At 46.5% G+C, this 142,549-nt stretch overlaps 5 protein-coding genes across 5 annotated transcripts; 3 read left to right on the top strand and 2 right to left on the bottom strand.

Moving 5' to 3' along the window:
• Positions 1 to 1,742: 1,742 nt before the first annotated feature.
• Positions 1,743 to 2,729, bottom strand: LOC124516567 (olfactory receptor 2A12-like). Its single transcript, XM_047085951.1, has one exon. The coding sequence runs from the start codon at positions 2,727 to 2,729 to the stop codon at positions 1,743 to 1,745; it is 987 nt and encodes a 328-aa protein (XP_046941907.1).
• Positions 2,730 to 29,687: 26,958 nt separating this feature from the next.
• CFAP144 (cilia and flagella associated protein 144) lies at positions 29,688 to 45,132 on the top strand. Its single transcript, XM_047082936.1, has 4 exons — positions 29,688 to 29,817; positions 33,089 to 33,148; positions 35,033 to 35,136; positions 45,022 to 45,132. The coding sequence occupies exons 1-4, from the start codon at positions 29,688 to 29,690 to the stop codon at positions 45,130 to 45,132; spliced, it is 405 nt and encodes a 134-aa protein (XP_046938892.1).
• Positions 45,133 to 50,308: 5,176 nt separating this feature from the next.
• EBNA1BP2 (EBNA1 binding protein 2) lies at positions 50,309 to 58,137 on the bottom strand. The gene is made up of 9 exons (XM_047085241.1): positions 57,930 to 58,137; positions 57,763 to 57,846; positions 57,393 to 57,562; positions 56,401 to 56,524; positions 55,039 to 55,128; positions 53,289 to 53,364; positions 52,961 to 53,054; positions 50,895 to 51,057; positions 50,309 to 50,759 (listed from the first exon to the last, which is right to left on the bottom strand). The coding sequence occupies exons 1-9, from the start codon at positions 57,993 to 57,995 to the stop codon at positions 50,709 to 50,711; spliced, it is 918 nt and encodes a 305-aa protein (XP_046941197.1). The 5' UTR covers positions 57,996 to 58,137; the 3' UTR covers positions 50,309 to 50,708.
• Positions 58,138 to 58,597: 460 nt separating this feature from the next.
• Positions 58,598 to 128,443, top strand: CFAP57 (cilia and flagella associated protein 57). The gene is made up of 22 exons (XM_047085240.1): positions 58,598 to 58,754; positions 62,545 to 62,861; positions 64,703 to 64,989; positions 66,893 to 67,100; positions 70,150 to 70,302; positions 77,740 to 77,879; positions 78,646 to 78,811; positions 79,554 to 79,667; positions 85,614 to 85,826; positions 87,393 to 87,566; positions 91,406 to 91,567; positions 95,565 to 95,720; positions 96,883 to 96,976; positions 97,600 to 97,790; positions 101,380 to 101,553; positions 102,459 to 102,617; positions 104,779 to 104,922; positions 109,378 to 109,494; positions 110,843 to 110,977; positions 111,060 to 111,203; positions 118,313 to 118,445; positions 128,229 to 128,443. The coding sequence occupies exons 1-22, from the start codon at positions 58,598 to 58,600 to the stop codon at positions 128,441 to 128,443; spliced, it is 3,753 nt and encodes a 1,250-aa protein (XP_046941196.1).
• Positions 128,444 to 139,511: 11,068 nt separating this feature from the next.
• TMEM125 (transmembrane protein 125) lies at positions 139,512 to 140,171 on the top strand. Its single transcript, XM_047083693.1, has one exon. The coding sequence runs from the start codon at positions 139,512 to 139,514 to the stop codon at positions 140,169 to 140,171; it is 660 nt and encodes a 219-aa protein (XP_046939649.1).
• Positions 140,172 to 142,549: the final 2,378 nt, after the last annotated feature.

Raw genomic sequence — 142,549 nt, 5'->3', positions numbered from 1 at the left:
AGAGAATGTTATGTCAATCTTACCAGAAACCTGGAGCCACACCTGTGTCGAGGAAATTTCAGTTTCTCCCCTTGAGTTTTCCAAAAGCTTCATTCACTATTGAGCTTAACTTTTTTAAAAATTTAATTTAAAAAGGCTGTAGTTTATACTACACAGGTGGTGTGATATGGTCCTTGCAGTGTTGGCTAAATTGTTGTTCTCAAACTTAGAAGTGTGTAGGAATCACCTGTAGAATCTTTTAAAATGCAAATGTTGATTCCTTAGGTGTGGAAATACCAAAATTCTGCATTTCTTAACACCTCCCGAATGATGTTGGTGATGCTAATCCCCAGACCACTCCTTGATCAGTAAGAGTCTAAACAGTTTTGCATGAATCAATAACCCCTGCACTCAGGTATTCACACTCTTGAGTCATCCCCTCCCCTTGAGTCTGGGCAGGACCTAGTAGTTTGCTTCTCGTGAATATCCCACAAGTGATGGGAAATCACTTTCAAGAGTAGGTTACAGAAGACCCTGGCTCCACCCTGCTCACAATCTCTCTGATGAAGAAGCCAACTGCCAGGTGAAGAGCTGCTCTGAGGAGAGGCCTACATGGAAGAAACTGATGGATGCTCTGTACAGCTGTCAGGAAAGACCCTCAGTCTAAAAGCCCACCAGAAACTGAACCCTGGTGACAATCAAGTGAGCTTGGAAGCAGATCCTTCCCCAGTCAAGTGGTAGGATTTCTGTAGCTGATTCCTTGATTACAGCCTTCTGAGACTCCCTAATCTGAGGATCCAGCTAAACTTTGCTCAGATTCCTAACCCACAGAAAAAATAAATGTTTATTGTTTTAAACCACAAAATTTGGGGGTAATTTGTCACACACCAATAGATAACTAACACAGAGGAACTGCAAAGAGTCACAAGGAAACTTTGGGGGTTGATGATAATGATCTTGATTATGGTGGTGTTTTCATAAGTATATATACACATTTCAAAACTCATCAAATTGTATACTTTCAATATCTATAGTTCCCCATATGTCAATGTATTTCAATAAAGTTAAAAATGCATTATGAAAGTGTCTGGGTGGGAGGAGATTTTCCCAATTGCTAGGAGATTCTGCTCTCCCCTGAAAATATCACTTCACTAAGACAGAGCTCCTTACTTTAGATACATGAGGGTTTATGTGCCCTAAATGAATACTCTCCTAATAGTATTGAATGAGAAATGACCTGTGACCTATATTACTTTCCTGAACCCTATTTTATACGATTACAATAGATTTTCTTAAATTGTTCTGTGGTTCAGACCTTGTCAAATCCCTGACTGAGCTTTAATGGTGTTACTGACCGTTAGTCAGTAACTAGTAACTGCCCATTAGTCAGTCACTGACCAGAAGTCATCTTATGCCCATCAATTTGAACTTATTTCATGAATCCAGAGATCAAGCACTCAGGTGCATGTTCACTCAGTAATAGGAAACATGAATATTGGTGCCAATTCTATGCCAGGTCTTGTAAACTGGTGGTACAGAAATGAATCAAATATAGGCGTGCCTTCATGGAGTTCCCTGTCAGGTGTCTTTATGCTTGAGGGACACCTATTGCCATAACCTCCTGGGTGTTCTGAGATATGATCTTACTGAGACTAACCCATTAATACATCATGTGTGCCCATTGGATGTTGGAAAGAATTTAGATGGAGAAGTCATGTAGGCTGTGTCCCAGGTTTGTTGCCGGTACCCATGCCTCTGTGACTTCATTCTATTGCTTTACCCCAGCCTGTCACTTTGAGTAAAGCTCTCTTCACATCTTTGTTCCTAAGACTATAGATGATAGGATTGAAGAAGGCAGAGATGATGTTGTAGAATAAAGCCAACTTCTTATCTTCTTCTGGGGAAGATTCAGAACCAGGTCTCATGTACATAACCATACATGGTACAGAGAACATAGTGACAACAGTAATGTGGGAGGCACAGGTGGAAAAGGCCTTGAGCTGCCCTTGGGCTGAGCGAATTCTCAAGATGGCAGCAAAAATATTGATATAGACAATGATGATGAGGGAGAGTGGGACCAACAGAAGAATGAAGCCCAAGATGAAGTCCACCTGATCATTGAGAGATGTGTCTGCACAGGCCAACTTCAAGACTGCAGGTACTTCACAGAAGAAGTGATTGATCTCATTAGGACCACAATAGGGAAGAATCATAGTAGAGACAGTGTATATCAGGGCACAGCTGATACCCCAGAATCCACAGAAGGCCACCATTGACCCACATAGCAAAGGGCTCATAATGACTTTATACCTCAGGGGATGGCAAATGGCCACATACCTGTCATAAGCCATGATTGCAAAAAGCCAAGACTCAGTGATTCCTAGCATCAGGAAGATGTACATCTGTGCCACACATCCAATGTAGGAGATGGTCTTCTCCTTGCAAACCAGGTGTACCAGCATCTGGGGCACTGTGGTGGTGACATAGCCCATATCCATAATGGATAGGACACTGAGGAAAAAGTACATGGGTGTGTGGAGGCGGGAGTCCATGCGTATCAAGGTGATAATAAGCCCATTGCCCAGAAGAGTGATGAGGTAGAGGAAGAGGAAGACACTGAATAGAATAACATTTATCTCTGTGTTACGAGAGAATCCTAAAAGAATAAACTCAGTAAGAGAGCTATGGTTTCCCCAGCGTAAGTCTTGCATCCTTCTCCTGGTATAGAGAAAGAACAGAGCCATAATCATTCATAAAATAAAGTCTTCAGATTCAAACCCTGATGCTACTCTTTTATTAGGAGGGCCAAATATAAGTAGCAAAGTAGGTTCTCATTAGGACACCCACAAAGCTGGGAACCAAATTTTTTAAAAAAGAATTTCCATTTTATATGAAACAGCATGTTAATATTGTATTACTTAATCCTAGTTTATTCTGAGACTACAGATAATAAATTTCACATTTCAAAATGTAGAACTTGCAAAAAGGAGTGTCCAAAACTGTGTCCTGCACTTCCTGAACTCGCCATAGTTCATGGAGCTTATAAAAGATTTCAAAGCAGTCAAAAAAATAATTGGATATTTGAGATTACAGCATCTGTTGTGAGTGTCATACCAAATGGAGATTTCTACCCCTCCTTGGAAGCTTTTATCAAAATGGGCTTCAGTGGGACTACTTGAGTAGCCTAACAGGTACTCTGGAATTTTAGAGACATAGTTATTGGATATATGACTTACTCCAGAAGACAACTATCATTTGGAAATAAATTCAGCTTCATGACAAGTCAAAGTCATGTATTTCCATGGACCAGAGGTGGGTAATACATGAGAGAGAGAGAGACAGAGAGAAAGAGAGAGAGAGAGAGAGAGAGAGAGAAGGAAGGAAGGAACAAGAGATGGAGGGAAAGAAACTACCATGCTAGGATACTATACTCAACAAATATATCCATAAGGAATGAAAGCTGTTTGCTCTCCAAAAACCCGATAATCAATTACCAAAAGACTCACAGTAAAAGAAATATTAAAGAGCTTCTTTAGGCTAAAGGCAAATGGTCCCTGATGGAAGTATGCAATTGAAAGAGAAAATTAACACCAGAAATCATAAATGTGTGTGTAAATATCATAGAATATTAATTGTTTAAAGCAACAAAAATAGCGACACCTTGTTGGAGCTTTAAATATACACATAGAAGTTGAATATGTGACAAAAATGGTCTAACAAGCAGGAGGAGGAAATGGACTTAAACTGTTGTTAGATTTTGCATTGTTTGGAAAATGGCACTTTAAGTGAGACTATAAGCCAAAGATGCATATTTTAGTCTCTAGATCAGGTGTCAAGACACTTTTTCACGTAAGGAGTCAGACAATAAATAGTTTAGGATTTGCACAGAATATACAGTCACTGTAGCATATTTTTATTTGTTTTTTAAAAACCCTTTTAAAAATATAAGGTTTACCAATCCCTGTTGTAGAATAACAAAAGAATAATTTTAAAAAATAGTAAAACTCAAAATACAGTACAGAATGTAAAGGGAATAATTAAAAGTTTTTGATTAATTCAAAAGAAGGCAGGAAAAGTGGAATAAAGAAAAAAAGAACACTTGGAACAAGTAGGAAACAAGTATTAAAATGATAGACTCAAACCTAATTACAATAGTAACTACATTAAATGTATATTAGTAAGCAAGCCTACTGAAAGACAAAGATTATCAGACTGGATTTTCAAAAACTGATAGCAATGCTGGGGCACTTGGGTGGCTCAGTTGGTTGAGTGTCCAACTCTTGATTTTGGTTCAGGTCATAATCCCAGGGTTATGGGATTGAGCCCCATGTTGGACTCTGTGCTGAGCATGGAGCCCGCTCAAGATCCTCTCTCCCTCTCTTTCTCTGTCTAGTCTAGTCCCTACTAGATTAAAAATAGTCTTCCCTCTCTCTAAACTAAAAATAAAAAAAAATTTTTAAATAAAAAAATAAAATAGAATAAAATAAAAATAAAATAAAATAAAATAAAAACTAGTGGCAATGAAAGAATTCCATAAAGAAAGGAATAATCTTTAAAAACCAGAGAAGAACAAGAATACAATTTTTAGATTATCAAGATAGTACCAGTCAACTCAGGACTGTCTTGCCCCTCACCTCATCTCTCTCTTACTGCAAGCCTGGCAGTGGCTAAAGCCACTGGGAATTGGGATGAGGAATTGACAAACTAAAAGGTAAAGAAACATAACATACTTCCTCCTTGCTGCTTGCAACTTGCTACAGCAAGCCTAACTCAATCTGAAGAATTATAGAAGACATCTTGCAGGAGGTAAGAGCCAAGCTGGTCGTTGAAGAGTGGGTAGACGCTAACTACAGGGAAAGTGCAGGAAAGGATATACCAGGGAGAGAAAGTCATCTGTGTGAAGTCATGAAGCATTAGCTAGCCAGAGAGTGATGGGAGATGGGGTAAAGAGGTAGGCAAGGACAGACCATGGAGGACCTATAAAGCCCTACAAAATGGTCTAATGAGGGTGGATTTTATAGAAAGGAACATAAGGATCCACCAAATAGGCATGACATCAGGCTTATGTCTGGCAACAATCACACTGGCTGCAGTGTGGAGACTGCAGCAATTCAGGGAGGAAAGGATGAGAGTGGGAGCAAATATTGATATGAAAGGTAGGTATTCAACAAGAGTCTTTAGGAGGTGAGTCTATGGATGTAGGTAAGTGATTAAGGAGTGGTGAGAAAGAAAGATGGGTCAAGGATGGATTCCAAGTTTGAGTAAATGGGTGGGGGTGATGGTGTCATTCACTGAGGTTGGGTACATGGGAGTGGAAAGTTTGGGAAGGAGGGAAGAAGGACACATGATGAGTCTAGTTTTGGAGTCGGGGAGTTTGTGGGACTCCCAGTATCTGTTTGGCTGATGGTTGAGAGCTGAAAAGAAAGCTCTAGAGACAGGAATCTGAGCATTCTCAGCACTTCTATAGGAACTGAAGCCATCGGAAGAGATGAGATCACCTGGGGAGAGCGTGTAGAGGGAGAAGACAGCTGAAAGCAGCACTCTGAGAAGCCACACTCTAAGGGTTGGCTTCAAGGAGAGAATCCAGAGAAGATGGTGTCGAGAGGCCAAAGATGGATTACATGTGACACAGAAACCCAAGGAGAGACAAGGTCTACAAGGAGAGGATGGTCTTTGTGGTCAAATATGGATAGATACCAAGTGAGATGAGAACCAAAAGTGTCTGAAGCCAGCCCATCTCCTGCCTTATATACATCTCCATATTTATATCTCTTGCCTGGATGGTCCCCCTATATTCCTTATGTCCAACTGCCTACTTGAACTCTGCCTGTTGATGTTTAACTTCTCAAACTTCTCACATCCAAGACTGAACTCCTAATTTTTACTACATGCTCTAGCTCTTGGATCTCATCTCCCATTACTGTCCCCTTGTCTCATTCCACAAAAACCACACTGTCACTGTTACCCTTTCGAGTCCAACAACTGCCAACTAGATTTTCACCTAAAGACTTTTGCCACAACATCCAGTACTTATGCTCTCTTCTACCAGATCTCTTTAGGGGGGAGTTCTTCTACTTCCTTCAGTTCCCTGCCCAACTGTCACTCATCAGAGAGCCCCTTCTTCACCATCCTGTCTGAAATGCAGCCATCCTTCACTGTCTCCTTAGTCAGCTTTACTTTCTTTATTGTACTTCTCACTTCTTAAAAAACTTACCTATTGGGGCGCCTGGGTGGCTCAGTCGGTTGAGCGGCCGACTTCGGCTCAGGTCATGATCTCGCGGTCCGTGAGTTCAAGCCCCGTGTCGGGCTCTGTGCTGACAGATCAGAGCCAGGAGCCTGTTTCAGATTCTGTGTCTCCCTCTCTTTGACCCTCCCCCGTTCATGCTCTGTCTCTCTCTGTCTCAAAAAAATAAATAAACGTTTAAAAAAAAAACTTACCTATTTATCTGATTATTGTCTGTTGTCCCCAAGTAGGTTGTAAAAGCAGAAACTTTGTTTTGTTCACTAGTATATCTCTAGTGTCAATCATTGTGCTGGGCACATGGTAGCAACTCAATTAATATTTATTAAATTGTTAAAGCAGGGATGCCTGTCTTAGATTCCATCCTAGAAGCTATATTGGCAGGATAAATAGAGGTGATTGATACCTGCCCTCTCCAGTGGGGCAAACATATTTGGAATGTAGAATTTACACCTGTGACCAAAGTCTTAAGGAGATACATGGACGAGTTGTGGCTTGTAGAAAGATATATTATGATGGTACAAAAACAAATCTAAGCAACTGGTGATTTTTCCCTGCAGAAATTTAAGCTAGGGAGGATGCTGAGGTCTGTCTACAGAAGTATCTAAAGGGCTGCATTAAGGAAGATGAATAAGAATTGCCCTGCATAGTCCCAAATTTAGAATTAGTATAAATTTTACTAGGACACCAAGCTTCAGATTAACTACAGAAAAGTTCCAACATCCAGAGATATTCATAGACAGAAAAGACTGTCCTGAGAAGCAATGAGCTCCCTGTTTCTGTTGAGAGGTTCAGGCTGAATCTAGCTGACCATATGTCAGGGACACAGTGGGATCAACCTGGACTTAGAGGTGGAGCAGGACTGCTGAGGTCCATTCCATCCGGAGGAGTTAAGGTCTTTCCCATCTTCGCTGTCCTCTTTACTATCTATCTTCACCTGTTTCCCAATGCCTAATATCTGGAGCACTGTAGCAGCCTCTCACTGTGACTCTCATCCCCCAGTCCCACCACTCATTCAGTCCTACAGCATTTTCTAGGAGCAATCTAAATAAAAGAGCATTTTCACTGTGGCCTTGTCCGCTCATTCTACTGGTGCAGAATGTATGGGGGAAGGAGCATTGGGTGGGTAGAAGAGAAGAAGAGGGAATAGAGATGGGGGATAGCTCCAGAACTCCAGAAGCACTCTCAGTCCCACAATTTTGGACAACAGTGACAGGGAACATCACTGAACTATAGGTATCTTGGTGGGAGGCATCTGCCTTGCTCCCCGCTCCTCAATAAGAGATCCTTAGAGCAAGTCCCAATGTCAGAGTGGTCCTCCAAATCCTTGCCTCTCCTGAGATCTCCTTGCAGCCTCCCTCCTCCTCTCCCATATCCTAGTGCTGTCCTATCAACCTTCCCCACCTCTCACCTGCATCCCTTGACTTGCCCACTTCCAAGGGTCCCCCTGATTGGGACAGGGACATGGGAGAGCCCCGCTGCCTCAGCCTCCCCAGCAACAGCCCCCTTCTCTTTGTCTTCATTGGCAACTGAAGGCCAAATGTCTTAAGGGAGATGTGCATACTCAGAGGGAAAAGAAAGGTAGTTGGATGGAGAGCAAGTCAGAGTTGGGGAAGAAGTGGACAAAGGATAGGACAGAGCAAAGAGCATAGGCATGAAGCGACCTGCAGATGTGCAGATTTGTAGAAAGTCGAGAGAACCAGAGCAAGCAGAGAAAGGATGCCTCAGAGGAGCAGACACCCAAGCCATGGGCCACCGTCCCCACTCCCACTGCTCTTTACCTGCTCTCAGGCTCTGTGTGAGAGATGGGCCAGAAGCCTGAGGAGCTCTCCTTTGAAACTGTGCTCACGGGGGCCCCAGTTCCCAGGAGGACAAATCCAATGACTTCCAACAAACTCTCTGTGCCTTAAATCCCCCAGGGACTGAGTATCAAGTCTGTACTCCCATCACCTAGTACTCAAGACCCCCTGACTGGAGCCCCGACTACTCCCCAGAGGTCCATGCCCTCCTGTGCCACATATTTTCTCTGGGTTAGCGCCAGACTGCATATGTTCGATCCCTAGTTTCACAGTTACCAGCTGTGACTTTGGGCAAGTTTCAGAAACCTTTCCAGGCCTCCAGGCCTTTTATCAGGAAACTAGAACCTGCTCCATAGAGTTGTAGGGAGGGTAAAAGGAGTTCACAAATAGAAAGCTTTTAAGACTGTGCCAAGTGTATAGGAAGTAAGTCACCTGTACATTTATTATTCTCCCTCATTTGCACCTTCTATGCTCTACACCTGAAGACCCTCTTGCCTTGTGTCTTTAAGTCTGCCCTAAATTTCAGGTCCACCCCCTCAGGAAGGCAGCCATGACTGACCTCCTGTTACCCTCACTCTCCATTATTGTTCCTGGGAGTCCTGCGTGATCTGTGAGGGCCCTGAGGAGGGAAGGAAGGCAGAGCAAGTGCAAAGGTTTTTTCTACTATTGGAATTAAGTTTCAACATGTGGAAATTAAATAATACACTCTAATGCAACCAATAGGTCAAAGGAGAAATCACAGGGGAAAACAGAAGATACTTGAGAGGAATGAACACAAAAAACAGAGCACTTCAAAATTCACAGAACGCAAAAAAAAAGTTTATTTAAAAATAAGAAAGAAAATAAGAAAGCTTTTAGTAAATGTTTTTTCTGCAACTATTCAAGTGGCCATATATTTTTTTCTTCTTTCTTCCTTTAGGGCATTTTTCAGTTCATTTACCCAATTTCCCCAAATTGTCAAAAGTCATATGATGAAATTGTTAACAATATATCTTTACCATGTATTTTGATTTTTGCAGATTTAAGGGGACTAGTATTGAAGAGAGAATCAAAGGGAACTTTTCTTTATCTGTATTGTTTAAATGTTTATAATGAATATATTGATGTTCACTTGTATAATTAAAGTAAAAAGAAATTACAAACAGTAGCAGTAAAAGTACTTGAGAGATTCCTGATGTAATTGGGCTATCACTGTCCCCCGTAAGGCTAACAGCAGTGATCTTCGGTGACTGACTTACATGTCAAGGCTAGTTCAAGGTGGAGAGAAGCTTCTTAGGCAGTGTATGCCCGCTGAGTCTGGGGGCCTGCTTTGGGACTGTGTGCGTGACTTCCCAAACGTAATCATAGGCTCCAGACATTGAGCTACTGAGAATTCCCCACCAGCTCTGCATTAGCCTGATGTTTCCCAGGAGGATATAAGAACTGTTGGTTATACAGAGTTAAACTTTTCTCATCTCAATTAAGCCAAAAGTAATGTCTTGATTGCTCTTCCTCTTTCCCCCTCCTGCTGTGAGTCTCCAACTTTGTTCCCCAGTTCCTGGGAGCCACCCCTGGGTCCCTCTGCCCCAGGAGTCCTCCTTCCTGGTTGTGGTCTGGCTAAGCCACAGCGGAGTTGCTCTGACGTGAGAAGTCCTGGGGGAGCTTGTTAAATTCAGTGTTTAAGAACATGGAAGGAACACCATTAAGAACTTCAGCTCATTAGACAGCTGGGCCAGCCACAGCAGCTACGCAGCAAGATCAGAGGTGACCCAGTGTCCCTCAGAGGCATCTGAAGAAACCTGCTTTAACTTCAACCTGACTTTATCCTGAGCGTGTACACCAGCCAACAAGCACCTGCCCAAATCACCTTCCCCTCCACCACCACCATCACCTGTTTTTTTCATCACACGTTACCTTACCACAGCCACATCGCCCTGTTAGTATTCACCTCCACATTCATTTGGCATCCCTCCCAAAATGTCACCCTTTCCCCAGTGCATCATTGCCCTCAGCATTATCACCCAACTCATCATCTCCCCACCACCAACATCAGGGTCATCATCATCCCGTTGCGGTGCAAACACCCTCATTAACTCTGCCACTCTGTCAGTCCATCAAGGCCAGCACTTCCAGGGCCAGCGCCCCAACGTGTATCTGCAGCTCATGAGAAGAGAGCGGTGGCCCGGAGCTTCAGAGGAAAAGCCTGTATTTGGAAAGGCAAATATTTTTAAATAGCTGTTCTGTGATGTCAGTCAAGTACAAAAGGACAAAGCAGATCATGTGAAGATAACAGACTGAGGGAAGAATGCATTTAAGCCAACAAAGTACATTTACCACAGTAGTCAAAAATAGCCTGAAGTGGAGACAGTAAAGGGCACAATGGGCCTTCCATAAAAATTAAAGTATTCGCGGGACACAGGGAAGAAGAAAGAAAATTAGGATAATTACGGAACGGAGATGAGTTACAAAGATCTGTCTGCAAGTATTAAAGAGTTTCTACAGAAGAAACAGTAAAACAGAGGCAATATCCAGGAGTACAATATAAGAAACCTTTCTGGATCTCAAAAAGAAACACCCTGAAGATCAACGTGCCCCCACTATATTCCAGGGAAAATTCATGAAGGAGTTCTACACCTGCACACATCCACCTGACAATTTGCTCTCCACACCACAGCCAGAATGATCCATTCAACAACCAAGGAGCAAAGTCAAGTTTCATTGCATTATCTGAATCGGCAGGATGTACATGCAGCATCCACACATATCTTTGCAACACCAAATGGGAATGCAGGCCTCGCCGCTACCCTGTCTGCTCTCCCTGCCTTCAGGGGCCTCTCTGGTCAGCCTCTTGCCTTAAGTATTCCCCCGGTGGGAAGGAGACACTAGTCTCACTCATCCCAAACTTGAGGGACACATGTCAATCTCCCAGTCGATCCTGGAGTGCCTGTCTGATTGCATCCTCAGGCCAGGGCAGGGAGGCCTAGAATTGCTGCAGCTCAGCACAAATCTCTGTGTGGCCTCTCTGACTGTTCTCCTAGAGCTTCTTCCACTTGACAGGTGAGGGGCCAGGAAGAACCCATTCCCCTCCCCCACCGAAAGGGGAAGAGCACATTACTCTCTCCTGGCACAAAGCCTACACTAAACAATGAACTCTCCAATGTAATGAACGTCCTTTCCATGTCTCAGTTCTTTTCAAACAGTCTACAAGTACATGGTGATGAAGTGATGAACACAGGACTGGGTTGTGTCTGGCAACTCATTGAGGCTCTTGCAGAAAGTGGAGCTTTTAGCCAAACTTTTGATACAACAGGAAAAGCCTCAGTCAACATTGTGTTATGACTACATTCCTGAAAAGTCAGGAGAATATGAGAAGGAAATCAACCATAATCCCACTTCTCTAAAACCAAAGCCATCTTCTTGTTAGTGTTTTTTCTCCATTATCTTATCAACTACAAGTTTTTGTGTAAATTTGTATTTATTGTATGCTGGTCCTTTTGTAGACTGCTTTTATTGACTTCATGTTATTTTTTTAAGTTTAAAAAAATTTTTTAAGTTTATTTGTTTCCTTTGAGAGAGAGACAGAGATAGCAAGTGGGGGAGGGGTAGTGAGAGAGGGAGAGAGAGAATCTCAAGATTCTCAGATCGTGACCTGAGCCAAAACCAAGAGTTGGCCACTTAACTGACTGAGCCACCCAGGCGCCCCATCCACTTCATGTTATAGCATATGCATTATCCCAAGTTGTGCTATATTCAACATATCATCTTAAGTGAATGCATAATGACATACACATTTTGACAAATCCTTTTATGAGCAATACTGAAATGAATATCTTTACACATGTAGACTTCATTCTTGGACTGATTCCTTAGGAGTGATAGCTAAAATCGGTGTCATAGACTACGCTGGTCACCTGATTTTTCTGGCCAGTATCCATTCTCATTGCTTCTACTGATAGTTCCCTGAAGCTTTTCTCCATAAAAGAAAAAATTTGGGTATATTGTGTTTTCATATTCATCCAGTTCAAAATACTTTCTAATTTTCCTTGTTCATTTCTTCTTTGGTCCATGGGTTATTTAGAAGCCTGCTATTTAGTTTCCAGATATTTGTAGATTTTTTAGAAATCTTTGTTACAGGCTCGTAATTTAATTTCACTGTGACTAGAGAACACACTCTCCATGACTTGAATACTTTCTAGTTTATTGAGACTTGTTTAATAGCCCAGAATATTGACGGTATGGATCAAATAACCCCTGTAATTGAAATAAATGTTTATTCTGCTGTCATTGGATGGAGTGTTTTATAAATGCCAATTAGGTCAAGTTGTTTGATAGTGTTGTTGAAGTCTGCTATATCTCTGTGGATTTTGTATGTACTTGTCTTATTGATTATTGAGAAAGGGGTCTTGAGATTTCCAAAAATAATTGTGAATTTGTCTATTTCTCCTTGGAGATCTCTACATTTTTGCTTCACATATGGTGAACTCTTACCAGGATAGCTTTCCTGGCCCTTCCTAGAGCAACTTCATCACCAACCCACCTACCCCTACCCCAAAACCAACAGGGGAGAGGAAGATCCAGAGTGCAGCAGGCACTCTGTGTGTACAGTTAGGAGCACTGGTAGACCAGCCTGCCAGACTCACCCTATAGCCCCAAAATTAGTAGTTTCTATTATTATTTTAGTCACATGGTGCTTGTTTAGATTTACCTATGTTTACCAGTTTCTTTGTTCATTCATTGCCATGCCAGTTACCAATTCATTGCCTGTTGCCCCAAACCAACCGAGCGCATTGTCTCATTTTGTGCTAATGGAGCTGGACCCTGAAACATTTTTTCCTTTACCCGCTGACACGTTGTAATGTTAAACTGTGTCAGTAGAGAGCACCAGAGATTCACTGCAGGAGGAAGGGGCTTTTCTTTCTGTTTCCAGTGTGTTTGACTTCTTGTCACTTCTACAGCCAAGGGAACTGCCAGCAATGTGCATTCAGCCTGCAACAAGTTTTGCTGTCGCTGGTGGAAAGGCTTCCTATTTACCAATCCTAGCTCATAGTCCTCTACTCTGGTGTTACTTCTTGCATTTCCTACTTCCTGGGATCAAATTTTCTTCTTATCCTTTGGCTTTTCTTTGAATAAGAGCTTATTAGTGGTAAATTTTCCTTGTTCAGCACTTGGTCTTATATGATGGACATGTCTTATATGTCTTATATGTCAGTCATGAATGATAATTTGGCTGGGTATGAAATTCTAGATTCATAGTTGTTTTCTTTTGACGCTTAGAAAGTAACAACAACTTAGAAAATTCACAACATACTCAGGTAAGGAAAAAATCATGAAAGCAGCAAGGGAAAAAGTCCTTAACCTGCAAGGGAAGAGAGATCAGGTGTGCAGCAGACCTATCCACAGAAACTTGGCAGGCCAGAAAAGAGTGGCAGGATATATTCAATGTGCTGAAGTGGAACAATATGCAGACAAGATGTCTTTATCCATCAAGGCTGTCATTCAAAATTGAAGGCGAGATTAAAAGTTTCCCAGACAAACAAAAATTAAGGGAGTTCATAACCACTAAACCAGCCCTGCAAGGAATTTTAAGGAGGACTCTCTGAGGAGAGAAAAGACAAAAAATAAATAAATAAAAACCAAAAGCAACAAAGACTAGAAAGGACCAGAGAACATCACTAGACATTCCAACTCTACAAGAAACATAATGACAATAAATTCATATCTTTCAGTACTCACTCTAAACGTCAATGGACTCAGTCCTCCAATCAAAAGACATACAGTAACATAAAGGATAAGAAAACAAGATCCATTTTTATGCTGTTTACAAGAGACCCACTTTGGACCTAGAGACACCTTCAGATTGAAAGTAAGAGGATGGAGAACCATCTATCATGTTAATGGTCAACAAAAGAAAGCTGGAGTAGCCATACTTATACCAGACAATCTAGATTTTAAAATAAAGACTGTAACAAGAGATGAATAAGGGCATTATATCATAATTAAGGGGTCTATCCACCAAGAAGACCTAACAACTGTAAACATTTATGCTGAAAATGTGGTAGCACCCAAATATATAAATCAATTAATCACAAACATACAGAAACTCATTGATAATAATACCATAATACTGGGAGACTTCAATTTTTTCACCCCACTTACAGCAATGGACAGGTCATCTGATCAGAAAATCAACAAGGAAACAATGGCTTTGAATGACACACTGGACCAGATGGACCTAACAGATATATTCAGAACATTTCATCCTAAAGCAGTGGAATGTACATTCTTCTCCAGTACACATGGAACATCCTCCAGAATAGATCACTTACTGGAACACAAATTAGCCCTCAACAAGTACAAAAAGATCGAGATCAGGGGTGCCTGGGTGGCTCAGTCAGTTGAATGTCTGACTTCGGCTCAGGTCATGATCTCATGGTTTGTGGTTCCAGCCCCGCATCAGGCTCTGTGCTGATGGCTCGGAGCCTGGAGCCTGCTTCTGATTCTGTGTCTCCCTCTCTCTGCCCCTCCCCTGCTCACGCTCTGTCTCACTCTCTCTCAAAAATAAATAAACATTAAAAAAATAATAATTAATTAATTAAAAAAAAGATCGAGATCATACTGTGCATATTTTCAGACCACAACTCTATGAAACTCGAAATCAACCAACCACAAGAAAAAATTTGGAAGGGTAACAAATACTTGGACACTAAAGAACATCCTACTAAAGGATGAATGGGCTAACAAATAAGTTAAAGAGGAAATTACAAAGTACATGGAAGCCAATGAAAATGATAATACCACAGCCCCAGACCTCTGGGACACAGCAAAGGCGGTCATAAGAGTAAAGAATCTAGGCCTTCCTAAAGAAGGAAGAAAGGTCTCAGACACACCTACCCTTTCACCTTAAAGAGCTGGTAAAAGAACAGTAAATAAAAACCTAAACGAGCAGAAGAAAGGAAATAATAAAGATTAGAGCATAAATCAATGCTATCAAAAAAAAAAAAAAAAAAACCAGTAGAACAGATCAATGAAACCAGAAGCTGGTTCTTTGAAAGAATTAACAAAATTGATAAACCACTGGCCAGTGTGATCAAAAAAAAAAAAAAAAAAAAGGAAAGGACCCAAATAAATAAAATCAAGAATGAAAGAGGAGAAATCACAACCAACACAGCAGAAATACAAACAATAATAGAATATTATGAGAAATTATATACCAATAAAATGTACAATCTGGAAGAAATGGACAAATTCCTAGAAACATAAACCACCAAAACTGAAACAGAAAGGAATAGAAAATTTTAACAGACCCATAGCCAGTAAAGAAATCGAATTAGTAATCAAAAATCTCCCAAAAAACAAGCGTCTAGGGCCAGATGGTTTTCCAGGGGAATTCTACCAAACATTTAAGGAAAAGTTAACACCTATTCTCTTGAAGCTGTTCCAAAAAATAGAAATGGAAGGAAAACTTCCAAACTCTTTCTATGAAGTCAGCATTACCTTGACTTCAAAACCAAAGACCCCGCTAAAAAGGAGAACTATAGACCAATTTCCCTGATGAACATGGATGCAAAAATCCTCAACAAGATATTAGCCAACTGGATCCAACAATACATTAAAAAAATTATTCACCACGACCAAGTGGGATTTATACCTGGGATGCAGGGCTTGTTCAATATCTGCAAAACAATCAATGTGATTCACCACCTCAATAAAAGAAAGGACAAGAACCACATGACCCTCTCAATAGATGCAGAGAAAGCATTTGACAAAACACAGCATCGTTTCTTGGATTCCTACTCCCAAGAAAGTAGGGATAGGAGGATCATAACTCAAGATCATAAAAGCCATATATGAAAGACCCAACACTAATACCATCCTCAATGGGGGAAAACTGAGAGCTTTCCCCCTTAAGGTCAGGAACAAGACAAGGATGTCCACTCTCGCCACCATTATTCAACATAGTATTGGAAGTCTTAGCCTCAGTAATCAGACAACACAAAGAAATAAAAGGCATCCAAATCAGCCAGGAGGAGGTCAAACTTTCACTCTTCGCAGGTGATATGAGATTCTATATGAAAAACCCAAAAGATTCCACAAAAAAACTGCTAGAACTGATCCATGAATTCAGCAAAGTTGCAGGATATAAAATCAGTGCACAGATATTGGTTGCATTCCTACACACCAACAATGAAGCAACAGAAAGAGAAATCAAGGAATCAATCCCATTCACAATTGCACCAAAACCATAAAATACCTTGGAATAATTCTAAACAAAGAGGTGAAAAATCTGTACACTGAAAACTATAGAGAGCTTATGAAAGAAATTGAAGAAGACACAAAAAAATGCAAAAAGATTCCATGCTCTTGGATAGGAAGAACAAATATTGTTAAAATGTTGATACTACCCAAAGCAATCTACATATTCAATGTAATACCTATCAAAACAACACCATCATTCTTCACAGAGCTAGAACAATCCTAAAATTTGTATGGAACCAGAAAAGACCCCGAATAGCCAAAGCACTCTTGAAAAAGAAAACCAAAGCAGGAGGCATCACAATCCCAGACTTCAAGCTGTATTACAAAGCTGTAATCATCAAGACAGTATGGTACTGGCACAAGAACAGACACTCAGATCAATGGAACAGAATAGAGAACCCAGAAATGGACTCACAAACGTCTGGCCAACTAATCTTTGACAAAGCAGGAAAGAATATCCAATGGAATAAACACAGTCTCTTCAGCAAGTGGTGCTGGGAAAACTGGACAGCGACATGCAGAAGAATGAACCTGGGTCACTTTCTTACACCATACACAAAAATACACTCAAAATGGATAAAAGACCTAAATGTAAGACAGGAAGACATCAAAATCCTCGAGGAGAAAGCAGGCAAAAACCTCTTTGATCTTGACTGCAGCAACTTCTTATTCAACATGTCTCCAGAAGCAAGGGAAACAAAAGCAAAAATGAACTATTGGGACCTCATCAAAATAAAATCTTCTGGGGGCGCCTGGGTGGCGCAGTCGGTTAAGCGTCCGACTTCAGCCAGGTCACGATCTCGCGGTCCGTGAGTTCGAGCCCCGCGTCGGGCTCTGGGCTGATGGCTCGGAGCCTGGAGCCTGTTTCCGATTCTGTGTCTCCCTCTCTCTCTGCCCCTCCCCCGTTCATGCTCTGTCTCTCTCTGTCCCCAAAATAAATAAAAAACGTTGAAAAAAAAAATTAAAAAAAAAAATAAATAAAATCTTCTGTGCAGCGAAGGAAACAATCGGCAAAATTAAAAGAAACCAATGGAATGGGAGAAGATATTTGCAGATGACATATCAGATAAAGGATTAGTATCCAAAATCTATAAAGAACCTATCAAACTCAACACTCAAAAAACAAATAATCCAGTGAAGAAATGGGCAAAAGACACGAGTAGACACTTCTCCAAAGAAGACATCCAGATGTTTAACAGACACATGAAAAACTGCTCAACATCACTCATCATCAGGGAAATACAAATCAAAACCACAATGAGATACCAGCTCACACCTGTCAGAATGGCTAATATTAACAACTCAGGCAACAACGGATGTTGGTGAGAATGTGGAGAGAGAGGATCTCTTTTGCACTGCTGGTGGGAATGCAACTGGTGCAGCCATTCTGGAAAACAGTATGGAAGTTCCTCAAAAAACTAAAAATAGAACTATCCTACGACCCAGCAATTGAACTACTTGGTATTTATCCAAGGGATACAGGTATGCTGTTTCAAAGGGGCACATGCCCCAATGTTTATAGCAGCGCTATCAACAATAGCCAAAGTATGGAAAGAACCCAAATGTCCATTGGTGGATGAATGGATAAAGAAGATGTGGTATATATACAATAGAGTATTACTTGGCAATCAAAAAGAATGAAGTTTTGTCATTTGCAACTACGTGGATGGAACTAGAGAGTATTATGCTAAGCAAAATTAGTCAGAGAAAGACACAAATCATATGACTTCACTCATAGACGACTTTAAGACACAGAACAGAAAACATAAGGGAAGGGAAGCAAAAATAATATAAAAACAAGGAGGGGCTCTTTAAGAGCCTCTTAAATATGGACTCTTTAAGAGTCTCTTAAGTTAAGAGACTCTTAAATATGGAGAACAAACAGAGGGTTACTGGAGGGTTTGTGGGAGGGGAGATGGGCTAAATGGGTAAGGGGCCTTAAAGAATCTACTCCTGAAATCATTGTTGCACTATATGGTAACTAACTTGGATGTAAATTTAAAAAATAAAATAAAATAAAATACAACATGAAAAAATAAATAAATAGATAAATAGATAAACATTAAAAAAATTTTTTAAGAAAAAGAGAGAAAAACATTGAAATTATGAATCATAGATTCTGAAGTGGGTAAGGACAAAAATAAAGATAACATAGGAATCAGAATTAATGAAAAGAAAGAGCCAGTGGCTGTAGGCCCCAGTGAAGGGGAGCAATTGAGTGATTACACTGTAAGTTGAGGAAGTAGTGGTCAGAAAATGGAATGTCTGGGACTCTTGGGTGGCTCAGTTGGTTGAGTGTCCAACTTCGACTTTGGCTCAGGTCATGATCTCTCAGTTCATGAGTTTGAGCCCCACATCTGGCATGCTGCTGTCAGCCTGTCAACAGAAAGCCCACTTCAGATCCTCTGTCCACCTCTCTCTGCCCTCCCCCTTCTTATGCACTCCCCAAAATAAATAAATATTTTTTTTAAAAAAGAAAGAAAATGGAGGTGGGATAATTCTTTGGCAATAGAAAAGACCAGGTATGGCTATGGCTAAAGTAGAATGTATCAATAAAATTCCTTTATTGATAAAGGAATGAAAGAAAGGAGGTCAGACCACTGAATGGGGTCATCTATATGGGCACTGAAGTCACTCAAGATGATGTACTCAAGACTAAGACTTTGAGACAAGTGCAAAATTTTCATAGAAAAAAAATTATCCACGAGTCTGAAGGTAACAATGCCAAGGAAATGGTAAGTAGCAAAAACTTCTAAGGAGTGAGTGATTTTTCTAATAGGAAGAGAAGAATAATGGCTTGAAAGGAGACAGAAGGAACAAGGAAAATACACCACATTCTCCCTGAAGAATTGCAGAGTTTGAGAGAAGGAGACATATGCAAGGGAAGCAGTGTCCTGTAGGAAAATCCAGGTTACAGTTAAAGCCAGGGGATTCAAGGGACAGGAAATAAAGAAACAGTCTGAGGAAACAGAAGGTTTTCCAGTCATGTTGCTGGACTTCCGAAGAATACAGCTGATAGTTTTGTGAAGTATGCAAGAGCATGGATGTTAGACCAAAGGAGAAAACTGAGCATATTATGGTGTTAGGAGTACAGAAGAGAATTGGGGCACCTGGGTAGTTCAGTCCATTAAGTCTCTGACTTTAGCTCAGGTCATGATCTCATGGTTTGTGAGTTTGAGCCCCACATTGTGCTCTGTGCTGACAACTCAGAGCCTGGAGCCTGCTTTGGATTGTTTCCCTCTCTGCCCCTCCCCAGCTCGCTCTCTCTCTCTCTCTCTCTCTCTCTCACTCTCTCTCTCTCTCTCTCTCTCTCAAAAATAAATAAACATTAAAAAAAATTTTAAAGAATACAGAAGAGAATAGAGGACCAAAGGAGCTTATGATTTGGGTGATGATCAAAGAAACCAAGAATGATAAGCAGACAGAATTGCTACATCAGACAAGAGGAAGAGAAGGGGAAGGGTATAGTAGCCTCCTAAATCATCTGACATGCAGCTGGACGTCTCAGGTAGTAAGCAAGAAAGTCCAAATCTAATTATTAGGCACTCAAGAGTTATTGGCTTCAGTCCTATGTTCCTGGCTCCAGGCAAGGGTCAGGCAACAAACCAAGGGACCCCAGGGACCAAGAGGAAAGCTGCACTGTAAAGTTCTGTTCTGAAACAACCCTACAAGATCCTGTCCAGAAACATGGGAGATGGTCATGCTGACTGACAGTGCTCTGTGCTATTTTGTGCCCCCGCCTGCATGCCCCCCTATGTCTCAAGTTTTGGTTCAAGTTTCAGTCACACCTGCTTTGTCACCCACTGCCTGTCCATATAGCTCCCTGCCTGGCCTACAGTATCTTTATTGGTAAAATGGACATACTATCTCTGATCACCTGTTATTCACGGAGAGATATAAATGATGTGAAAGGGCTTTGGAAAATGTAGTAAGTTAAATAGCTGGAGGCACTGTGACTTCTCCTCACTTTGCCCACTCCTGATTCAGATCCGTTCTCTTGGTCCCCAGTCCCTCGCTGTGTCATAGCCCTTTGATCCATTTTGGCATAGTGAGGGGCAAAGCTACATGTTATCCCAAGGAACACAGACTAATACTACAGCCCCATTTCTTCTCGCTGCTATTTCCTGTGATCAATTCTCCAATCTAGCAACTGGGGCCATTTCCCTGGCTGGTGAGCATGCTGACTTACCCAAAGGGAGGGGGACACACATGTCATAATGGGCATTGAGCCATGGGATGATGTGATGGCTGGTTTGTGAGATAAATGCTGGGGTAGGTCTGAGCTTGTGCCCAGTTGCTCATTTTGCCAAGACAAGTAGCTAGAGAAACGCCATTTGGAAAAATGACAAGAAAGCTGCCCCTGATTTCTTCATCTCAGCCCCAGCCTACAACTTCCCGCTCTGTCCCCTCATACTCTCGTTTCCCAACACATCTTCCTCCCCTGCCTCCGAAAACTTCTGGCTGTCAGACTGTTCCCCAGTGCCGTCCACTTCCCTCAGTTTACAGCCCTACCTCTTTCCCACCTCTGACTAGAGTCATCCCTTCTTGCTACCCTACCTTACCAGTTTCCCTGCCCAGCTCTTCCTCTGTTCCTTCCAGACCACCCCCTCGCCACTCTGTTCATCTCGCACCTCTTTCCTGTTACTGTTTTGTCTTGGCTCCTACTCCCCCTCCTAGCCCTTCTTTCTAGATCCTTGGAGTCGGGTTCTCCCCAGCACTCCAACCAGCCCCAACCAGACCTCCATGATTCACAAATCTCATCCTGGAGGAATGGTTTCCCAGCAAGTGGGACAGTTCTGGTACAGTCCATAGGTGCCAGGACTGTGGATCCCCAGGAGCCTGACCTGGTGAACATCGGGAATTTGAGAGAATGGCCAGCCAACATCCATTTTGGAGGGTAAGCTCGGTTATTTACAGGACCCCTTTTCTTTTTTTTTTTTTTTTTTTTTCAACGTTTATTTATTTTTGGGACAGAGAGAGACAGAGCATGAACGGGGGAGGGGCAGAGAGAGAGGGAGACACAGAATCGGAAACAGGCTCCAGGCTCTGAGTCATCAGCCCAGAGCCCGACGCGGGGCTCGAACTCACGGACCGCGAGATTGTGACCTGGCTGAAGTCGGACGCTTAACCGACTGCGCCACCCAGGCGCCCCTACAGGACCCCTTTTCCATGATGGTGTTTTTCAGCCACAATCTGAACATCTTACTACTGTCTGTATTTTGCCTTCATCCTTGTCAATCCTCTTCAGATGCCAGAGACACGTTTAATAGGATCCTTTTTCTAGAGAATCTGTTACTTTCCTCTCTTATCTGATAAGCCAGCCTGAGTGAGCTTTTACATTTGTAACTTACTTCTCCATAGAACTTGGTCTGTGACCATGGAGCAAATAGCAAGACCAGAGACGGAAAGTAGAGAAGAGTGAGTGGAAAACATCTAATCTGATCTCTAGGAGGTAAATCCTATTGATCTGCCCTAGATTAAAGTGAATGCAAGAATGGGTGACCCCCTAAGAACTCACACACAGAACACAAGGCCCCTATTACAGATATATGGGGGATTAAGGTTTTTGGTCTGGTTCCTCCAAGACTCTATTTCTCCACATCCCCGGACTGTAGAAACTTGCCAGTGACTTTGTGCCTTTGAGAAATGCCTGCTGCAAGAAGATGATGGGTGTGTCAGGGGGTGGGACTCCATTGTGTTCTCATCCAAACTCTGAAGGCTGAACCTCTATACCCCAGAATATGGCAGGTAGCAGAGCCTAGAAGGCAAGGACACGTCCAGATCCTACCCAGATGAGAGCATCAGATGAACAGATGCTACATTTTCTTAAAAGTGCTCTTCTCAAACTAATCATAGATTCAGTGCATTCACAACCAAAATCCTAACAAACATTTTTAGGGAACTTGACAAGCTGATTATAATTTGGATGGATTATAATTTGGATGGCAAAAGGGCCAAGAATAGCCAAGACTCTCTTAAGAACTGGTAGGAACAATTTTCCTACCAGATATCAGGACTTATCACAAAAAGAGTAATTAAGATAGTATAGCAGTAGTACAAGCATAAACCAATAGACAAGTGGCATAGAAAAGAATCCAGAAACGGGTTTACACATATGTGGACACTCGACTTAAGATAAAAGTATCATAGCAGAACAAGGGGGCTAGCACTATCTTTTCAATAAATTGGTTCTTGGTCTATTGGATAGTCAAACGGAAAAAACTAAGCTAGATTCCTATCACATACTACAACAAAAATCAATTTCAGGTAAAAGATGCATCTAAATATTAAAGAGTAAAAATAAGTCATGTAGAATTACTCTGTCATACATGGCCATTGAGCATGTGAGATGTGCTATTGAGTATGAAAGGTGCACTGGATTTTAAACACTTAGTATGAAAGAACAATAAAATATCTCAATAGTTTCTAAATTAAAATGTTGAAATGAGAATTTGGATATACTGGGCTAAATAAAACATCTTTCAAATTAATTGAATTCTTTTTGCTCTTTTATTAAAAATTTTTTTTAATGTTTATTTATTTTTGAGACAGACAGAGACAGAATGTGAGCGGGTTGGGGCAGAGAGAAAGGGAGACACAGAATCCGAAGCAGGCTCCAGGCTCCGCGCTGTCAGCACAGAGCCTGACTCAGGGCTTAAACTCACGAGCTATGACATCATGACCTGAGTCGAAGTCGGATGCTCAACCGACTGAGCCACTCAGGTGCCCCTTTGATCTTTTATTTTTAAAAAATTTTCTTAGTTTCTTTATTCTTGAGAGACAGTGTGAGCAGGGAAGGGACAGAGAGAGAGGGAGACACAGAATCCAAAGCAGGCTCCAGGCTCCAGGTTCCAAGCTGTCAGCACAGAGCCTGATGCAGGGCTCGAACCCACAAACCACGAGATCGTGACCTGAGCCAAAGTCGGACGCTTAACCCACTGAGCTACCCAGGTGCCCTCTTTTTGCTCTTTTAATTAGATACTAGAAAATTTTAAATTACTTGTGTGGCTTGCCTCAGAGTTTTATTGGACAGTCCTGATTTGAAGGTTATATAAGAAAATATCTTCACAACATCAGGTAGAAAAAAATGTCTCCAATGGCACTTAGAAAGCACTAATCATAAAGGGAAAAACTGATATATTTGACCATATTTAAATTTTAAGAAGATACTACAAAGTGTCTTTCAAGTTATCAAAACAACATTATTAAGAGACTAAAAAGGCAAACGGTACAGTGGGAAAAGAATTTGTAGAACATACAACTCCCAAAAGGTTTATATCATTAATACATGATGACCTCCAACAAACTGATAAAGAGAAGACAAACAATCCAAAAGAAAAATAGAATAAGATTTGTAACAGGAACTTCATAAAGAGGATGTCCAAATGACCAATAAGCATACCAAAAAAGTTGGCCAATCTCCTTAGTCAGTAGAAAGATGCAAATTAAAACCATAATGGGATGGACTCCCAAGTATATGGCCAACAAAATGTTGGCACATGTGCACCAAGAGACATCTATAACAAATGTGCACATAAGGGGCGCCCGGGTGGCTCAGTTGATTGAGCTTCCGACTTCGGCTCAGGTCATGATCTCGCGGTCTGTGACTTTGAGTCCCACGTCGGGCTCTGTGCTGACAGCTCAGAGCCTAGAGCCTGCTTCGGATTCTGTGTCTCCTTCTCTCTCTGACCCTCCCCCATTCATGCTCTGTCTCAAAAATAAATAAACAATAAAAAAAATTTTTTTAATAAATTAAAAAATGTGCACACAGCATTATTTGTAAGAGTCCATATTGAAACAGCCCAATGTCCATCAGGAGTAGAATGAGTAAATTGTGGTATAGTCACAAAACCGAACAGTACCCAGCAATGAAATCACAGCTACACACAACAGCATAGATGAATTTCACAAACATAATGTTGAGCAAAAGAAGTCAAACACAAAGGTATGTGTACCATATGATTCCATTTATATAACGCGAAAAACAGGGCAAGTAACCTTTGGTGTTCCACATCAGGATAGTGGTTACCTTTGAGGAGAACAGGGAAGACAGTGTTCAGGGGGTGGGGGGTGGTGTGAGAGAGGCCTCTGGGATGGTGTTAGTGTTCTAGTGTCAGTTTCTGAGATGGTTACACGGATGTACTTTGTGCTGAATCAGTACGAGCTGCCCCTTTTGGAGGAAAGCACTTTGCTGTGTACGTGCAATGTGTCACCATAAAAAGGTTTTGTTTTGATTTTGAAACATGAGTGCTTATCGAGAGTCCCTAACTTATAACTGAGTTCTGATGTCGTGGTGTCAGGCAGGAGGTGCAAAGGGCTCCCACAAAGGACCCAGAGGCTCTCTCCTTTTGTCTTCCCTCCCCATCTGCCAAATGTAGAGAGGGCATCATATGGTCTTTCTCTTTTATTTGTTAATATGGTGAATTGATATTTCCAAATACTACACCAACCTTACGTCTCTTCGACAAACCCCACTTGGCTATGGTATATTATTCTTTTCATATATTGCTGGATACAATTTTCTAATACTTAGTTAAGGATTTTTACATCTATGCTCATGAGGGTTATTTACCTTTAGTCTTGCTTTTTTGTAATAATTTGCCTGGTTTCAGTGTTGATGTAATGCTGACCTCACAATGAGTTAGGAAATGGGACGCCCGGCTGGCATGCAGTTGTTGATCACAGGGTCGTGAGTTTGAGCCCCACGTTGGGGGGGTGTGGCGCTTACTTAACATTTTTCAGTTAAAAAAATTAAAATAGCACATAAAAAAAATGAGTTGGGAAATGCTTCTTCCACTTCTGTTTTCTGAAAGAGTTTGTATAGGAATGGTATTTTCTGCATATGTTTGACAGGCTGACCAGAGAAGCCATCTGCGCCATGTGGGGAATTTTTCAATTACAAACTGAATTTTTAAAAATAGATATAAAGCAATGCAGATTTTCCATTTCTTCTCTTTTCCTTTTTTTTTCTATCTTTGTCAGTTCTAGAAATCTATGCCTTCACAGAAGTTATCCATTTCATCTAAGTTTTCAAATTTCTGTTTGTTGCTTTTTCTCCTGGCTCTGGGTCACATTTTCCTACTTCTTAACTGTCTGCTTTTCTAATACTTTTCTATTGGTGCTGCCCCCTGGGAATGATACATTGTTGAGTGCTGGATTTTGTTGTCTTTTTTTTTTTTAAGTTTTATTTACTTATTTTGAGAGAGAGAGAGAGCATGAGCAAGGGAGGGTAAGAAAGAGGGAGAGAGAGAATCCCAAGCAGGCTCCATGCTATCAGTGTGGAGCCCCACACAGAGCTTGAACTCCCGAACCTTGAGATCATGACCCGAGCCAAAATCAAGAGTCAGATGCTTAACCGACTGAGCCACCCAGACACCGCTGTTGTTTTCTTTAAAAGGTATTGGAAATCTTTCTGGCAGGCCACTTGGCCATTTGTGGATCCATTTGGTACTTTCAGAGCTTGTTTGTGAACTTTGTTGGGGAAAGGCTAGACCAACGTTTTCTCTAAAGCTAGCTTAGTCCTATTACTAAAGTGTAAACTTCCGGGGGCCTCTACCCAACACCTTCAACTAGGACTCTCTACCCTGTGTGGCCAGAACTCACTCTTCTCTCCATCCTATATGAGCTCTGGGTGGTGTTGGGCTCACAGCTCCCCAGTCACTTCACTGAGTTTCGCCCTTCTTAGTATCAGGCAAGACTCAAGGGGTTTCCATGCACATCTTTGGCTCTCCTTCCCTCTCTCCCCCACTCCTCCCTCCAATTTCCTGCTCCACAAATTGTCAGCTGCCTCACACTCCTGAACCTCAGTCTGTGTCTCCCCAACCAGCCAGTATCACCTGCTCAGCTTGGGATTCCCTTCCCTGCATATTTCAGAAAGTGTCTCCAGAGAGAAATGTGGAGCGACTGTAGGGTTCATCTCACTTGTCCCCCTTCTCTTGAGGAATCACAGTCCAGCGCCACTCGGTGCCCAGGGTCTGCATTTGCCTAGTTGTTTGCAGCAGGAGAGCAAGCCCAGAAGGAAAAGTCTTGTTTTCTTATTTTACCCTCTGTTTTGCCTCTCCAATCTCCTACATTCACTCTGTACCATGTAGACTCCATCTTGTACCATATAGAGTTGGTCTGTTTGTAGTTTTAAGTAATAGGATTATACTTTAAACCTTAGCCTTTTTTTTTTAATGTGAAATTTATTGTCAAATTGGTTTCCATACAACACCCAGTGCTCATTCCAACAGGTACCCTCTTCAATACCCATCACCCGCCCTCCCCTCCCTCCCACCCGCCATCAACCCTCAGTTTGTTCTCAGTTTTTAAGAGTCTCTTATGTTTTGGCTCCCTCCCTCTCTAACCTTTTTTTTTCTTCCCCTCCCCCATGGTCTTCTGTGAAGTTTCTCAGGATCCACATAAGAGTGAAAACATACGGTATCTGTCTTTCTCTGTATGACTTATTTCACTTAGCGTAACACTCCAGTTCCATCCACGTTGCTACAAAAGGCCATATTTCATTCTTTCTCATTGCCACGTAGTATTCCATTGTGTATATAAACCACAATTTCTTTATCCATTCATCAGTTGATGGACATTTAGGCTCTTTCCATAATTTGGCTGTTGTTGAAAGTTCTGCTATAAACATTGGGGTACAAGTGCCCCTATGCATCAGCACTCTTGTATCCCTTGGGTAAATTCCTAGGAGTGCTATTGCTGGGTCATAGGGTAGATCTATTTTTAATTTTTTGAGGAACCTCCACACTTAAACTTTAGCCTTTGATAGTTTTTTCAATGAGCCCTGTTTTAAGGTCTGCCTTACCGCTGCAGTGATCTAATTTGTGGTTCTAACTGCTGCATAGCAGCTCACCAGCATACAACGTATAGCTCTTTATTTATTAAGACATTTTTTGTGATAGGGATACCTATTTTTACTTTTTTTCTTCATAAAAGTTTCATGCATTCTTTGTTAGGTTAACTCCTAGATAATTCAATTTGTTGCTAATGTGAATGGCATTTTCTATTATATTTTTCTAGTTGGTTTCCGTGACCTAGGTCTCTGCATCTGCTTCCAATTGAGATGGTAACACAGAGATTTCAAGAGAAATCTGCAACCTCAGACACTGGATGAGAAACTAGAGGGCCAGACCTCTTCAGCTTTTTCAATACATAGTTGGGGAGTTTAGAAACACACTGATGGCTTGGAATGGCCCAAGGTAAGCAGAAGGTAGCCCCAGAGAGTCACTGGGCTAGCCTGTAGTGGGCTGGGCTGTGATGTGCTCAGAATCCATATCAGGGCACCTGGGAAACAATAATAATGTGAGACTGGAGTGGAGAGGAGATAAAGTTACAGTGACTCCCACCTCTCCTCCTTCTGAGCCTCTCCCTAGCCCTAGCCTTGTATGGAGGAATGGATGCTGGACAACTGGGTCCAAGCTGAAGAAAGGTCAGTTTAGCAGGGGACAAATACTTCTAGAATGATGGTTCATCTCTACTTAGGCTTAGGAAGGTAGTGAAAACTTTTTTTTAAAGTTATTTTATTTTGAGAGACACAGAGACAGTGTGAGTGGGGGAGGGGCAGAGAGAGAGGGAGATGGAGACCCCCAAGCAGGCTCCCTGCTGTAGCACAGAGCCCAATGTGGGGCTCAAACCCATGAAATTGTGAGATCGCGACCACAGCTGAAACCAAAAGCCAGATGCTTAATCAACTGAGCCACCCAGGCACCCTTGTAGTGAAATCTTTAGAAGGCTGTTTGAGCCTTTGCTAGAAAAAGGGATCCAGGGGCACCTGGGTGGCTCAGTTGGTTAAGTGTCCAACTTCAGCTCAGGTCATGATCTCATGGTTCATGAGTTTGAGCCCCCCATTGGGCTCTGTGCTAGCAGCTCAGACCCCGGAGACTGCTTCGGATTCTGTGTCTCCCTCTCTCTCTGCCCCTCCCCCATTGGTTCCCTCTCTCTCTCTCTCTCAAAAATAAGTAAAACATTAAAAGAAAAAGAAAAAGGGACCCAGGTGTGGCTCACGATGATGAGTAACAAAGGCTTCTTTGGCTCAGCCATGGTGTGATAAAGTGTGTTTGCGTTTCTTTATCATGTAAGGGTTTATGTAATGATGTAAGCAGAAGATCACAGTACTAACTGATCAGACATCCAGTCAGTTAGCAAACATTTACCAAACACCTATATCTGTCCACACTATGCCAGGTACTGGCAGTACAGAGATGGCCCAGATATATTTCTTATTCTCGAGTAACTTACCTATAAACAAAGAAGCTTAGTAAAGTATTCCAGGAACTACAGATTGGGAGTAGAACATGGCACAGAAAAAAATTGGACTAGGGGCTATAGAGTCCAGAAAGGTTTCTGAAAGATTACATGTGAGCTCATTATAAACACGTGTTCTCCAGACAGACAAGGGGGAAAGAACCTTCCAGGACAAGGGCAAGGAGCAGCAGGAGCTAAAACAAGGAGCCATTAAGTAGCTGGCTGGGCTCAGAAACTGCAGGTGTGTCATATAACTGATGTGTTCAACACTGGGTCCCAGACCTAAACACATCCTGGACCACACTGTGTCCTGAATGGATGGATGGATGGATGGATGGATGGATAGATCAATGCATGAAGCACTTAGCTGAAAAGTGCATGGGCTGGCAAACTGTATTATAGGAGGTATCTAGAGTTGTCATATTCATAGAAAAAGAAAGTAAAATGGTAGTTGCCAGAGGCTAGGGGGAGGGGGACATGGGGAGTTGCTTAATGGCTGTGAAATAATTCTGGAAATTGGTTTCACATAATGTGAACCGCTAAACTAACACTAAACTATATCCTTGAAAATGCTTCTGGTGGTAAATTTTATGTTATGTGTATTTTATCACAATTAAATTTTTAAACGAAATAAACTATAAAGTCCCCCAAATTATTTATATTAGGAAAGAATTCTTGTCTGTATCACATGGGTGATAAGGGCCAGAATAACTTGTCAGACTTGAACTTCCTCTGTTTTGTGAGATAGACCTTTATCTGTTTTGTGAGTCTAGGCATCTGCTTTAAAAGGAGAGAGGTTTCTGACTCCTCCCAAAATCTTTTTTAGGAAATGACTGTCCAAGGTGAGGATCAATCAAGCCCATTACCTCCGGGGTCTGCCGCTGGACGGCATCCTTTCCTGACGGTATGCCCGGGCGGTCCTAGTACCCAGGGTCTTGAGAAGCTGGGGAAGGTGAGTCGAGCTTAGTGGTTCTTCAGAAGGAAGTGGGGCAAAGTATAAGATTGGGGGAAGGGAGATGGGCGGGCGGGAGGGGGTCCGAGGGAGGCGACGCCGTTGCCGGAAGGCGACGCCGTTGCCTGGAGACAGCGTGGGACGCCGTTGCCAGGAGATGGCAGTCTTCCCGCACCCGCAAGCCATCCAGGGCAGTGAGAAGTAGTTGGACGGATCTGATCGGAGCCCCGCCACAGTCATGGCCGGTCGCCAAAAGGAGGTGATCATCGATGAGGTCCATCAGAACCAGATCCTGCGCGAATTGTACCTCAAAGAGCTTAGAACCCAGAAACTCTACACAGAGTACCACGTGAATCCCCTCCGCAAGGGTGAGAGGCGCTTGGGGCAGAGGAAGGGGACAGGGGAGGGGCAGGAAGGAGGGGCCTTGAGGGTGCGGGGCAGAAGTGCGGGGTGCAGCACAGTAGGAGACGCCTTCTCTGACCTCGCCCCCCTTCCTAGATTTCAGGACTCTTGATTGTTGGGGGTGAGGGTTATCTCACTCCGCATCCCATCAAATACATTAATATGTTAAAATGCACACGCACCGCGATTAAATAGTATTTTTTGTGTTGCAAACTGGTGCAGCCACTCTGGGAAACAGTGTGGAGTTTCCTCAAAAGGTTAAAAATAGAACTACCCTACCACCCAGCAATTGCACTACTAGGTATTTATCCAAAGGATACATGAGTGCTGATTCGAAAGGGCACATACACCCCAATGTTTATAGCAGCGCTATCAATAATAGCCAAGGTATGGAAAGAGCCCAAATGTCCATCCACAGATGAATGGATAGAGAAGATGTGGTATATATATATACAATGGAGTATTACTCGGCAATCAAAAAGAATGAAATCTTGCCATTTGCAACTACGTGGATGGAACTGGAGGATATTATGCTGAGTGAAATTAGTCAGAGAAAGACAAATATCATGACTTCACTCATATGAAGACTTTAAGAGACAAAACTGAACATAAGGGAAGGGAAACAAAAATAAGATAAAAACAGGGAGGCAGACAAAGCATAAGAGACTCATAAATATGGAGAACAAACAGAGGGTTACTGGAGGGGCTGTAGGATTTTATGTTTTGTCTTGCTCTGTGTTTTGGCTGGTTGTTAATAAGCTTGTTTGTTTGTTTGTTTGTTTGTTTGTTTGTTTGTTTTCTCCAGGCTTCTAGTAATGTCTTAGCCCTTCAGAAAGTTCAGGGATGGTGGACTCAGGGCCCATAGCGTCCCCCGATAAAACAGCCCTGCCCCTACTCTTCTCACTTGGCACATTCTTTGGGTGCTTGCATCTGGTCCGGTAACATCAGCTGCCTCTGAATAACTCTGGGTCTCAAAAGGAGCCCCAGACCCATGAACCCAACCACTGCCCAGCTCTCTTCCCCTGGACAACCCATGGGTACCTCAGACGCACCAGCTGGAAAACTGGGGGCATCCACACCTCTCCCCCACCTGCTGCTACTCCAGAATATCTTTGTTTGAGCAAAAGTTACCACAACCCACGTTAGTAGCCTAGAAGTCATCCTCAGTCTCTCTCTCCCTCACTCCAAACCCGTGGAAGTGGTCACATCTCTCTCACCTGACCCTTCCGGGTTCTTACCTCAGCAAAAGACTGTGGTGCATGTGGAGGCATTTCTACTTCGCTCTAATTAGGGCCTGAGTCCACCTCTCCAGCCTCTTCCCCCCACCCCCAAGCCTCCTCACTTCTGTCTGCACTGAGAGAGAGAGAGAGAGAGAGAGAGAGAACTACCTTCTTCCTCCAAGCCCTCCTGACCCCACCCCCCCACCCCTCCATCCTCCTGGAGCTACACTAAAAGTGAGTTCCATCCCACCATTCCCTCTGTAAAATCCTCAGTGGCCCCACAGCTTCTGAACTGAGATTTAAACCAGTCAGTACAGAAGACCCCTGTGACTCTGGCTCTGCTGCCCACCCAGCCCCATTGGGACTCCCCTCCCCAGCCACACACTACTCCTTTAATAAATAGTTTAGTGCCCACTCTGTACCAGCCACACACTCCCTTCTGTCCCACCATGTCTAAATAGAATGGATTTTCTAAATACATCACACCATTCCCCACCTCGGTACCATTGTTTCTTCTTCCAGAATTTCTCCCCCAACTTCCGGGCCTAATTAACAGTAGTCCACTGCAGCTCAGCTCTGCAGAGAAAATGTAATGTGATTTTCTAAACAAAAATTGCATATATTTAAGATGTACAACATGATGTTTTGATATACATATACAGAGTGAGATGATTACAACAGTCAAGCTAAACTGCACACCCATCTCCTCAGTTACCGTGTGTGTGTGTGTGTGTGTGTGTGTGTGTGTGTGTGTGTGTGGTGAGAGTACAGAAAATGTAATGTCTTCATTTTGCTCATAACTAATCTAGTTTTCCTCTGGAGCTCCCAACCACTAATTTCAGGAATGCAAATTAACTGTCCAATTCTGTTTAAACTTGTTCCATTCCCACAATTTAAATAATCCCTTCAGGCAACACTCAGGCTTTCTAGATCTCCTGGCTCTTGTCCCTTGGGCACGTGATTCATATGATCCATTGGGACAAAGTCAGGAAATATTAGAACTTGTATTTGTGCTAGAACTTGTATTTATGTTTACTTTTAGGTGTAAAGAAAAATTATACTGCTCATAGTATATAGAGACTATATAAATATACATGTATTAGGCGCATGCTCGGAAGGTTTTACTGGTAGGAGTCTGAGGTAAAAAATCACTTGGGAGACTACTGGTTCCTTCTGGCCTCTGCTCACTTCCTACTGCCCTCCACCTAACTCACTGCACTGCAGTACTCTGGCCTTCTTGATGTTTCTCAAACTCACCAAGCTCACTCTCAGATTCTTCCCACATGTCCTCACACAGCACATTCCCTCTCTTTGTTTGAAATTTTGCTCTAATATGTCTCCTTAGAGATGAGACACCCTCACCCCCCATCCCACCATCAACTCTCTACCCGTGTAAAATACTTTACTGTTCTACATCTCACTTACTTTGGCCCAAATATTTATTTGTTTACTGTCTGTCACCACAAATAGAAGATCAGCACAGGAACTTTCTCTGTTTATAGCCCTGTCTCCAGTGCACAGTAATTATGGGTTGAACGGATGTCTGTGGATTCTGCACCTCTGTTTTCACAAAGTCTTTTGATATATCAGTGTGTGTCCAACCTTGTTTGGCTGCCTGGTATGTCTACATCCCTGTAGACCACCGCTGTTTGAGAGAACCTTCTGTAATGATGAAAACATTCTATATCTATGCTGCCCAAAATGGTAGCCATTAGCCCCCTGTGGCTACTGAGCCCTTGAAATTGTGGCTAGTGTGCCCATGGAATGGATTTCTAATTGGTATTTAATTTCAAATATTCAAATTCAAGTAGCTACATGTGACTGGCGGCCACTATGCTGGACAGTGCCTCTCTGGATTGCGAGGTCCTTGTGGGCCTTATTCCCTGGTGCCCAGCACAATACCTGACATGCAGCAAACACTCAGAAAATGCTCAGCAGGTGTCTGGCCTAGGGTGGGTCGTCGAGACGGCAGGGTGTGAATGTTTTAACATGAGCTTGTGATGCTGTTTTTCTCTAGTTCACACAATCACCAGAAAGCCCATGTCTTGGCATGATAACCTGGAGGAACCTGAAGATGGTAAGTCCCGGGGCTTATGAACACCACTGAGATAGAGCACAGATACGCAGCTGGCTAGGGAGGCCTCTTGGGATAGCGGTACCTTAGGGCAACACTTTGATCATCTGAAAATTGGGCTCACACTCATGAAGCTCATTGGAGATTGGCATACTCAACCATACAGCAGGTTCATTAACTGCCAAGCCAAGAAAAATGCTCCTAATGGCTTTGACACTGTATCCATTCATCCACTCACCAAACATCTTTGCTGTTACAAGCAGAGGTTCTGAAGTCATACTGAGTTCAAATCCTGATTCTGCCCCTCATTAGCTGTGACTTTGGGCAGATTTGTTAACTTCTCAGAACCTATCTCTCAGGGTTGTTGTGAGAATAACAAAATAACGCAAGTACTTAGAACAGTATCTGCGGGGTAGAGACTTCATACCATAGTGAAGGAGACAGATGAGGAAATTGAGAGTAAAATTGAGATGGCAACAACATAGAAAACAGGTGCCCTAGTCCAACAGTGGAGTTCTAGGAAGTCTTCTTGGAGGAGGTAGTAACATGGTGAGGTGGAGTAAGTCAGGTAAAGGAGACTGAAAGGACATTCTGAGTTATATGGAAAGGCACAGAAATGAGAGACACCAGCACGGCCCAAGACCTGCGGGTAGTTTGGCATGGCTGCAATATACAAGTGGGCGGGGCCACACTCAGGAAGGATGGAAGAGAATTTGATGGAAAGCCTAATCCTTCCTGGCAAGCTCTCCTCCTCCCCTCTACCTTCTTAGAGTAGAATTTGATGGAGGAAAGACACAAGGATTATGTAGGAGGTCAGAGTAGGAAGGTGGGGGTGGGTAGGAGGAGGGAGGATCTCGTATCATAGTGAGACAGACAAGAGACTAATAGAGCAGCAGCAGAGGAATTAAGCATGGTATCTGTAGCCCAGCTAGAGGAAAGGAGAGGAGCTGGGGGCTTGCAGCAATAAGGAAAAGAGCAGGTGGTGAGGGGCCTGATAGCTAAGCAGGAGTTGATCGCTAACTGCTTATATTAAGGATAAGCTCAGCCCGATGCCAGCCCTTAATTAACATTCCTTCATCCATCCTCAGTCATCTTGCTGGGGTAGATATTTGCCTTCCATCTTACAGATGAGCAAAGTAAGGCCTGGAGAAGTTAAACCACCTGTCAGGCCAGTAGTGGAAGGGCCAGGAATGCCTGACTACGAAGCCCAGGTTCTTCCCACTGTCAAACCGCCTCTCTCAAATTGAGACTTAGTAGAGTAGAAATGGAAAAATGAAACTTTTAAAGTGCTCAAGCTGTGGAGTTACAAATACGTGTGGGGGTGGTGGCCATATGTATCACCGTGCGAAGGATCTGACCTTCTTACAAGCCGCCTCCTCTCTCCACCACGGCCACATTGGCCCAGCTTGCTCGTGCCCCAGTGCCTTTGTTCTTGCTGCCTGTAGTGTGGTTTTCCTCTGCCTCTCCCTCAGGGCCGGCTCCTGCTTGGCATCTAGAGAGACCTCCCCTCACCATCCTGTCTAAAGTAGCCCCCCTTGCCTCTGCGTGTCCCTTCGCCTCCCCCCTTCTACACAGCTAGCATCACTATAACCATCCGGTTTATTTGTCCCCTTGTGTACTGGGTCCCCTATCCCCCCACCTAGACCACAAGCTCCGGGAGAGCGCGAACCATAACTATCACACTGCTCTACCTCTGGGGTCCAGAACAGTGCCTGGCACAGAGTTTGTGCTCAACAAATACTTGCTGAAAGATGAGTTTTGCAAGGCCTTGGCAGGCCCCTGAGGCCATGTGCCGTATCTCCAAGGAAGGATGTGGCCAGGGTAAAGAGCATGGGGGCTCTCGGACCCAAAGCCTGCCTCCTTCATAACTCATGCCTTATCTCCCAGCCAGGTTTCTAAATCTTCTTCACCATGCTGCCCTGGGGCCAAGGAAGAAATACCCAGAGACACAGACTGAAAGCCAAGAAATCGGATGGGACTCAGAGCCCTTGGTAAGTGTGGCTCCTTTACTTCGGGAGCCCAAAGGCAACAGAGGTGGTGGCTAAAAGAGCAGTATATGAAGCCAGACTGGCTGGGTTTCCACTCTGGCTACCGCTTCCTAGCTGTGTGACCTTGGGTAAGTGACTAAACTCTTTCCTGACTCTGTTCCCTCACTGTAGAATGGAGATATTACAGACAACACCTCATAAGTTTGCTATGAGGATTAGAGGAGGCTGTATTTGTAAGGTGCCTTAAACGGTGCCTAACACATAGCAACTGCCGTGTAAGTGTTGACCAAAGTTGCCGGTGACTGCCTGAGTTTGCTGTACCAGTTTTTACTAGGGCGATCTTGGGCACGTAACATCACAGGGTTCCCCTCCCTTATCTGTAAAATGGGAATGCTAGTAACACACACCTCATTTGATTGGAAGGGGACTGGGAGCTGCGAGGAGCCCAGGAAATGTAATCGTCAGCACATTTGTCACCCAACATGAGCTGGGGCTTCTGTTACTGAGGAAGAAAAGCAGGGTTTCGAACAGAGAATTTGAAGAACTTCCTGCCACGTTTGTCTTTGAACTTGCTCGTGTCTTTTGTCACTTAGAAAGTTTTAGTTTTTAAGTAGTCAAATGTGCCAGCCTTTTCCCTCACAGTTTCTGGGGTTTGTGCCTTGCTTAGGAAAACGCCTTCACTATCCAGAGTTGCAAAATGACTAGCTTTCCTTTTAGATTTCCCCCAAAATTGTTGTGTCTTTTTAACACTTGGCTCTTAGTCCATCTGTATATTTCGCGCCTGATGTGAAGCTGGAGACACTGTTCCTCAGCTCTGACGGAGCTTCCTTCATTACCTCAAAGGCACCAAGGTCTTGCACACCCTGTATCCTTAGTTTACTGCTCCTGCAGCCTGCCTCCTGATTCCTAGCCTGTACTCCTTGGGGAGTTCTACTCAGCCTTCAGGACCACTCAGGAGGCACCTCATTGTAAAGTCTCATTAAGGGATGTGCACCCCCCCACTCCCCACCAGGTAGAGTTGGGCACCTTCCTGGTACGTTTCTGTAGCACCACATGTCTCCTGCTCCTGCACCATTCAGCTCAATTCCGTGCATCAACGTAACATAGTGGCTCTGGTGCCAGCGGCTGGAGTTCAAATCCCAGCTCCACCACTTTCTAGCTGTGGAAACTGAACCTCTCAACTTCCATTTACCCACCTTAAAATGGGGTTAATAATATGGACACTTGAAGGTTTGTTGTGGGAATTAACTGAGACAATGTATATAAACTGCTTAGGGCAGTACCCAGCACATAGTAAGTGTTCAATAAATGGGGGCTGCTATGATGTAAGTTAGGAGGAATAGAAAGGAGAGCTTGTAGCCCAACCAAGGACCGATGGGGTGCTTCTCCTGACCCCTTGGCTTGATCCCAGATGTCTTCCTCTACTGAGTAATTTTCTAGTGTGCACCTTCCCAAGAACTGCCTACACACCGTAGTTCTTGAATTTCTGCCGCGGGCCTGGTCTTCTCGCCTATTTATACGGCTCTAGTCTGGGACGTGTGGTTCTGCTGAGGTGCTACAATGGGGAGATTGGAGTAAACAGCTGAGTAATAATGAATGAATGAGTGAACGAATGAAGGACTTAGCAAATAGCTGCAACGGCTCCTCCTCAGAGGTGGGGCATTGCCCTAGAGAGAGGAGACTGGGAGATAAGAAGTGGGTCCAGCAGGAGCCTCCCATCTTCACAAGGGGACTGAATCCAGGAGAGCAGTGCTCAAAGGGACAGAGGAGGAGGAGGGGTGGGGGACTAACATACAGTGTATAAGGACAGGGACAGAGAGTTGTGAAGGTAAACTATCCAACGTAGATAATTAAGCAACTTTAAAAATATTACGAAGCACAAGTAATTTAGCTTGTTAGTCTTCATTTTCTTAAAGACAAAAGGCCTGGCTCCCGTGGGTACAAAGTATGCATGTGGAAATGCATCTATTTTTTTTTATTTCCTTTTCTAAAATGTATTTATCTATTTTTAATTTACCTCCAAGTTAGTTAGCATATAGTGCAATAATGATTTCAGGAGTAGATTCCTTAATGCCCCTGACCCATTTAGCCCATTCCCCTCCCACAGCCCCTCTGGCAACCCTCAGTTTGTTCTCTATATTTGAGTCTCTTATGTTTTGTCCCCTTCCTTGTTTTTATGTTATTTTTGCTTCCCTTCCCTTATGTTCATCTGTTTTGTATCTTAAATTCCACATATGAATGAAGTCATATAATATTTGTCTTTCTCTAACTGACTTATTTCGCTTAGCATAATACCCTCTAGTTCCATCCACGTTGTTGCAAATGGCAAGATTTCATTCTTTTTGATTGCTGAGAAATATTCCATTACATATGTATACATATATACCACATCTTTACCCATTCATCTGTGGATGGACATTTGGGCTCTTTCCATACTTTGGCTATTGTCAATAGCACTGCTATAAACATGGGGGTGCATGTGCCCCTTCGGAACAGCACACCTGTATCCCTTGGATAAATACCTAGTAGTGCAATTGCTGGGCCGTAGTTCTATTTTTAACTTTTTGAGGAAACTCCATAACGTTTTCCAGAGTGGCTGCACCAGTTTGCATTCTCACCAGCAGTGCAAAAGAGATCCTCTCTCTCCGCATCCTCGCCAACATCTGTTGTTGCCTGAATTGTTAATGTTAGCCATTCTGACAGGTGTGAGGTGGTATCTCATTGTGGTTTTGATTTGTATTTTCCTGATGATGAGTGATGTTGAGCAGTTTTTCATGTGTCTGTTAGACATCTGGATGTCTTCTTTGGAGAAGTGTCTACTCGTGTCTTTTGCCCATTTCTTCACTGGATTATTTGTTTTTTGAGTGTTGAGTTTGATAGGTTCTTTATAGATTTTGGATACCAACCCTTTATCTGATATGTCATCTGCAAATATCTTCTCCTATTCCATTGGTTGCCTTTTAGTTTTGCTGATTGTTTCCTTCACTGCACAGAAGCTAATTTTATTTTGATGAGGTCCCAATAGTTCATTTTTGCTTTTGTTTCCCTTGCCTCTGGAGATGTGTTGAGTAAGAAGTTGCTGTGGCCAGGGTCAAAGAGGTTTTTGCCTGCTTTCTCCTCAAGGATTTTGATGGCTTCCCATCTTACATTTAGGTCTTTCATCCATTTTGAGTTTATTTTTGTGTATGGTGTAAGAAAGTGGTCCAAGTTCATTTTTCTGCATGCCGCTGTCCAGTTTTCCCAGCACCACTTGCTGAAGAGACTGTCTTTATTCCATTGGATATTCTTTCCTGCTTTGTCAAAGATTAGCTGGCCAGACGTTTGTGAGTCCATTTCTGGGTTCTCTATTCTGTTCCATTGATCTGAGTGTCTGTTTTTGTGCCAGTACCATACTGTCTTGATGATTACAGCTTTGTAATATAGCTTGAAGTCTGGGATTTGATGCCTCCTGCTTTGGTTTTCTTTTTCTTTTTTTTTTTTATTTTTTTAAATTTTTTTTTTAACGTTTATTTATTTTTGAGACAGAGAGAGACAGAGCATGAACGGGGGAGGGGCAGAGAGAGAGGGAGACACAGAATCCGAAACAGGCTCCAGGCTCTGAGCCATCAGCACAGAGCCCGATGCGGGGCTCGAACTCACGGACCGCGAGATCGTGACCTGAGCCGAAGTCGGCCACTTAACCGACTGAGCCACCCAGGCGCCCCTGGTTTTCTTTTTCAAGAGTGCTTTGGCTATTCGGGGTCTTTTCTGGTTCCATACAAATTTTAGGATTGTTTGTTCTAGCTTTGTGAAAAATGATGGTGTTGTTTTGATAGGTATTGCATTGAATATGTAGATTGCTTTGGGTAGTATTGACATTTTAACAGTATTTGTTCTTCCAAGCCAGGAACATGGAACATTTTTCCCTTTTTGTGTGTTTCCTTCAATTTCTTTCATAAGCTCTCTATAGTTTTCAGTGTATAGATTTTTCACCTCTTTGGTTAGATTTATTCCTAGGTATTTTATGGGTTTTGGTGCAATTGTGAATGGGATCAATTCCTTGATTTCTCTTTCTGTTGCTTCATTGTTGGTGTGTAGGAATGCAACTGACTTCTGTGCATTGATTTTTATATCCTGTCACTTTGCTGAATTTATGGATAAGTTCTAGCAATGTTTTGGTGGAATCTTTGGGGTTTTCCATATAGAGTATCATCATCTGTGAAGAGTAAAAGTTTGACTTCCTCCTTGCCGATTTTGGATAACTTTTATTTCTTTATGTTGTCTGATTACTAAGGCTAGGACTTCCAATACTATGTTGACTAACGGTGGCAAGAGTGGACATCCTTGTCTTGTTCCTGACCTTAAGGGGGAAAGCTCTCAGTTTTTCCCCATTGAGGATGATATGGGGTGGGTCTTTCATATATGGCTTTAATGATCTTGAGTCACGATCCTCCTATCCCTACTTTCTTGGGGTTTTTTTTTTATCAAGAAACGATGCTGTATTTTGTCAAATGCTTTCTCTGCATCTATTCAGAGGATCATGTGGTTCTTGTTCTTTCTTTTATTGATGTGATGAATCACATTGTTTGTTTTGCAGATATTGAACCAGATCTGCATCCCAGGTATAAATCCCACTTGATTGTGGTGAATAATTTTTTTAACGTATTGTTGAATCCGGTTGGCTAATATCTTGTTGAGGATTTTTGCATCCATGTTCATCAGGGAAATTGGTGTGCAGTTCTCCTTTTTAGTGGGGTCTTTGTCTGGTTTTGGAGTCAAGGTAATGCTGGCTTCATAGAAAGAGTTTGGAAGTTTTCCATTTATATTTTTTTGGAACAGCTTCAAAAGAATAGGTGCTAACTCTTCTTTGAATGTTTGGTCGAATATTTCTGGAAAGCCATCCAGCCCTGGACTCGTTTTTTGGGAGACTTTTGATTAATAATTCGATTTCTTTATTGGTATAGGTCTGTTCAAATTTTCTATTTCTTCTTGTTTCAGTTTTGGTAGTTTAAATGTTTCTAGGAATTTTTCCATTTCTTCCAGATTTACTGGCATATAATTGCTCATGATATTCTCTTATTATTGTTTATATTTCTGCAGTGTTGGTTGTGATTGCTCCTTTTTCTTTCTTGATATTATTTATTTGGGTCCTTTCCTTTTTCTTGATCAAACTGGCTAGAGATTTGTCAATTTTGTTAATTCTTCCAAAGAACCAGCTTCTGGTTTCATTGATCTGTTCTACTGTTTTGTTTTGTTTTGTTTTGTTTGAATAGCACTGATTTCTGCTCCAATCTTTATTATTTCCCATCTTCTGCTGGTTTCTGGTTTTATTTGCTGTTGTTTTTCCAGCTGTTTAAGGTTTAAGGTTAGGTTGTGTATCTGAGACCTTTCTTCCTTCTTTAGGAAGGCCTGGGTTGCTATATACCTTCCTCTTATGACAACCTTTGCTGTGTCCCAGAGGTTTCAGGCTGTGGTGTTACCATTTTCACCGGCTTCCATGTACTTTTGTATTTCCTCTTTAACAATGTGGTTAGCCTTTTCATCCTTTAGTAGGATGTTCTTTAGTCTCCAAGTATCTGTTAGCTTTCCAAATCTTTTCTTGTGGTTGATTTCGAGTTTCATAGTGTTGTGGTCTGAAAATATGCACGTTATGATTTCCATCTTTTTGTACTTGTTGAGGGCTGATTTGTGTCCCAGTGGGTGATCTATTCTGGAGAATGTTCCATGTGCACTGGAGAAGAATGTATATTCTGCTGCTTTAGGATGAAATGTTCTGAATATATCTGTTAAGTTCCATCTGGTCCAGTGTGTCATTCAAAGCCATTGTTTCCTTGTTGATTTTTTGATTAGATGATCTGTCCATTGCTGTGAGTGGGGTGTTGAAGACCCCTACTATTATGGTATTATTATCAATGAATTTCTGTATGTTTGTGATTAATTGATTTCTATATTTCAGTGTGCCATGATGGGAGCATAGATGTTTACATTTGTTAGGTCTTCTTGGTGGATAGACCCCTTAATTATGATATAATGCCCTTATTCATCTCTTGTTACAGTCTTTATTTTAAAATCTAGGTTGTCTGATACAAGTATGGCTACTCCAGCTTTCTTTTGGTGATCATTAGCATGATAGATGATTCTCCATTCCCTTACTTTCAATCTGAAGGTGTCTCTAGGTCCAAAGTGGGCCTCTTGTAAACAGCATAAAGATGGATCTTGTTTTCTTATCCATTCTGTTACCCTATATCTTTTGATTGGAGCGGTTAGTCCATTGACATTTAGAATGAGCACTGAAAGATATGAATTTATTGCCATTGTGTTGCCTGTAGAGTTGTAGTGTCTGGTGGTATTTTCTGGTCCTTTCTAGTCTTGGTTGCTTTTGGTCTTTTTTGTTTTGTTTCATCTTTTCTTCCCTAAGAGGGTCCTCCTTAAAATTTCTTGCAGGGCTGGTTTAGTGGTCATGAACTCCTTTAGTTTTTGTTTGTCTGGGAAACTTTATCTCTCCTTCTATTTTGAATGACAGCCTTGCTGGATAAAGAATTCTTGGCTGCATATTCTTGCTGCACTTCAGCACATTGAATATATCCTGCCATTCCTTTCTGGCCTGCCAAGTTTCTGTGGCTAGGTCTCCTGTGAACCTGATCTGTCTTTCCTTGTAGGTTAAGGACTTTTTTTCCCTTGCTGCTTTCATAATTCTTTCCTTTGTTTTGTGAATTTGGCTATGACATGCCTTGTTGATGGTCGGCTTTTGTTGAATTTAATGGGAGTTCTCTGTGCTTCCTGGATTTTGATGTCTGTGTCTTTCCCCTGGTTAGGAAAGTTTTCCAGTATGATTTGCTCACATAAACCTTCTACCCCTTTTTCTCTCTCTTCATCTTCTGGGACCCCTATCATTTGGATGTTATTCTTTTTTTTTTTTTTTTTTTGGATGTTATTCCTTTTTAATGAGTCACTGAGTTCTCTAATTCTCATTTGAGTTCTCTAATGCTCTTTTGCCTCAGTTTCCCTCTTTTTTTTCCTGCTTTATTTTTCTCCATAAGTTTGTTCTCTATATCACTGATTCGCTGCTCTGCCTCATCTGTCCTTGCTGCTGTGGCATCCCTTTGAGATTGCATCTCAGTTGTAGCATTTTTAATTTCGTCCTGACTGGATTTTCTTTTATCTTTGCAGAAAGGGATTCTATGCTCTTTCCAACCCATGCTACTATTCTTACTATTGTGACTGTAAATTCTGGTTCAGACATCTTGCTTGTGTCTCTGTTGATTAAGTCCCTGGTTGTCATTTCTTTCTGTTCTTTCTTCTGGGGTGAATTCCTTTGTTTCTTCATTTTGGAGGAAGAAAAAGAATTAATAAAATAAAAATTAAAAGTTAAAAACAACACAAAAAAATCAAATAAAGGATGCTAGATCCTAGGTGTGTTTTGGTCTGGTTGTTGAAAGGACCTTGATAGAATAAAGAAAAAGGGAAAGAAAAGAAAAAAAAAGAAAACACTTGAAAATTTTAAAAAATGAATACAATAAAACAGAATAAAGTGAAATTATGAAAGTAAAATATAATAAAAAATTACAAAAAAAACCCCTAGAAAACATAGTAGAAAATTTTAAAGAAAAATCTTTTTATAAAAACAGAAAATAAAAATAATTTTTTCTCTTTCTGTATTCAAGAATAAGAAAAGAAAAAGAAAAAAGTGGAATAGATGGACAGGCAAACAGAAAGGAATACGATGGAAATTACATCCAGTTTCCCCTAAAGTCAAACTATGAAGTACTTTATAGTCTGTACCTAAGCAGGTGGAGAGACTTGTGTTCCTCTAGAGCACAGTTGGTGAGTTGGCCAGGGGTTGGTGTAACAACTCCATTTCTCCACTAGATGGTGCTGCTTAGCTTACTGGGGTGGATTGTTGTGGCACGTGTGTATATGCATGTGCAGGAGCGGTGAAAATTGTGTCACCCAGCTACCCAGTCTCTAGTATCAGAACTCTGTGCTCGCCCACTGGCAATCAAGCACCCCTCCTTTGTCTCCAGCCTCCACCCACTCCCCACTACTTCCCTGTCCTTAACCAAGTCGTCAGCCTGCCAGGCGGCACCTCCATCCTGAGTTTTATCTCCACGGGGCTGTGTTTCCAAACCCCTCACTTCTGAGGGCCCTGTGGTTTTGACCCATTCAGACCCTCTGGGGGAGGGTCTCACAGAGTAGTGGCCAAGTGCTGGCCACCCCTTGGAATGCTCACATGAACGTGCCACTGCATTTGCCCAGAGACGGCGGCTGGGTGCCAGCCGCCCCAGGAAAAGTTCACGCAATTGTGTAGCAGCAGCATTTCAGGGTTTATGGAAAATCACAACACACATCTGGCACCAGGCTTCACCACCTCAACGTCCTTGTTCCAGCACCAGCAAATGTGGCTGTTCTCTGGGGTCTGCTGGAACCTTTGCCTGTGGGGAGGCTGCACAACCTCTACCAAATGTCCTCCCAGCTGGGGAACTGCCTCTCCCCATGTGGCCCAAGGACCCCTCGGATCTTGCTGTCTGTTCCTGGGGATTCGCCCTTCCCACCAGAGGTCTATCAGGTATCGAGCTGCAGAGTTTCAGACTCTGTGCTCCCCCTGTTTATAGAGTCTTAATGAAATTTAAATCCTCTCCTTTCTCCTTTTATTGTTAATTACCTTATGGGTGTTTCCACTCTTTCTCTTTCTCTCCAGATGCTTTCAGGAGGAGTGCCTTTCCTCTATTCTACCCCATGTCTCCATCCTCTCTCTCCAAGCAAAAACAGCTCCTTGCCCTCTGAGGCTTCTCTCTCCCCCAGTTAACCTCTCTGCACCACATACCTGTCAAGTTTGTGGCTTAAGTTATGCAGCTTGTTGAGTTAATCCTCAGATCAATTTTCTAGGTGTGCAAGATGGTTTGGTGTTGATCTAGCTGCATTTCAGGGACAAGAGACACAAAAAAACTTCCATATTGCTCTGCCATCTTGGACCTTCCCCCAGAAATGCATCTTTGACCAGCACATATCATGGCAGGCTCACCCGGCCATGACAGGAAGCACAAGTATGGCTGTCCTGGCCAGGGGGACCCTCCTAGGCCTCGCAGATAACCAACTGTGCATGCCAGATCAGCCATCACTGTGGAGTTGCAAAGGGTCTGCAAATAGGTCAAGCCTGTTTATCATTACAATGCCATCAGATGGCACTGCTGGCATAATAAGAAAGTATTCCTCCCAAAAAAGTTAGACCCAGGTGTTTTGCAACCATAAAAGGCAATTAAGCCAGAGTTCCAGAGTGATACATTTGGGGGCAGAAGAATTGATCAGGCCTAACTTACCTTAGGGCTGGCTCCCTACCCCCTAGCAGGGCCTGACCCTACACTAGCAGAGAACCCCAATCCCAACAGTAGGACACTGGGGAAGCCATACTCGAATACCTCTCAGCTTCTGCTCTCCTAGTAATATTTGATGAAAATGTATCCTTTCAGTTAATTGCATAAATTAATCTTCTAGCTTCTGTAAGATTTATGTGTCAGAGTGCTTGCTCTTAGTTCCCTGTGTGACTGCTTCAACAACATCCACTCCTTCATTCAACAGATGTGTACTGAATCCCTAGTGCATGCTGGGTACTGTTCTAGGTGCTGGGGATAAGCAGTGAGTGCCCACCCTCGTGGAGCATACATTCCAGCAGTCCACAGGCGTGGCCTCCAACTCAAGCCTGGGAAAGGCAAGAGCAGCCACGTTGCATATAGGTACTCTCATTCAGTCCTACGACTGTTTTGATGCAATTGCTGTCATCTCCTTTTCCCAAACAAGGCTGAGCAAGGAGAAGCCTCCAGTGCTTTTGGGGCCCGGGTCCATCCAACTACGGACCCACGTCATCCCCCCTCTCCAGAAGCTTCCTTCTGACACCCGTGTTCTCCTCTTTAGGTCAGCCCCGAACGTGGTGACCGCAGGCTGAACCACTTCAGGGTCTACAATGACATCACTCTGTACAAGGCTAAAATGTGGAGCCTGGGAGAGGATGATCGCCACAAGTAGTGTCCCAGCGGTGACAGCAGCCCTGTCTTTAATACCCAATGTGTGTGCTGCCTGGATAACTAAAGATTATTTTGAAGCCTCAGTCTGACTTTTCCTATTTGGAGTCTCACATTTCTCCTTTCTGCCCAAGTCCACTGGTTCATATCCTTAATCTTAAAACTGGCGGCAGAATTCCAGTTTAAGATGCATACAGTATTTCCTCTGCCTCCCCGGATCCCAATAAGGGATAATAAAAGGACAAAAAAGGTATGGATGCACAACAGAGAGAATGAGAGAGGAACATCAGCTACCAAGAAGACTGAAGACATATTTAGAAGATGGGAAGCTGGGGCGCCTGGGTGGCGCAGTCGGTTAAGCGTCCGACTTCAGCCAGGTCACGATCTCGCTGTCCGTGAGTTCGAGCCCCGCATCTGGCTCTGGGCTGATGGCTCAGAGCCTGGAGCCTGTTTCCGATTCTGTGTCTCCCTCTCTCTCTGCCCCTCCCCCGTTCATGCTCTGTCTCTCTCTGTCCCAAAAATAAATAAACGTTGAAAAAAAATTTAAAAAAAAAAAAAAAAAAGAAGATGGGAAGCTGATGGAGGAAGGTGAGGAAATCACAAATGGGACATGCCGAATGGGACACCTCTGACTTAGAGAGACAGGGGTGTGAGGCGGGGAACTGAAAATGGACATTGGTAGGGAGACCCTTCCCCCCACCAACACACACACCAGCCAGACACATAACACCTCATACAGTGGAGGTCTACTCCTAGGGAAATGGGAAAAGCCCAAGGATCCGGGACACAAAGTAAAACACAGGGTAGGAGTGAGGTGTGACACCACCAATGAAAATCGGTGAAAGTAAGATTGAACCCGTAGTCCACACATATATTGCGCTTTTACCCCAGGTTTGAAGCTGGAAGGTTCCTCTCTGGAAAAATGAAATGGCTCTAAAGACCCCCACGTAGTACCACTTGAAGTCCTATCGGAAAAGTGCCGGTGGGGGAGGGGCGCCTGAGTGGCTCAGTCAGTTGAGTGTCTTTTGGCTCAGGTCATGATCCCAAGGTTGTGGGACTGAGTCCCGTATTGGAGTCTGCTTAGGATTCCCTCTCTCTTCCCTGCTCTCACCCACTTTCTCTCTCTCAATCTCTCCGTGGTGAACACACGGAGGGTGTGGGAGGGGGCGTGCCCAAGAGGGCAGGGCAGCCCCACATCTTCCCTCCGATACCTTGCTCCATGTATCTCTTCCATTAGGCCCTTCTTGAGTTATGCCTGAAAGGCAAAGCCATCTATTGCTGAGATCACTCCTGCTTTTGGAACCTGACAGATCAAACTGCAGATCAAGACTGCAAATCCAAGTGGCCTTCCCCTGGGAGACATTTTCATACAATGCAATGATGACTAATTAGTAATGACTACTTGGGCATCTAGAAATGTGCCAGTATCTCTTAACTATTATAATTGTTTTGCTGGAACAGAACCAGGAGGTGACCTGTGATGTCACAGAAAGATAGATGTCTTTGTCCCCTGTTCCTGACGTAGAGTTCCTAAATCCCTTGTATTTCCTGAGAGACGTGATAGGGCCATCTTTTATTCTTTGTAAAAATTTTTAATGTTTATTTTCGAGAGAGAGCACAAGCAGGGGAGGGGCAGAGAGAGGAGGACAGAAGAACCAAAGCAGGCTCTGTGCTGTCAGCACAGAGCCTGATGTGGGGCTCGAACTCACAAACCCTGAGATCATGACCTGAGCTGAAGTTGGACGCTTAACCAACTGAGCCACCCAGGCACCCCACATTTTATTCAAATGAGGAACTCTTGGCAGCTTCTAGATAGCTGCAGAATGGGGGCTGCTTATCAGAAAGACCAAGCCTTGATTAGAAACTTGGAACTTTAGCCCTACCCCCAACCTCTGGGGAGGGAAGAGGGACAAGAGGTGAACCATCACCAATGGTGATTTCATCAATCATGCCTACGCAGTAAAACCCCATTAAAGAAAAAAAAAAAAAAGAAAAAAAAGAACATAAAGAACAAAACAAACCCAAACTGTAAGATTGGGAGAGCTTCCAGTTGGTGAGCACATCAAGGTGCTGGGGTGGGGGGGTGTGCCCAGAGAGGGGGTGAAAGCTCCAAGCACCCTCCCTACCCCCATAGCTGCAAGCAGCTCATTTTAACAGTCCTGCACTACTGTGCAAAGTGAGGATTGCCTGGGTACAGAGTAACAGCTTTCTTTTTGTTTTGTTTTGTTTTTGGTGACATTGAGAAGGAATTGAACATGCTGTATTTAAAGGAACAGACTTGGAGCACAACAACCACTTTCAGAGCTGACAATTTTGTGATGAGAAAGAACCAGGGACCTGATCTATCTTATAATTTACACTAGATCAGAAAATTAGACTCAGGTTTCTGCCTATCAACTGTCTACCTTTTATGCTTCTCTCAAAATACAACATCCATGATGATGAATACATTTTTTAAAGTTCGTCAAAGTATTAAAAACTTCTATTGTTAAATGCAGACAATGAAAAAAAATAGTATAATATTTGGTAGACTGTAACTTAAAACATTAAAATCACTGAGAATCAAGTGTTTCATTTGTGAAAAAAAACAGTGCTTGCCTTTTTTCCTTGTATGACACAGAGCAAGCTTCCTTTCTACACCTTGGCAAGTTGTCTGACTCCCCAAGCTTGGATTCACCTCCAACACTTTATCATTTGGCCTTTCAATGTTACAAAATACCTCCAGGAGTCCCTTTAACGTGAAGTTTGCTACCAGTGTCCCCTCCTCTGGGACATCTCCATCTTTTTCCTCATCGTGTCTATAAGCTCGCTTTTGCTCCTTCTCTGGCTGCGTATCCAGTCTCCAGAAAGCAAGTGTCACCATTGTCTCCTCACCTGTTTCTCCTGCGGCTCCACTCGCATCCTAGCATCCTATTCAAACGTCACTTCCAACCTTATCACGGTCGCTTACTTGTTGCACTTTCCTCTTTGTTGCTTGATCCTCCTTTGTCTACTTTTGTAAAATGTCATGTGGGTTTATCCCTGGGAGGCTAAGAGGCAACACAAGTGCACCCTTGGCCACCTGTGCGTGAACTGAGATGTGCCACGACCCACCACCAGACTTTCAGTGACAGTTGGTCACTAAGTATCGTGTAGGGATTTGTGGACAGCAGAGCTGGCAGCAAAGTTGCTACTTCCTGCCATTACTCACAGTTAACAACACTTTTAGTAACTGAAATGTGGACAGTGTTGCTGAGGAACAGCTACCTTGAGTATTGAAATCCAGGCATAGCAAGAACGGCCCTTACAATCGAAATCCACACACGGCAAGAAAAGCCTGCACTTGGCACTGAGAACTGCCAGGTCCCCACCTATCCCTCCATGCATGGGACTGCAATTTAATGCAATATGAGGGATGCTACTGCCTGCACCCTGGTGATCCTTTGAGGGCTGAAACAGCAGAGGAAGTGACTTAAATGACTTCTATGAAGTACACCTCTGAAATTGATTCCATTGGCTATATAAGAAAAGGGGGGGGGGGGGGAAGGTAGCAACATAGTTTCAAATCCTGTACAAGTACTAGCAGTAATGACTTACTTTTGGCCTTCGCAGTGGAAACTACTGCTAACCTGTGTTCTCCTTTCTTAAAACTCTCAATTATGTTCCACACATAATTCAAAGTCTTTAATGGATACATTACTCCATCCGCTAATATTGTAGATTGTCAAAAATAGGTCAGGGTAAAACATTTTGGTCTTCTGAAAACGGGACCTGTTTGCTCAGAATTTTGTTAATCGAAATGAGTTTACAAAAACTAAATTCATTCTTTTTGTACTGGAAAGTATCATAAAACCAGAAATGTCCTTTTTTGGACAATGATCCCACAAGGAAACAATGTAAAAATGAATTTTTTTCCTGCTTAAGACTACACAGTTCTCAGTTTTCTAGCCTCCTTAAAATACAGTTTCTAAACTGGAACGGAGAGATGGAGGACAGGTAAACTTCCCTATCAACACGGAGTAAAACCCAACATGCAACGTGGCCTGCCCACCCACGTCCAACCTATGCGTAGCTTCCAGGCAGCATCTGAGCACCTCTCAAGTATGTACCACCAAGGCTGACGTGAAGAAACTCCCCCCAGCAAAATAATTCTAAGCAGGTATAAACTCCCTATCATACGGCAGGCAACAGTCTAAGCATTTACATATATTAACTCACTTAATGCTGACATTTGGGTAGATATTATTCTCATGTATATAAAAAGATGACAAAGCACAGAAAAATTAATGTGCCCAGGGTCAAACAACAAGTAAGCAGCAGAAACAGGTGTCAAACCCAGGAGTCTGGCCCAAGTCTGTGCTCTTGACCCACACGGCTCAACATGAAAAAGGGGGATCATAATGCACAAGTGGGGCAGGGGAAAACCCAAGGAAACAGAATGAAGGGAACAGAAGAAAAGCCTTAAAAAAACCAAAACTATAATTCACATTATGAGATAAAAGAACAAAGAATGCTTAGAATAAAATGGAAAATGAAAGCTAAAATAAATACTCGATAAATGATTAGACAAAGAATCAAAAGAATCTTTCCCCTAAAGTAGAATGAAAATACAAACTTAGAAGATCACTGGAAGGGTTTCACAATCTAACAAAAATTCCAGAATTAGAACAAAGAAAATAGGGAGAACTTATCAAATAAAATTTGCCAGAACTGAAGAACCTGCATCCTTCTAAACACCCTTATTAAAGAATAAAAACAGGCCCACACCAAGGCACGTTATCATGGAATTTCAGATCGTTGGGTGAAGAAAAGCTTCCAGAAAGAAGGAAAGGGAAGGGCAGTGACTTCTCAGTGGGGAGAGGAGGCAGCAAAACAGAGAAGCAATGCCTGCAACATTGTTGGGACAATACCCATCTGCCAAACTAAAGGCAACTGCAGAAATGTAGGAAGTTCTCAAGTTCCCCTTCCTTAGAAGATACCAGAAGATGGTACACACCAAAGGAAGGCATAAGCTAAGATGTAGCTATGATGTAGATGGTATAGAAGACACAAGGTGACAGCTGCATGACAGATCTAGGTTGGAGCAGAAAAGTATAAGCTGGTTAAAATGACATAGATCTAAGGAAAAATAAAGATATACAAGGAAAATTAGGCACACAGGAAAATACGGGTGATAATCAACTCAAGGAAAACCCAAAAGCTGTATCACAAAGGAAATTTTATCAGAGTACAACTAGTTTGACAGTGATTGGTATTTTAACAATGATAATGTATAAACACTGATTCTTGATTTATCTAAATCCATGATACAATTACCTGGAAGGATGAGGAAGGTATACATTAAATCTCCAATTATCATAAAAGGAAGGCAATTTGGGCTCAGAGTCTAAATTATCATCAATAAACAGCAATCTTAATACATAAAAGTAACTTCTCAATCCTTTAGTCCTGAGTTTTTAACCAAGAGGATGTGTTTCTTTGAAAATTTTTTAGTTTATGAAAGAATTTTTTACAAAAAGAAACCAAAAGATGATCCAACTGTATTGTGAAATCCCAAGTCTGCATCCCTTTCTCTTGGTTCCTCATATACAAAGATGCTGCTTAGCGTGTTCTGCTCTTCATTTTCTCTCTTGTTCGTTTTCCAGGTCTCTTCTATGGAACAAGAAAATACCGCATGTGGTCACACAGCAGCTTGATCTTCTGCCCCAGGGAAAGGAAGGGAGCGGGTAGGTGTGGGATGGGAGAGGAGGTGATCCAGCCCCTCATGTGACCCCTTGGCTCACTTACATTTGATCCTTTCTTTCCAGGCCTCTTCAGGCCCTTGCCATGAGCTGTCTTGGCCCGGAAGCTGGATACATCATCGTAGCTCTCACGAGTGTTCCACTTGGAGCCTTTCTTCTTTCCACCAAAACCAAACTTCTGGTTTTTATAGCGTCGCTTAGCATTGGGCCTGGAAAAATGCCAGCTTACAGGTCACCCACAGCACTGCAAATCCTGATGAGTCTTACGGCCTACGACTACCCCTAGTTTCCTGTCTAAGCAAAATCTCTTAGATACTACTGTTACCCAGAATCTTATCATTGGCCCTACATTCTTACTCTAAAAATCCCGCAGGCAAGCTCATCTACTTATGGTGTTAACCATTAGAGCAAGAAAACAAAGCAAGAACTAGGAAGGGTTTCACATACATTTTGTGGCTCACCTCTTCTCTCTGAAGAGTTTTCTATTTTAACTAATTTTTGCTAGATCATCCTCAGTTGTTTCTATTCCCTTCAAGGATAGTACATGCAATTAACATTCAAATATAGTAAATTTTAAAACTTGTCCTCCTGCAGGAAATCTCAAATTCAACATATCCCAAAATCACATGCCATCTCCCTTCCTAGACTGGTTTCACCTCCTGTATGTAGGCAATGACTTGGTGGGGCACCTGGTTGGCTCAGTCAGTAAAGCATGCGAGCCTTCATCTCTGGGTTATTCGTTCCAGCCCCACGTTGGGTGTGGAGCCTACTTAAAAAAAAAAAAAAAAAAAAAAGCGTGACTTGAGGCTGGTGGAACTACATCTTTTCAGCCACCAGGCTAGAAACCTGGGAGCCAGCCTTGATTATTCATTCCTTCGTTCACTCTCTACACCCAACACAATTACTGAGTGCTGCTAGTTTAACTTCTTGAATATTTCTTCAATCGGTTTTCTCTTCTCTGCCCCCGTTACCCCTTTTGGGTCATTATCATTGCTCTCTGGACTTTTGTAATAGCCCCCTAATCAATTATCCTGCCCCCCTCAAGTCCATCCTTTATACGAATACACTTAATTTTTCAAAAACATGAATATGACCTACTCATGATTTTGAGTAAAGCCCTCAATGTCTCCCCAGTGCCTACTGGATAAAACCCAAGTTTCTCAACAAGGCAAACACTGTCTCTGTGACTTGGCCCAGGGCCCCCTCCAGCTACATTTCACCCCTCCTTGCCCCACACCGCACTCCCAGTGGCACCAAATGCCTGCTCTTCCCTCATACACAAACTGCTGTTCTCACCTCTATGCTTTCACTCTCTCGTGTTCTTCCTTCTTGCCAAAACCAGTGTCTCTCCTATTTTCCTGGTTCTTACTCATCCTTCAGACTAAGCTCAGGTGGCACCCTCCTCCAGGGAGCCATCCTCACGCCCTCATCACCAGACCAGGTCAGCTATTTCTAAAATGTGCTTCCACACTACTCCCTCAAATGCCTTGATCATAGCATTCATATATTCTACAGAAATTATCATTTCCCCCAGGCCTGGGGTCTAGGGATGCATAAAGGTGAACTAAGAAGAAAATAATAATCTTTGCCATTAACCCTTTTAATCTGCAAAATGGTATGAGGTGCATACAATTTTCTCATTTTCATAGATGAGGAAACAAATATTCAGAAAGGTCAAGTAAAACTTGCTCAAAGCTGCCCAAAGTGGCAGGCTCTGGACCTGAACCTTCGGTCTATGCCGTGAGCAACTTTTACTGAGCATCCACTTAAAATGTACCAAATCCTTAAATCACCCTACTTTAGTTTTTTTGGTTTTTAGTTAATTAATTTTTTAAAGCAAGCTCTACACCCAATGTGGGGCTTGAACTCATGACCCCCAGGTCAAGAGTCCGATGCTCTACTGACTGTGCCAGCCAGGTGCCCCCTAAACCACCCTACTTTAATCTCCCAAGACTGATACGGCTAAAAGGACCCATCACATGGGCCGGTAAGCCCCGGCCACAGGCAGCACTGTGCTCTCTCAACTCGAGGCCACTCCTGTGGAACTCGCTGCCGTGCCCGTGACTCACTTGCCCAGCACCCATCACAAAACCAAACAAAAATCCTTCATACCCCTTCTTCATCTGTTGGCCTTTGGCTCCTTCCTTTGTTTTCCGTGCAGCAGCTTTCTGATCCCCCTCAAGGAAATCCAGTTTATCAGAAAAGCCTGGGAGGGAAGAGGTACTTTGATCAGCACTGACACGTTCATTTTAAGAAGAGCTTGAGCTTCGAAAGAAGGTTGTTACTTGCTAAATTAACTTTAAGAGATACATCTTGTTCCCCACACCGTCCCCAAACCTTAGGCCCTGTGGCTGCAAATCAATCAAGGCTCCAGAGCAGTATGTGTTCAAATTAGCAGCTACCCCTGCTCCCTATATCCTTAGGACAGAGATATACTGACCTTTCTGATATTTCTTAATGGCGTTCATCATATGTGTTTTCTCTCGCTGCCTCTTCTGAAGAACCTCTGTTTGCACCTGGACATGAACACAGGGCCGTCATACCCACTCCAGACCATCACTGTAAGAGCCTACATGCTTTCGGTAACAACGATGTGCTAACACCACCACCGCACATTTACGTGTGCCAGAACTATGCTAAGGCTCTAAGCATATTCTTACTTTATCTTCTCAACCACCCAGTGAAGTAGAAATCCCTATCACCCCTGAAACTGAAGCACAGAGAAGTTAAGCAGCTTGCCCGAGTCACACAGTGGGAAAGTACGCAGCTGAATTCACACCCAGGCAGTCTGCACTCTTACCCCATTCCACCATCCTGCCTACAAAATCACGGCAAATCACGTCTAGGTCTACACCCAATTCTCTCCGTTCGTTATATGTGAGCAGATTAAGTGTCAAACCCACTCCGTTATGAGGCATGAAAGTACCAACAGAAACAATCTCCCAAAAAACATAAAAAAGGCTGTAAGGACAAAAGAAGATGCCAATACTCAAAGGCAGGGTTTCTCAATCTCCATACTACTGATAGCTCGAACAGGAATCACTCCGTGTTGGGGGGTGGACAGCCTGCCCAGCGCACTGTGGGATCTTTAGCAGCCTCCCTGCCCTCCGCCCACTAGATGCCAGTAGCACACTCCCCATGGAGATGTGACACTAAAAATGTCTCCAGATGTTGTCAGATGTTGCCTGGTAAGCAAAATTATCCCCAGTTGAGAATCGCTGCTATGAGGTTTCTTCAAGTTAGCAACAGTGAGCTAACAGGCCCCAGTGACGTTTTCTTTGGCTCTGACAAATTAGATTGTTACACCAAATGCCCATGTCTTTGAGCTGGCCTCGGCCATCGACCACCAGATCAATCCAATAAATACGCAGCTGCCCTTCCGCACAGGACAGGACACTCATCTACTCTTAACTCTGCTGAGGATCTGGCAGTGAAGTGACTCCCAATGTGGACAGCAGCTCGGCACCCCGATCACAAGCGTTTATGTCCAAAACGCGGACAAGGTCCGAACACTTCTGCTGACCCTCCTCACACTCCCTTCTTCCCACAACCCTGACTTCAATTCCTGTCATCATGTTTCCTAAATAACCACGAAATAACAAAGAAAAACCAAAGAGTTTCATGGTATGCCTGCCCTTTTTTAACCTGAGGTTTTTTTCATGTTAGAACTCAGACATTCATAGTTCAAGCACACGGGTGCCATTTTTCCCTCTCAGTTGGATCACAATAATATGGTTCTTTCAAGGACTTCACATCATCTAGGCCAGTGATTCTCAAAGCAGGATGCATTTCAGAATCATCTGAGAAGCTGGGGCGTGACGGGGAAGGGAAGAAAAAACACCCGGATTCCCAGACATTCTGAAGCCCAGAAATCTGTTTTGAAAAACCTCCCCAGGTGATTTTGCTGTGGTCAGGTTGGGACTCCACTGATCTGGACTCCCCTCTTCACTGTACAGATGAGCAAATGGGGCCCAGTGGAATGAATGAATCGCCTACAGTTACCATGCTACCCCTGGTGAGACCCTGGTGTCAAGGGAAGATTGTGCTCGTGGATACGAGCACATACTCCCCACGGTGAGATAATAAACACAAGACAGAGCACACACAGGGCACGGAAGCAGACCTGACCCAGTCACCCCAGCCTGACAAACACTCGGCCTCATCCCGTGCGCCCACATCTTCCTTCTTACCTTCTTCCCGTATTTCCTAAGCGCTCGCAGTTGCTTAGCCTTTTCAGACTTTTCCATGGCGGCCTGTTTAGCCTGCAGCTTCTGCCGAATCTGAAACACAAAATATTGTCAGCTCATGTTAAGTGAATCTGGGCTGACCACCACGTAGGGTGTGCTGGAGCAGGGAGCACATCTTCCCGGTTCTGCAAACTGGAGCTCAAAGGAATCTTGTAAGTCCTGTTTCATACATGAGGACAAGAGGCCCAGAGGTTGAGCACTTTGTCCAAGATACCAAAAGTATCCATGGTGGACCTGAAAAGTGACCTCCCCACTCCCAGTGTGCTGTCCCAGTGTGCTGTTTGTTCCGCTACGCAAAACTGCCTGCTTGCCATTCTCCCAGGAGAAACCAACTTTTCCCCAACCCAACTGTCTGCAGACTAAGGTCAAACCAGCATGCAGCCTCAGTCCCCTTCTCCGATACACCACATGCACATTAAAAACTCAAGCAGGTACCAGGTACCTAGCCTTTTCCATCAGACACACAGATTTCAGTCAAGGGGTAAGCACGTGTCAGTGTGAGTGTACAGAGGGGTGTCCGAGCTCGTCTCTAGATTAGCTTCCCCAAGTACCACTGAAACAAGAGCTCCCTAAAATCCAGCTGGAGACCCAATAGGACTATCGGAATATATCTTGGGATTAAATTTTGACAATTCTCTTCCTCCCAGAGTTAAATGAGGATCAAGTTCTATGTAACCCTAAATTATACTACATCTGAGCTATATGTTAATCCCTCATCTTACAGAAAACTGATGCCCAGAGAAAAATAATTGTTTACAAGTTAGAGCACCGCCCCTTGGCAATGGCTGGACAAGAAGTGTGTTTTCTCTATATGCCATGCCATGACCACGCCAGCTAAGAAATGCAAAAGGCCATCTTGATCTCGGGACCACAGTTCTTACAGTACTTCTCCTCCCCTTAAATGCTTAAACTAGGAAAAAATCATCCTATTTATCTAACTGGTGGTGACTGGCATGAGTCTGAAGTAGGCAATCAAGACGATAATTGTCCTCTGACAACCAATTCCCTATTATTGGGCTTAGTTCTTTTTATTTTCTTCTAAAGCTCATTTATTTATTTTGAGAGAGAGGGGAAGAGAATCTCCAAGAGAGGGAGGGAGAGAGAGAATCCCAAGCAGTCAACCCAGGGCTTAAACTCAGAACTGTGAGATCATGACCTGAGCCGAAATCAAGAGTCAGACACTTAACCCACTGAACCACCCAGCAACACTGTGGGCTTAGTCTGTTTTAAATTACAGGAGATAAGCCAGCTGACTACACTTAAGTATAAAACCTTGGCTTTCCAGAGAAAACCTTTGTTTCTTACCTTCTGCATCTGCTGATCAGACTTGGCCATCTCTGCAAAATAGTCAGTGGGCCTCTTGGTAGGGACTTTGAGCTGATGGAGCCGGGGTAATATGGAAAGCACAGCGGCCTGGGCTTGCCGGTAGCTGAGGATGTACGACAAAATGTGAAATAAGCGAAGGGAGAGAGACCTTCCACTCCCTCTCGCTTGCCTTATCCATCGAGGATGACCTTGGAGTTATCCAGGGGCAGAAAAATGCTCAACATCTGACCTCCACCAGCAAGAACACACACACACTAATGAAAATGTAATAAAGCTTCATTAACTTGGTATCTAGGAGAGATTTAACTGTATACTCTTTAAAGAGGAAGGGGAGTTCTGCTAAAAATAAATTAGTTTAAGACAGTGACCACACTAAAAGTACCCCTTAACTTAAAAACTAATACCAACTGGGGCACCTGGGTGGCTCAGTCAGTTGAGCGTCCGACTTCAGCTCAGGTCATGATCTCACACTCTGTGAGTTTGAGCCCTGCATCGGGCTCTGTGCTCAGGGCCTGGTGCCCGCTTGGGATTCTGCGTCTCCCCCTCTCTCTGCCCCTCCCCTGCTCATGCTCTGTCTCTCTCTGTCTCAAAAATAAATAAAAACATTAAAAAAAAAGAAAACTAATACCAATCATGAATTCTTATGTAGTCCTTAAAAAAGGTCATGTAAGAACCTTCTGAGGCAAGTTTCTGTTTAACTCAAAACACACAAAAAACTTTAAAACTGAATACCTCAAAATAAAATTTAAAAATAAAATAAATTAGACTTTGGATTATAACCGGTGGACCAAAGGGCTCTTTTCTCAACCAGGAACAATCTTCTAGAGCTTTTTAGTAAAAAAAGAAGCCTTCCTACTCACTCTCAGGCTTATGACAATTTCTGAGGACTGCAGGCTCACTGCTTCTCCCACCTCCCCCCTTTCTCGAACAGGGCCACCCCCACCTTCTCCCACACTTGAAAACAAACATACAAACTCATCTCCCGCTGGAAGTCATCTTCCGGATCAAAGGCTTTCTGATCCTTGTTCTCAGGGGTTGACTGAGGTCCACTGATTTCCGGCACGGGACCCAGGGTCACATCAAGCCTTTCAACCCATTCCAGATCCCGCTTGAATTCAGCCAAACACTGCTTCAGGCCACTCTAGGAAATTCATCAGACACTGAGCCTGTATGAAGGACACAGGCCAACGGACAAAGCACTAAATAAACCCCAACATCCGGACCTCCTGACAATGCCCAGGCTGCGTCTTCCCTGGGCCAAGAACTCAGTCCGCCAAGCACAACTGTGCCTTGGGAGCATCCCGTGTCCTAGGACCCCCCCGACCAGGCGCCCGAGCTCACCACGTCGTTCACAGCTTTCTTCGGCCCCTCTAACACCACATTGAGGCCTGGCTTCAGGAGCCCTCTGGAAAACGCATCCTGCAACTGCAGGGTACAATCGGCAGTCAGCACCGGGGGAATGAGGACCCTCTCCCGCGCCCAGCCCCGCGAGCCCGGCCGACACCTACCTCCCTGTCGGTGACCAGAGAATCATCAGAATCCGAGTCCGAACCTGACAGCGGAGGGGTGTCCATGTCGCAGCGAACGTGCACGTCCGCTCTAGTGGAGGGAGCCGGGTGGCCTGAGGCCCGCGCGGCCGGAAAGGGGCGCCTCTCGCTGCTGCTGCCTGCCCCCCGCCCCCTGCTCGCACGCCGCGGCCCCACGTGGACCCGAGCCCCACCAACGCCGACTGCCGGGTGCCTCGGCAGAACTTTCCCACCGGGACTTCCGCTTCCGGCCGCATACCCACACTTCCGGTTTGCCGTTGCTATAGGAACCGCTCCGGCGTCCGAAAGAGCCGGGTTGCTCGGGACCCATAGGGGTTCTACTCCTGGATACACGCGTGGTCTGGTGACCCAAAGAGAAGACGCCAAAGGTGTGAGCGCGTAGTTGGGGGTCCTCTGGAGAAGCAAGAAGCCTCGAGGGAGCGAAGGAAAGGGGAGAAACAGCTGCCGCGGCGGAAGGGGGTGTGGGGGCCGCTGGGGGCGGGGGGGGGGGCGGAAACGGAGGAAGGCTCCGGGGGCGGGGCCAGGGGCGTGCTCGGGGCGGGGCGGGGCGGGGCGGGGCAGGGCGGGGCGACGCGCGCCTCCAAGCTCACCGCTGCGCTCCTTGTTCAGCAAACTCTTTGCCGGGTACCATGTCGACCGTGGTGGCTCAGTCGCTGCATGTTTTTGGTCTTCGATCCCACGTGGCCAACAATATCTTTTTCTTCGATGAACAAATCATTATATTTCCTTCAGGAAATCACTGTGTGAAGTACAATGTGGATCAGAAGTGGCAAAAATTCATTCCAGGTAAAAAAACCTTTCCATCCCTACGCATGCGTTTGACCGTGCCAAATATAACCCCATAATCCCGACAAGACTATAGAAAGTTAAGTATTTTGGCCAACTTAAATATACGTATAGTTTTATAAAGGTAGAAGGAGTACACGTCCACCTGCATTAACAGAGTAACCACACATACATCGTTAAAATCACATGTAAAATGATGTTAATTTAAAAGTACTTTTTTCCCCACTGATTTAATGGAAAAAAATTTATTTTAGAGTCTCTTTTCATGCCTCTGCAATATCATTGTATTTGTCATCTCCAGGGCCACTTTTTGAGTTGTTTAGCACAGCTTTCCAGAGTTCGGTACCTTCATTACATCACGTTTTGGAACCGTGTATGATGAAGGCCCTGGAGGTTTAATCGCAAATCACAAATAACCGTTTGTATAATGTTACATTTGTGTTTGTTCACACTGGTCCTGTTAATGTTATACCTGATTTCCACAACTCAGTCACTCTTTTTCCAGTCTTTATTGCATTCAAAATGTTTGATCTTGACACATGCCTACAAAATCGTGTATATTTTGCTGCACTGCATATATCTAATATCTAAAGAACTATAATAAAGTGAAGGTCCATGAACACACCACGCAGGGTAGGAAATAGAACATTGCCAGCTCCAGTGTTTCTCCCTGATTTTGTTCTCACCACGCATACTCACACCCCATCCTGGATATTGTAATTACTCCCTTATTTCTTTATATACTTTTACCATGTATATGTGTGGCCTTATAGAAAATAGATCTTTGTTTTTGCTATTTACCAAGTTTTATAAGTTTAATCATGGTTATACATATGCCAAGACCTTCTTTTGTTTGACATCATGCTTTTGAGACTCATACGTCTTAATATATATTAACTGAGTCATTTTATTGCTATATGGTGTTCCATCATATGAATGGAATGCCCCAAATATATTTATCCATTCTAGTGTGGATGGACATTTGGGAAACAACAGTTTTTTGCTTTACAAAGCATCCTGCTGTAAAGTTTCTTGCATGTATGTACGCTCATCCACTTGTGTGGGTTCTCCAGGGCACATGGCCAGGACTAAAATTACCGGGTAATTTTCCTTATGGAAAGATTTTTGTTTTTTCCTTATGGAAAGAGAAGCCTCGGTGTCGCGACTCTCTGTGCAAGAATCCTGCTACAGTATGGGGTGCCTGGGTGGCTCAGTTGGTTAATTGTCCAACTTCGGCTCAGGTCATGATCTCACGGTTCGTGAGTTCAAGTCCCGCGTCAGGCTCTGTGCTGACAGCTCAGAGCCTGGAGCCTGCTTCGGACTCTGTGTCTCCCTCTCTCTCTGCTCCTTCCCTGCTCACACTCTGTCTCTCTCTTTCAAAAATAAATAAAGATTAAAAAAAATAATAAAAAAAAAAGAACCAAAAGATAGGAGGAGACTCATGCACGAGGTGAACTTGTTTCAAGGAGGTGGCCGTCATCAACTAGGTGTGCAAAGGCATTTTACAAGCTCTGCAATCAGCCAACATATATTAAGCACCCATTTGGTGCCAGTCACTGGTGATTGAATGAGTGGATTGCATGAATGAATGGATAAAGAAAACCACGGCCTGTGGTCTCTAGAAGCTCTCAGTATTGCCATGGAGACAGGTGTGTTTTCAAAGGAGCAGGACTTGGAAATGACCAGGATAGATGCTATGCCAGCTACAGCCCAGGCACGAAAGCACAAAAGGAAAGAGGGAGAAGTTTTCCTTTGCCTCCCCCAGGCAATCTCATCTATGCCCCCAGTTTCAACTTCCCACGGTGACTCTTACCTCACGTCTGCATTTTCAGTCCCATCCTCTCCTCCGAGCCTTAGAATCATATCCAGTTGTCCACTAAATCTCTCTACCTAAATGTCCCACAGTATGCACCTCACACACAATATATCCAGAACTGAATTTGTCATTTCCTTTTCTTCCCTCTCTTCCTTAAGACCCTACCTCGCCAGATTGTCAAATGCATGATAAAGCTACAATTACAAAAATAATGTAGTGCTGGTATAAATATCCCCAAAACCCAGTTATATATATGTAGATATGTAAATGAATTGAATATATCATAAAGGTAGCATTAGGAGGAATCTGTGCTGGGACAACTAGTTAGGTATTTGGGAAACAGGAATCAATCTAAGTCCTTACTTCATGCCCCGAGATGAAGTAAAGACTTTAGTGTAAAAAAAAAAAAAAAAAAAAAAATGAAATCAGAAAAAACTAGAACCAAATAAACATGAGTAAAAATAAAATCTTTGGATGGGCTGTTTTCCATAAAAAACAATGGACATACTCTTCGTCATGACCCCTAACTCCCTCGGCCTATGTTCCTTCCCAGCTGTCACCCCTACTCCCAGTCACCAGACGTCAATCATTGCTTGTTTCTCTCCTTCCCCTGCCTCACCCAGGCAGCCACTGGGTCCTACTTGGCATCTCTCTCATCTCCCCATCCCAGCCTTCATACCGCCTGTCACTGCCATCCTGTTTTTGAAATTATCTGCCCACTGGTTTCCTTCCCTCAAGGTCTGTCTTCCACACAGTTGCCAGAGGGATTTTTCTACAACATGCGTCTGACCCTTCCAAAAATTCCTCTGTGGCTTTTCATTTGCCCCTGTGATAAACTCCAAACTCTCATGCAAGGTCTCCAGCGACCCCAAACCTAGGGTCTTTTCCAAGGCACGGTCACTTCTGAAGCCCTTCCAGAGAGGTCCTGCTGCTGGACAGACTCCCTTCAGCTTGCTGGGAAACACAGCACAGGGCCCAGGGCATCACTTTCTAGCACTTCTCCGCTGCCTTGCTCACTGTCCCTGCCCTGGGCTTGAATCAGGGCGGACTTTTGCACAAGGCACAGTAGGCACAGAGCCCAGGGCCCATGATACTTTTAGAGACCCAAGAAAATGAGTATAATAATACTAAGTCCAGTCTGGATTATATTCTTTACTAATGCAGTCGTAAGATACAATTTTTACCAGCTTATTTTTTAAACCACTTTATTAATTTTTACTGTTAATGGAAGAAGGGACCCACGAAAATCATAATGTGGGCCTGATTTCTTCTCCCAAATAAAGTTCTTGTCCCTTCATCTTTGCCTCAGCCTTTGCTTTCTAGACCACAACTTTTATTCTCGTGCTTGTTACCTCACGGTTGCAAGATGACTGCTCTATCTCCAGGTACCACTGACACATTCCAGGAAAAGTCGGGGTAGAATGCATCCGTCTCTGGTTTTCGAGAGAACACAAGCTTTACTGTAAAGCCAGTCCAGCAGACTGGCCAGATTCACACAGATGACCTAACTGTGAGACAGCCTGGGGCCCCCAGCAGTTGGTGTCTCAGCCTTGAAAATAGAGGGGCGCTGCCTGCTGGCTGCTCGGGGCATGGAGGCCCACCCTCTTCCACCCGTCTACACCCACGTGTGGTTTCCCCGGGCTCATGTGTGATGCCCCAGCCACACTGTACCCTTTTTCACATGCACACCTCTGCTCTTCCTGCCACCTGCCCCACCCTGCACTCTATCCCACCTGTCCTCCCTCTGGCATCGTTCCTTTTCTCCTCCTACCTCAGCCTCTGCGAGGTACCCGTCCTAGCCATTTTCCTAATACCCCGGATATGGCAGGGCCAAGGGACTGCAGGGATTGACAGTTACCTGTTTCTGTGCCTTTTCTCCCATGTGTCAACCTTGCCACCACTGTGCCCGGTACATGTCGAGTCACGGTGAAAGCATGATCTGCCCTCATTATCCCCCTTTACCTCTGTTCGCAGGCTCAGACAAGAGTCAGGGCATGCTGGCCTTGTCCATCAGTCCCAATCGGCGATACCTCGCCATCTCCGAGATCGTGCAAGAAAAACCCGTCATCACCATTTACGAACTGTCATCCATCCCTTGCCGGAAGCGCAAAATCCTTAATAATTTTGACTTCCCCGTTCAGAGATTTATTAGCATGGCTTTTTCTCCAGACTCCAAATACCTGTTGACTCAGACATCACCTCCGGAGTCAAACCTTGTCTATTGGCTGTGGGAAAAACAGAAAGTAATGGCTATTATTAGAACCGACTCTCAGAACAATGCTGTCTACCAGGTACCTCCCAACATAACAAGTATCGTGCAAGTTTTAAAACTAGTAAGAGCCGTCTTTTATTGAATGCTTTCTGTGTGCCAGCAACACTGCCAGTTTCTTAACATGAATTTTTTTTTTTTGAAAAGTTCCTTTTTTTTTTTTCAAGTTTATTTGTTTTGAGAGACAGCATGAGTGGGGAAGGGGCAGAGAGAGAGAGAGAGAGAGAGAGAGAATCTCCAAACGGATAGTGCAGAGCCTGTTGCGGGGCTCGAAATCATAAACTGTGGGATCATAACGTGAGCCCAAACCAAGAGCTGGATGCTTAACCGACTGAGCCACCCAGGCGCCCCTCGTAATATGCATTTTTAAATTAATCTCTCAACAACCATATATGGTCTGCATAATTATTATCCTTGTTTTATAGATGAGACAACTGAGGCTCCAAGAGGTTGAGTCACCCACCCAAGTATCACACAGGTAGTGAGTGGCAGGGTCAGGAGTCTCAGACTCCAGTACCCCTCTTCTTTACCCTGGCCCAGAACTGCTTTCACAGGCCCAGCCGATGAATTGATAACTCACTTTGTCTTGCTGGTCCTGTCTTCTTCCTAACAGCATTGCTGGGCAGTGGGTAGATTTCAGGAACGTAACATGAAGTGGTTGATCTTGAGGAACGTGTCAACAAAATCGCAGTTACGTGGGGAACAGAATTTTCCATTGTTGTTTGGGGGCAAAATGAAGAGGACCCATGAGGAGGCTGGTTGACTGCTCAGGCAGTGGGTCCCAGGGAGGTTTTACCTTGGTGTGGTCACCCCAGTCTGGGATCTGGTACTCAGCTTTACAAGTTCAGGAACTCAGCTCTGCTCATGTTCAGAGATATTAGGTAGCCAGCGTCTCAGGAACAGACTCCCTTATTCTCACCAGAGGCCAGTGAATAACCCAGCATGTGACTACGAGAACACTCACATTATTTATCTGGTATATTTCCTCCCTAGTAATAGAGAAGTGGGGAGGTGAAATTAGTAATCAGAGGTTGCTTGGTGATTGCAGAATCAGACCAGAGGCAGAGAGAGCCGGAAGATTATTTTGTCTTGGCCTTCGTGAGGCCGAGTCCAGCATCCCTATTCAGAGCAGAGTACACACATCCTCCCTAACAGATTCAGCTGGATGCCCACTATGAACCCCGCATCGGGAATACAGAGATGCAGGTGTTATAGCCCGTCAGTTGCTCACCATCTAGTAGGGGTGTGAGTTGACTGCCCTTATTGTACCTCCCAGTTGGTAGGAGACTCCCTTTCCCCCGGACCCACCAGATCCTCCTTTTTCTGCGTTTCCAGCTGAGTCTTCATGTCACTTTGTTGGCCCAGAGTTTAGCTGTTGTCAAGAACCGCTTATCCTCTTTTTGGCCTTTGTAAAATGATTTTTGTAGGTTTCCTGGTTTAAGATGCATGGGCCCCACAAATACAGTGAATCTGTGCTCTTATCAAATGTGGTATCAAAATTTATCATGCCCTAGTGATGTTTAAAGGATACTCTGAGGGGCGCCTGGGTGGCGCAGTCGGTTAAGCGTCCGACTTCAGCCAGGTCACGATCTCGCGGTCTGTGAGTTCGAGCCCCGCGTCAGGCTCTGGGCTGATGGCTCAGAGCCTGGAACCTGTTTCCGATTCTGTGTCTCCTTCTCTCTCTGCCCCTCCCCCGTTCATGCTCTGTCTCTCTCTGTCCCAAAAATAAATAAACGTTGAAAAAAAAAAAAAATAAAGGATACTCTGAGCTACCTGAAACAAGTATTCATTAGTAAAATGAGAAGTAATTCCACCAAGATTAGTTTTATAAGTAGTTTTCTTTTATCCTTTTGCATTTTGCAGGTGAGCTTCAATCCCCAGGATAACACTCAGGTCTGTGTCACTGGCAATGGGATGTTTAAGCTTCTCCGCTTTGCCGAGGGCACCCTGAAGCAAACCAATTTTCAGAGGGGAGAACCCCAAAACTATCTAGCCCACACGTGGGTGTCTGAAGACAAGATCATTGTCGGCACGGATACAGGCAGGCTCTTCCTCTTTGAATCTGGAGATCAACGCTGGGAGACCAGTATAATGGTCAAGGAGCCCACCAGCGAGACCAGGAACCTGGAGGTGATCCGGGAATCGGAGAGGTAATGGTGCCCCTCTGGGCTGGTGCTCTTGTGAAAATATGTTCATCATACCAATAGCGTTGTGCCAAAAACAGGATTCTTTAAAAGTCACTCAGAACCCCTCCACCTTCAAGTCAACTCTTTTCATTTTCCCTCTGCCTTTCGCATGTTCATCTATATTCGAGCACAAATTGGACAGTTGTGACCACAGCCTACAACAATTCTTTTGTTTACGTGCATTTTATAAGCCTTTTAGCACGACTAGTCTTCAAAACTCCAGATCTTTTAAAATGTATTTTCTAATGGCTGCCTAATTTATTGATTCAATTACATAAATGGCCACCGAGCTCTTGCCGTGTGCAGGGCACCTTGCTAGATGCTGGGGACATGTGTCCTCAAAGACTTTGCAGTTTGGAAGCAGCCAGCAGACCAACAAAGAAGCTCAGGGAAGTGTTATTGGTGTAAATATGACAAAAGAATATGAGGTAAAGTGGGGGCTCAGGTCAATTTTACCTCTACTTCAGGCAATAATGGTCATCTCTCACACGTATTGAAATATACCGTTGTATCACTAGACTCTGCTTCAAGCACTTTATGTGTATTCTTACTTGAGTCTTACCCCATATAGTACATATTATCATGCCCATTTTATAGAACAGGACACTGAGGCTCAAATAGGTTAAGTGACTCACCCAAGATCATAGCCCTGTCTGCCTGGCTCTGGAGCCTGAGCCCTCAACACATGGCATTTTGTAGATTCTTCTTCCTCGGTAACTTTCAGTCTGTCATTTCTCACCATCCCCCACACCCATGACACCTCCTTTTTCTCTCACGATTCTCTTAAGAGCTTCCTAGTAAGTCCCTCTGTCCTCCAGTTTGCCGTGTTCCTAATCATGCAATGAGTCCAGTGCTCTAAGAATAAAACCCAGGGGCACCTGGGTGGCTCAGTTGGTTAAGTGTCCAACTCTTGGTTTCGGCTCAGGTCATGATCTCATGGTTCGTGAGTTCGTGCTTAGGATTCTCTCTCTCCTCCTCTCTCTGCCCGTCCTCAGCTCATGTGCTCTGTCTCTGTCTCTGTCTCTCTCAAAAATAAATAAATAAACTTGAAACAAAATAGAATAAAACCCAGACTCCTGAACCTGGCCCACCCATCCCTGCTGCTCTGACCCTTCTTTCCATCTGGAGCATCAGCTTCTGCCTCTGTCTACCACACACATCTTGCGCACTCTTACTTCTGAGTTTGGTCATGTGTGGGTCCACCTACCCCACTCCTCTGGACACACTCACATACCCACATACTCCTGTTTGTTCTTCAGACCAGCTGGGAGTTCTCAGCTTCTCATCTCAGATGGGTGCACCTCTCCTTAACTGTCCTCAGAAAGTGCTGCTTCCATCCCACCCAGCTGCCACCTAATGGTCCTTAGCACTTGCCCCTAGACTCTAAGCTTCAAGGGACAGGAACTGTGTCAGTCTTACTTACCATTGTTTCACAATGGTAAAGTATACTGTTGACACAGTATAATTCCAATAAATATTTGTTATGTGGAAGAAAGGAGGGAAGAAAGGAAGGGAGGAAGGGAGGGAGGCAAGATTCAAATCTCAGGCCTTCCACTTACTAGTCGTGTGATCCTAGAAAACTCTCTGAGCCACTTTTTCCTAAACAAAAGAGGGATAATAATGCTAGCAACAACCACAACAATAATGGCGACCACACAGGGTGGTGAGACTACCAAATAAATGTATAACCTTCCAGTCTTTCTCTGGACTTTGTATAGCAGGCCAAAGGGTGGTGTTTGGGCCTGGGGAACAGAATTGCAATGGGCGATTTCTCCCGCACCCAACGACAGCCCTTCATTCTCATCCCTAGCTGAACTCCTCTCCTTGGGATTGCCTGTAAACTTTACATGCTGATTTCTTTTTCTAGCCTGATCGAATTTCCAACAATCAGTTCCCCGGTCCCTTCCTATGAGCAGGTCATGATGGCCAGTAACAACAGCCAGCTGGCCATGCCCCAGGTGTTCGCCATTGCAGCCTATTCAAAGGGATTCGCCTGTGCCGCTGGGCCGGGGAGAGTTCTCCTGTTTGAGAAGATGGAAGAGAAGGATATTTACCGGGAGAGCAGGGAAATCCGGGTAAGGAGGGGAGAACTGGGGTCCCCCTGGCACGTGTCGTCCAGCAGCAGAGCGCTGACAGGGAGTTTGGTGGAAGGAGAGGCCTGTAGCGCTGAGTGGAAATGGGGACTCGAGCCATTTGTCCTGAGGGAAGTTTGGGGATGGAGCAGACAGAACAGGGGTTAACATTGGGAGGATCTAGATTTGAATTCTGGCAGAGAACTTTGGCAAGTTATATTTGCACTTTGAAGCTTAGCGTTCCCGTAAAAATGGTGTTAGGATATATATTGATATTTAATGTCAAGCACACACTGTCTGGCACCTTGAAAGCATTCGGTAAATGTTTGTGGAATAAGTGATACAAAGTGCTGTGGAGAGAGATCGTCTGCGGTTGGGGAAGAACCGGGAAGGCTCTCGGCGGCGTGTGGTGGCAATCTTTGAGGAGGGGTCCTAGAAGAGGGGTAACAGTTGACAGGAGGGAACAGGTTAGGAGTTGCACGTGGAAGGAACAGGTGGAACAAAGGCACTGCGGAGGGGGGAGCAGGTGGTTTGTCTGGGTGATACTCTGCTCCCCAGTGGAGACGAGCTGAAATCACTTGAAAGGGAAAGCCAGGAGCTGAGGCTGTTGAAAGATCTCGAATGCCAGCCCGAGGAGCGTGTGTGTAATCCCACAGCCAGCCTGTTTCTGAGCAGAGAAGCATGACACTTAAGAAAAGCAATCTGCCTGCCGTGGGGATGGGGCGGGGGATCCGGAGGCCCTGGACGTGAGGCAGCTACACGCACTCTGAATGAGCCAGGCTTGACTCTGCCCTTATTGGCTGAGTAACTTGAGATGAGTTGCTGAATCCAGCAAAACCTCTGTTTCTTCTCTGAGAAAGTAGCCCCTCGCCCTGCTGGTTATCAGAAGGATGATGCAACACCTGTGTAAATCACGTGTGAAATGCTTGGTGCCCAATAAGTGATAGCCGTTATTATCTCCACGATGAAGAATCAGGCTTTGCTACTGAAGCCAAGAAGTGGTGAGATGTAGTCACCGCAGTGGAATAGCAGGGAAAATGGGAAGGGAGAGAGCCTTTGCGGAGGTTAAGCCTATAGAACTTGCCCTGAGTAGATGTGGGTGACCAGAGGTAAGGAGCTCGTAGAGATGCCGCCTTGGCCTTGAGACTGACTGTCTGGGGAAAGATGCCACAGGTAGGAAAGTTGGGGGTAAGAGCAAAGTGAGTGGGAACCAAGGGGAACTTTTAATTTAAAAAAAAATGTTTTGTTAATTTTAATTTTTTTTAAAAAATTTTAATTTTTAACAATTCTTTGTTCCGTTTGTTTATTCATTTAATAAATAAGTATTGAGGGTTTACTATGTGCCAGGCTCTGTGCTAGGGGCTGGGGATGCAGGAGGGGAAGCACACACACTACGAGCCTGTCCTTAGAACAAACAGAAGTGAACAGATTGTCACATGGGGCTCAACACTGTGAAGAAGATAAAGCCAGGAGAAGGACAGGGAGCGAGAGGGGGTTCTGTTCTAGAGAGAGTGGCTCAGGGAGGCCTCGCTGAGGAAGTTGATGTTTGACCAGACACTGGAATAAAGCAAATCCGTTGGAAATGTGGTTTTAGACTTTGGGAATGGGATCAATGTACACACACACACACACACACACACAGTGCTTAGCTTGTGTCTGGCACAGAGTTGATGCTTTATTTTTACTGTTTCAAAGAATTTATCATTGTGATTATTTTCACTACTGTTGCTTTCACCGAAACCCTCATTTTGGACAAAATCACTGACAGATAGAACAAAAAAAGGAGGACTGAGGACAAACCTTACATTTCCTAATTTAGAGTCTGAGACAGAACGAGAGCCCAGCAGAGGACACTGAGATGTGGTGGTCATTCATTCACCCATCTAACAAATGGCTGTCTCATACCTGCCACGGGCCAGGCTCCAGGCCTGGTGCCTGAGCTAGAGGCGTCGGCCACGGCCACTTCCCCCAAGGACCCCACCACCTCCGGAGGAGAGCAGCGAGGCCACACTTACTCTTTCGCTGAGCTCTGCTGTGCACTAGACGCTGCCGAGCGCTGGCACACAGCAGCGGGACGCAGGCAAGGCCCTCGGTCTGTAGGCTCCCATTCCGCTTACGCAGTGTGATGAATGTGGCGGCAGACGGACGCTCCCTGGTGAGCACACTGAGATGATATTAGGGCTCACCCAACCCCGGGCGGGGCGGGGCGGGACTTTCCTCTCTCCCAGAGCCCTCAGTGTGCTGGCAGAGCAGGGGGAGATGACGGCGGAAAGGAGTCGGGGGTATACGGGGGAAGACACAACTCCAGGCCACGGGAGGGAAACATGAGAGCTCGGTGTCCTGGGCCCCCCAGAGGCAGGTGCTGCCATCACCGCTACAGGATCTAGGAAAGCCCAGAAGATGAGGACTGAGCAGGGGCCTCTGGCATTTCTAAGGTTGATGAGGACATTTCAGTACATGACACAGTGGAAGGAATGAAGAACCGAGTGGACGTGGTATGGGCGGGCCTTTCGAGAAGTGTGATGGTTAGTAGGTGAAGAGCAGTGGTGGGAAAGGAAATCTAAGGTGAGGTCTGCTTGGCAACTCCAGGCCCTCTCAGAAGCTGCTGGCAGGGCCGCCGTGTGACCCCTTGTCTTTTCTCTGCCCTGTCACCCACCCCACGTGGAAGAGGGGCTGTCACCTTCCCCTCCACTGCCCCAGGGTGCACACTGGCATGCTTGACGAGGTGGCACCCGCACTGGGCTTCTGACAGGTGGGCGGGAGCGGGATTTAAACTAACACTTGTTTTCGGAGGGGATCTCAAATTCCGATGTAGAGAGTGATCCTTTTTACAGCTGCTGCTGTCTCTTAGCCACTAATCACTTAAGGATGAATACAAATCCCACAGAAACAGAGGTGACTCAGCCATTCCTTGTCCACATCTGAGGGGGATCCTTGGCAGCATGCCCGTCTGGGTATCTGTAAGCTGAAAGTATCTGCGAGGACTCCGAAAACCCAAGGACACGCGGGCAACGTGGGAACATGACTGACGGTTGTGTTGCATCTTGGGCAGATTCCGACGGACCCACAGAGCAATGAGCAGAGTCAGTCGGACAAACAGGATGTCCTCTGCATGTGCTTCAGCCCCTCAGAGGAAACCCTGGTCGTCAGCACCAGCAAGAACCAACTGTACAGCATCACCATGTCCCTGACGGAGATTAGCAAGGTGAGTCTTTCCCAGCAGCGCTTCCTTCCGGCCCAGGGACCGCCTACCACGTGGGCAGGTTTGAATCCAGACTTTCTGAGCAGGGGCTCATTTAGCCCCTTCCTAAGAGCAGAAGAAACTCGAATCTTGGGGCACCTGGGTGGCTCAGTCGATGAGCGGCCGACTTCGGCTCAGGCTGTGATCTCGCAATTTGTGAGGTCAAGCCCCGCATCAGGCTCTGTGCTGACAGCTCAGAGCCTGGAGCCTGCTTTGGATTCTGTGTCTCCCTCTCTCTCTGCCCCTTCCCTGCTCACACTCTGGGTCGGTCTCTCTCTCTCTCTGTCTCTAAAATAAATAAAAATTAAAAAAAAATTTTTTTGGAAAAAGAAGAACCTCAAATCTTAAGGTGCCCCGTAGAAGCACTCGGCTACTCTCAGTGGGGTTGCAACTGCTGCGGCCCCTTTCGAGGACCCCTTGGAGTTGGCTGTCAAGTCTAAATTGTACATATCCTTTAACCCTGCCATTATACTTCAGAGAATTCCTCATACTGCTGCACATGCCTCTCTACCTGCTCATGTGCACAAACATGCATGTGTATGAAGAAGTTGATTGTTTCTTTTTTGTGTTTAAGTAACAAAACTTAAGCATAAATACACTGCAGATACTGCAACAAAAAAGCACCGTAAAGATAAAGAGGGTCACTTTGTACTTCTAAAAGGGTCACTTCATCAAGAGGATATTATGGTTTTAAACTTTATGCACCTGATAGCATGCATTCAAAATATATAAAGCAAAATTTGACAGAACAATGAGGAAAATAGACCATCAATAATCATAGGAGGAGATTTTAACATATCTTTCTTGGTAATGGTGGGTTTTTTTTAAATAACAGTTTTATTGAGTATTGATTGGTATTTATTCACATGCCGTGCAATTCACATATTTACAGTGTACAATTCAGTGGTCTTGAACGTACTCACAGAGTTGTTGCAGCCATTACCACAGTCAGTTTTAGAACATTTTCATTGCTTCGGGTTCTTTTTGTTTGTCCCTGTGGATTTGAATTATCATCTGAAGTCACTTCCTTAGCCCGATACAGATTTGCTCCCGCCCACCATCTTTGTGCTATTATTGGCAAATACACTTCCATGAGCCCAACGATGCATATAGTTGCTTTCTCAATAAGGTGAAAGAAAAGTGGGGATGAGATATGTATTTATATTTTTTATAATGTCGTAATACATTTATTGGTATTCTTTGTGTTTTTTTGGTGGATTCAAATTACTGTCTGGGGTCACTTACTTCAACCTGAAGAATCTCCTTCAGTATTACATGGCAGGCAGGTCTGTGAGCAACAAACTCTTTATTCTTGTTAGGAATTTATTATTATTATTATTATCATTATTATTATTTTAATATTTATTTTTGACAGAGAGACAGAACCTGAGTGGGGGAGGGGCAGGGAGAGGGAGACACAGAATCCAAAACAGGCTCCAGGCTCTGAGCTGTCAGCATAGAGCCCGACGCAGGGCTCGAACTCATAGACAGCGAGATCACGACCTAAGCCGAAATTGGATGCTCAACCGACTGAGCCACCCAGGCGCCCCATTGTTAGGAATATTTTTATGTTTCATTTTTAAGAGACAGCTTTGCTGGATATAGAATTTTTTTTTTTAAGTTTATTTATTGGGTGGCTCAGTTGGTTAAGCATCTGACTTTGGCTCAGGTCATAACCTCACAGTTCATGAGTTTGAGTCCTGCATCGGGTGAGCACAGCGCTGCCTCTCTGTCTCTGTTTCTCTCTCTCTCCCCCCTCATGGGATTCTCTCTCACTCTCACTCTCTCCCTCCCTCTCTCTCTCTGCCCCTCACTCACTTATGCCCTCTCTCAAAAAAAATAAAGTGTATTTATTTTGAGAGAGACAGAAGCAGTGTGAGTGGGGGAGGAGCAGAGAGAGAAGGAGAGAGAGAGAGAATCCCAAGCATGCTCTGCATTGCAGAGCCCGACGCAGGACTCAAACTTACGAACTGTGAGATCATGACCTGAGCCAAAACCAAGAGTCGGATGCTTAACCAGCTGAACCATCCAGGAGCCCCTGGATATACAATTCTTGATCGACAGTTTTTTCTTTGAGTATTTTGAACATGTTATCCCACGCCCTGTTGGCTTTTATTATTTTTGCTGAGAAATCTGCTGTCACCTTGTTGGACTTCCTTGTAACTGATCAATCATCTTACGCTTGCTGCTTTCAAGGTTTTTTCTTTGTCTTCAGTTTTCAATATTTTTACTATCATGTGTCTGTAGATCTCTTTGTGTTTCAGCTTCATGGATGTGTGCATCAATACTTTCCAATAAATGTGGGGAATTTTGTCCATTATTTATTCAAATATTTTTTTCTGCTCCTTTCTGTCTCCTCTCCTCCTGGTACTCCCACTGTACATGTGTTGGTGTGTTTAGTGGAGTCCCACATTTACCTGCGGTTCTGTTCATTTTTCTTCATTTTTCTGTTTTCCATATTGCATAATCTTTCTTGATCTGCCTTTAACTTCACTGATTCTTTCTTCTGCTAGTTCAGATCTGCTTTTGAGTGCCTCTAGTGTATTTTTCATTTCTGCTATTGTACTTTTTACCTACAGAATTTGCTTTTTTTTTAAACAATGATGTTCTCTATTTGATGTGACATTGTTATCAAAAGTTTCTTTCCTTCTTTAATCATGGTTTTCTTTAGTTCTTTGAACAGATTTGTAATAGCCACTGTGAAGTCGTCATCCATTAAATCCAATACCTGGCCACTCTCACAGGCAATGTCTGTTGCCTATGCACAGCAAAATGCAAATTAAAACAAGTCTGAGATGCCTCTTTTTTTTTTTTTTCCAGTGACACTTTTCCTTGCTTTAATATTTTTGTCTTTTTCTGCTTTTGAAATGAGCTTTCAATTACAAAATACCAAACCCCTTAAAAATGCCAGCCATCGGCACACTGTGGAGAAGCCCCCAAGTAAGGATAGATAGTAGTGGCAGTTGGCAAGAGGTGGGAAGTGATTGAAGCAGTGGTTACAGATGTTCACAGGAAGCTAAAACTATCCAGCAGGTTGTGTCTTAATGTTAACACAGGTTAAACTAGTCACTACCTTGGTGGGTGGCCTCAGTGTTTGGGTTCAGGTTCTACAAGGCGGTCCAATTTCTTCCAGTTAAGAGTTCTTGGCTTGCACCAATCACAGGGTGGCCAGAGGGCACAGGACCAGTCTATTCATTTTTCAAAATGCTGCCATAGGCCTGCTACATGTGTTGAGAGACTTCAGGAGCCCTACCCTTCAGCGACTGTGTGTAATTTGGGTTTCCTGTCTGGACATGTAGCTCAGCCAAAATCCAGAGGCCATTTGTGAGTTTCAGGGATTGGTACAGAATGTCTTGCCCTTCTACATTCCTCTTGGCATTAGTACAGACATTGTTGTTTTGCAATTTGCTGGAAAGTCTCAGCATTTAAGTGACATTCCTTAATCTGAAACTGAAGTTCATTTTCACTGGGACCATCCTTTCCTTCGCAAGGAATACCTGGTGCTCCATTTTGCCATCTTCTACAAAAAGCACCGTTGAGTGGGACGTAGCAGCTGAAGTGGCCTCAGGGCAACGTACTGCATGACTGGCTCCCCAGACAGCAAAGACAGGTGGAGGGGCCACCTTCTACTACTTACTACATTGTAGTAGTCAGAGTCGTTGGGTAACAACTCTAGAAACTTCCCTAGGACTTTTACCGCTGAAAGCACCACCGCTGAGTTGGCGTGAGATTGCCGGGGAGTTACACGTTCCTAGATGTTCTGAGCCTCCCGGCCATCTTTAGGGTTGTAATTAGGGAGTTCAAGATGAAAATCTGGCCCAGTCAGTGCACTCATTTGGGGCCATCAGCCGCTTATTAATGTTCTGTGGGTTCAGATCGAGTAAGTTGCCATTTAGGTGAGATTCGCTGATTTCAGAAAATGCTGCTACAGCATTAGCCACCACCATTGGATGTGAATCTGCAATGAGATCCCACAGAGTATCCAGAAATCCCTGATCTTCCACCATTTGGGCATCGATATCATGGAATTTTGCCACACAGACTGCCGCTGTCTTCCTAACGTAGGGATCTTCATCCTTCAAGCACTTGCAGAGCTATTCTGTCATCTTGTCCACCCGGATGCACCCCTGGCCCTGCCTGCCAAGGCCTGAATTAGAGGATTGGGATCCTCACAGTCCTTCACAAAGCTATGGACAGCCATGATGGCCACGTCTGGCTGACTCTTGGTGAGGTTCATCAAATAGAGATACGCAAGCTTCTTTAATTTCAGATGGTCAGTGTGCGTAGTTTCTTACATCTGGAAAGAGAGAACTGACATCCTGCCCCCTGGTCATGGCAGCAATCGCTTTCTGCCCAGCCTCCTTCCTCTTTTTCTTTCTTTTCATTGTTGAGTTCAGCCTCTAATTCAAACATTGCTCCTTTTTTATTGATTGTGAAGTCGCGTGGAGTCAGTTGTGGTTTGGGATCTTTAATGTGCACCAGAGGCAAGGCTGGGGGCGCCAGCAGCCCAGAGAGCCTGGCCTGAGCAGTGGTATAATTGTTTCCTGCACGTCATGACTGAGATGCTTCTTTATGAAAATTTTTTAATGACATTAACCAAAATTAGAAAGTCAGATATCACCCGAAATTTCTGAGAGCAAAAGAGAATGGGAATCCTTATGGGATGGTGAGGGGATGTAAACTGGTATAGACATTCTAGAGAGCAGTCTGATATTTCCTGGTTGAATAGAGAATGCATATATCTTGTTACCCAGTGGTCTGCTCCTGGATCCATACCAGGAATTACATCACGCCGGTCCGTTAGCACATACAAAGACGTTCGCCTTCGTGTTCGTAGCAATGGAGAGTCGAAGACAACCCAGCTGTCCGTCCCCAAAGAGCTGGATGCATACCACAGAATACCAAATCTCTGGTAGAAGCAATAATTATATACATGACAACATAGATGGTTGAGAGAAAAAAGTAAAACTGAAGAATGCAGTCTGAAGGATGGTGCCATGTATAGAAATATCCAAGAACATGGGGGCGCCTGGGTGGCTCAGTCAGTTGAGCGTCCGACTTTAGCTCAGGTCATGATCTCCCGTTTGGTGGGTTTGAGTCCCGCATCGGGCTCTGTGCTGACAGCTCAGAGCCTGGAGCCTGCTTCCGATTCTGTGTCTCTTCTCTCTGCCCTTCCCCCACTCATGCTCTGTCTCTGTCTCTCAAAAATAAATAAACGTTAAGAAAAAAAAAAAGAAAAATTTCCAAGGACACAAATGAGACACATTAATTGGTGCCTTTGATAAGGGAGGAACAAGAGTGAAAATTAAAAGAGGAAGGGAATGAAATATAAAATAAAAATTGGCCGTACGTGAATTATGACAGTCTGTAACTCTGCGCCTGAGCTACAGAATGAAGAAAGTAAAGGTACAAAATCAAGGAAATATGAGGCAAGGTCATCAGACAAGTTTTGGGGCTGGGAGAAAGAGGAAGAGAGTCTGAAGGCCTGGAAAGAGAATAAATGGCATGAAATCGGTATCTTGGAGATTCAGAAAGTGAACTTACTGAAAAACATGGAGTTATCGGTCCGTTGGAGGCTTGTGGTCATGAATTTCAAGTGAAATCGGTAAGCCTGCTTGTCTGATTCTCCATCATCGTACAGCTTCTTAGGCAGAAGTGCAGAGAAAGGACGAAAGAGGATTACTGTTGTGTTTAAGGTAAGAGAGGTGTGAGTGTATTCAAAAGCTGATGGGAATGTGCCAGTAGAGACAGGGAGGTTGAAGATATTGGAGAAAGAAAGGGTAAGGGATGGAGAAGGGGAATACTCTGTCCTGCCCCCCACCCCAGCACAGCACAGCACCTTTTCTTCCGAGATAGTAGGGAAGGTTGAATGCATGCAGCTGAGTTTGTAAGTGAGAAAGGGCCAGAATTTGAGGGAATCCCCATCTCAGCCTTTGGTTTGCTTGTGAATGGGCCTAAAATGCGTGCACCTAATTGAATTTCCCAGCCATCACTCCTCATTCAGGTGTCCCAGGTATAAGGCCTCCGAAAACAGAACAATGTGAAGCCTGTACAACCAGTGTCACAGGAAGCATCTCCGTGTGAAATCATTCACCCCAGCTCTCACTGCTGCTGGTGGCGGAATGACGCCATTTCTCTGGAGAGAAGTCTGGCAGGGCCTCTGAAGGTCTTTAGAGTCGTTCATGCCATTTCCCCCAGTATTCCCCTTCTAGAAACGTACCTGTTGCGTCCGTCCCAGCCTATTGATAGTGATGCTTTTGGCTAGGAATGCCCGCGGCACTTTGCCCAGGCCCATATTACTCATAGCAAACCCCCAGACGTTTCTCCCACCACGGCCAGAGTTGTGGCTGGACTGGACCTTTTCCTTCTTAGGATCATTGCAGGAGGCACTTCAGCACAAAACACCAGGGAACTTAGGGGAACAGATTTGTTACTCACATGCTCTGGAGGGTACGGAGCACACATGAGGGCTGCACAGCAAGGTCATGGGGAGAGAAAGGGCATGGGCTTTGCCTTTACTGGAGTGTGGGGGGTGGGATGTCTAGGATTTTGTGGGTTTGCTCTTTATGGGCTAATTTAAAACCTAAGAGCACAGGAAGGAAGAAGTGGGATCACTCAAGCAGCCAGTTATCCAAGTTATCCAGGGCATTATGAGAAAGGGACTAACATGGGCAGCAGGGGGGGGCAGCCTCATTCCTCATCTGGTTGTTTTGCTGGTAACTGTGTCACACAGCTGGCACTATGTTTCTTTAAGATGGATGTCTTTTGAAATGGATGCGTCCGCATTCAAAAGCTTAGTGTTGGATACTTCCACTGAAGGAGCTAAGGAAGTCATCAGAGAGGTACAACGACTTAACCCGCAAGGATGTTTAGTCTAATGTTATTCCTAAATAACAAATGATGGAATCCACTGAAATGTTCCCATAGTAGAGGAGTGGCTACATTAAATTCTGGTACAGCTATAGAACAAAGTTCTGAGGTGCCTGGGTCACTTAAGCATCTGACTTTGGCTCAGGTCATGATCTCACGGTTCGTGAGCTCGAGCCCCGCTTCGGGTGAACCCCGCTTCTCTCTCCCCCATCTCCTCTCTCTCTATCCCTCATGGGATTCTCTCTCTCTCTCTCTCTCCCTCTCTCTCTCCACCCTCCCTCATTTGTGCCATCTCGCTCTCAAAAAAAAAAAAATCCTTAAAAAAATTTTTTAATTGCCATTTTTTGTCATTTTAAATTGCTTTTTAAAATAATAGCAGCATTGGAAAATATGCATAATATTAAAGCAGTCTTCCCACGGCCATTATCTGCGCACCCAGGCTAACTAACATTCGTAGGTGGTAATGGAGCTGAAGTATAGAGCCAGCCCTTTGCTTACTCTGCCAGATCTCACTCTGTGTGATTTCTCCAGGGGGAGCCTGCTCACTTCGAGTATCTGATGTACCCCTTGCACTCCGCAGCCATCACCGGGCTAGCCACGTGCATCCGCAAACCCTTCATTGCCACCTGCTCTCTGGATCGATCCGTTCGCATCTGGAATTATGAGTCAAAGTAAGGATGAAAGGCTTCGCGACTGCAGCGTGCAGGATCCCAGTTGTTACATTTGTTCATGTAAATTATTTTAATTAGAGAGTTTTAAAATGTAATTACTTGAAGCTCTCAGTTGGAAAAGGTGTTTTGTTTTGTTTTTTTAATCAAGTCTGTCAACTTACCTGTTTCTCTTCCCTTTTTGCTCGTGCTCGGGCTAGAACATGGCTTTGTGTTTTATTAAGTGCTTCACCACACGCCAGACACCATGCTAGACAATGGGGACATAAAGATAACACTCCGCCTTCTTAAATAATCTCCTGTGTTCTTCCAGTTTTCCTCTCTCCCTCCAGATGTACTTTTCGTCACATGGGACTCTCCAGACCACTACATCTGTCTCCTCATCACTGCCCCCGACCATCCTTAACTCCCTAGTGACTTTTTCTCCCTGACATGGATTTCCTGAGGATCCCCAGCCTAGAGTGGCCCCCCACTGTAATTTCTCTGTCCTTTGTGTATAGCCACTGGGTTGCCGAAAAGAAACCATGCGGTCCTTCCAACTCGGGGGATCCAAATGGAGCTGTGCCTTCAGCATCGCTAGAGAACTCGTTGATCACTTCCCCTATTTCCCATACTCATTGCCGGACACTCCTCAAATAACCAAAACCTGGGGAAAAGAGGAACCAAAATTTCAAGCGACAAAGTATCTCCTATGCTATGATAGAAATATGTGCCAGATACAATGGAGGGCTCAAGGGAGTTTCTTAGAATTCCATAATCTTGTTCACAGCACTCTGGAGCTATTTAAGGAATACCAGGAAGAGGCTTATACAATCAGCCTTCATCCATCAGGGCACTTTGTTGTCGTAGGATTTGCTGACAAACTACGCCTTATGAATCTACTCATTGATGATATACGTTCTTTCAAAGAATATTCTGTCAGAGGATGCAGAGAGGTAAGATGCTGGAGATAAAGGTTCAGTTTCTTGGAAAACTGGGGGTTGAAGTATCAAGAACTAACACACTCTGGCAAAGTGGGACCAAAGTCTGCTTACAGAACATCAGTGGCTTTAAAAGAAGAAAAGGCAAGAGATCGGGTTCTCCTCTCCCCAAACTTCTTGAGCATACAGCTCTATCCCATTTCTGTCTTGCTCATCAAGATATTTCACTGAACCCCAAGCCTTGTGAGAGCCCACGTGTGATTAATTCTCTCTCTGATTGCCGAGTAACAAAAAGTGTCAAAAAGGGAAGTCATCTCAGAATCGGAGGGCCAGCCAGTCGGGAAGGTGAAGTTGGAGATTGGGAGGGGCCTGGGAATAGAAGCGTCACCAGGGAGAGGCAGTAGGCCGCCCATCACACTTCCCCCTGAGGTGACCGCAGAAACCAGATAGTGATTTCGGGAGTTGCTTCCCCACTCTGACACTTCTACAAACAACGAATGCTGCAGTCTACCATCCAAGCAGCGTCATGGTCCGTGCACACATCTTGGCCAGTATGAGCTGGCAGCATCTTGGCCAGTATGAGCTACAGGAATAGCCAAGATGCTGGCTGGTCCTCAGTCCCTCTGCACCTTTCCCCCCCGATTTCCACTTCCACACCTGCTTTCAGCCTGAACTCTTTAGGAAAAAGAGCTCTTGACTGTAACGTCCAGAAGGCTCATTTCTCTCATTCTTGCTCTCTTGCTTTGTTTCTTTGTAGTGTTCCTTTAGCAATGGAGGTCACCTGTTTGCTGCAGTCAGTGGAAATGTGATTCACATTTTTGCCACTACGAGCCTGGAGAACATCTCGAACCTGAAAGGACACACCGGGAAGGTCAGTGAGTGAGTAGTGTCCAAGGACACGGGAGGCACAGAGCCAAGCATTATGCTTGCTGAGTGAACAAAAGAGAAGCAATGCGTTTCCTCTTGGAGTTCATGGTCTACTTGGGGAAAGAGACGATAAAACAAAAGCACAGGGTAATTACTAATTGCAATAAATGCAATGAAAGAAAAACATGGGGTGTTATGAGAGTAAATAATGAAAGAGTTGGCATAATTTAGAGTGGGGTGTTCATAAAGGCTGGGTCCTAAAGGAGTAGGAAGGAATTAACCAGATAGAGCTTCAGAGGAGCTGAAAAGTCTGTGGGGCTGGAACCGTAGGTGTCAGGACAAAACGGGACCCAGCTGAGGTTGGTGAGATTAGCAAAGGCCCAAGTGCATGGAACCTTGCAGGCCTCCTAAGTATAAAAAAACTATAAAAAAGATATCCTCCTTGTGCCTTGAAATCATTGAAGATTTTCAGAGGAGGGAATGATATGACCAGATTCGCATTTTAGACTACTTTGGCTGCAGAAAGAAGAATGTATTGAAAGGGTGGAAATGGTAAGGAGACTATTGTGGATGTCTACACCATTTTGGACCATAAAGGAGATGGTACAGATAGGGAGAAGGAGGTGGATTCAAAAGATACTTAGCAAGCAAAGCCAGTAGTTTTCAGACAGAGTGGAGATGGGGCATGAAGACAAGGGAGGGGCCAAAGGTGGAAAGACTTAAGAAGTCGGTGAAAGAATTTGGACAGAAAAAGCACTTGAAAGGCATGCTAGGCAGAGGACCTATTAGAGATGATGGAACTGGAGTATAAAATAGGGTGGTGGTTTGAGGTACACATGGCTGGAACGTTGGGCACATTCCAGCAGTGGTGGAAGGAGCCAGAGAGGTTGGCTACATCCCAGTGTGCGCACCATGCCAAGGAATTGGACTTTACTCTGTAGGTGATGAGAGGCAACTGAAAGGATTCAGGAAAGGAAGTAATGGGGTTAGAGGTACTTCTCCAAACAGTATTGAGGATGGATTAGAGGAGAGGGAACTTGGAGGGATGGAGACCAGCTAAGAAGTGAGGGTGAAAGATGAGGCAGAAAATAAACCATGGCTTTGGTAGTAGAGACAGAGAGAAGCACGACATTAAGTTCCATTTTGTATATGTTATGTGCCATGTGTCCAAGAACTATGGTACTCAGGCATGGGGGTCAGGAAAGAAGTCAAAGCTGAAAATGAAGATTCACGGGATTAGGTGGTAGTGCAAGTCAGAGGCATAGATTACATCACCAAGGGCCTGGAATTTGAGAAGAATCTTGGGCAGAGACAGGTGACCAACATTTCAGGGACTGGTTAAAGAAGAGAAGGACTGCAAATGAAGGCACAGAAGAACTTGGAATCAAGGAATTGTATCAGAGAAGTGAAGGAACTCTTCCAAGATAAAGTAGTTGGTGGCATTAAAGGTCAGAGAGAGGGGCGTCTGGGTGGCTCAGTTGGTTGAATGTCCAACTCTTGATTTCAGCTCAGGTCATGATCTCATGGTATGGTATGTGGGATGGAGCCCTGCATTGGGCTGACAGCATGGAGCCAGCCTGGGATTCTCTCTCTCCCTCTCTGCCCCTCCCCTGCTCACTCGCTCACTCTCTCTCTCTTTCTGTCTCTCAAAAATAAATCAACATTTACAAAAATAAGTAAAGGTCAGAGAGAGGTCCTGTAAAGACTAAAAACTAACCATTGAGTGTGGCAAATAACAGGTGCATAAGTGCAGGAACTGTGAAAACACTGAGCTTTCCGGGTTTCAACAATGCGATTGGTCTTCAAGTGACTGTGGAGGTGCAGATGAAAGCATGCCAGGTGATTCTGATGCTCTTTCTAGAACCGTGTGCATCTCCCTGGGAGGCCCTCCCTGACCAGTCCAGGAAAGCAGCCCTTTGTTGCATCCCTTTGCAAGTATTTATAACACTGGTTTCTAACCAGGGTTGTATGTTAGACTTACATCTGCAGTATTAAAAATATACATATACAGATGGAGGATACAATAAAGCCATGCCCATGGAAATTTATAACCTTAAATACATATATTAGGAATATAAAAAGATAAAAATCAGTGATATAATCATCTAAAGAAGTTAGAAAAGGAACAGCAAATTAAATTCAAAGAAGATAAAAGGAAGGAAATAGTAAGGATAAGAGCAGAAGTTAATGAAATAGAAAATAAACACAATAGAAGATCATCAAAGCCAAAACATGGTTTTGGGTTTTTGGTTTTTTTTTTTTTTTTTTAATGTTTGTTTGTTTTGAGAGACGGGGGGAGGGGAGAGAGATAATCTAAGCAGGCTCCGCACCATCAGCACAGAGCCCGATACGAGGCTCTCATGAACCATGAGATCATGACCTGAGCCAAAATCAAGAGTTGGACATTTAACCAATTGAGCCACCCAGGCACCCCAGGTTTTTTTAAGTAATCTCTACTCCCAATGTGGGGCTCAAACTCAGAACCTTGAGATCCAGAGTTGCATGCTCTACCAACTGAGCCAGTCAGGTGTCCCCAAAACTTAGCATTTTGAAAATGCAAAATGGACAAGACTTTAACATGACTGATTACGAGAGGAGAAAAAAAGGAGGAAAGGTAAATAACCAGTATGAGGAATGAAAAGGGGATATCACTACAGATCCTATATAATAAAAAAAGATCATGAGGGGATATTATGAACAACTTTATGAAAATAAATTTGAATAATATAGATGAAACAAATTCCTAGAAAAATTGAGTCTATCATTTAAAAACCTTCCTATAAAGAAAACTCTAGGCCCAGAGCATATCACTGGAGAATTATATCAACTTGTAAGGAAAAAAAAAAATGACACTAATAATATTGAAGAAACTCTTGCAAAGTATAGAGAAAAGAGCAAATACTTCCCAATATTGTTCTGTGAGGCCAGCATAATCATGATACCAAAACCTGTCAAAGACATCATAAGGAAGAAATGCTAAGCTGGTCTTTTTTGTGACCATAGAAATAAAATATTATCAAGCCAGTCCATCAATATATAAAAAGGAGAACACAACATGACCAAGTTGGATTTATTCCAGGAATACAGGATTGTTTTACAATTTGAAATCAATTAATGTGGTACACCACATTAGCATAATAAGGATGAAAAAATCATATGTTTATCTCCATAAATGCAGATATAATAAAATTGATAGCATTTAATATCCATTCACGATTTTTTTTTCATTTTTTCTTTTTTTTTTTTAATTTTTTTTTTTTCAACGTTTACCTATTTTTTTTGGGACAGAGAGAGACAGAGCATGAACGGGGGAGGGGCAGAGAGAGAGGGAGACACAGAATCGGAAACAGGCTCCAGGCTCCAAGCCATCAGCCCGGAGCCCGACGCGGGGCTCGAACTCACGGACCGCGAGATCGTGACCTGGCTGAAGTCGGACGCCCAACCGACTGCGCCACCCAGGCGCCCCCCATTCACGATTTTAAAAAACAACACTTGGGCACCTGGGTGGCTCAGTCGGTTAGGCATCCAACTTCAGCTCAGGTCGTGGTCTTGTGGTTTGTGAGTTCGAGCCCCACGTCGGGCTCTGTGCTGACAGCTCAGAGCCTGGAGCCCATTTCAGATTCTGTGTCTCCCTCTCTCTCTGCCCCTACCCTGCTCACGCTCTGTCTCTCCTTCAAAAGTAAGTAAACATTTTAAAAATTTTAAATAATAAAAAAATAAAAAACAACAAACTAAAAAATAATGGAACTTCTGTTATAAAAATCTTATGCAAGATATTTAAGAAAACCTACGACAAACAGCATACTTGATCCTAAAATTATGAAAGCATTCCTTCTGAGATAGAGAACAAAAGATGATGCCTTCTGTTAGCCTGGTACTGAGTCCTAACCAGTGCAATAAGACAAGAAAAGGAAATATGTCTTAGTCCATGAGTCTGCCATAACAAAACAGCACAGACTGGGTAGCTCATAAAGAACAGAAAAGTTTCCTCACAGTTTGGAGGGCAAGAAGTCCAAGACTCAGGTGCCAGCATGGGTAGGTGAGGGCCCTCTTCCTGGCTGCAGATTTCTCATATCCTCACATGGTAGAAGGGGTGAGCTAGCTCTCTGGGGTGTCTTTCATAAGGACACTTACTAATCCCATTCATGAGGGCTCTACCCTCATGACCTAATCACCTGTCAAAGGGCCCCACCTCCCTATACCATCATCTTCTCGGGTAAGGATTTCAACATACGAACTGGGGGGTGCAGGGTAGAGTAAGAGACAGAAACATTCAGACCAAAGCAAAATAAAAAGCGTAGAAATTGGAAAGGAATAAATAGATCCTCACAGACAACATGACTGAGTATGTAGGAAATTCAAAGAGTTTTCAGAGAAACTATTAAAATTAGTGAATCTAGGGGGGCGCCTGGGTGGCGCAGTCGGTTGAGCGTCCGACTTCAGCCAGGTCACGATCTCGCGGTCCGTGAGTTCGAGCCCCGCGTCGGGCTCTGGGCTGATGGCTCGGAGCCTGGAGCCTGTTTCCAATTCTGTGTCTCCCTCTCTCTCTGCCCCTCCCCCATTCATGCTCTGTCTCTCTCTGTCCCAAAAATAAATAAAAAACGTTGAAAAAAAAATTTAAAAAAAAAATAAATAAAAAAAAATTAGTGAATCTAGGAATAGTGTTGGAAATAGCATCACTATATTTTTTCAAGGGTATTTGTACATAATAGTAACAGAGAATCCAATTTAAGAGGTGGAAGTGGAGCTGAGGAGGTGGTTAAGGACGTGCCCCACAGGGCCGCAGTCATGGAAATACCAAAAGAGGTGGCCAGTGGGTCAGAAGGTTGGTTCCTTATGAGAAAATAAGCAAATATATTGAAGATAATGGGAACCAGGACTCTCACTATTGGCGAAGGAAGTTATAAATATGATAAGGGGAAGATCTAGAAAGTTGTTGTTGTTGTTGTTGTTGTTGTTTGTTTCTTTGTTTAGTGACCTGGCTGAACGAATCCTGAGAAGTCTTTCTTTCCCCTGCAGTGTGCAGCCTTGATGTCCCTGCTCAGATTTTTGTTCTTTTTTTTTATCTTTTCTCTGGTTGCCCCTGCGTTGACCTGAGCCACTCATTAGTCACAGATTGGGCTTAGCCCCCTTAGCCAGTTACACTTTCACCCTTTACCATTGGATCTGTGTGGCTGGAAGGCGGCTGTCACAGTTCACAGAGTTCACGTTTTTTTGCTCCTTGTTCAGCCAGGTTCTAGTAGTTTGGAGGTTCTCTCTCTGTACCTGAGAGAGTGCAGCCCTAGCCATGCACACAGTCTTCTAGGCTGCCAGGGATAAGTGTGATTTTATTTCTAAGCCTGGCTTCCTGGGAGATGCCCGTGGACCAGAGGAGATTATTATTCGGTTAGGGTTTGGTCAGATGTTATGTTTAAACCCCTTGTGCTAGTGAGGTTTCTGCCCTGTGTTGATGGGTCCCTGTGCAGCTCAGAAGACGCTTTCGAGTTTTCCCCATATCCTGCTCCGATTGCTCTTGAGTGGGGCGGCTTAGCACATGCGCACAGCCTTCCCGACCCCCGGAGTTGTCTATGATTGCAGAAGGTCTCTCCTTGACTGTGTCTTTCCCTCGTTCTATTAAAATTCTCATGCTCTGCTATTTGCTCATATTGTGGACCTACCAGCCCTTTCTTAATCGCACTACACCGATACCTCCATCATTTTAGACAATGCCCAGAGGGTAGACTTGTTCATGCTCTGTTCCAAATAAAGCCAGTTTTGGGTTTGCTGAAGGGCACGCACCAGGAAAGGACATTCTGCCTCGGTCTAGTGGAACACGTGAGGAGTTCATCCTCCTTTCCCTAATGAGGCATCTGTGTGTGTGTGTGTGTGTGTGTGTGTGTGTGTGTGTGTGCACGTGTGTGCACAGGGACATATGCACGCTTTTAACTGGGTACGCCTTCATCCCCTGTAGGTTCGCTCGGTTGTGTGGAACGCGGATGACAGCAGACTGATCTCTTGCGGCACAGACGGTGCTGTCTATGAATGGAATCTGTCCTCAGGAAAGAGAGAGACAGAATGCGTTCTCAAGTCCTGCAGTTACAACTGTGTTACTGTCTCCCCCGATGCCAAAATTATCTTTGCAGTTGGATCAGACCAGACCCTCAAGGAGATTGCAGACTCTTCGGTGAGTCTGCCCCGGCCCCACCTCCGGGTTGCCCGCTGGTCTGCAGAAGACAGCCTCCACGGGCGCAGCAGGAAGTGTGACAGGAAGAGGGCTCGTCAGAACAGGGTCCCTTCTTCATGGGACGACCCTCTGGGTCATTCCGTTATTGATACTTCTGGGATTTCCTGCCCGGCGCCCTACCTGACTGGTTAAACCGTGGGGCCCCTTTCTCCTTCTGTTTTGCTGGCTGGCTACAGGTCTCTTCCACCCTCCAGGCCCGCAGGTCAGCAACATCTCCAAACTGCATGCTTACCCTGGGGTAGAGACGGAAGTATAGTTACCGCTGTCGCCTCGGCTCGGCCACCACATTTGTTCGAGACCTCCAAACTCTGAAATTTAGGAATTACCACATTTGGCTCCAAATAGCTGAGGGAGGAGAGAAGAGTTCAGCAGAGACACTTCACACAAACGTGGCTGGATCCTTCTCCAGGCGCCAGTGACAGCCGATCTTCTTTGGTGCTCGTCACCCTCCTGGCGCTGGGGCCGGAAAGCGCACAGACACCACGGCAGCAGACTGACCCGAGACGGGTTTCACCATGATTGGAGCCCAGCTGAGAGGAGGGGTCTCTCCACTGTGCCCCCAAGTAGCTTAGTCCTAATTGTGTGGTGGCTTTTACAGTGCTGAACCGGAACAAGCCCCTTCAGGCCAGGCCCGCAATTCACGCCTCTTGCTGTCCCTACTAGCCGGCGCACACTGCATGACCCACACAAACATTCCCTCAATGTTTGGTGGGAGGGTGGGTGGGTGATTGGATGGAGGGAAGGCACGGTGAGTGAATTCACGAAAAACAAAATGAGTTTCCTGATAGTATAGTTTTGTTTGTGTAACGGACATTAATAACTGTTTGCTGAATGGCTATATGATCCGTATCGCATTCTGAGTGTGAGATGTGAGGTAGCCTAGCAGTCACGAGCAGAGACACTCGGGCCTGACTGCCACTTCCTAGGTGGGTGCTGTCTGTGTGGCTCTGTTTCGTCATCTTAAAATAGGGGTAACGGTAACTGCCCCCAAAGGGTTTTTGTGAGGATCAAATGAGTTAACAACATGCAAAAGCCTTAAAATGGGGCTTGGCTTCCTTGTAAAAAAAATTTTTTTTAATGTTTATTTAGTTTTGAGAGAGACAGAGACAGAGTGTGAGTGGGGGAGAGACAGAGAGAGAGGGAGACACAGAATCTGAAGCAGACTGAGCTGTCAGCACAGAGCCTGACACGGGGCTCGAACCCACGAACCGTGAGATCCTGACCTGAGCCGAAGTCGAATGCTTAACCGACTGAGCCACCCAGGCGCCCCTTGGCTTCCTTTTATTAACGTTAATCCTAACTCCCAGAATACTTGTTCACCAATCAGGCAGCCAGGATACACTGAAATCAGTGCCTTTTATGCGTAGACACCGTGCCAGGTGCTGTAAGGAATAGAGAAACATTTTTCAGTACAGAACTTGCCCAAGTGTTGCTGTTACAGGAGAGGAGGGAATGACATGGGGCCACAGCTGAGCCCGTCACCCTGAACACCCGTCTGTGTTCCAGATCCTTCGAGAGATATCAGCCTTTGATGTCGTCTACACAGCCATCGTCATCTCGCATTCTGGGCGCATGATGTTTGTGGGCACCTCGGTGGGAACCATCCGTGCGATGAAGTACCCACTGCCTCTGCAGAAAGAATTCAATGAGTACCAGGCCCATGCGGGTCCTATCACCAAGGTGAGAAGGGGCCCTCTCTTTAGGGGCCCATTCCCAGAACTAGCTCTCCGTGGATCCATCTGATCCTGCCCTCCACACCCCTGCTTCATCCTTGCAACCCCTCTCTGTGTCTCCTCTCCCCTTATTCCTCTCTCCCTCTTTATTCATCCAACCACCCATTCAATGAGCCCTTATTGGCTACTAATACTCTTTGTTTCAACTACTCCCACGAATATATCTTAGGAGATCATCAGAGGTACACCTAAAGATTCATGTACAAGGTTGTTCACCATAATACCATGCATAATAATGGGCCATTTGAGAGAAGCTGTATGCCACCCACCCAGATCTCCCATCTGTTGAGTGCTGGCTGCCGCATCCGGCTCTCCTCCCCCACGGAAGTGCCCTGGACCAAAAAGAGTCAAAGCCCAGGAGATGAACCCCTCCGTCCCCCTGAAGTCACAAAACATGAACACACATTTGTAAATTGTCCCTCCAACAACACCAACACCCAAGGCTTTGAACTATGTCCCAAACTCTACACTGCCTTGCCCGCAGACAGTATCCTTATGAAGAAAGGATTTTTCATTATCAGCTGGAACATTCCCGTATTGAGCCTGGGTCTTGCACTCAAAGTAAACTGAAAACTCCCCCTCTTCTCTTCATAGCTGTGAAGTTTTGTGGATAAGGTATTTATTTTTCTGATTATGAAAGCAACACGTATTCACTTTATAAACAAAAATCCCTATAGTATCCTCATTAATGTTTTGATGCCTTTTCTCATACTCTTCTGTGTACTTTTGTGTGCATTTTAAATAAATAGAGATTATACTGTATGTACTTTTGTAGGCTGCTTTTTTTTTTACTTAATGCTATTATAAGCATTTTTTCATATAATTAGGTGTTCCTCAAAAACATGATTTTAGTAACTACACAAATATCCCAACAAATGATGGACCATAACTTACTTAATTCTTCTCTTACAACTAGGCTTTTTAAAAAAATTTTATTTATTTTATTTATTTTTATTTTTATTTTTTTATTTTTTTAGTTTATGTATTTATTTTGAAAGAGGGAGAATGAGCTGCGGAGGAGCAGAGAGAGAAGGAGACAGAGGATCTGAAGCAGGCTCTGTGCTGACAACAGAGAGCCCAATGTGGGGCTTGAAAACATGAGCTGTGAGATCATGACCTGAGCCGAAGTTGGATGCTTAACCGACTGAGCCACCGAGGCTCCCCTACAACTAGACATTTATTTTTATTTTTTTAATGAGAGGCTTTTTTACTGTTTATTTATTTTGAGAGAGAAAAAAAGAGAGAGAGAATCCCAAGTAGACTCCACACTCAGCACAGAGCCCAAGGCAGGGCTTGATCCCACAACTATGAGATCACAACCTGAGCTGATCAAGAGTCAGATGCTTAATTGACTGAGCCACCCAGGTGCCCTGAGAGTTTTTTTTTTTAAGTTTTTTAAATTTATTCTGAGAGCGTGCACGTGTGCGAGTGCAAGCAGGGGTGGGGCAGAGAGAGAGAATCTTAAGCAGGCTCTGTGGTGTTATTGCAGAGCCCAACTCAGAGCTCAATCTCACAAACCATGAGATCATGACCTGAGCTGAAATCAAGAGTCAGATGCTTAACTGACTGAGCCACTCAGGTACCCCGGCATTTATTTTTATTTTTTTTTATTTTAAAGAGAGAGAGAGAGAAAAAACATGAGCAGGGGAGGGGCAGAGGGAAAGAGAGAGAGAATTTCAAGCAGGCTCCATGCCCAGTATAAGGTCGACACGGGGCTCAATCCCACAACTGTGAGATCATGACCTGAGCTGAAATCAAGAGTTGGATGTTGAACCGACTGAGCCACCCAAATGCCCCTAAAACTGGGCATTTAAATGACCTTATGAACTCTAATATTCTGCTCTACAGATTTCTGTGGGCATCTCTGATTATTTTAAAGGCTAAATTGCTAGACAGGGGTAAAAGCCCCAAGTGAAAGAACATTGCCATTTGTAAGGTTTTTTTTTTTATTTTTTTAACGTTTATTCATTTTTTGAGAGGCAGAGAGAGACAGAGCATGAGTGGGGGAGGAGCAGAGACAGAGGGAGACACAGAATCCGAAGCAGGCTCCAGGCTCTGAACTGAGAGCACAGAGCCTGATGCGGGGCTCGAACTCACAAACCGTGAGATCATGACATGAGCCAAAGTCGGACACTCAACTGACTGAGCCACCCGGGCACCCCCATTTGTAAGGTTTTGACGCGCATTCCTGATGGTGAGAAGGCATCTTCATAGTTGATTCTTTTGCTTTCACTTTTTATTTTGAGATGATTATAAATTCATAGGAATGTAAAGATGGCATAGGTCCAGTGTACCCTTCTCCCAGTTTCCCAGTTTCCCCCAATAATTGTATCTACTGTAACTATAGTATGATATCACCCCAGAAAATTGACGTTGGTACAATAGGTGTGTGTGTTTCGCTGCCATTCTATCACATGTATAGATTCCTGTAACCAGCACTGCAGTCAGGACACAGAACTGCTTCATGGCCACAAAGAGCCCCCTCGGGCTACCTTTGATAGTGACACCCACCCACCCCTCACCCGCCTCCCTCCCTAGTCCTATGCAAACACTTGTTGGTTCTCCAGTTCCATAATTTGTCATTTTATTTATTTGTTTATTTTTTCAGAGAGAGAACATGTCATGCATCCTCCATAATTTGTCATTTTAAGAATTTTATATAGGGGCGCCTAGGTGGCTCAGTCAGTTAAGCGTCCAACTCTTGATTTGGGCTCAGGTCGTGATCTCATGGTTCACGAGCCCCGCATCAGGCTCCACGCTGACAGCACAGAGCCTGCTTGGGATTCTCTCTCTCTCTCTCTCTCTCTCTCTGCCCCTCCCCCACTTGTACACACACACACACACACACACACACACACACACACACTCAAAATAAATAAATACACCTTTAATAAAAAAGAATTTTATTTATTTTTCCCGCACGCCCTAAGAATTTTATATAAATAGAATGGTACAGTATGTGACCTTTTGACAGTGGCTTTTCTCGCCCAGTGCATACCCTCGAGCTCCATCTAAGTTTTCTCATGTATCAATACTTCATTTCTTCCATGGCAGGAATGCACTATCATCTGTTTAGCCATCTGCCTATTGCAAGATAGTTTACTGTTTTCCCAGTTTTGGGCTATTACAAATAAAGCTGCTATGACCAATCACGTACAGGCTTCTGTGTGGACCTTCCTTTCTCTGGGGTAAATGCCCAGGGGAATGATTGCTGGATCATGTGATACATTTATGTTTAGTTTTTTTTTTAAGAAACTGCCAAGCTATTTTCCATTCCCGCCAGCAATGGGTGCAAGATCCAGTTTCTCCACATCGTTGCCAGCATTTGGTATTGTCACTATTTCTCATTTTAGCTGTTCTAACACGTGTGTAGTAATATCTCCCCGTAGTTTTAATATGCATTTCCCTAATGACTAATAGTGGTGAACATCTTCTTGTGTGCCTCTTTGCCATCTGGATACCTCTTTGACGAAACGTCTCCATATTTCTTGCCCACCCTCTAGTTGGTTTGGGTTTTTTACTGTCTAGTGTTGAGAGTTCTTTTTATAATCTAGATAATAATTAACTCTTCAGATTCCAAATCCACAGAGGACATGACCCAGTCTTGCTTCTTTTATTTATGAACAGAAGCTTGTGAGATGTATCTCATTCTTACCCAGGATCCTGTCTTCCTTCCCGTGAGGATGTGCCCAGGGTTGCCTGAATGGAGGCCCTGCACACAGCCAGCTCAGTTCTGGTCACCCACGACCTCTGAAAGCTTCCTCTCCATGCTCTTTCTCTCCTCAGATGTTGCTCACCTTTGATGACCAATTCCTGCTGACTGTTGCTGAAGATGGCTGCCTGTTTACCTGGAAGGTCTTTGATAAGGATGGTCGAGGAATCAAGCGAGAGAGGGAGGTGGGCTTTGCCGAAGAGGTGCTCATTACTAAAACAGACATGGAAGAGAAGGTAAGAATTGGGTCTAACGAAGAGAGACGTGGAAATTCCTTACCAGACTGTGTCCAGACTCCTGGAACTGGCATTCGAGGGCCTGTGTAGCCTGGCTACCCCCCACTGCCCAGCATAGATCCCCCCCCCCCACCGGCTCCTTGCACATTCCCTGCCCCCACCATCATGCTGCCCTCCTCACTGCGGCTACATGTCTTCCCACCCCCACCCTGCCCATCATCCTGCCACGTGGTCATCTTGACTTACACTCTGCTCCACTTGTAGCCTGTGAAACTACCTTTCATCTTCCTACTCTTTGAGGACAGTAGCCATGACATGCAGTTCCCTTGGGTGACCAGCAGTTTCTAGCCCATGCTAGACACGTGAAGACAGTCGATCGGTATTTACAGAATTGAACTGACAAGCTGACTATACCCGTTGTATCTGGGAAACTTAATAATTGCTAGTAGAGCCTTCTTTATATAAAAAAAAGTTATTTAGAAAACGTCCCTGAAAACCAGTTCTCTTCATAATAAAACAGTAAAGGTAATAATAACCAGCATATTTTTTTTTAGGTTTTCTACAAACCAAGCACTGCACTAATTACTCTATAAGTATTTTCTTATTTAAATCTTATATCATCTCTGTGAGGAAGATACTGTTACTCTCCCCATGTTTTAAGAAGTGACTCTGGAGGAGTGAAGTGAAGTGTAGTAGGACCAGAGTTCTGACCGAGATTTAATCTAGAGCCCACTCTCTTCATCACTACCCCAAAGGGCCCTCCCTGCTGCAAATGCATTAAACACTCTGGGAAGACGTGTTTTGAGAGTTCTGTGCCACGCTCCCTAAGGGAGATGCCAAAGGGATGGGAAAGTCACGAGGCTTACAGAGAATGGCAGAGCTATGCATTCATTGCTGTTCATCCAGGATCTAGAGTGCATTTATTGACTACCTACTGTTTGCTAGGTACTGCGGATGCATGTATAAAAAGACAGGCATGGGCCCTGTGATCAGGAAACACAGTCAAGTAGAGATGAGAAAACCATCAGAGCAGCAAGGCAAAATGGCCCCAAAGCAGGATGATGAGACCCAGGTATTCCCAGAGATCCCTACCAGAGCTCCCTGGAACTTTCTGCAGGAAAGGAAAAGTGGGAGGAAAGGATAAGGGAGAGCCTATGAGAGTCAGGATCTGACCTCCTGCAGGAAGGCAAGCACGTCTTCTGTTCCTCCTCCTCTCTGTTTTCTCCCCCATTCTTCCCCAAGGGTAGGGGAAAAGGACAACTAGGAGACACCAGGCTGTGCCAAAGGCCTGAGGTGTCTGGGCTGACTCCTGAGCCAGCCCCCAGCTTGGCCTTGTTCTGCTCACCTCCTGGAGCCCCTTCTATCTCTGCATGTGAGAGACCGCAGTCTTACTCCCTGTAAACCTCCCTGTCCTTCCCAGCTCCCCCCTCCTTGCTCTCTCTCCACCTGTCCTCTAAAAGTCACATTTCTCAGAATTCCCAGCTCTCTTTTTCTTCTTGAGACTCTATGATATTCTATGTAACTATCTCTCACAACATGATTTACCTACTCATTCATTCATCCAACCACTACTTACAGAGGTGCCCTGTTATGTGCCAGGCACCATACTAAGGTCTAGGATGACAGAAATGAAAGACATGTGGGGGCCTTGAGCTCATAGCCTGGAAGGAGGTATAGGTAAAATTAAAAAGGGAAACTAAGTGTGTTACAGGTGTTATGAAGGAACGATGCTCTGGGGTCACAGGGGAAGGGACCCTGACCCAACCCAGGTGGTACCAGAGGAAGTAAGTGAGCCTTGGACGGAGCCTTCCTGAACAGATGGGAAAGGTTCTTCCACACCAAGGGGTGAGTGTGCAGAAGGATGAGACAGGTGCTCCGGGGAAGATGCTAGGTGGGGCCAGAGGTGAGAGGGTGTGCAGAGCTGGAGGGTCTTTTACACCATGTTTCAGACTTTGGAAATTGTTCCTAAGGACCCACTGATAGATGTAAGTTAGGGAATGACCTCAAGAGAGCCTCGTCTGCGGCCAGGTGCACGGATTGAGGAAGGATGATGAGCATGTGGCCCAGACACAACGTGTCAGAAACCAGCGTCACCATCACTAAATGTATTCCACTAGTCCGAGGCAGACCCCGGGGTGACCCATTCATCTGATAAACATTCACTTAATGCTATGTTGCTGGCCCTGTGCTAGGCACCCAGGAGAAGGCAGTGAATCAGGAGAGGCCAAGTGCCACTCGTAGGGAGCATCCTACCAAGGAGACCATCTTCATCCGTGGCCACGTACCCTTCACCCCACACCCCGCCAGGCACCATGTTCCCTCAAATCTGTCTCTTAAATCTCTCCATTCCACCATCCTGCCCATCCCCTGCCTGTACTATGCGGTACCCCCTCCCCACCAATCCCTCTGTCTTAGTGCTTGAATCTAGCCTGGGCTACACACTGCCATCAGAGAGGTCTTTCTGAGACCAGAGTGAGCTCAATCAGGTTGGACAAGGACCTTTAGAGGACCGCTAGGAGAAAATCCTAATTTCTTATCATGGCCGGCAACGACCTTGATGGTCTGACCCCATCTCGGCCTCCTCTCCCTCTGCCTTCCACCTGCACCTCATCACACACAGAGCTTTGACCAGGCGTCCTCACTCTTATCCCTGACTTTGCACATGCAACCTGTGTTCATCCCTCATCTCAGTACTTCCTGTGTGCCAGGGCCACACTTGTCCTCTGGGCAGGAATGCAGAAATGAGCATCACACGTTCATTATTCTCTAATTGTCCATGGCTATGGGGGATATAGACCAGAAAAGATGAGACAGGGATGCATGGGGGGGGGGGGAGGGGGGGAGAGGGTGATCATGGATGAGTGAGAGGAAAACACCTGTGTGCTCACCATCTCTGTTATTAACATTAACTTTTTCAGGAAATGAAGGGTGTGTGCATCACAGTATTTTTAGAAAACTTTGACATCAGGGAATGCAACAGATTGAAAGAAATCACTAGATGTAGGAACAAGCAAGACAGGACGAGTTAGGACCTAAATTAATGTTAGTGAGGCCAGAAGAGGCATAACAGACATTGAGAGGGACAGATTGACAGTCCTGGGAAGCTGCCTGGCTCTGGGCGCTCATCACAATTTGTAATGATGTGTTTATTTGGCTTCCTCGGTAGACGATAGAGTCGATGGGGGCAGGAATCACAGTTAACACTGTTTCTCAAGTACCTACTATGTGTTAGGCACTCTTCTGGGTACTAGGCATGTATCAGTATACAAAGCCAACAAAGATTTCAGCCTTCCCGGAGCTTAAATTCTTTTTTTAAATGTTTATTTATTTTTTGAGAGTGGGGGAGAGCAAGTGGAGTGGGGAGAGGGGCAGAGAGAGGGGGAGACAGAGAATCTGAAGCAGGCTCCAGGCTCTGAACTGTCAACACAGAGCCCAACGCGGGGCTCGAATCCACGAACCGTGAGATCAGGACCTGAGCTGAAGTTGGATGCTTAACCAACTGAGCCACCCAGGCGCCCCTTGGAGCTTAAATTCTAATGAGGAAGAAGACAAAGGACAATAAATTCATAAGTAAACTATATTAGAAAGTGCCTAGATCTAAGAAAATAATAAAAAATGAGCAGAGTGAGCAGGGTGGTGAGTGCCGGGAACGGGAAGGGAAGGGTCGCAGGATTAACTAGTGTGGCCCAAGTAGACCTCATTTAACAGGTGACATTAACACGTATTTGAAGATGAGAGAATTATTAGCGGCATGCCTAGCACCCAGTAGGGCTCACTGAATGGATGTTGTGAGGGCAGAGGAGGAAACCCATATGTTATATGTTTCCTCGTTTTTAGCCCGTGGGTCTTGTGGGGAAAAGATGACAGGGTCTAGTTGAGACACATGAGTCTGAGGCTGAGCAGAACCGCAGATCTCAGAGAGCTCAAGGCCCCGGGTTAAATATTCCCCTTCACCCCCACCATGAATGTTCTTGACTCTGATGTCCTTCTCCCAAAGGCTCAGATCATGCTGGAGCTGAAGACTCGTGTGGAAGAGTTAAAAATGGAGAATGAGTATCAGCTGCGACTGAAGGATATGAACTATACTGAGAAGATTAAGGAGCTAACAGATAAGTTCCTGCAGGAAATGGAGTCCTTGAAAACGAAAAACCAGGTCTGTCTGAGAGACTGAGCCGACAGCCACAAATAATGAGACATTGCCAATTTACTCCAGAAGGAACTGCCCTCCCTTACCCAAGCCAAGCCCAAACAATGAACTATATGATACCGTGTGGTTTTTAAGCATAGTTGCTAACATCAGAAATGCTTACAGCAAAGTGCGAGGTGGAACAAAGAAGAATACAAAACCGTAGTGAATGGTATTAATTAAGTAAAATAAATACACATAGAATAGTTCATAAGAAAATAGCCAGCAATGTGATTACTTCAGGAAGTTGAGATTCTGGGTAATTTAAATTTTGTTCTTTCTACTTTTCTGTGTTTTGCAAATCACCTACAATGAGAATATATTATCTCTGTGATCAAGAGAAACTTACTTAAAAACAAAATGAAAAAGGTAACAAGAAAAGCAAAGTGTAGAAAAAGAAGAGCTACCAGAATATTGATTTCTGGATTGTCAGTAGTTTAAATAAAATTAGTCTAAATGGTCCCTCCTGTAGTCAGATTTGATCTACAGAACTTCCCAGAATAACCCCCTTTGTTCACAAATCTGTCTTGCCCTTCATCTAAAACCCCTGGCTTAGAGGGTATTTGTTCTTTTATGTTATCGCCATGGGTCAGAGAGTTTAGCTAAAAGGAAAAAAAAGCCCCTGGCTGTTAGTTTTATTATTTTATTCCTTTGTCAACAAATACTGACGTGGTGCCCTCCACAAGCTCAACTCGAAGTTATTCCTGGGAGCGCCCCTCTGCCTGCAAGGAGCTTTCCTGCTCTATTAAAGAAAACACTTCTTAGAAGCTGACACATTAACACATCCAAGGATTTAGTTGACAGCACTGTTCAGACAACAGAGAATTCAAATGAATCCTTACTTTTTCCACCTCAAAATCCATCTGCTACATGTCCAAAACTGAACTCATCATTGACAAGACCCATTTAGTAGGAAGGATATAAATAAAGCCTAGAACTTACAGAGCAGAATATAATGTAAATAAAAAGCGATAGCTTGCTTGTGGCTCACAGAACAGTGCCTGGTGCAAAATGACAGGCTTGAGAAACGTTTGTAAGTGAAGGAGGATGTCACTTATAAAACGTGTTGTTGCCCTGGGGTGATTTCAGCAGATGCGTGGAAATGAGAACAGCTGACTCTGTGTTTTAGGTTTTAAAAACAGAAAAAGAAAAGCAGGATGTGTTCCATCGCGAACGCATTGACGACCTCCTAGACAAACAGAGCCAGGAACTGCAGGACCTGGGTGAGTCCCGAGGTAGAGGCCACGTGGTAGCGTGGGGACAAAAGTCTGAGAGTGTCCCCCCTCCCCCACCACCGTTGGGACCGAACAGAAGTCCCAGGTAATCTGGCTTTGTCTGTAAACAGGCTGCATTTATCCCCTGGACCTCACTGTGGATTTTACTCCTGTGCATTTCCTTGTTCATTACACACGTATTACTGCATGCCAGTAGGAGTTACCGAAAAGTGCAGGTCTGGAGCCTGATAGACTGCCTTGAGTCTCAGGCTCACCACATACTTTCTGGGTATTCTAAGGAGTCACCAAATCTCACCTAGCCTCAGTTTTCACTCGTCTTCTGTAAGAAGAGGTGCTAATAACTGTTTTGCATATTCAGGACATTTTTCTTGGCCCTGGTTCCCTAAAACACCCCTCAGCCCTTTCCTGGAAACCTTCTGCCTAGCCAACAAGGGGAGGGAGTTTGGCTGCCTGACCAGCTAATGGGGTGAGGGCAGGTGAGAAAGAGCTGGGCAGGTATTTGAGTCTCAGCTGGTGCTGGTAGGTGGGTGGGAGGGCACCAAAGGCTCCTGGGTGGCCCTGAGGTGGGTGCTCCTGTCCAGTGTGAAATAACCTTCCTTGCTTCTCTCCAGAGTGTTGCAACAACCAAAAGTTGCTTCTAGAATATGAGAAGTACCAGGAATTGCAGCTCAAGTCCCAGAGGATGCAGGAGGAGTATGAGAAACAGCTTCGGGATAATGATGAGACCAAGAGCCAGGCCCTGGAGGAGCTGACGGAGTTTTATGAGGCCAAACTTCAGGAAAAAACCACCCTTCTGGAAGAGGTACTCACCGGAAGCTGAGCCGTACCTCCCTTTTGCTGTGCATCCTGCAGGCCTGGCCTGTGAACAGCCCAAAGAGCTGTGGGAAAGCTCACTTCAACTCCTTTCCCTCCCACTCCCTGCTTTTAGCATCCAGCCTTGTGTTAGGCCCTACACTGTTTGTTTCCCCTAGACCAGTGGGCCCAGTGAGCTGGGAGGTGCTCCGTGTTAGGGACTGAAATTCTAGGTTTGTATCTGTTGTCCTAGCCTAACTGTACCTTCAAGCCTTAAGGACTGGAGAGACCTTTTTATTTTTATTTTTTAATATTTATTTACTTTGAGAGGGAGAGACAGACTGAGCATGAGGGGGTGGGGGGCGGGCGGGCAGAAAGAGAGGGAGACACAGAATCTGAAGCAGGCTCCATGCTCTGAGCTGTCAGCACAGAGCCTGATGTGGGGCTCGACCTCACAGACCCATGAGATCATGACCTGAGCCGAAGTCAGACGCCCAACTGCCTGCGCCACCCAGGTGCCCCTAGAGAGACCTTTTTAGAAGCCTGTAGGACCTGGAGAGGAACGAGGGCCCTAAACAATGGGGAAGGTGGTTGCCTGAAACCCTTTAGCAACTTCTTATGCCTTACAAGATGAAATCCGTCCTTCACTGATTTGACAAACACAGATGGTCTCTTCTTGGTTTAGAACTCAGCTTGAGTGCTGGGTGACCAAGAGAAAAACCGGGGCCTGGTTTTCAGTCATGTGAGAGAGGCGGCCACACAGATGGATACTCAAGAGAGGGCTGCACAGGGTAGCTGGGGGATGCAGACCTCCCTGAGAGGCCAGAGAAGGCTTGCAGGAGCTAATGAGACCCAGGAAGAATAAGAGTTAGAACAGGAGATGGGGAAATGCAGGAGGGAAGGGCAGGCAGGCAAAGTCATGGAATGTTCAAGCAGTTTGGGTTGCCAAAAAAGCTAGTTTCCCAAGATGAAGAGAAAACCGAGAAGAGCCAGATGGCCGCCTTTTCTGCATGAAATTGCAACAGATGGCGTACTGTAGGTGAGGGGGCGGGAGAGTCCTGAAGGTGTGGAATGAGTTTGGAAGGGAATGACCGAGAAGACGTCTGGCAGGTATGCAGCTGAGAGCCCAGCCGAGGTTGTAAACGTTGAGTCCCAGCAGCATTAATCCACCAGGCCGTGCGCTTTTCCCCAGCAGGGCTCGGCAAGCAGGTGTGTGAGCGAGGGGGACGCAGAGCAGCCCTGATTCACAGCTGGGGTGTGACCGAGTTGTGCCGCCTAGAAATACAGGTGGTCTGCTGAACAGCCATCCGGTCCAGGCCAGAGAGGGGTAAAGAACCGAGAGCCTGGAAGATAGTGGAGGAATCAAGACAGGGCCAGGGGACGTGGTGAGCCTGAGAGCTGGGCCTGCGTACCTGGGGGGCCAACAGAGAAGTCAGCTGTGCTGAGAGCAGGGCCTGGATTTTCAGGCTTCCGAGGTGGCACCATTCTGGGGATGGACCTGAGAGTGGGTGGCTCAGGTAGAGGCGAGGTAAAGGTCAAGGCACCCTGGACATTATAGGACCCTCTGTAACCACCCCCAGTTACGGCAAGGAGGACTGAGGTGGCACCCAGAAGTCCACAGTGAGCTGGGAAGTGAGCAGGCAGTGGCGGATAAGCAAGGTGAGAGGTGGAGGGTGGAGGTCTCCTGACAGCATGGGCCTCAGACAGAGCAGGCTGAGCTCCGACAGCCAGTGGGGATGTTCCCTGGCACAGCCACCCCGCCTTGGCCCTGCCCACCTCCCCAGCCCCGTGTCCTGCTGCCCCGTCCGGCTTCTTCCCACCCAACGACGTGGGATGGCCACGTTTCCCACACAACCTCTGAGCCTCTGTTCTGGATGATTCTCTTCACCTGGCAGCTCGTCCCCACCCTTACAGAGACTCAGGGCAGGAGCCAACTCCTGGAGGAGTTCTTCGCTAACCCCTGTCCCCTCCCACAGGGCTGAGCAAGCCTTTCTCTGTGTGCTCAGGCCCTCAGACCCCTTTCTCTTACGGCCTACACGGTAGCGTCCTGTGTTAATATCTCTTTCTCCGGGGGAACTTCTCAAGGGCAAGGACTATGGCTCACCCATCACTGATTTTCAAACCAGGGCCCCCCTGGCACATCCTAGATGCTCCAGAAATGTTTGTTGACCTCCAGTAAACTGATCTGAGCTTGGCCTTGGGGGCCGAGGTGGAGGGAATCAATGTGCCCTGAGGGGAGAGAGGCTGGCCTTCCTCCCAGGACCCACACTGTGATCACAACCATTTCTTCTTCTGAGTCAAAGATTTCAACTCAGAGCTTCCCTAGGGAGCTTCCACCTGGCATGCCTTCTCGCCAACCTGGCTGGCCTACTCTCCTTTTTAGCGACATCTACCAGAGCAAGAGCAGTCGGCTGGCGGGCGACTCTGGGACACAGAGCACACCTTGCCAGGCTTCCGTCCAGCAAGGGCCTGATGACGTGTGGTGGGGAAAGGGAGAAGCCTTTCTTGGGGACCCAGTTTGAAAACCATCTTGTCTCTCTTCACCCCTGAAACACTCACTCCAGGGATGGTACATGCAGTTTGGGAGAATGCCAGGGTCAGTGTGAGAGAAAAAGGATCTGTAGCTTGCACCACTTGGGGGCAGTAAGCAAAGAGGAGTCACACCCGAGTCACTTCTCAGACTCCACCAGGCAGAGGTGGTTCTTCCAGCGTCCGGGCTCCAGGCTTGCATTCATTCATCGCCAGTGACGTGCCAGCTGCCGTGCAGGGTGTTCCCGGTGGTGAGCAGAGAGATGTGGCCCTGCCATCAAGGAGCTTCCAGGAGCCTGTCCAACAGGCAATTGCAATATAGCACAACGTGATGGGGGACGTGCAGGTGATTGGATTAAGGAGCAGGAGGGCAGAGTTAAAGGTTCACTCTTTTGGGGCGCCTGGGTGGCTCAGTCAGTTGAGCGACCAACTCTTGATTTTGGCTCACGTCATGATCCCAGGGTCATGGGATCGAGCCCCACGTCAGGCTCTGTGCTGAGCATGGAGCCCGCTTGAGATTCTCCTTCTCCCCCTCTCTCTTGCTCTTCCCTCCTCCCCCACTCGTGCTTTTTCTCTCTCAAAAAGATTTTTTTAAGGCTTCACTCTTTTATTCAGGTATTGAGTACCAACTGTGGGCCCGTGCTGGTTGTACCCTGGGAACTCAGTGGTGGGCACGATAGACCAGGTTTCCTTCCTCGAGGAGCTTACATCTAATGGAAAAGGCAATCAAGTACTTCCCAAATATAAAATTACAACTGTCACAGGTTCAGTGGAGGAAAGATAGAGGAAGCGTGGGTGTCAGTATAAAGAAGACCAGAGATGGAACGGGTCTGGGGGTGTTGGGAGGGCGGTCACTGAAGGGGAGCCTGCAGCCACATCTGGTAGGAAGAGAAGGGAAGGCAGAGGACAGACAGGAGAGTGGAAGGTCAGGGGACCCAGGGCCTTGGTTCCCATTTCTATAATAGCACTCTGTCTCCCACTCCCCATGATAGGCCCCACATGCTCATCTCACCCCGCGCCCTCTCAGCACAAAAGGGTCGAGTGCCTTTTCTCCCCCTTCCCTGAACCAGGCACAGGAAGACGTCAGGCAGCAGCTGCGAGAGTTTGAAGAGACCAAGAAACAGATCGAAGAAGATGAAGACCGAGAAATCCAAGATATCAAAACCAAGTACGAGAAAAAGCTTCGGGATGAAAAGGAATCAAACCTGCGACTCAAAGGAGAAACCGGCATCATGAGGAAGAAGGTATCGCACGTGTGGTTCCCCGACAGGCCTGGGCACAGGCAAGGGCTGTATTACCAATGTCTCTGCACCGCCAGGCAGATGCACCCTTAACATCTCTCCGTGGCACTGTCCCTTCTCTGTCCTTTTCACCGGAATAGTGACATTTGCCCCAACACCGGATGGACACCCCAGACTTTCATTTATGGGCTAGAAGGATTTAGTCAGTTTTCAGAGTTAAACCTCAGGTAGAAACGGAGATAAAGGTCAAGTCCCCGCCAGAGGTGTCATCAGGGTCTCAGTGCAGGGAGCTGTGGGCAGAAGGACTGGGGTGTGGGATGCTTGGTTTATAAGGCAAGACACATGTTTATTGTCACTGATGGTTGGGGTGAAGTGGGATTCAATTCACAGATCCTTGTGGAATTGCCACAGTTTCCCCAAAATGTTCAGCGTTAGAGAAGCCAAGTTCAAAGCAAACTCACATTCCTTCATATTAGAAATCACCCTACTTAATCCAGGGAACCAGGGACAATGTCCTCTTCCCTTCTTAGACATGGCCAAGGTGGCTCATCAGTTACAGTATCTGTGACCTTAATGGGGCATGGATCCCAACATTTCAAGGTTGGCAAGGTCCTGGAAAACTCTGGGTCCACTCAGGGACCCCGATAGCCCATCCTCACGGAAGGGGATGGGACTGGATCTCATCAGACAGAATGCTACATCACTCGTGCTGCCAGGGAAATCCCCAAACTGTCCCAAATCTCCAAAACTTCACTCCTAAAATCCCAGAAATGTTGGGTACTAGACATGTTTTCAGGTCACAGGTCGGTGATGTGTTGGGGACCTCTTTAAGTTCACCGGCGTTTGGGAGGCAGGGAGGGAAGCACAAAGACTTTGGTGATCTCTGTTGCTGCCATTTGTGTCTGCAGTTCAGCAGCCTGCAAAAGGAGGTTGAAGAGCGAACCAATGACATTGAGAGCCTGAAGAGGGAGCAGGTGAAGCTACAAGGGGTCATTAAGTCCCTGGAGAAGGACATCCTGGGCCTCAAGCGGGAAATCCAGGAAAGAGATGAGACAATTCAAGATAAGGTGAAGGCTCACCTCTGCCCTCCTTCAACCACCACCCAGATGGATGGACCCAGGGGAGGAGAACCAAGCTCCGGAGAGAGGGTCCCTGAATGCTTGAAACACATTCATTTAACCTGATGGGGATGAGTGGTCTGTGAAGGGCCTACTGGGTGCTGGGTGCTGGGCCGATTGCTGTACACACACCACACTCAGTTCTCCCGGCCACCCCAGGGGCCATGAGGGACCCCTGTAGAGCTCAGGAAACTGAGCTCCAGGCGGTTTGGTATCTTGCCCAAGGTAATACAGTCGATAGGCGACAGACTTGGGATAAGAATCTAAGTCGGCTGACTGCAGGGCCCCTGCTCGCCACGGCTCCAGGTGTCCTCGGGTGACCGTCCCCACAGACGTTGCACACTCCCTGCGGTTGACCTACAACTGCCAGGCTCCCCAGAAAGCTGGGATCGCTTTTCAGAATGCCTTTCTCACAAAGCACTTAGAAGACAGGCACATCACATTTTGTGAGGCTTACCCAAATTTCGTAGCCCCCTGCTAAGCAAATCCAGGATGTGTGCCCTCCTGCCTCTCTCCTCGCCATTCCTGCCTCGGGTAGGCAGAATTCTCCAGTGGTTGAGACGGTGGGCTTTAGCCCTGGCTAATTGGGTTCCAGCACAGGCTTTGCCATTTATCTGCCACAGGATCTTGGGCAATTTCTCTAAGCCTTGTTTTCTCACCTGTGAAGTGGGCCCCCTCGGGATCTGATAAGGGGAAACGCATGAAATTTCTGCATGTGAGTGTTTGTGTGTGTACCTGGGTGTTTGTGTAGGGAGGGTCCAAAGTTCTCTTCCGATTCTCAAAGGGGGGTGTTGATAAGAAAGAGGTTAAGGCCTCCTGACCTAAAATTGCAACAGTCTCCTAACCAGTCTAACGGACTTCCTTCCCACTTCCTACCCCCGCTCCCTGCCACCATACTCTGTAATTGTGTCACTCTTCCCTTTAGAACTCTGCCATAGCTCCCCATTGCCTGTGGCAGGGACAGCAAAGTTTTTTCCGTAAAGGCATAGGTAGTAAATATTTCGTCTTTGCACACAGCATGGCTTCTGTCGCACTACTCAGCTCTGCCACTGTGTTGTAAAATCAGCCATACGCAATGCATGAATGAGTTTATGAAAACAGGCCAAATTTGATCCAAAGGCCATAGCTTGCCAACTCTAGGCTCCTGGATACATTCTGAATCCCCTTTAAGCCAACAGGCAAGACCCCGGCCACTTAGTGGTACAAAACAACAACTCTTGGGGCGCCTGGGTGGCTCAGTCGGTTAAGCATCCGCTCTTGATCTCAGCTCAGGTCTTGATCTCAGGGTTGCGAGTTCGAGCCCCACGTTGGGCTCCGTGCTGGATGTGGAGCCTACTTAAGAAAAACAAAACAAAAGAACAGTAACAGCTGTTTTATTCTCTCAGGTTCTGTGGGGCTGGCATTTGGACAGCCTACAACAAGATGGCCTATCTTTGTCCCTGATGGCAGGGGCCTTGCTGGGCTTCAGTCAGGGATGACACAAATAGCTGGGCGTAGAAGATCATCATCCAAGGTGGCTTCTTCATTCATACTTCCCAGGGTGGCTGGGAGGCTGGGCTCCACGGGGACTGTCAACCAGAGTGCCATTGTGCTCCTCAGCCGGGGATTCTCAGTGTAGGGGAACTTTCTCCATAGCAGATGGCCTCCCTCAGAGCACAAGTTCTAAGAAAACCAGGTAGAAGCTGCTTAGCCTTTTCTCAGCTAGACCAGAAGCCACACAGCATCACTTGAGCAGCATTCTTTGGGTTACAAGCAAACCGTAAGTCCAGCCAGATGCAAGAGAAAGGAATTAGATCTTCCCTCCTGATGGAGAAGCATATGGTCACGTTGCAGAGAGCCTGTGGGATGGGAGATGCTGCTGAGGCCAGCTTTAGAAAATGCAGTCGCCTACAAGCTATATTTGAATGAGTGAATGAATGCTGAGTCCCGGCACAGAAGCCAAGGAGTCAGTGCTACGGCCCTAGTGGGGGAGCCAGCCTCTGTTCCCCCAGCCGGGAGAGCAGCCTGTGGCCTCCTCTGTCAGGTCACAGGATTTATGTCCTTTCCCTAAAAGGTTTCCATATACCGGAGCCTCCTGCCATCTCTTACTTCTCTCTCATCTCGCCCACAGGAGAAGCGCATCTATGATCTGAAAAAGAAAAACCAAGAACTGGAGAAATTCAAGTTTGTACTCGACTACAAAATAAAGGAGCTGAAGAAGCAAATAGAACCACGAGAGGATGAGATCAAGGTGATGAAGGAACAGATTCAGGAGGTGAGAACCATCTGAACCACTCTGGCCTCCTGGACTACTGTTGCCTCCCCAACGGTTCCTGGCTGGGGTAGCAAGGGGGTGGCGGGGGGGGCGATAAGAAAAACCCCTCCTCCCAATCCCTGCCTTGTCCCAGGGTATGCGGGCCTTCACTCTGTAGAGGATGTCACAGGAGAGGCCCAGCGGGGACTCAGTTGTGCAGGAGTGAATGCTTTAAGATTTGGCATGCGGCTGGACCTTAGGTTGTGCTCGGGCCCTCCGAGGGAAACCGCGGCTCTTGGGCCTTCAGCCACCAGGGGGCGGTGTGTACTCAGCCACCAGCCCGTCGCATCTGAAAGCACCCTCCTCCAAATGAACCTTTTTTTCTCAGTCTGGAAATGTTGGTGGGGGCGTATGCAAAGCTGCAGTGTTTGGACTCCATCTGAGGAGGAATAGGAAGTCATGCGAAGTCTCTTGAGCAGGAGAGTGGCAGCCTTAAGTATGTGTTCTGGGAAGCAGACAGGAGGAAGGTAGAGAGGAGAGATTAAAAGCAAGATCAACAGGACAAGGGCTCCTGAGATTCCATCGAGGTACAAGTGGCCCCCGTTGGTCCCTCCACCCCATTCACAGTGCATCTCCTTAAGCCGATTGCAGCCGTGAGGTCCATGGTTGATCGAAAACCAAATTCCTGCCTTCCCCTCCCTTCTGTTTCCTGTTTCCCAGTAAGTTACCACAATCCACCCACGTGCTTAAGGTACAAGTGTAGAGTCTTCTTGATTCTTCCCGCCCCCCCCCCACAATGGCTGTATCCAATGATCGCCAGTGCCTATCTGATGGTCTTTCCAGAGACCTCTCAAATCTAGCCCTCTTTCCTCTCTGCTGCCTCACCTGGGTGCAAGCCTCTGTCATCCCTCATCTGGACTTGAGTCTAGCCTCCAGTCTGATCTCTCCACACAGAGGCCACAGCGAACCCCTAGTAGTGTCCCATCTCACCTAGAATAAAATCCACACCCCCTACCAGGGCCCTGCATGATTCAGCTGCTACCCCTCTCCAATCTTGTCTCCAGGCTCCCTCCCCCAGCGCCAGCCCAAAGGCTTTCTGACAGTTCTGACAGTTCTGCCAAGCTTTTCCCATCTTGGACCTTTACAGTGCTGCTCCCTCTGCCCAGAAGTGCTCAGATTATGACTGGCGGCTTCTCCGTATCTTCCATGTGGAGGCTCCTTTGTCACCTCTTCAGGGAAGCCTTCCCAGGCTGCCCTATCCAAAATGGCCTCCCACTCCCCATCCACGTTCGCTCATTGTGCTGAGCAAGGATACAAGTAAAGTGTGTCAGAGAGCATCGATGGCCCAAGTAGAATTGGATACCCAGGAGCTCTGGTGTAGAAAAGCAAAGCCTTTTCTCTAGGAGGCCCAGGAAAGAAGCCAGGTGGTAGGATCAGTCCAGGGCTAGAGTGTCCAGAGATGGTTTGTCATTGTGCCAGTGACTTTCTCCTGGCCTCTGGAGAAAAGCAGGATGTTCCCAGCCAACCACAGAGCTGCCTCATCTGGGCCTCCTGCCATTCTTGAGTGACCTCAGGGCCCAAAAATGGCAGCCCAGAAAAGAGCAGAGGCCCCACTTGCCTGGAAAGTCAGTGTACTGCCAGCCCCTGGAAATCACCATCCCATGGGCCCCCTCCTCATTTGTCAAGTGGATTTACAGTTGGGTCAGTTACTATCCACCCCAACACACCTGAAGGATTATTCACTTTCCCGTCAGTAACTGGGCCGACCACGGCATTGACCCTCAGCAGGGAATACGCCTGCACCTTGAGAGTGATTCAAACAGGGCCCCTCCTACGCCACGCCAGTTACCACCAGGGCTGAAGTCCGGACCTGATTCCTCCCCTGGAGGCCTCTGACCTTGGAGCTTCCTTCAGGAGGTCAGAGGCCCATTTGGCCCACCCGCTGTGGATCTCGTGTGAAGTTCTTTTTCCTCCAAGAAGGAAGCTGTAAACCCTCCTCCGTGGATGAAAATCTAATACTTCCTTGATTCGGTACCTCCCTGCACATATACTTTTCCAGCTTCTCTTCAGTGCGATGGGACTATCTGCTTCCTAGGGAGTGTTCAGAACCTTATCGTTTTACTTCACACCCTTGTTTTTTCATCTAGTGCGAGGTTTTCTCATTTTAACATCTTGCGGCGGATAGTTCTTTGTCACAGGGAGTCCCATGCACTAGAAGATAGTTAGCAATATCCCTGGTCTCTGCCCACTAGATGCCTGTAGCAACCCTCCCCTCCCCCCAGTTGTAACAACCAAAAATGTCTCCAGATGTTGCCAAATATCCTCTGGGGGTAAAATACCTGTTTCCTGCCCCCACCCCCACCGAGAGTCACTGAGTGTGAGGAGAACACATGTTAAAGTAGATGGGGCTTTTCCACCAGGAAAAGGATACTTGTTCCCACATACTGGCTAGTTTCCTAGCTGCCCGGCCAGCTATTCAAACTCAGCATATTTCACAATTTTTCTGTGAAATACGTTATTTTTGTTCTCAGTGGCTTTTGAGGCTTTGCCCGTATTACTTCCTTTCTAACCTCATCTGTCATTGCTGGCTTCGAGACCATGGAAAAAGAGGCACAGCCAGCTGTAGGCACTCAGACATGACCTTGGAGAAGCGCCTTGCTCTCTTTCTGCCACCATTCCCTTGGTCTGGGCCCCTTCTCACCCCTGACTGGTGTGCCCGGCTCCAGTCGTGCTGTCTCCGGTAGGACCTCCGCATCAGGCCTTCTAAGGCGCAAACCATGCCACCCCTTCGGTAAAACCTGCCAGGGCTCTGAGATTTCAGGATAACGGCCAAACTTCTGGGCGGCATGAAGGCACAACTTCTCCCCACGTGAGCCTCTGCCCCTGGGTCCTGCATGATCCAGCTCAGCCGACGTCTCCAGACCCTCTCTCCCTCCCTCACATGCAGCCCCCTGGACCACCTGTAGCCGGCAGAGAGGCACCCGGCTGCCCATGGCCCTGGGCCTCTCTGTGCGTGGCCTGCTCTCTCCGCCTGGAACTCCCCTTCTCCACTTTGTCCTCTAGTACCTATTTGTCTTGTGGAACTTGACTGAACATCCCTTTTCCGGGCACTGCCTCCCCGCGTCCTCTGCACGCAGAGGGTACTTTCTACCTGGATCCTCCCTCTTATTCCTCTAGACCTCACGGCTTCTTGCAGACGGACGCTCCGTCTTCATCAGTTCTGTATCCCCGTGCCGGTAGTGGCTGCCAGCCCTCTCCAGTGGACACGTTCGTTCTTTAGCCACGCACGTCCCCACACTCCCTGTGTCCTGCACAAGGTGGTTTGATGTAGCGCCAGCGTGGCACGTTTACCTTTTCATTCCTCTTCCAGAAGGCAGGCTATTTCAAGCACCCCTCTCCTCCCTCACCGTGGCTCCCCTTCGCCTTCTACACTGGCCGCGCATTCACTCGTTCAGATGAATACTGAGTGCTGACTTCATGCCAGGCGCTGAGCCAAAGGGCTATTCTGTCTATCCAGATTCTTCCAATAAGTTTGATAACATTCTCCTGCAAGCTGCGCCTTCGTGTCCAGAACGTGAATGTGGTGCATCGGGGCTTTCCGATACCCCCAAAGATGGTCAGGAGCCTTGAAATCTGACCGAAGGGCCTGGGATAGGTTAGAGGAGCTACTCCATCCAGCCACTAAAGAACCCAGTGACCTGTCCCATCCCCCCAAAATAGCGCCCCTCTCTATTAACAGGAATACTAGTGTCCACCAGATACGGTGTGTCAAGCAAACCTCACCCCCTTGGCTTTTGGCAGAAATCGGATCAACTGAGAATTCACCTCCACCTGCTCTCGTCCTAATCAGAAGCTCCAGTTGTCATTCATGCGTCTTTGGTTAATACAAATGCAACAACGAATAAAAATCTTTCAGAAGCTCATTGGTGGCTTCTTCCTTCTCTTTGGAAGATGAGATAGTCTCCTCAGCTGTACTTTTACAACCTTTTCAACAGAATGATGAGACGGAGGTTCCTTAGGCTGGGGACGCCTACCTGCTGGTCCCTTAAAACGTTGTGCTTTGGGATCGACTCTGATGGCTTGCGGCCCCAAAGCGTCGAGATTCAGTCACACAGTTTCATAAAATAGGCAAGGAAGGTGCTTCTGTGCAGAACCCTGCCTCAGTTTCCAGGTCCCAGTACGTGAGAGTCAAGAAAAGAAGGTCATCAGCATGGCCGAAGGAACGGAAACTCGGAGGGGGCAGTTCTGAGGCTGGCTATAGAAACACATGATCTGGGTTAATACACCCACCAAGGGATGGGGGCCTACCGGGGTGGCCAGGAGTTAGGAATATGGTTTCATTCCAGACGACATAGGTGGGAGCTAGAAATGTCCTGGTAGCTGGGGACACCTTCCCACCGATAGGCTTCAGTTCCCAAATATTGTTTGTATTCCCTTACTTTCTTATTCCTGACTTTATCCCCTTGTTCTCCGTAGATGGAAGCAGAATTGGAGCGTTTCCATAAGCAGAACACGCAGCTGGAGCTGAACATCACGGAACTGTGGCAGAAACTAAGAGCCACTGATCAGGAGATGCGCAGAGAGAGACAGAAGGTGTGAGGATTTTCAGAGTCTGGCGGATCTTGGATTTAGGATCTGGCACCGGTCTGCAAGGGGCAGCTGGCTTCGGAGAGACGGCGCCAGCCCATTGCTAAGATACGTTCCCATTTTAACTCTCCCCTCACTTGCTCACAGCCCTGCCTGGTTTCAGGCCCATGCAAATCTACATGACTGAGACTAAGATGACTTTGGGTGAAGTGCTCAAAGGGAGCGGGGCCGGTTTCATAAGGACGCTTGCAGCATTGGCTTGTTTGGCCCCGGGAAGGAATATGCTCGAGCGGTCATTGTAGTCAGTGGCAAAAGGTTTTGACTACCAAAAGAAACAAACAAACAAACAAAAAACACACTGAGGCAAGGAGGGCCTCGGAAATTGTCTAGTCCAGTCTCTTTAGGTAATAAATAAGGTAGATAAGGCCAGAGAGATGAGGAGGTTAAGAAAAGTCACCCGGTGCCCATAGCTAAGTGGTATACTGAGAGTCAGCCCTGGGAAGGAACTAGGTCTTCTGGTCCCGGGCTGGGACGTGGCTGTGCCGCCACTCCCTAGCACAGGGCACCCCATCGTGTTTGTGGAATCAGATGGATTTTTCTCCGTTCCCCACATGAAGCACCGACTCTGGGCTAGGTAACAGTAGAAGCCACAGAGCAACCAACGTGACACAGGTCCTGCCCTTTACAACCCGAACAGGTTGCTAGGGGATCTGCGGTGTGTGCATATTAATTGTAATGCAAGATGAAGGGTTATGATAGCTGAACAAAGGGCCGTGGGAGCGAAGAGGGAGGAGAGAGCCTCCAGGTCAGGGGTAGAGGAGGATGGGTGTCAGCAAGAGGAGGGTGGGAGAACGAGCCTCTGGCCCAAGTTTGCAGCTGAACCGATCTGCCCAATCTGGTCATGTTTCCACTACTCGCTCACAGCAGCCCTCCTGACTGTCTGGAAGAATAAACCCTGGGTGAGCTAAGAAGGGGGACATGGGAGCTCTGGCCCAAGGACCACTAGAGAGAAGCAATACGGTCCGTCTTGGCTCAGGAAGGAATCGGGTGACCACTCACACTGCCTTTCATCTTTTAAGGTGTGGTCCTGAAAGGGACCCAGAGGCAATCCAGGAGTTGCCGTGCGGCCTTTTAAACATGAGGCTGTCCAGGCAGCCGCCCCCGAGTTTTAGTACGTCTGTCTTTCGGCTACACACCTGCCTAGGTGTCTGTGTCCACTGCGGGCCCTGGCGGTCAACTGTTGAGTCCCAGATGAGGTGTCCTTTGTCTTCCTGCTGCCATGTGCCTCTGCCTGCGCCCTTGCCCGCTCCCTGCAGAGCCCCTGTGGTGCCAGACTAAGTCCTTCTGATCGCAGGAGCGGGACCTGGAGGCGCTGGTCAGACGGTTTAAGACAGACCTTCACAACTGCGTAGCGTACATCCAGGAACCCCGGCTCCTGAAGGAGAAGGTCCGAGCTCTCTTTGAGAAGTACGTGCAGCGGGCAGACATGGTGAGCTCTGCCTCCCTTTCCCCAACCCCCCTTCTCTCCCGGGTCCCCGCTCCCTCCTTAAGAAGCCCGGCTGGCCCATCAGGTGGAGATCGCAGGGCTGAACACGGACCTGCAGCAGGAGTATGCCCGTCAGCGGGAGCACCTGGAGAGAAACCTGGCCACTCTCAGGAAAAAGGTGGTCAAGGAGAGCGAGCTGCGCCGCACCGATTATGTCCGCATCATGCAGGTACCTGCGCATCCCCCAGATGTAGCTTTCTCTACACCTTTCTCTTTGAGCCCTCTCCTCTGACCTCCCGGAGCCTGACCTGGCTGTGACCATGGCCAAGAGCCTCTCCATGTTTTTTCTAGGTGTTTCCATGCCCACCCCTGCCCCGCCAATACCCGTTCATTTCTATCACCCTTCCCCCCGGCCACTTCACCAGGCACCCGTTCCTTTTTTCCGCCCCTCTTTATCCAAAGTGTTCTTGTGTCCTGTCCCCCCCGACCCTTGCCCCGCTCCGGCCCTCCATCCAGCTCTCCAGAGTCACTCTCTCCTCTTTTCTGTAGTTTCCAACTCTTATTTCACCTGATTTTCCTTTGCTGCTTTTTATTCTGCTGCTTGTATTTCGAGACACACCCATCTCCACACCTCTTCTACCTTTTCTGGGCCTCAGGTCCCTTCCCTTATCTCTTGGGTCCGAAGCCAACCACACCCACCTCTCGTGTTGGCCTCACTGTGTCTACACCCACCTCCCCGGGGATCCTGCGTCAGGCTCTCCGGAGAGCCTGACCCCATTACTGCCGCCTCCACTGATCAGCACTGCCGATCAGGATTCTTCTGCCAGATTTCTGTTTGAGTATCAGTATCGTCTGAGGCAATTAATGCGATTTAATATCAAAAGAGAACATCAGAATCACATTTATAAGGCACGTACCTTTTTATGTTTATATTGCTTTAATGCCATAATTAAAATACCGGGATGGGGATGGGCCGCAGATTGAAACAAACCAGTTCCCAGCTCAGCCAGTCCCCACATAGGTGCACTGTGATTCAGGCCGGTGGGACCCAGGCGTGGTGGGTCTGTGCCGTCCATCCCACAACCAGCCCCCCACACCATCAGACCACTGTCCTGCTCCTGGCCGCGAGAGCGGTCAGAAGCCCAGAGAGAGGAGCGCATCCATTTGGTGGCACCCTTTTGGCACCAGCAGCTGGTGCACTGAGCCCTGGCTGGCGGTGTCAAGGCCCCCCAGGCATGGAGAGCCCACTGGAGCCCTGGAGTGCAGCATGCTGGGCAGTGGGACCAGGGCGACTACAGGAGCAGGTGACGGCCGGTGGCGTCGCTGTGCCTTCGTCTGCGCCCTGCCAGCAGAGCACAGGCCTGAAGGGTTCTCCAGGGGTGGGGTCCCTCTCTCCACACCAAGCGGATTTGGGTAAAGCAAATGTCAGTCCCTGGAGAAGGAAAAGGAAAGTGAAGACCACAGGCCAGCCAGGCAGAGGGTGCAAGCATTGGCACGAGGCCACTCAGGTCAGGCATAGGTCTTTGGCTCCCAGGTACCCCAGAGGCCACGTGCCCGCTCCTGTGAAGCAGGGTGAGATGGTAGAAGGGGCAAGGAGACACAGCAGGGCCCCTGCCCAACCCTACTGCTCCCCGAGGGCTGGTGGAGGGAACCAACAGCCAGGGGAATCCCCAGAAGAGCGTTTTCTGGAGCAGCATGGTAAACTCGTGTGCTGTGGAGCCCTGTGCATCCATAAACATACCCCAGGTAACTGCATGGAGCAAGACAGGATCAGCAGGCAGGGTTCTGGGTCCCCACCCCTTAACCAAGGAGACTCCTTGCTTATCATAGTGGGCTCTGGGTCAGAGTTTGTTTGGAAGAAAGGAAGGGAAGGAGGGTGGAAAGAAAAGAAAGGAAAGCAAAGGAGAGGAGAAAAGAGGGAGAAGGAGAGGAAGGAAGGAAGGAAGGAAGGAAGGAAGGAAGGAAAGAAAAGAAAGAAAGAAAGAAAGAAAGAAAGAAAGAAAGAAAGAAAGGGAGGGAGACAGACTTTCAAAGCTACTCTTTTTACTTACAAAAATTGTTTTCTTCTTTGATCTTAAGTTGAAGGTGAGGGTCCAGGCCAGGACCAGGCAAGGTGTCAGGGCAAGAGAAACAAGAATGGACACTGTCTAAACCCGGTTCATCCTGCCTCAACCACTCTTACTGGGAGACTTTGGGGGAATTCCTTCACTTCTCCAGGAACCTCCTTTCCTGTCTATAAAATGGGGAAGAAAGTACCAGCCTCAGCGAGTTACTGCAAGGATTGAATGAGAGAACTAATGTAAAGCATTAGGCACTGGCCTGGTATGGAATAGGTGCTCCAAAATGCTATCTCCCTTCCTGTCCTCCAACCTAAAGACCTACTGAAGAACCAAGGCAGAAATCAGTGGGAGAGCCTGGAAGGCCATCACAGCTTGGACCAGGCAGGTGGCCTGGGGACCTGATGCCTTGCTCTGTGTTGGTAAGGACCTGTATCCGCAGGTACCAAGGCCCTGGGGCTTCAGTCCAAAGAGGTCAAGGAAGGCCAAGGCAGATACTCATTAGAAAACACAGAAAATGAGGTCACTGTCTCATTTATATGTTCATACAGGAGTGCAGGGCCTCTCCACTTGTTCTCCAGCATGCTTGCCGATAAGAAAATAAGAGTTGCTTTGAATACAAACAACTGGGACACACATTCATTCAGGACACAATATTGAGGGCTTCTCACGTGCCACACTCTGTGCCGGCCATGGAAGATTCCAAGATGAATGGGGTAGTACGCCTGCCCTCAGCAGTTCGTGGTAGGAAACTGAAACCAGATACAGATAAGCACTGCTAGTATGGTATATCCAGTGCTGTGTGCCCCTCATAGAGGCAGGCTTCAATTAGGGGAAGAGGCATTTGAGCTGTGCCTTGAGCAGGAAGTAGAAGCAGCAGGGAGCAAGTGGGGGGAAGAGGCTTCCAGGCAGAGAGGACACCTGAGAACAGACAGAGAAGAGTGAGGCCTGTGGGGTGTCTGGGGACCCGGGCGTCCAGACCCTCCTTTATTGCAGAGCACCGGGGCAAGAAGAAAAAGCCCACTGGAGAGTGAGTAGCTTAGGGTCCCCAGAGAGGGCTTTCCTTGCCACACCAAGAAGCAGCAAGTTTGTCTTAGAAGCAGTTGCCACCCAAGGTTGAAGCAGGTAGCGGGGTAGGCAGGGTGGACAGGCTGCTGGCACAAGGCAGGAGGCAGGGCACCCCATTTGGAGATGACTGTCTGTTCAGCGGAGATGAGAAGACCTCAGAAGGGGTAAGTTGTGATATCAAAGAACAACTCAGAGTAGAAGTGGGATGTGAGAGGAAGACTGAAAGAGGAGCAGAGAGATGCCTCATCTGGGCGGTTAGGCAGATGTCCGCCTCACCAACTGTGGGTTCCGGAAGGACACCACTGACGCAGGGCTTCCGAGGCCACGGAGCACATCTGTTGCGTGCTTCTTCCACACAGGCAGGCCCTGCCAACATAGGTAAGGCCAGTAGGGGGTGCTATAGGTATTCCCTTCCTTCTCCTTTCTGGGCCGAAGGCTCCATCAGGGTCAGTTCCTGCCAGGGCTCTCTGTGTAGCTCCTTTGTTTAGAAGGTTGTCTATAGAAATGGACTTAGCATTCCCTAGCCAGTCACTCTTACAGACCCCAAGACCTGGCATGTGATGGACCCCAGGTCACATTTTTCCCGCAGCAGAGGAGCTGGGTGGGGGGCTGGAGGGTTGGAGGGGCTTTTGTAGGTGGTCCTGACCAAGGAGGGATCAGGAACAGAAGACTCAGCAAACCTGTTGCGTCCACATTTTAAACTCACACAGCTACCCAAGGCATATACAGTGGACCTCAATGTGACCTCTGGACTCTCCAGAACACAGACCATCCCAGAAAGCACTTTAGGGAGCCCAACCTGTACTTTTTGGGGGCTCCCATGGTCGTCATCCGACGTGAGGTGTTGGAATGGGGTGACGTCCGTGACAGGTGGAAAGGAGAGTCCGGGAGACAACACTTGTAGAGGAGCAAGCACTCAGAGGCAGACACGACCAGATTCAAATCCCAGCTCTACTACCACTGAAGCACTGCCTCGGCCTCAGTTTCCTCATTAGGGAAATGAGTCTAATAACACCTTCTTCGTAAGGTTGTCCTGGGGATTAGATGAGTTATTGCATGCAAAATGTTTGCCGTGGTGCAGGGATCCGATCACCTCTTGAAGTTATGATTACTCTTGTTACCAGCAGCAGCAGCATCCAGCATTTACTGCCTCGAATCCTGCTTGCTCCCTCTTGGTTCCAGGCCTGAAACAGTCTTCTCTCTCTCCCCCACCTCCCCAGGAAGTCCTTCTCCCACTGGGTGTGCGCCCCTCTTCAGACTCTCATGGCCTCTCTAAGCATTGCATCCAAGCTGGACCTCCTTTGCCCGGCACAGTGACCAGTGCATAGTAGGCTTTCAGAGTCAGTGAATGAATGAACGAGTGAAAACAATGAGTGAACAGAATGGGGAACCGGGCTGCATTAATTCATGGGTCTCGATCACACTCTAGTGGGAACTGGGTCTTATCCTAAAGGCCCATTAGGGTGGCAGGCATCATGGAGGCAGTGGGTTAGAAACAGGCATTCACACCAAAAAGTCCTGGGAGCCAAGTCCCAAGCAGGACTGTCAAGGATGGGGGCGGGGCGGGGGGGGGGGGAGACACTAGGGCAAGGGCTCCATTTGGGGCCATTATGGTAATAGAGGGGAGAGATGCTGAGAGCTGGGTTACAAATGGACAGCAAGAAAGGTGAACACGAGATCCAGTTCAGACACAGAATTGACAGGACTTAGTGATAAAATGGATGAATATGATGCAGAAGTACCTCAAGACCTGGCCAGAGAGGACTGGACAAATGGTACCTTCCGTCTCTAATCTTCAATCTGATTACTGTTACTTTACCGAATGAGGCAAGAGAAGGGAAAGCTAAGTGATGCCCATGAAGTAGGGGAGTGGACAGAGCCCCGAGCCAGAGGAAGTTTGCCTGAGTTCCCTGCGGGCCCTCCTGTGTCTCCCGTCTGTCTCTTCTCCCCTACGCAACCTTTACCCCCTGGTTTGTAATTTCCTTGTTAGTAAGAATCTCATCTTATTCGGCTTGATATTGCTGCATTAGTTATTCATTTGCTATCTGTTCCACAAATATTTATTGAGCGCCTCTTATGTGCAAGGTAGGGTCCAAGGTCTTGGAACCAAATACATACATATTTAATCGATCACGTCATGACAGAAAGTCAGCACAGAGAGGTTTCAGGGGAGGAAACTGGCAGAGAGTTTTGCTGGAGAGCATCTGGAAAGGAAGTGTGGGAGATTCATCACTAAAGCCTGGGTTGGTTAAAATAGTAAAAGATCAGATGGAGAAATCTGCTGACTTTATAGAAAAAAAGGCACAAAGCCCAGCCTGAAAACGAGGGATCAGCAATAATTGGGCATCTCATCCAAGAGGGAGAGAATTTTTTTTTTTTTTAACGAGGAATACTGAAATTAAATGATATACTGAAAATCTGAAGGTATATCTGACATGCTCAGATAAAGGGGCTCTGGAGGGAAAGAATATGTTAGGGTCTCCCCAGTTCAGGCCCTGCTCCCACTTGGGCTCCACAGGCATATCCCCATAACAGAAAAGTGGTTGTCATGGCTCACAGACAATAGTGCTTGGGGTCACCCTGTTTTCTGGGCTGACTCCATGCTTGCCGCTATGGAGACAGTGTCCGAAGTGGTGGTTGTTCCTGGCACAGGTCCGTTTTATGTGGCCTGCATTGGCCTTTTTTGGCATTCCAACCCTCAGTGGCCTTGCTACCCATGGATTGCCTGGCCCTCAGGCCAGCCGCAGCCTCTCTTAGGAGCTGGCTCAAAACTTAGAATCTCAGGATCAGCCCCAAGCCTACCGAGTCAGAAGCCACATTTAACAGGATCCTTAAGTGATTCGTTTGCACTGTCACATGAGAGGCACTGCTGAAGACAAGCCGAGCAAAGAGTACTCTAAAAGCAAAGTAGCCAGTCCCTCTCTGGGCCCATGATGACCAGGACATCTCCATGGAGCCGCCCCGATGCCCTCAGGCTGAGTGTGAAAAAGAAGGCAGATTTGAGGTGTGAGAAGGAAAGAGAGAAGAGACTGCTTGGTCCCAGGTGCAGAGCCCTCACCACAGGCCCCCAGCAGGTTCCACATCCTCACTCCTCTGCACCCGCCTCTCGCTTTGTGTCCGGGATACAGAACAACCACAGGTCCCCCCACACCAGCCGTGTCCTACTTCTGTGCCTTTCTCTTGCTGCTCCAGTTGTGTGCGACCCCTTCTACCCTCTCCTTGGTAGCTCCTTCAAGCCTCAGCCCAGGGGTCAATTCCTAGGACTCTGCCCTGGTCATTCGGGCAGAGCTCTGTGCCCCACCCCTCCATTGCATCAAGGTGGCCGCCACGCTCAATTACGCCTAGCTCCCCCGCTAAGCCCTAAGCTCCTCAAGAGCAGAGGCCAGGTCTTAACTTTCTGTATACCTCAGATCAGCACAGTGCAGCATAGTAAGTACTCAGTAAATATTGGATGGATGGATGGATATTTGTCAAACACAAGAGAAGTGAACTATCAATGGATATAGCAAATGTTAGTTATTCATTTGCTTTTCTGTGCTCCTCAGTAAACAGTATGCTGCTGAAGGCAAAAACCATTTCTTATTTCTATCTTCATCCCAGGGCCATAGCAAATACCATATAAATTTAGGTTCAACAGGGGTGCCTGGGTGGCCCAGTCAGTTAAGCGGCTGGCTCTTGGTTTTGGCTCAGGTCATGATCTCACAGTTTCGTGGGTTCAAGCCCCGCATCAGGCTCCGCACGGACACTGCAGAGCCTGTTGGGATTCTCTGTCTCCCTCTCTCTGCCCCTCCCTCACTCACACTGTGTTTGTCTCTCTCTCTCTCTCAAAAACAAAACAAAACAAAAAAAAAACTTAAAAAAAAAGTGTAGATTCAACAAATGAATGGGGAAAGATGAATAAAGGATAGCACAGTATTTTAAGAGCTCAGAGTTCTGGAGCCAGACTGTCCGAGTCAGAATCCTGGCTCTGCCACCTGCTCTCTATGTAATTTGGGCACATTACATAACCTCTCTATGCCTCAGTTTCCTCTTCTATAAAATTGTGATTATAATAGAATCTCTTCATAGGGTTATTATGATACTTCAATGCATTTAAATTCATATGAAGTGCTTAGAAAAGCATCGTTGATGCTGGAAAGGGTCTAGATGCAGGCCCTGGGCCCATTCATCACTCATCCATCCATACTCACTCTCTCTTCTTTCTTTTCTACAGGAAAATGTCTCCCTGATCAAGGAAATCAATGAGCTCCGTAGGGAGCTGAAGTTCACCCGCTCCCAAGTCTATGACCTTGAAGCAGCTTTGAAACTGACCAAGAAAATCCGACCACAAGATGTTCCAGAGACAGGTAACGTCACCAGTGGCCAAGGGAGATGAACTTGGGGATCAAGGGACCAATGGCAGCCACAAGCAGATCTCCGTTTGGCTTCCACAGCTGCCTGTCCCCAGTGTCCTCCTGTATCAGGTCACATCTACCCCATGGCCTACTGGGAACCTCTCTATGCCGCACACCTGCTGTCCAAAAGATCTTTGAGGCCCTTGCCACATTCAAACATGTGCACAACCAAAATCCTTGGGGTTAGTTCTGGTTTTAGAATTCAGAATCTTTCCAATTTTAGAAAGAGCTTACTATCTACTGCATATTATATAACATCCCTAGAGGAGTCTGAGGCAGGTCCCTGAAATCAAACACATTCGTATTTCTGTAGTGAAACATGAATATTCACACTGAACTTCATAAATTTTAAAATGTTCTACATATTTAGAGCTTTTGGCGCTTGAGAATTGCAGATAAGGGATTGTGGACCTGTACAGTTAAAATAAAGACAAGAAGAAATATTAGAAACTACTTAAATGGAAAGAGGAAAGAATGACATTAGAAATGTTAAATGAGTTAATTACTGCAATCATATCCTAAAGTTCCTCTGAATTTCTGACAGCTGAGGCAAAAAGAGAAAGAAATATGAGCATTTACGTAGTCCTCATTTATGGCAAAAGAAGGTTTTTGGCTTTTTTCCTAGGGAAGACAAACCTTACATTTTGTAAGAAACTTATCACATGGATCCTTATAAAACGGATGTTGAATAACACAATGGACAGCCTTTAACTGTAGGTCTTCAGACAATAAAAAATCATTCTTCACAGGGCGCCTGGGTGGCTCAGTCAGTGGGACATCTGATGTTGGCTCAGGTCACGATCTCACAGTTCACGAGTTCAAGCCCCGCATCAGATTCTGTGCTGACAGCTCAGAGCCTGGAGCCTGCTTCGGATTCTGTGTCTCCCTCTCTCTCTGACCCTCCCCCCACTCATGCTCTGTCTGTCTGTCTCTCTCTCTCTCTCTCTCTCTCTCAAAAATAACAAACATAAAATTTTTTTTAAATCATTCTTCAGGTATGCATTTCTTATCTGGACAGTTGATAAAAACCAAGAGTATAAGGCATTTCTATGGAAAATTAAGTCAATGCAGTTCAAGTATATTGTTTTCTGGTGGCTTACACTCAGGAATAGAGCTTAGAAACCTAAGCTCAGTGAATGGACACCTCCCATGGCTGTGGACTGAGTCTCTCCAATGTCAGTCACCTCGTGTACTGTGGCCACCTAAGAGGTTATCGTTGGGAGAAGGTGACTAAAGGACATGCAAGAACCCTCTGTACCATTTTTATAATTTCTTGGCAGTCTTAAACTATCACAAAATTATACATATAATTGTGTTGTCTCATCTGCCCTTTTTGTTAGAGCCAAGGAGATAGTTGAGACAAGAGTAAACTCTCTGAGTAGTACCTGAAGTGGCAATATCAGGTCTAAAAAACTGACATGACAGCACAGTATGTGTTACAAAGTCTAAGATACTTCTTAGAGATGAGACCATCTTCCGTCAAAGGTGAAGCATAAATGTGCCTGTGAACAACTGCAGAGCTTCTCTTTTTTTAATTAAAAAAATTTTTTTTCATGTTCATTTATTTTTGAGAGAGAGACAGAGACAGAGCGTGAGCAGAGGAGGGGCAGAGAGAGAGGGAGACACGAAACGCAAAGCAGGCTCCAGGCTCCGAGCTGTCAGCACAGAGCCCGACATGGGGCTTGAACCCGTGAACCGTGAGGTCATGACCTGAGCAGAAGTCAGACGCTCAACTGACTGAGCCACCCAGGCGCCCCTGTGAAGCTTCTCTTTAAAAAATATTTCAAATATGCCCAAGCATCCTAGCAAACAATCAACTGGGACCTCCTCAGGATACTGTCTGATATAGCCAAGTCTTATTACTATTGTGGAAATTTTCAGACGTATGCAAAAAAAATGAGAGACAAGCCTAATGAATTCCCATGACTCCATTCCCTGACTTCAACAAGTATCAGCTCCTGCCACTCTGGCTTCATCGGGATCCATAGTTCCCAGTTACTGCTATTTCCTCTCACATCACCTTGGATTATTCTGAAACAAACCCAACATCATATCATCTGTGTGATACAGTTTCACTCAAGGAAGATTTCATTTGTAACAGTTGAAGACAAGTATTACCAACTGTCTGCTTTGATCATGAAGAACCTGTCTGACTTCTAATTTTGAACATGGGCCTCCAAGACAAGTCAGCTCAAGATATGCATGCTCAAGTGTTTAAGACTGACCAATTCAGTTAGTTTTTAAGAACTCTTTATCTGAACAGGACACGTTGCCATCCCCAAACCACTTTTTTAGCTTTAGCAGCATTTATACTAAGTTTTCATTCACATAACAATGAACTAGCAGGTCTAATAGAGAAACCTGCATGCTTTTCAATTACTAAAACCACATAATTAGAACTTCTAAATAAAGATGGCTCATTAGAAACCTACTAACATGGCATAAGTAAGCCACAAGATCAAAGAAAACACAAAAGGAAAGAGATACAAAATTTTGAAAGCTGGAAAACAGATAGATGAGTGGTAACTGACTTCATAGACTCCTAAGCCAGAAGTGGGGAACCTAAAAGAAACGTAATGTACATCACAGAACCCCACGAAGGCTCAGGAATTAGCAGAAGCAGATATCTCAGGAAATGGGGGTAAAGGTATGACTGAAGAGGAGGGAGTCTTTAAGAAGCTGTTAGATCTACCTGGTATCCAATACAGTGGCTAAAAAATAGATGGATCAGGTCCATCATCATTAAGTTCTTAAAGACCAAAGAACAGAAGAAAAAATCCTTCAAACTTCTAAAGAGGATAGAGGGAGGTTTCGTGCAAAAGATAAAAAATTCCAGTTGCAGGATACAAAATCAGTACACAAAAATCAGTTGCATTTTTATACACTAACAGTGAGCAATCCAAGAAGGAAATTAAGAAAACAGTTGCATTTATATTAACATCAAAGAGCATAAAATACTCAGGAATAAACTTAACCAAGCAGGCAAAAGATCTGTTCACTGAAAACTGCAAAACATTGCTGAAAAAATTAAGTTACCAGTAAATGGAAAAACACCTCCTGTTTGGAAGATTCAGTAATGCTAAGCTGTCAATACTACCCAAAGCAATCTACTGATAGTACAATCGCTGTCTCAATGATATTTCTTTGCAGAAATAGAAAATCCATTCTAAAATTCATATGGAATCTCAAGGTATCCCAAACAGCCAAAACCATTTTGGAAAAGAAGAGCAAAATTGGAGGTCTCACACCTCCTGATTTCAAAACTTACTGAAAACTATAGTAGTCAAAACAGTGTGGTACTGGCATAAAGACAGACTTACAGACCAATGGAATAGAGTAGAGAGCCCAGAAATAAACCCTCACATAGATGGTCAAATTATTTTCATCAGGCGTGCCAAGACCACTCATGGGGAAAGGACAATTTTTTCAGCAAATGGTGCTGGGAAAACAGGATACCCACGTGCAAAAAAAAAAAAAAAAAAAAAAAAAAGGAAGTTGGACCCTTACTTTATATCATATACAAAAATTAACTCAAAGTGGACCAAAGACCTAAATGTAAGAGCTAAAACTATAAAATTCATAGAAGAAATGTAGGAGAAAAGCTTTATGACATTGGATCTGGCAATGACTTCTTAAATATGACATCAAAAGCACAGGCAACAAAAGGAAAAATAAATACATTGGACTACATCAAAATTTAAAACTTTCATGCATCAAAGAACACTATCAGCAAGAGTGAAAAAGCAATCCACACAATGGGAGAAAAATACTTGCAAGTCATATATCTGATAAAGGACTGATACCTAGAATAAATAAAGAACTCCTACAACTGAATAATAACCACAAAAAACTTTTTTTAACAAGCAAAAGACTTGAATAGATATTTACCCAAAGAAAATACATAAATGTCTAATAAGCATATGAAACGATGCTCAACATTACAAATCATTAGAAATATGCAAATTGAAACCACAATGAGATGCTACTTCAGGTCCATTATGATGCTTACTATCAAACAACAAGTGTTGGTGAGGATGTTGAGAGGGAAAGGAAGGAAGGGAGGGAGGGAAAAAGGAAGAAATGGATTCAAATCAATATAGAATGAATTGGGAAACTATAGGCTAACTAGAGGGGGAAACCTACCGCACAGAGGGAGATATATGAGATTAGTATCTGTCAGTCTTAGCTCTAGATGAAGGAAAGGAAAAACAAGAGAAAAGATCTCACCCTGAGAACTCCTAAACAAAAGCCCAAACTCAAGCAGATTTAAGTCCAGAATTTATACATAATTTACAAGGTTGCTCAAAGCAACCTTGGCTGAAAGTTTAGTTTAACTGGTAGTGTCCCCAGGCCCCAAGCAGAAGCAAATGCAAATTTTCTATGCAAGAATACATTTTAAACCTAGTTGCCAAAGAATTCCCATAGATAACATTCTAAGGAACATGAACTCACAATCAAAAATCACTAAATACATGAAGAAATAAATCACCATGAGTGAAAAAGTATCAAACAGAATAAAATCAACAAAGATATTTAAGGATATTTAACATGTTTAAAGAAATAAAAGAAATTTGAAAATAAGACAAACTAAGAGTCTCCCAAAATTGGCTAGGTAGATTTGAAAAAAGAACCAAAAATACTCCTAGAAATAAAAACTGCAGGTTGTAATTAGACTCAGTGTTCAGACTGAACAATAGGTTAGATATATCTGAAAGGAGACTTTGTGAACTAAAGGAATGAAAAAATGACCCAAATTGCAGCCCAGAGGGACAAAAGGTATAGTTGGGATGGGATAACCCAACTCACGTCTAACTGAAGTGTGAGAAAGGGAGAATGGGGAAAGGCAACAACATGATAAAAGCTGGAGGCTTTTCAGAATTGATGAGAGATGCCAATCATCAGGTCCAGGAAGCCCAATGGAGCTGAAGCACTATAAATAAAAAGAAATCTGTATCTGAACTATAGAAAACCGAAGACAGAGATATTAAAAGCAGTGAGAGAACAGATTGCATATAAAGACTAACAATTCAATTGATGCGTGACTTCCCAGCAGCAACAATGTAAACCCTGTAGACGTTGTGAAATAGTGTCTTCAAAGTGCTAATAGGTAATAACTGCCCCCTAGAGTTATATAACCAGTGAAACAGAAGGAAAAAAAATTTTCCAACAAACAAAAACTGAGAGAATTTGTCACCAACGAAACCTCATTAAAGGAACTTTTAAAGAATATATATCAGGAAAAAAATTACTCCAGAGGGAAGTCTGAATCCAAGAAGAAACGATGGGTGAAGAAAAGGTAAATATGTACAATCTAAACAACTGTGTAAAACAATATGAGCAATGTCCAAATTATGAATTGAAATACCAAGATAGAACTAAAATACTGAGCATTTAACAAGGGGGCCCGGAGCTAAAGCATTCTAAGTCTTGCATTGTTTTGCAAGAAGGTAAAGATACTGAGTTACTTTGGACCCTTTGAAGTTGAATGTGCTTGTTAAACTTTTTAGGATAACTATTGAAAAAGAAAGAGTGTGTATATCTTCCAAACCAGTAAAGGGGGGGGGGGTGGAACTAAATTTTGAAAAGACAAAAAAGGAAAGGAAAAAGTGACACAAACGTAAAATGCATAGAAATGAGTAGAAATGAATGCAAATGTATTAGTAATCACGTTCTTATTTTTCCATCATTTAAAATCAGAACTTGATCTCCCAAAGGAAGCTTGTGGGCAGGATGCAGAGAGGAGACTGTCCAGCTCTGGTAGATGGCAGGGTCAGAGCAGAGCACAGACCAAGGGGATTTGGGGGGATATGAGGAGCGAGGTGGGGGCGGGGTCCATGAGGAGAGAGCTAATGAGGCACAGCCATGGAGGAGGACAGGAGGGTTTACACACCACAGCACATGGAAGGACCATCCAAGGAGGACCCTGTAAGACTGAACCGAATCTGATGAGCAGGCAGGTCATTATCAAAGGGATGGGAGAGAATTGGGGCAGTGAAGAGAAGAGACAGGAAAAGCCCAGCCCATGCCCTCAAGATGCTCACAGACCAAGGAAGGAGACAGGGGCCAAAGCCCCACATTGAGCCCACTGAACCATTTTCCATGTGAACTGGTCTCAAGAGGCAGAGCTGCACCCCTGGGAACATTCATGGGACAGTGTCACCCAGATCGGGCATGTTTCTGGAGACAACTGCGTCTGGCAGCCAGCCACCAGCCAGCAGCTATGTCAACCCCGAGCTGTCCTGTACATGTGCAGTACATCCCAGTGTCCAACCTCTGAGGTCCATTGACCTCACCCAGTGACTGCCCAGCCTAGAGGACCTCAAAGCTACCATCTGCATCAAGATCCTTAGAACACCTGGAGAAGCACTGGGGCAAAGAGAGGATGGTGTGGCGAGTGGCAGGGCAGAGTAAGGAAAATGCAAAGTGCTGGCATATTTCCGGGTTCTGTCTGGTGTGTGTCTTCAGAACCGTGGCCTCATGAACACAGGTCTCCCTGGGCAATAAGATGGTAACTGAGTAAGTAGCTGGGCCTAAAGGCCAATGGGAAGGGCATAGAGCTTAGTCCAAAGACTATGCTGGTAACCAGGTTAGAGGGAGCAGGTGGAGAGGGAAACAGAAACTAGGCAGAGGCAAGTGACACAGACAGATGGGCTTGAAGGCCTGGGTGTGCTATACCTTCCCAGGGATGCTGCTCTCTCAGGGCTAGTCCACAGCTTGACTGACAGGATGGTGATCAGGGTCAACCAGTAGCAACAAGAGGATGAAGGTCAAGAGCTAGAAAAAGAAGAAATAGTAAAAGATCAAGAGCCTGGGAATTGCCAAAAGAAGAAGAGTCAAGGAGCAAAGGCAAAAAGAGAAGGGCCTAGACTTCTCTTAGGAAGAGTGGGATGCGTGGAGCACTCTGAACGCCGGCCCCATCATCAGACCACATAGAAGTAAGGCGAGGCTGGCCACTGGCCATTGCTGACAGCTTTCTTCTTGAAATGCCCTCTTCCTTGGCTCCCAACAGGTGTCCTTTTCTAGTGTTAACTCCTGGTGTGCAGGGAAGAGGTTGGCAGTGGATAGGAAAGAGACCCCTCTTCTGCTGAGAGAAGCTTGATGGTGGTCAGGGAGCTGGAGACACAGACCGTCAGTGAAGTCGGTGGCAATGTCATCTGTTAAGAGTGGAGAGGACAGGGGCGCTGGGGTGGCTCAGTTGGTTAAGCGTCCAACTCTCAGTTTCAGCTCAGGTCATGATCTCATGGTTTCATGAATTCAAACCACACGTCAGGCTCTGTGCCAACAACATGGAACCTGCTTGGGATTCTCCCTTCTCTCTCTTTCTCTCTCTCTCTCTCTCTCTCTCTCTCTCTCTCTCTGCTCCTCTCCACTCATGCTCTGTCTCTCTCAAAATAAATAAACTCAAAAAAAAAAAAAAAGTGGAGGAGAGGATGGATTTGGCAATAATTTCTGGGATGTGACACCAATGCACAGACAACAAAGGACAAAAATAGACTACATAAAAATTGAAAACTCACATGCATCAAACTGTAGGATGGGAGAGAATATTTGCAAATCATATATGTGATAAGGAGTTAATGACCAGAATTTGTAACAACTTCCCACAACTCAACAGTCACAACAACAAAACAACCAGATTAAAAACTGGGCAAAAGACTTGAATAGACATTTCTCCAAAGAAGATACACAAACGGTCAGCAAGCACATGAAAAGATGCTCAACTTCACTAATCGTCAGAGAAATGAGATCAAAACCACAATGAGATACCACCTCACAACATTAGGATGACTGCTCTCAAAACAAAGAGAAAAGTGTCGGCAAGCATCTGGAGGAACTGGAACCGTAGTGCACTGTTGGTGGGGACATAAAATGGTGCAGCCACACTGTATGGCACTTCCTCAAGAAATTGAAAGTAGAATTACCACAGGATCCAGAAATTCCACTTCTAGGCACGTACCCAAAATAACTGAGGGTAGGGTCTCAAAGAGATACTTGTACACCCATGTCCATAGCAACATTATTCACAGTAGCCAAAAGGCGGGAGCAACCCAACACCCATCACCGGATGAATGGATAAACAAAATATGATGTATACATGCAAACAAATATTACTCAGCCTTAAAGTGGAAGGATCGGACACATGCTGCAACGTAGTTGGACCTGGAGGACATCATGCTAAGTGAAATAAGCCAGACCCGAAAAAGACAAATACCGTGTGATTCTGCTTATCTGAGGTTCCCAGGGCATTCGAAGTCTTAGAGACGGAAAGCAGAATGCTGGCATAAGTGTTCTTGCAAGAGTTCTGCAGATTGATTGTACAACAATGTAAATTGTACTTAACACGGCTAAACTCTATACTTGAGAATGGTAAGATGGTACTCTTAACGATAGAGAACTAAGTGAGTGTTGATGGAGGGAGGCGGATGGGGGATGGGCTAGGTGGGTGTTGGGTATTGAAAAGGGCACTTGTGATGAGCACTGCATGTCGTATGTAAGCGATGAATCACTGAATTCTCCTGAAACTAGCATTGCACTCTATGTTAACTAAAATTTTAATTGATTAATTAATTAATTAATTAGAATGGTAAGATGATAAATTTTAAGTTACATTTGACCATAATTTTCTTTAAAGAGTGAGGACAAGGAATTAAGAGACCAAAGTTCAAAAGCCCAGGGTGGCAGGTGGGTTGGGGCGGTGGGAGGGAGGGGTCACTGAGAGTTTGCTGACTATGGACAGGAAGTCCATCTGGGGTTGGAAACCGAGAATTTGAATCTCATATGTTACTTTTTTCAGTAGCACGCAACAGGCCAGGTGTTAATGGAGACAATGGATGGTTGAGCCATCTCGGGTTTGGGCTGTGCAGGGCGTATGGGGCAGAAGGACAAGGCATCTCGAATATCGAGGCTGCTGTCAAGAAAATGGCAGAAGAAACCCACAGTGGGTCTAACTGGATAGAAAAGGGAGTGGATCTAAAAGGAACCCATTTGGTAGGTCAAAAATGGAGCTGTCCAGGAAGAAGACATCGACATTCAGTCAGAGAGCAGGTATCTTAAGGAGAAGGCTGTCAGAGGGGTGGTAATGGTTGATGGGCTACTAGAGTAGAGACGTCAAAGTGCGGGGTCCTGGGCGTGATGAAGGAGGGGAAGCACAGAATGGGTGTTGACGTGGCGTGGAGGCCAGAGGACACAAATGCTGAGATTCAGCCTGTGGGGGCCAGGGAACGGGACGAGCCACGGACCCTTGCGGACGTCAGCATCACATAAGATGATGGCAGCACCTGAGACAGGAGGATGGGGGTGGGGAGTCCTCAAGGAGCAGGAGTGGGTGGCCAGCCCAAGAGGTGCCAAGAGTCTGGCTCCTGGCACAGGAGTTTTATGTGAGGAGGAGGACTGGGGGCTTGGAAGCCAACCTAGGTCAGCAAGAGAGCACCACCCTGCTTGGGGAGTGGGGAACAGGGGAATGAGCGGGGGCCACTGGAGGGGCTCAGGAGCCAGACTGGGCTGAGGTGTTGCCCAGCATTTGTGTCTCACTCTGAAATGTGTCTCTTCACTCCTCCGTGTCTGCTACACGGTGAAATGGCCCATCTCTACCCCTGGCATCTGGGACTGAGTGTCTGTCCCTTAATAAGTGCTCATAACTATTTAAGGAGACAGGAGAAGAAAGAGGGATACGCTGGTTTCAAAAGAGCTTTGTGGCAGCCCAGGCCCACATTAGTCCTGCTCTATCCCTTCCAGTGCCCAGCGAGGCCATGCCCAGCATCGCTCCCACCATGAGACTGAATGAGCAAGAAGAAACTGGGAGAATCATCGAAATGCAACGCCTAGAAATCCAGCGCCTCCGAGAGCAGATCCAAGAGCAAGAGCAGATCCCGGGCTTCCACCCGCTCTCTGTCGTCCGGCTTCCTTCCCTCCTTGAGTCAGAAGTGGACTTTGAGGTGCAGACCAAGTGACCCCCTCTGGTAAGCCACCTGCAGTTGCATCAGAGGTAGCCCTGTGCCTCTGTCCCCCGGCCGGCTCTGGGCTGGCCCTGCAGTCCCTGCAGCACTGGCCACACCAGCCTCTTTCTCCTGCCCTGGGGAACTTGGGACGTGGTCAGAATAAAGATGTTTGCCCACAACCAGGTCCAACTCTCTGCTTAGTCAAGGAGCCAGGGAGCGAGTAGAGAGAGAGAGGACCCTGAGGAAGTGAGGGGGCGGGGGGCTCAACTCATCCCAAGCCATCGCTGCTTGTCCCCGTCCAGGCACAGGGCTGCCTGTCACTGCGGAGATCACACTGGACTTGGGCCCGGCCTCCTGCTGCCCCTCTGTCCTCTCTGGACCCCCGGGATGGGGCTGCCTGCTCCTACCCTAAGTATCACTGCCTGCCGCTTCTGACCTGGCTTCCTCTCCTGGCAGCCCAGTCAGGACCAGACAAAGCCACCGACGTTTTCTTCTCCTTTATGAAGCATAGTGAGATTTTTCTGGGGATTTGTACATGTGTGCAAAGATGACAGTAATGAACATGGCAAAGTGACTAGAGTTCCCCCAGGCCCTCCATCCCCTGCTGACCCTGTGGTGAGGACTGTAAGCAGAGCTCTATTTACAGAGGGTTCTCTTACACCCATGCACTCTGTGCACTCTACACTGGTCATTCTTGTTCTGCAGGGCCCTGCCCTGCTCCTCCATTTGAATGGAGGTGGGGGGAGGGTACCTCTTCCCCTAGGCCACCGTACTGGGCGCCCCAGTCACACATACCAGGAAAAGTGACATTTTATGCACTCAAGCAAAAGAACATAACCCAGATGTCCTTGTCTTCTCCCACCTTCAGAAGCCAGACACCCTTCTAATATCCAAATAGCAAACATTTAAGCCCCTGGTCTCTGCTGGTCCCTGCTGGCTGTCTTACACCTGGCATCTCCAAGACATTTCCCCATCTTCCCCAATCTGCTTTACCCCAGCTCTGGGCACTGCTCTTGGGTTAGTTTTCACAGCGAGAGCTGAGACGTAGCTGTCACGCCTGGCAAAGCTCTCCTGAAGCCTGGGGAGATCAGAAGGAAGGCTCACAGCAGAGGCTACCAAGCAGTCGACGTGGGACTCGCTCCTTAGCAACTCCCTGACCTCCACCCCTAGCCCACACCCTGTCAGAGTGGCCAGCTCCTCCCCTCCAGACCACTGTGTACGCAGCATGTCCTCTGCTCTAGGAGACCAGGCTCAGGGAGTAGGGAAAGATTCAGGCACCCTCTAATTGATTCAACCACAGAGACGACAGCCCATTACATTATCATGCCCGGCAGGTGGGCCCCTCTGGGACACAGATTTCATTCCGAACTAGCATATTGGCTTTACCTTTGCAGAAGAAACTGACTTGAAATGAGATCAGGGAGGTCAGCGGGGCTAGGTGCTGCAGGGTTTAAAGGTGCATTACAGATATGACTCTGTCCAGAGGCCAGCACAAAGCCACCAAGAGCCACTGCCCTCCACTTCCAGGCTCTTGCCACACTGGCCTCCTTCCAGTTCTTATAAAAGTTCAAGTTCTTCCTTGCCTCTGGGTCATTCCACATACTGTTTTCTCTGCCTGAAATGTTCTTGTACCCACACCTCACTCAGTGAACTTCATCCTTCAGATGGTAGCTGAAATGTCACTTGCTCACAAAGGTAGTCCCTGATCCCTCCTTCCCCATGTAGATTACACGTACCGTATTGTTTTCCTTCAGAACCCTCACTCTAACATACCCATTTGATGGTGTGATGCTGCCTCTCTTCCTAGGCTCTCGGTTCCATGGCTGTGTCTGTGTTTAAAGCTGTCTTGGGTGTTTGGGTGGAGCATTGATGAAGGGACCCGACAGTGGAGGCAGGGGGCTGTTGGGAAGACACCATGGCTAACTACAAGTAAGAGGACAGCTTCTGGGACCCAGATGGTGGCAGCAGAGATGCAGAGATGTGAATTTTTCTTTTTTTTTTTTTTTTTTAAGTTTATTTATTTTGAGAGAGAGAGAGAGCTAGTCAGGGAGGGGCAGAGAGAGAGGGAGACAGGATCTGAAGAGGGCTCTGTGCTGATAGCAGAGAGCCCGACGCGGGGCTCGAACTCACAAACCATGAGATCATGACCTGAACCGAAGTCGGATACTCGATTGACTGAGCCACCGAGGTGCCCTTGAGAAGTGAATTCTTCTGACTTCAGGACTGAGGGAGTTCGCCTAGCACGGGGAGAGGGAGGAAGACTCAGGAAGAAGGCACCTGCAGAGAAAACTGGTTGCTCTTCAGCCAGAAGGAAATTCACTGTGGCTGGATGCAGCAACATTCAAATGACAGAGTTTTCAACCTAAAAATGCCTTAGAATCAAGCCATCACATTTCACCTACAAGATGGGCCTTAGGGGAGGCGCCTGGGTGGCTCAGTCGGTTAAGCCTCCGACTTTGGCTCAGGTCACGATCTCCAGTTTGTGAGTTTCAGCCCTGCGTCAGGCTCTGTGCTGACAGCTCAGAGCCTGGAGCCTGCTTTTGATTCTGTGTCTCCCTCTCTCTCTGCCCTGCCCCTACTTGCGCGCGCTCTCTCTCTGTCTCTGTCTCTGTCTCTCTCTCAAAAATAAATAAACATTAAAAAAAAAAAAAAAAAAGATGTGTTAGGTTACAGATGAGGAAATCAAAGCCAGGAAGAGTGAAATAGTTGATACAGCGTCATCCCAGCAGGGCCGGACTCACAGCCCAGGCTGTCCATGGCCTCCACATCCCAACCACATTAAGCCTGCTCTGGAGACGCACCAGACAGAACCTGGACCAGGTGTGGAGGTCATAGGAGTGTGACGCTCCACAAGTCTAACCCAGAAGTAGAGGGAGCTGATGCCTCCCAAACTAGGCTCCCCTGAGTCCAGTGGCCGAGAAGGAGGTGAAGGCAGAAGGAAACGGAGAGCCCCATCCCAGCAAAGCCTGGCACTTGGGCCAGCAGGTCAACAGGGTGTTTCCTCACTTGCCCGGGGGGCAGGCAGATGGCCTCTTGTTGGCAAATTTGCAGCCAGAGGTACAATCTTGCTGTTTTATGCCGGTCTCAGCCTATCAATAACCAACGTTGTGGCTAGACTCACCCTTGTGGTTCTTACTATGATCCCAAGACACCCTTCAGCAACCACCATCAGGAAACTTTGAAAAAAATAAAGCTTTATTACTTACAGGGCCTGGAAATGATACATCTCACCTGGGGCCACACAGCAAGGTCGTGGGGAGGGAGGGAGGGAGAGGAGGGAGGGAGGAAGAGAGAGAGAGCCATCTCACAGGCCTGGGATTCTGCTTTATTGGGGTCAAGTGTGAGGCCTAGGGTTTTGTGGGCTATTTAAAACATAAGAGTGGGAATTTGAAGGGTAGGGAGGGGGGCGGGGAAAGTGGCTCAAACGGTCAGTTATTAAAATCAACCAAGATCTCAGAAACAAAGAAACCTCAGTGGCTGCCAGTGTGTTTTTTTGAGATAGTCCTCTGTGAAGTGGATGCCTCGGAGATCAAAGGAGAAGTCAGGCTCTCTTGTTACAAAGAGAAAAGTCACTGTTAGGGTTTAGCTACACCAGTTTGCCTCCCATAGTCTATCCTGTGCGTTCCCACCTCAAGCTGTTGGGTGGCCCTGACTGGGGTGGCCGCTGCACTGAGACCTCCCTTCACTTTGCCTATCCTGACTCCAGGGGAGGTTCTCACCCCACTGGTGAACCTCCCCTTTCACCACCCCCTTCTAGGGTCCCTAGAGCCAGTTGACCCCCTCATTGACAGAGTGGGCCTGGCAGTCACCTCCTCCTACAGGACTCTACTGTCACCCAGGTGGCTAGGCATCGGCATACGAACTCCACTCTTGTTCTTCTGCTTGCGGTCCATTGGTAACCTAGGGAGTCATTCATCTATGGTGGGACAGCTGGTGCTTTTGGATGACTATCCTCTTTCTGAGCCCCAGACACCCATTGGCTCCCCTGTCCTTCTTCTAGACCATTTGCATCGGCTGTGGCCAGACAGGGTGAGCTCCCAAGCAAGCCTCCCTTCGCCATCCTGTTCTCCTGGCACTGAGGACCCTGCCTCACAGGAGGTCCTAGCATCAGCATCTACCTTTCCCCACTGCTTTTTACACAAGGCATGACCAGTCCTTACCCGACAGCTGCTCCCAGGAGGTGCCTGAGGAGCCCCGGTGGGCCTGGGAATATGTGTGTGTCCAGGTAGGACTCCCTTGCCATCACTGCTCTGGATTTGGAAAGATCAGAGAGAAGGATGTCCAGACCAGGGGTGGGGTTCCTTCCCCCGGAGCTGTGTGGGGGCGAGCTCCTCTAGACCACTGGAGGTTCAAGATCCACTTATGCTTTGAGCACACCTAAGATACCGACTCCCCTGAGCTGAACTGGAATGGGAGCCGATGTACGAGGAGGTGACCCTGCTGTGTGCCAGGCAGCAGGAAGAACTAACATTCCCGATCCCCCACGATGGCCAGTCAGATACAGGAATGTGTACCTGTTGTTCATGTGGGATTTGGCAGGGGTGCTGGGTGTCCACTAGGACTTAACCTAGCCCCTACTGTGTGTACTGATGTAATAAATGTATTAAAAGTGGGACTGGGAGAGTCCAGTTCTGAACAGAAGAACTATGGATGCCCTTCTTTAGTTACAAGTAGCAAAACCCAACTCCAGCCAGTTTAAGCCACTAGGGAAATCACTGGGCTGGGGGCGAGAAGGGGGGACGGTCTTAGGGAATCTCAAGGCAGAGATACAATCAGGCCTCAAAAGAAACTTGCACCAGGGCCTGGCTGGACCACCCCTCCTTCTCTTGTCCTTCCCCCTTCTCTGCAGACCACTTTCCATCCCCAGTTCAGCTGGGGCTAGGTACTTCAGCATCTCATTAGTACATGCCCCAAAGCTGAAATGGAATCTCTAGTCTGATTTTAAAATGCCAAAAGCAGGGGCGCCTGGATGGCTCGGTCGGCTGACCGTCCGACTCCAGCTCAGGTCGTGATCTCACAGTCTGTGAGTTCGAGGCCTGCATCGGGCTCTGTGCCAACAGCTCAGAGCCTGGAGCCTGTTTCGGATTCTGTGAATCCCTCACTCTCTGACCTCCCCCGTTCATGCTCTGTCTCTCTCTGTCTCAAAAAAATAAATAAACGTTAAAAAAAATTTTTTTTAAAATGCCAAAAGCAGGGGGAGAGCCTGGGTGGCTCAGTCGGTTACCATCCGACTTCGGCTCAGGTCATGATCTCAACAGTTCATGGGTTTGAGCCCTGCGTCGGACTCTGTGCTGACAGCTCAGAGCCTGGAGCCTGCTTCAGATTCTGTGTCTCCCTCTCTCTGCCCCTCCCCTGCTAGCACTCTCTCTCTCAAAAATAAATAAACATTAAAAAAGAAGAATTGATTATATTATTTAATCACACACACAACTAAGTACTATTGTCCCCGTTTTACAACCAAAGAGAATGAATTTTTCTAAGGTTATGGAGCTGGAGCTGGGGCTTGACACTTCAAGGTCAATCTAGCTCCAAAACCAATGTTCTGTTCCAACATTCATTCAACATGCATTCCCTGAGCACCTGTTATATGCCAAGCCCATTCTAGGAGCAGGGAAGATACCATGAGTCAGACTCAAATCCCTTCCCTCATGAAGCTTACATTTTCGGGGAGTAGAGAGCCAACATTCCAGACAGGTAAGAAAAATATATAGCATACGGGGCAGTGAGAAGTGCTACAGAGAAACATAAGAGAACAGAGGAAATAAAATAAGGGAAAGGGATAGGAAGTATGGGGAAGGCTGTGATTTTAGACAGAGTTGCCTGGAAGGCCTTCTCCCTGAGAAGGTGCTGTTCGAGCACATTCCTGAAGGAAGGTGCAGGAAGGAGTCTTGGGGAGAAAAGCATTCCAGGCAGAGGGAATAGCCTGTGCAAAGTCTCTGAGCATGAGCAAGCCAGGGAGGGAACTCAGGGCCTTAGGATGGGGGAGGACTGTTTCTCTGCGGAAGAGGACCACTGGAGGCTTGCAAGCACAGTAATGACATTACCCGCTCTGCCTTAGAACAGGGTCACTCCAGCGACCAGGTTGACAGTAGCCTTCGGTGGGAATGTGGCAGAGGCAGGGAGACTGGGCCACAGGGCCTCTCTTTTGAGAGGCAGGCCTCTCAGAACTCCCACCATCTAATGAACCAGCTAGAACCCACATTTGGCACTCTGTGCCCATGGCCACCTCCTACTCTTGGCTTTCACTGTTGCCCATCTGAGCTGCCCCCACAGCCTCTGCTTTGGGGACACGGTTCAAAAGCCCTGCAAGGAGCCTGCCTGTCCGCTTGAACTCCAAGTTACTTGATAAGACCCAGAATGAAAACAAAGACACACAATCCATGTTTAAACTGAGGAAGTTTTAGGCTTTGTTACCCCTACCCAACAAGTTTTTTTCAAACTTCCCAGGGGAAAGGGAGGGAAAATGTCATGAGTCCCCCCTGCCCCAGCTCCTTCCAGGACAGCTAGACCATGGCTGGCTGGCTGGGCTAACCCCTCCTTGGGACCAGAAGGATAAATAATTGCTAGACATGAGCAAGAGGAGTACACAGAGGTGAGCCCTACCCGGCCCCCCTCCCCCCACCCCACTTCCCAGCTCCTCCCAGGGCAAAGGACACCTTTACAATGCTTCACAAAGTGACACAGTCACATGGCTGTCCCTGAGATCCAGCCTGCCCCAACTTTTCCTTGAGGGGAAGAACCATCTAGATCTGCACTGTCCAGAAAGGGAGCTGCGAGCCACACGTGGTGATTGAGCATTTGCAGCGTAGCTAGTCTGAACTGAGATGCACAAAATAATGGACTGAAATAGCTCCTTAATCACTCGTATATTAAGATGCAAATATTTGGGGGTTGAACAAAAATTGTAAGATATTATTTTCACCCTTTTTTCCCTACCTTTTTAAAGTGGCTACTAGAAGATTTTAAATTACACATGTAGCTCATGTTCTATTTCTATTCGACAGTGCTGCTCTAAGGTTGTGACTGGCTCCCCCATCATCCCCACAGAACGAAGCTAAGACGGGTCAAGAATAATTATTTTGTTGGGGCACTTGGGTGGCTCAGCCGGTTAAGCATCCGACTTCAGCTCAGATTATGATCTCGCGGTTCATGAGTTTGAGCCCCGCCGTCAGGCTCGGTGCTGACAGCTCAGAGCCTGGAGCCTGCTTCGGATTCTGTGTCTCCCTCTCTCTCTGTCCCTCCCCTACTTACAATCTGTCTCTCTCTCTCAAAACAAGTAAACATTAAAAAAAATTTTTTTTAAGAATTATTTTGCGAGCTGAGAATGGGAAGAAGATTTTGATTTTGTTTTTCTTGTCTATTCCATCCATATCAGAAGGAGAGAGAATAAGGGGTGTTACAAGGGGCTCCACCCAGGAGACGGGGGACAGTCTACAACCACCTCCGAGCAGGCACCCTTTCCCCACCCAAAGCATGTGCGGTGGGTGGTGCTGGATTCCCTATTAGAAACAGAGCCCTGGCCATGTCTCTGGTATATTTCGGAATCCTCCAGGGGCACCGCAAGTGAGTCCAGAGCCTTGCCATGGCGTCTACGTCCCTGTGCAACCCGCCAAACTTGCCCTTCCAGCATTGTCTTACACACTCCCTGCATCTATCACCTCACACATTCATTTCTCCAGCAAATATTTATTGGTTACCTCCCACGTGCCAGGCAAAATGCTGGCTTCTAAGGTCATGATGGTTAGCAAAACGGACACTAAGGCCACCGTGTGGGGGGGGGGGGATGTGGGGGGGTGACCAGTAAGTAAATAGGGGCAATTACAGCACATGCACCAAGAGCAGCTGTGGGGGAAGCACAGGGGCCATGGGTGCACCAGAGAAACCTAAACCGGCCTCAAAGTCCGAGAGGGCTTCCTGGAGGAGGTGACATCACAGTTAAAGAATTCGAGTTGGCCACACGGAGCCTGGGTGGCAGGACGTACCCCATGCAGGGGAACTCTGAGTTCAAAAACCAACCAGAAGGGCAAAACAGTGGACAGAGCATGCAGAACTGAATGACGTGACATGCAATCTGGCTGGATGGCAGGGGGCCAGTGGCAAATGACTGGTCTAGTTGTAGATGGCAGGGGCTGTGTGAGCCCTGCAAAGGAGTGTGGCATACATCCTGAAGTGTTATTCTGCAAGAGTTGTAAGCAGGGGAGCTCTGGTGTACTCCTGAAAAGCCTTTACCCCTCCTCTTCCTCCTCCTCCTCCTTCTCCTCCTCCTCCCCCTCCTCCTCCTCCTCCCCCTCCTCCTTCTCCTCCCTACCTCCTCCTCTTCCTCCTCCCCCCCTTCTTCCTCTCCCTCCTCCTCCTCAGGGGGAGCTCCCATCCCACCTCCCCCAGCAGGAACCACATCCAGGAGGCAAGCCTACTGCAGTCACATACTTGGGGCTTTAAGGAGACTGATCAAGGGGCTTGTAGGGACTCCAATCCAGGGATGAGTGTACTGGGACTGGGTTTGGGGATCAGCTGGTGTTGGAATTTGGGGCCGAGGCAGGATTTTAGTTAGGGGCTGGGACTTGGGGGCTGAATTGAGGGACAAGAGTCAAGGTTGTGGTCTAGGACCTAATTGCAGAATTTGGAGCTGGGGTTGGGGTGAGGAACTGGAACGAGGTTTCAAGCCAGATTTGGGGTCGGGATCTGGAGTCGGGACTGGAATCGGATTTGGAAATGGGGCTGGGGGTTGGGGCTGAGATGTGGGGTAGGGGTTGCAGCCGGAGCTAGGAATTCTAGTTAGGGTTTGAAACTGCAGCTGGGGTCGGGGTTAGGTTTAGGCTGGAATGAAAGTTAAGCTGGGCTTGGAGCCAGGGGATGGGTTAGGGTCCAGGCTCTGGGGCAGATAGACAACGTTCCTCCAGCTACCCAGATCTGGGAATTGTGTTCGAGCCCTAACAGCAGTTGACAGAAGCCCCTCCCTTCCCAGGAATGCCTCGGCCCAGCCGAAGGAGCTTTGCCACGTCAGCCAATCGGCTCAAGCCCTGCCTTGGAAACACCTGTTGATCCCCCTCCCCCCCCACACACACACCCGAGAGGCTCACCTGGACGCAGGTTAGGCAGGTGAAGCGCCTCCCCGGAAACGAAGCTGGAGCGCCCCACCTGCCTGGCCCAGCCCGCTCTGGTCGGATCCAGCACTTCCAGGTTTCTTGTGAGTGCCCCATGGTCCCCTGACCCCCACCGCCCCCACTCTCTCCCACTGGCGCTTCCTGACAACCTCCACCCCACCCCCGGCCTGGCCCCGCTGTCCCAGCACACCTGTGCCAGCACTTTTCGACCCCGTGAAGTCACAGCCCTGAGGAATGCCGGGACTGACTCCAGGTCCCCTCCCACGGCCCCTCCCCCACCTCCCTTGGGGGCATCTGCACCTGCTCCTCCCACCTCAAGTGCTAGGCAGCCCCTGGAGTGGGGTTGCGAAGGACCAGTAACCTCATCAGAGGTGTAACCCATGCACAGCCACATTAATCATATTCCGGGACCTATCCAGGACCTGCATCCTATATGAAGCAGGAGTCCTCTCCTAAATTAAAGAGGAGAACATTGTGTTCTCTGATTCAAAAAGCACGCTTTGGGCATCTGTGCGGGCCCAAGAATTCCCACTGGAAATTTGAAATGGCCGTGTCAACTGACTCGCCCCCATCCTTCAAGAAAATGTTACTGTCCTCACTTCTCAGATAAGGAGACTGAGGCTCTAAGAGGTGAAGTCATCCGGGGCTTCTCTGACCTTCCCCTGAGCCCCTCTTCTGACTAACCCACACCCAGCATTTATCACATATACACACCTGCTGTAAACTCGGGCTCCTTGAGGGCAGAGACCACAGCTGCTTTATTTCACCCAGTTTGAGTCATGCTGACTGGTCTCTAGAGGACATGTTAAAAGAGTGACCACCGTCAGGTCCCTTGCCCAAGTCCCATGGGTGGTAAGAACAGCAGCTGGGGTTCCAGCACAGAGCCCTCCTTCTCCCTTTGCGCCACTTTAGAGAAATCGTGGAGGAGGATGTCGTGGGGGATTGGTGATGGGGAGAACGGAGAAGAGTGGGAGGCAGGAAGACGGGTGTGGAAGAGGGTGATGAGGCAGGAGCCATGGGGATGGAAACAGGGACTGGATGGAGAGAGGTTTGCAGGTGGCCTCCCTGGGATTACACTCCACAAGGAAGTAAGGAACATGAGAGGGGGAGGAGGTCTGGGCTAAGAGCCTGGGATGCGACCCGTTGCATCAGAGGTGACTATGGAACATCCAGGTGACAATTGGCTTCGGGGTCTGGAGCTCAGGAAGGAGATCCAGGTTTGAGGGAGAAAGCAATTAGGGCACCAGCGGCTGTGGATGGAAATCAGAGGAGATGTTGGGGAAGGAGAGATCTAGGGGTTAGATCCTGACCCACAAGAGAAGTAGCCGCAGCCCCGAGAGAGAGAGAGAGAGAGAGAGAGAGAGAGAGAGAGAGAGAGAAAAGATTCAGGGTCAGGCTGCTGGTTCCAGAAGAGTTAAGTCATTAGCCCCCTCCCTCCCCACAGCCCTCCCCCCAGGAGCCAGTGGTGACAGCTGAGGCCATGTGAGTCGGATCCTGAATGAGGCTTTATCTCTGCTCTTGGTCCCATCATCCACTGTGGCACCAGTTCCTTCGCCAGCCGGGATGGGACAGGCAACTGAGAGAGCCCGGAGAGGTCAGGGGCCGGGCCAGGGGCTTCCCTGGAGGGGTGGGAGGTGTGCTACGTGGGGGAAGTCCCCGGGGTCATTGGAGAAGCATTCCCAAGTGGCAGTGGGGGGGGGGGGGGAGGCGGCGGGGGGAGGCCGTCGGGGGACACTGGGGTGGATTCCCTGGGATCATCCCCAAGGCTCCCAGAAGAGACCATAAAGGCTGAGCAGGCTGGGGAGGTGACAAGTGCGATTCCCGCCCCCCCCGCAGGTGATGGTGGCCATACCCTGGACTGGGAGAGGAACATGACTCTGGGCCTCTAGCTGCCGAGCTGGTGGGTGGGGCTCTAGGCCATGACCCGCACCCTCTGACCCCTGATACTGACCTCTGTCCTCTGCCCCGCCCCCTCTATGCCGGAAGGAGAGGCTCAAGCCCCGCCGGGCGGGGGGCCGCCCCCGGACGCGCTGGCGGAGCAGGTAGAGCTGTGGTGGTCCCAGCAGCCCCGGCGCTCGGCGCTCTGCTTCGCCGTGGCCGTGGCGCTCGTGGCGGGCTGCGGGGCGGGTGGCGTGGCGCTGCTGTCCTCCACCAGCAGCCGCTCGGGCGAGTGGCGGCTGGCGACGGGCACCGTGCTGTGCCTGCTGGCCCTGCTGGTCCTGGTCAAGCAGCTGATGAGCTCCGCCGTGCAGGACATGAACTGCCTCCGCCAGCCCCACCACGTGGCCCTGCTGCGGAGCGGCGGCGGGGTGGACGCCCTGGTCGTGCTGCTCAGCGGCCTGGTGGTGCTGGTCACCGGCCTGACTCTGGCCGGGCTGGCCGCCGCCCCGGCCCCGGCCCGGCCCCTGGCCGCCATGCTGTCTGTGGGCATCGGCCTGGCCGCCTCGGGTGCGCTCTTGCTGCTGGGCTTGCTGCTCTATCAGGTGGGCGTCAGTGGACACTGTCCGCCTCTCCGTGCGGCCGCCCCCTCCACCCACGCCCACCACGGTGGCGACGGCAGCATCTTCAGCATCTCGGGACGGTTTTCTGCCGGGCGGCGTCATGAGACCACGTCCAGCATCGCCAGCCTCATCTGACCGAGCCCGAGTTCCCCTGCCCGCGACCTGCTTCAGCGTCCACGGCGCCGTGCCAGGGTGGGAGTGGGTGTGAGTGTGTGCTTGCACGCGCACGTGAGTGCGTAGGTGTCCCCAGGACCATCTGGCCCTCCGTGGGATTGCGTGTCGCGTGTACCCACACATCCATGCCACAGGAAGGTGGAACTGGGGGCTTGTGGGTGGCAGTGGAACTGTCAGAGTCTACCCGTCTTGACCTGGGCCCCTGAAGATTCTTGGCCCCTGTTCCCAGCCCCCCTCAAATCCAACCCTGCCTTGGAACACCTATCAGAGATTTCCAGGAGCGACTGTCCTACCCCAGAGACCATACCGGCAACTTCACTGAGGAAAGTACCCGGTGACAAAGTGCAAAGAACGCGGGCTCCACAATGTGACAGGACTGGACTGGAATCCCCCACCCGCTGGGGGGCCTTGGGCAAGTGACTTAACCTCTCTGAGCCTCAGTTTCCGGAGAGTCACAGTCGTGGTCGTGGTAATCGATTGTGAGGACCACATCGTATATGGAAGGACTGGGCACGTGGCAGGTGTGCAATAAAACTGGGGGCCGTTGTCACTGTCGCTGTCGGTACCTCACCATCTCCCCTCCCCCTCGGCTTTCCCCTCCCCGACAACTACCGCTTCTACGGTGCACGCTGCCTACCTCAAGCTGACAAAAGGTACCCTGACGTGTCTCCTATCAGGCCTGTGATTTCTCCTCACAGGTATGAGGAAGCTGGAGGGGAGAGGGGGTGAGGGAAGGGGGGTGGGGAGGAGCGTGGCCTGAGTCCTTCACATTTGCTCCTGTGCTGGTTCAAGATGAAGTCTTAAGTGCCGGGGTTTTATCAGCTAGTTTCTCTGGAGGTTGCCACTCCCTACCCCACCTCTGGAATCGGATCGTCCTGGCCTATGTAGTAGCTGCACCTGCTGGCCTTCCTCCGGGCCCTCCCGCCCCCACCCCGGGTATGGGAGGGTTGTTTTAAACCCCTCTGGGGGGTAAGAGTCACTGCCAGCTTGAGGTCAGCCCCAGGATCTCCCATCTACGGTGCAGAACGGCCTATGTGGCACCCAGCACCTTCCACCAGGACAGGAGCTATGGTTAGTTTCATCACTCCCTGCTTCTCGAGGTCAGATGCCATGCAGCCCCGCCAGGGCACCAAGATGGGCTGGGAAACCAGACAGGCCTCCAGGGGGCCCCAAGTGTGGAGATACAGGTTCTCCAACAGGAGGAAATTGCTTTCAGGAGTCAAGACCTAGGGGGCCTCCTGGAGAAAATGCCGCCGAGCAGATGGATGAGGGAAGGGTGTTGCCAGCCAAGGAGGGAGCAAGGTGAGTGGGAAGAAGAGGGCACGTCCAGGAGGACGGTGGAACCTCTCCCCAGGACCTGTGGCATCTCAGACCCCACGTATTCAACATCGGATCCCCCTCCTCATCCTGAACCAGCTCCTTGTCCCACCCAGAGCGGGCGGGGGGGGGGCACCCTTCACCCAGCACCTAGGTTAGAAAGCTCGGTTGTGGTCCCAGATGGCACCCTGCCTCCCTCCTTATCCTGTGTCCAGAGAACATCACCTGCGGACTTCCCCACAGATGTGTGTGCGGTGCTCAACCCTCCACACTCACCCCCCAGCGCCCTCTCCATCTCTGCTTCATTTGTGCAGCCTCCCGCCTGGGGTCCTTATTTTTGCTTTTTTTTTTTTTTTTTTTTAATGTTGGTTTATTCCTGAGAGAGAGTATGAGCAGAGAGAGAGGGAGACAAGAGGATCCAAAGATCTGTGCTGCCAGCAGAGAGCCTGATGCAGGGCTTGAACTCACAAACCATGAGATCATGACCTGAGCTGAAGTCAGACGTTTAACTGACTGAGCCACCCAGGCGCCCCTCTTTTCTTCTTCAGTTCACCTCTCTCCCAAGCCCAACACATACACCTGAGCCACAGTGACTGTTAGGGAGGTATTGGCGGGCAGAGGGGTGGGGTGGGAGGACATGACCACCTGTTCATCCATGAGCCGGACCCAGGTGATGGGAGGCTCCTCACCCCTTCCCCTGCGCTTGGAATGTGTGTCCCACTTGCCTTTCTGGCTCTGAGAAGCTGCCCCAAGGATAGAGCCTTGAGACAATGATACAGCATTGAGACTATCTGGACTGTACATGAGATGGAACCCAGTTAAGGCCTCTATATAAACTTTTAAGATATGAGAGGCAGATGCAGCGGTCTACTCGACTTGTGGCCACTCAAGACAAGCCTCTAAGGGAGTTTCCTTGCCTGTTACACCTGCCAGTCACCACTCTGGAGTGGCCTGTCTCTGTCTTCGGCCTCTGTCTGACCTCCGTGTACCGGGGCCAGCTTCAGATTACACCCGGGAAGCTC

This window comes from Lynx rufus, unplaced genomic scaffold, assembly GCF_022079265.1.
Source record: "Lynx rufus isolate CCGP_SWC_20201006 ecotype Redwood Valley unplaced genomic scaffold, mLynRuf1.p SCAF_2, whole genome shotgun sequence".
In the NCBI taxonomy this organism is placed as follows: domain Eukaryota; kingdom Metazoa; phylum Chordata; class Mammalia; order Carnivora; family Felidae; genus Lynx; species Lynx rufus.
Note: the sequence above shows the minus strand (reverse complement) of the source record. Positions and strands in the feature narration are given on the sequence as shown.

What these genes read in the sequence shown, in the direction of transcription:
- LOC124516567 (XM_047085951.1), bottom strand. Translation starts at nt 2,729, where the DNA reads ATGATTATGGCTCTGTTCTTTCTCTATACCAGGAGAAGGATGCAAGAC.
- CFAP144 (XM_047082936.1), top strand. Translation starts at nt 29,688, where the DNA reads ATGGCCGGTCGCCAAAAGGAGGTGATCATCGATGAGGTCCATCAGAAC. An exon ending in CGTGAATCCCCTCCGCAAGG is followed by an intron (nt 29,818 to 33,088) that starts GTGAGAGGCGCT and finishes GTTTTTCTCTAG; the next exon opens with TTCACACAATCACCAGAAAG. An exon ending in CCTGGAGGAACCTGAAGATG is followed by an intron (nt 33,149 to 35,032) that starts GTAAGTCCCGGG and finishes CTTATCTCCCAG; the next exon opens with CCAGGTTTCTAAATCTTCTT.
- EBNA1BP2 (XM_047085241.1), bottom strand. Translation starts at nt 57,995, where the DNA reads ATGGACACCCCTCCGCTGTCAGGTTCGGACTCGGATTCTGATGATTCT. An exon ending in AGAAAGCTGTGAACGACGTG is followed by an intron (nt 57,563 to 57,762) that starts GTGAGCTCGGGC and finishes TGAATTTCCTAG; the next exon opens with AGTGGCCTGAAGCAGTGTTT. An exon ending in CATTAAGAAATATCAGAAAG is followed by an intron (nt 53,055 to 53,288) that starts GTCAGTATATCT and finishes CTTCCCTCCCAG; the next exon opens with GCTTTTCTGATAAACTGGAT.
- TMEM125 (XM_047083693.1), top strand. Translation starts at nt 139,512, where the DNA reads ATGCCGGAAGGAGAGGCTCAAGCCCCGCCGGGCGGGGGGCCGCCCCCG.
- CFAP57 (XM_047085240.1), top strand. Translation starts at nt 58,598, where the DNA reads ATGTCGACCGTGGTGGCTCAGTCGCTGCATGTTTTTGGTCTTCGATCC. An exon ending in GTGGCAAAAATTCATTCCAG is followed by an intron (nt 58,755 to 62,544) that starts GTAAAAAAACCT and finishes CTCTGTTCGCAG; the next exon opens with GCTCAGACAAGAGTCAGGGC. An exon ending in ATCTGGAATTATGAGTCAAA is followed by an intron (nt 77,880 to 78,645) that starts GTAAGGATGAAA and finishes TCTTGTTCACAG; the next exon opens with CACTCTGGAGCTATTTAAGG.